The sequence below is a fragment of the Triticum aestivum genome, chromosome 5D (genome assembly GCF_018294505.1).
Source record: "Triticum aestivum cultivar Chinese Spring chromosome 5D, IWGSC CS RefSeq v2.1, whole genome shotgun sequence".
Classification (NCBI taxonomy): Eukaryota; Viridiplantae; Streptophyta; class Magnoliopsida; order Poales; family Poaceae; genus Triticum; species Triticum aestivum.
In genome coordinates this window covers 51,837,501-51,981,679 of record NC_057808.1, presented here as the reverse complement: position 1 = coordinate 51,981,679, position 144,179 = coordinate 51,837,501, and the positions used below count along the sequence as shown (strand labels likewise).

General features: G+C 46.3%; 4 protein-coding genes and 1 pseudogene across 4 annotated transcripts; 1 reads left to right on the top strand and 4 right to left on the bottom strand.

Annotated features, from left to right (window-relative positions):
- Positions 1-53,678: 53,678 nt before the first annotated feature.
- Positions 53,679-54,321, bottom strand: LOC123124288 (glutaredoxin-C1). Its single transcript, XM_044544935.1, has one exon. The coding sequence runs from the start codon at positions 54,255-54,257 to the stop codon at positions 53,946-53,948; it is 312 nt and encodes a 103-aa protein (XP_044400870.1). The 5' UTR covers positions 54,258-54,321; the 3' UTR covers positions 53,679-53,945.
- Positions 54,322-64,960: 10,639 nt separating this feature from the next.
- LOC543339 (germin-like protein 8-4) lies at positions 64,961-66,151 on the bottom strand. The gene is made up of 2 exons (XM_044544934.1): positions 65,922-66,151; positions 64,961-65,686 (listed from the first exon to the last, which is right to left on the bottom strand). The coding sequence occupies exons 1-2, from the start codon at positions 66,040-66,042 to the stop codon at positions 65,127-65,129; spliced, it is 681 nt and encodes a 226-aa protein (XP_044400869.1). The 5' UTR covers positions 66,043-66,151; the 3' UTR covers positions 64,961-65,126.
- Positions 66,152-76,330: 10,179 nt separating this feature from the next.
- Positions 76,331-76,894, bottom strand: LOC123124287 (glutaredoxin-C1). The gene has a single exon (XM_044544933.1). It carries the CDS (start codon positions 76,788-76,790, stop codon positions 76,479-76,481), a length of 312 nt encoding a protein of 103 aa, XP_044400868.1. The 5' UTR covers positions 76,791-76,894; the 3' UTR covers positions 76,331-76,478.
- Positions 76,895-94,290: 17,396 nt separating this feature from the next.
- On the top strand, positions 94,291-94,429 carry LOC123126380 (uncharacterized; annotated as a pseudogene).
- A 19,383-nt stretch (positions 94,430-113,812) lies between these two features.
- LOC123124286 (glutaredoxin-C1) lies at positions 113,813-114,508 on the bottom strand. The gene has a single exon (XM_044544932.1). The coding sequence runs from the start codon at positions 114,373-114,375 to the stop codon at positions 114,064-114,066; it is 312 nt and encodes a 103-aa protein (XP_044400867.1). The 5' UTR covers positions 114,376-114,508; the 3' UTR covers positions 113,813-114,063.
- Positions 114,509-144,179: the final 29,671 nt, after the last annotated feature.

The window sequence follows — 144,179 nt, the reverse complement described above, 5'->3', positions numbered from 1 at the left end:
CTAAAGGGGGGGGGGGCTTTAGTCTCCACCCTTTAGTGCCGGTTGCAGAACCGGCACTAAAGGCCCTTTCGAACCGGTAATAAACCTCCGTTTTCTACTAGTGCGTGGTGTCTCGGCACGACGAACTTTAGCAACGATGCATACTCAGGGAGAACACTTATACCTTGAAAATTAGTGAGGGATCATCTTATAATGCTACCGCCGTACTAAGCAAAATAAGATGCATAAAAGATAAACATCACATGCAATCAAAATATGTGACATGATATGGCCATCATCATCTTGTGCCTTTGATCTCCATCTCCAAAGCACTGTCATGATCTCCATCGTCACCGGCTTGACACCTTGATCTCCATCGTAGCGTCATTGTCGTCCCGCCAACTATTGCTTCTACGACTATCGCTACCACATAGTGATAAAGTAAAGCAATTACATGGCGATTGCATTTCATACAATAAAGAGACAACCATAAGGCTCCTGCCAGTTGCCGATAACTTTTACAAAACATGATCATCTCATACAATAACTTATATCACATCATGTCTTGACCATATCACATCACAACATGCCCTACAAAAACAAGTTAGACGTCCTCTACTTTTTTGTTGCAAGTTTTATGTGGCTGCTATGGGCTACTAGCAAGAACCATTCTTACCTACGCATCAAAACCACAATGATTTTTTGTCAAGTGTGCTGTTTTAACCTTCAACAAGGACCGGTCGTAGTCAAACTCAATTCAACTAAAGTTGGAGAAACATACACCCGCCAGCCACCTGTGTGCAAAGCACGTTGGTAGAACTAGTCTCATGAACGTGGTCATGTAATGTTAGTCCGGGCCGCTTCATCCAACAATACCGCCGAGTCAAAGTAAGACGTTGGTGGTAAGAAGTATGACTATTATCGCCCACAACTCTTTGTGTTCTACTCGTGCATATCATCTACGCATAGACCTGGCTCGGATGCCACTGTTGGGGAATGTAGCATGCAATTTCAATTTTTTTTTCCTACAATCACGCAAGATCTATCTAGGAGATGCATAGCAACGAGAGGGGGAGAGTGTGTCCACGTACCCTCGTAGACCGAAAGCGGAAGCGTTAGGTCAACATGGTTGATGTAGTCGAACGTCTTCACGATCCAACCGCGATCCAAGCACCGAACGTACGGCACCTCCGTGTTCAGCACACGTTCAGCTCGATGACGTCCCTCGAACTCTTGATCTAGTAGGGTCGAGGGAGAGTTCCGTCAGGACGACGGTGCGGTGACGGGGATGGTGATGTGATCCGCGTAGGGCTTCGCCTAAGCACTACGACGCTATGACCGGAGGAGTAAACTATGGAGGGGGGCCACCGCACACGGCTAAGAGAACAATTGATGTGCCTTTGGGGTGCCCCCGGCCCCCGTATATAAAGGAGGGGAGGAGGAGGTGGCCGGCCCTAGGGGTGGCGCGCCATGGGGGGGGAGTCCTACTAGGACTCCACTCCTAGTAGGATTCGGCCCCCTTCCGTCCAACGGAGAGGGGAAAGGGGAAAGAGGGGAGAGGGAGAAGGAAAGGGGGGGGGGGTCGCCCCCACCCCTTGTCCAATTCGGATTGGGCAGGGGGGATGCGCGCGCCTCCTCTTGTGGCCTTCCTCCCTCTCTCCAGTATGGCCCATGAGGCCCATTAACTTTCCCGGGGGGTTCCGATAACCTCCCGGTACTTGAAAAAATCCCCGAATCTCTTCGTAACCATTCCGATGTCCGTATATAAACTTACAATATATCAATCTTTACCTCTCAATCATTTCGAGACTCCTTGTCATGTCCGTGGTCTCATCCGGGACTCCGAACAAACTTCTGTCACCAAAACACACAACTCATAATACAAATCGTCATCGAACGTTAAGCGTGCGGACCCTACGGGTTCGAGAACTATGTAGACATGACCGAGACACATCTTTGGTCAATAACCAATAGCGGAACCTGGATGCTCATATTGGTTCCTACATATTCTACGAAGATCTTTACCGGTCAAACCGCATAACAACATACGTCATTCCCTTTGTCATCGGTATGTTACTTGCCCGAGATTCGATCGTCGTTATCATCATACCTAGTTCAATCTCTTTACCGGCAAGTCTCTTTACTCGTTCCGTAATGCATCATCCCGCAACTAACTCATTGGTCACATTGCTTGCAAGGCTTATAGTGATGTACATTTCCGAGAGGGCCAAGAGATACCTCTCCGATACACGGAGTGACAAATCCTAATCTTGATCTATGCCAACCCAAAAAACACCTTCGGAGACACCTGTAGAGCATCTTTATAGTCACCCATTTACGTTGTGACGTTTGATAGCACAAAAGGTGTTCCTCCGGCATTCGGGAGTTGCATAATCTCATAGTCAGAGGAATATGTATAAGTCATGAAGAAAGCAATAGCAATAAAACTAAACGATCATAATGCTAAGCTAATGGATGGGTCTTGTCCATCACATCATTCTCTAATGATGTGATCCCATTCATCAAATGACAACACATGTCTATGGTCTGGAAACTTAACCATCTTTGATTAACGAGCTAGTCAAGTAGAGGCATACTAGGGACACTCTGTTGTTTCTATGTATTCACACATGTACTGAGTTTCCGGTTAATACAATTCTACCATGAATAATAAACATTTATCATGATATAAGGAAATATAAATAACAACTTTATTATTGCCTCTAGGGCATATTTCCTTCACATTATTGACTTGAGCTTTGTATAAGTTTGTTTCCCTCTATCAACCGATGATAGATAAGCAAAGACAAAACACACTCTATTATTTTAAAACTGACTAGAAGAGCCACACATTTGGAGAAATGTTACTGCCTTCTGTTTGGTAGTTTCTGTGTACCTTTACAAGCTTGTTAGTTCAACTGTTGGTGATATTTAATTTGTTGGCCTCCTCCCATTGGTTTCACCTCCTATTGCCTCATAACTCACCTCACAACAATAGATTGCCCTGTTAATCTGGAGACTTTTTCAAGCAAACAAATTGGGTTACCGGACAGCCTCGTGATTGCGTTCCTAAACTATAGTTGTAGTCTTGATTTTTTTATGCACAGTGCACAAATCATATTTTGGTTGATACTATTTCAATAATTTTCTTATACTACAAAATAGTGTTTTGAGACTCTGAACTGATGCCAACTAACTTATTTCTTTTTGTCATTCAGCCAACATCAAGTTGTGGTTCATGATGTCGGGGAAGGAGTGGAGAAAAGACCCAAGTAGTATGTACTTATTGCCTTGCGGCCCATATTGTTCGAAAGTATCCCTGCCTTGGACATGGCAACTTATAATCCAGAACTTTTTCTAGTGCACAAACTTGACAATGATGTATCAATAACTCTTGTAGTGATTGCTTTTATTTTGGCACATGAAAACGGCTTAGGCCAACAATTTATTGTCGTGAAATGCAGAATGATATCTTAAGCTTGATGAAGTGATGGATAAGTTGTAGTAATATTTTAAAAAGTTCTAGTTACATGAATTCTGAACCTTTGTTATGTGCCTGTGGTTTTTGTCGTTTCTCAGAATTATTTGTGGAATTTTTATCTATGGTTTGGTTGTTTTCCAAAATTATGTGTAGAATTTTTATGTAAGATCTGCTGTATTATATTTGTCTATAGTATGTGAGGGATTTCCTTCCCTACCATGTTACTATTTGGGCACCTGGGCAATGGGAACATCTCCCACATGGTGGGAGGGGTCGCATGTGCACAAGGGAATCCCCCTAGGGGTTTATGGCCCAGGTTTTTTCCTACCCAGCAACCAAACAAGGCCTAAGATGTCTAAAAGCCCCACCGCTCTCCAATTCGTCTTCCCATGAGATTAATTGGATTGAAGCATCCCATAGTGACGGATCCTTTCTCGTCTTCCCTAGCTCCGGTGTCACGCCCCTATTGCCCGATATCCTCCACACATGAGCACTGCCAGATTGCCTCCGATTCTTGAGCTCCGAAATCACCTCCTGAACATCCTCGGCCACCTCCTGATTATCCTCAACTCCCCTAGCACATCTACTGGCGAGCGTCGCCCGTCACCGCTGCTCGAGCTTGCTCCTGCCCGTCCTACTGGGCATCCAACATTTTCGGCACCTCAGGCCACTGAAGCTTCTCTCCCACGAACGCAAGCCCGCTCTTGCAGCCACTCGACTGCTACAACATCCTCCCGTGCATCACCATCGTGTCTTCGTGCGTGGGCGCCGACGTGTTTTTAATTAGCCTAATCCTAGATTATCCTAAACCCTTATTAGTTCTTAATTAACACCCATTTTATAGAAGCTTACCAGTGGGTCCACCCCTCAAATAAGTCAGTGAATAACATTTCAGAAAATAATAGAACAATGACATCTGGGCCCTATATCTAGTTTGACTGGTCAATATCTAGTTTTTTTTCTTTTTATTGGTTGGGGCACACATGTAAGTGTGAGAGACAGGGGGTGAGAAAAATAATATTTTTATTTTTATTTTTTCTGAGTGGGTCCCACATGTAAGTGACAAATGGATACAGGGGCAAAATGTCCAGGAAACGTCCGGTAGACGGTCAAACTCCTTTGACTGGATAGAAACGGAACGGAAGTGCATTTCTGTAAGGTCACTTAGCGACATAGAGGTCAACTTGAGCATGCTTCGAAGTTAGAGGTAAATTTGGATAGTGGGTTCGAGTTAGGGGCACAAATGTAAATGTCCTTATTTTTATAGAAGGTAGAGACAATTTACAAGATTCTCACATGAGGTGCCTACATCCAATGTAAGTTACAAGACCCTCCAACACTACCTATTTCTCAGGTAGACACCCCACAAAGCTTTCGGTTCCTCCGCTCCCGCGCTCTTCCACTGCTCATTCAAGAAAAATGATATCAGCAAGCTTCGTGGCCGAATCTTGGTGTCTTGTATTAGCAAAGACTCGCGCATTTTTTTGCTTCCAAAGATGCCAACTGATGAGGATCACCAGGGAGTCAAACCCCTTCTTCTGCTTCCTGGAAAACCTGCTTCTGGAGTTGGTCCACCACCCTGCAAAGTGTCCGAAGCAGATGGACAAGTGACATTGATTTGGAGATCAGAGAAGCATCTACGCCACGTCTATCTAGCCACCACATATTGCAGAACAAGGTGCTCGATGTTATCTTCCTCTTAGAGGCAAAGAAAGTAGGGAGAGGTCTCGTCCTGCAGTCGATACCACTCTCTATGATCATACGTCCATAGTTGATGCTCGGCAGTGAGCCACATATAGATCTTGCATTTTAGAGGGGCACAACATCTCTAGATGCAGTCAGACAACGTAAAATGCTCGTTTCCCTGACTTAGCAACAATTATACAGATTTCGTGGAGTAATTTCCCGTCGACGTCCATGCCGAGTGAAAATGCCTCGCATCATAGGGTCTCGATGCATACAATGAATAGCATGTGAGAGTTTGTTGTACCGGTCCATTTCCGGTGGCAAAATGAGGGGCACAATATCCACCACCCACCTGAAGTTGGTTAAACCTTGCTTCACCTTACGTAAATCAAGAAAGATCTTCTTAACCTTGTGCAGAACTAGTGGTGCTAACTCTTCCACCAAGTACCCTCCAATCCATCTGTCTCTCAAAAACCAAACCATCTCGCCCAAGTCAACTTGGATTTGGACTAGACTACGGAAACAATTTAGAGGCCATATCATATATTCCCAAATGTAGACCCCTGCCAAGACTTATCATGCTGGGTTCTTCTGAGCCATTCCCATCGAACTCACAACACGGTTGATTGCGTCTATAGATTCTTCACCCCCGACCCTCCGAAGCACGCATGTTTACACACCTCGTCCCAAGTTTTAAATTATGGGCAAATTTTAAATTTTTCACGCAATCTATAGAATACCCGACGCATGCAAGAGTACTAGGCAGCAGCATATAAAGACATGTAAGTGCAAAGCTAAAGGCGTAGAGCTATGAGAATCGCAAACAAAATAGGCCCGGTGAAGATATTTCCCGTGGTTCAGATAGTTGGCTCTATCTTACTTCCACGTCGATGGAGGCTTCAATCCATGGAAGATCTAGAATCAAAAAGGATTCCAGCTGCAAGATTCCACGAAGGAATGGTCGTCCACTAGGACACTCACCCACAAAGGGACCACTTAGGAGGAATCTATTCCACCATGGCTTAGGGCTACACAGGACTAGCCTCGCTAGGGTAGATCTTTAAAAAGTGGCGATCTCCGGGCCCGTACAAACTTCTTGGCTTCTTCACAAACTTGAAGACTTCCAAGCAGTACACCTAACCGATCTAGAAGGTGCACACCCTCCAAAATTAACAAGATAAGGTTGCTTGACAATGAATCCCTTGCTCTCCTGCTTCAAAAGTTAATCTCCTCAACATTCATACTCTCTTAAGATTTGACTATGGATTTGAAGAACGTTGGAGTGGAAAACTAGAGGGGATTAGATCTCAAAGGGAGTGATTGGATGGTTGGAGTGGATTACCCTTTGAAATCAACACAAGGAGGTGGAGTTCTCTCTCAGAACAAATGATGGAAGTGGAGTTTGCTTCGAGTTGAACAAGTGGGATAGGTCAAGCTATATATAGGCAGGACCAAAAATCTAACTGTTACACACTTTATGCACAACTCGGAGGCTCCTATTAGTTTTGCTTCGTTGCTCCGAGTTGAACAAAAGTGCCAATTTTTAGACAAATCAGTAGGTCCAAATGAATACGATCGGTGGCTCTGAGGTGAGTTACTTAGCACTGGAGAACTCTCTACCGATGCTTCAATTTTTTTTACTGGTTTTGCTCAGAAGCTCTGACGTGAGAACAGAAGGTTTGCCGAGTCTCTTCGGTGACTCTAAATGATGGAGACTCTGATTGAACTAAGGTTTGGAACGACGGCTATATCTTGATGTACTGGTAGCTCCGAGTTGAAATGGTTCGGTAGCACCGAATGAAATTTGCTGGGACGATATAGTGGAAAAACTTGAAGGAATTTCAGGAGTTTTGGAGTTTGATTTTTTAGCACATGGAGCAAAAGGCTCATTGTCACATCCTCATCCCCTTTTGATAGCATCAGCATGCCTATGGACCTCAATGTGATCTTTGATCACTAAAATGAAAATGGAGAATCCTTTGGCTTAACCAAAACTTGTCTTTGAGTATTTTTAGGGGCGACCTTCCATTTCTATGTTGAACCTAAAAGAACTTTCTTGAAATATACTTGAAGTAGATTTAATTCTTTAAAATATGTGGACATGAATTACCAAAATCCACCTAGGGGTTAGATGCACATTGAGCTTCATCAACTTCAGGAAAGCCCTACTTTGAGCAGAGGAGGACAAAGCAGAGCACATGGAAGGAACCAAGGCACGAGTAGAAGGGTCAATTATATAGTTATGTTTCATGTATGTTTCAGTGTTATGAACAATTGTCTTTTACTAATCTGAACAAAGGTGTTGTATTATTCGAACCCAATGCATATATCTGCCTTCTAAATAGTGCCCATCTTCAACAATATGTAAACAATTTATTCCCAGGGACATAACATAGATATGCCAATAGGACGGAAGATGTCTAGCCGGCCCACAATGAGGCCACAACCCCGACGAGCGACGTAGACCAACGTAGATCAACATGTGCATCAACAAGCCCCTATCCCCCGTACAAAAAAGTCCTTATTTGTTCTTTCAGTTGGACTTTCATATAGTTACCTTCACTTATCGACTTAATTTGTTTTCTTTTGCGCAATGGGCTTGATGTGCGAAGTGAGCGCTTGGTCGATGACAAGTTCTTTCCGTACTGGCTCCTCAGGAAACATGCATATCACCCACCATAACCCTCCACCAACACCCACGACGCACGGGACCTACCAGACATACGCCAGCCTAGCATATACACATACACACAACCGGAATATGCCAATACGATGATGTATTGAACCAATAGTCTCCTCCAGGCGGGATTCACTATCCGGGTAGAATGCAAGGGGGCACCAAAAGAGCCGGCATAGCAAGAGAGATCGACACCCCCCACCAGCGAGCTAACCACAACAACGTCTATCCGGCTGTTACACAACGTACGTGCGGTCTACATGTGCGTGACAACATGTGTTGGGAAGTTATATGCTAGGTGAGCATATACGCTCGCTTGCTATCGGTCTCATGCTTGTCTACTCTCTATTTCTATGTCAGCATCTCCGATGCCCACTATCTTCCTAGCCGGCTTTTACAAAGTGTTCGGTTGTAGTATGCTCGCTGGTTGCGGTGTGCGGGAAGTCGTACTCTTCTTATCTCTCTGTGATGGTTCCTCCCATGACACCTTCCTAACTAACCACCTATTAAACAGCTCTCACATCATAATTATGTGTAATTATATGTTGCATGTATAATTCATAATATAGATTATGCTAACCTATATGAAAAAGATATACCCAATATATTCAATATAATTCATAATATGGATTTTACATGTGCTGGGAAGATATACCCACACTAGTCGAAAAAGGGCCATTTGTCCCGGTTCGCAAGGCCCATTTGTCCCAGTTGTTGAACCGGGACTAAAGGGCCGTTACTAAAGCCCTAGGCCTTTAGTCCCGGTTCTTACACGAACCGGGACAAATGGGCCTCCACGTGGCCGGTGCGGCGAGCCCAGGCAGGAGGGCCTTTGGTCCCGGTTTGTGGCACCAACCGGGACCAATAAGCGTCCACGCGTCAGCAGCTAGCAGGAGCTGAGGTTTTTGTTTTTTTTAAAAGGGGGTGGGTTTAGGGGGTTTGGGGGGGGGGTAATTTAGGTGTTTCATATATTGTGTTAGCTAGCTAATTAATAGAGAGAAGTGTCCTCTCTTATCTCTGTGCTTGGTCGACGCTACGTACTATACGTATAGAGAGGACTCGACACGCTAGCTAGTAAGCAAAAATGAAGGAAACAGAAGATCGCCATGAACATATGCATACAGAGAGAAGTGATATCGACCTCTCCTTCTCCGAGAGATTGGTCGAACAACAAGTTTTCGTATATCTATCCGACGCTAGTGGCTACATATATACAATATAAGATCTCTTACAATATAATCCCCTAATTATATATGAACTCAGGGTCCACATGGTATTCTCCATCTTTATCGATCACGTGGTCAAGAAAGAATGCCGCCAATTCCACTTGAATTGCTCGCATGCGATCTGGTGGTAGGAGTTCATCCCGCATCCGAAAGATCTAATTTGAAGAAGGGGGTCAATACATATATATGAATGAATGAAACTCAACACAAATGATGGTAATAAAATAAAATTGTGAATATTATTGCTTACACACTTCATATTGTTTTTTAGAGTAGCCCCGCTCACAGCTCGTGTGGCGGATGGACTCGCAAACGTAGTATCCACAGTAATTATTCCCGGCTTCCTGCCACAACCACTTTACAAGAAATAGAGGTCAATCAAACTGATAAGCAAGCATGCTAAATGGCATTGATGGAACTAGCGCTTGAATCACTAGGAGATGCGCGGAACATGGTAGTAGTACTTACTTTCGGGTATTTAAATTGCAGCTTCTTCGGCAGTCCGGAGCTTTTGAGGTGAATTTTGTCCAAACCCTGCCAGACAAAGAAAACAATTACTTGATATCAGGAAATGAACAAAGTTGCCGATATGGTGCGATAATGATCGATTTAACTTACTTCTCGAGCATTTCAGTCACGTCCGCATACTCCTGGGGATCTTTTCGTCTCGAGTCTAAGACGGGTTACTAGTCCCTGCTCAAGCTTAATCTCTAGGAGAATATAGTGGAACCTGCGCACGCATACATAACTCATCAAATACATTACTATAACCTGGACTAATAAGGGAAACCGAATGTGCATAAGACAGTAACACTCACTTGAAGTTGTAAGGAAAGAGTATTATAGCTTTGTTTTGATTTAATACCAACAATCGTAGCAAGTTGGCCTCGGTCTCTTTGGCCTTAAATTCAACCGTATATGCATCTATGAGATTTGTGTTAATGAACCCAATATCACCGATTTGTCTTTTCTTCAATTCGGCGATCTTCAATCTGCATAATATAGTGAGGATAATTATATATACATGCAATGAAAGAGCTGACCTATATATAGAGACTTAATGACAGAAGTAGTACTTACAGACAGTAGCAAGTGACCGTTAATTTATCGAGGGCCTGTTGATTGAAAAACTGGAAGAACTCCTCAAATGGAACATTCAACAGATCAATTCCAACAAGGTCATGCTCCTCTTTAACTCTCAGCGTCAAAGTATTCATCCCCCTAGACTCTCTGCAGGTTTTCATGTACCAATCATGGAATCTTCACATCATCGTTGTTAGAGATCTTTCATCTTTGACAAGAGGCTTCCCGTAATGGTATCTGTGTTCGTCCACCTCCAAGAAATCATAATGTACATCGTCGGGCAGGTAATCTCCAAGATTGGTATAACCGGGCACCATCCTCGGATCATTAGCGACGATATCGCTAGACACCTTGAGCGGGGGGCACGATTGGTTCGCTTGTTCACCGAGCTGGGCAATTTTTTCCCAGCTCGTCGTTCTTTTAACCTTTGATCACTGATAGTACTTCCCGACCGCTCCGCTTCGATAAATGACCTTTCAATAATGCACTCATAGTTGCCTTTCGGCGGAGACTTTGGTGGTTTCTTCAGGGCATCCAGAGTGCGCTTCGCTTTCACCGGATCTATCTTCTCCTCCAGAGGTGGATGTTTCTTTGCTTTCACCCCTTCAAAGAAGTCCCTCACTTCGGCTTGCACGATGTTTGTGTTTTCCTCCACGGTCCTCTCGTATGGTAACTTCTCTAGAGGCTTGAGAGATGGACCGAATCTGTATTGCCTCCCGCCTCTGGCTGTACTGCTAGGCGCCGGCAAAGAAGATGGAGCGGCTGCGGCTGTCTTCTTTCCTTGCTTACGAGGCGGAGGAGAAGGACTACGACGCGCCGGAGCAGCCGGAGCGGCGGCGGGTCTCTTCCGCCCTTGCTGAAGAGGCGGAGAAGGAGGATGCTGGCTGCTCGGGCGCGCTGGCGCAGGCGGAGAAGGAGGCGGAGTGCCGCCACGCGTCGGAGAAGGAGGCTGAGTGCCGTGATCACTCGCCGGAGGAGGAGGCGGAGTGCCCTGACTCGCCGGAGGAGGAGGAGGAGGCGGAGGCGTCCAGTTCGGAAGGTTGATGAGGTCCTTCCGCCATAGGCATGGAGTCTTCAGAGCAGAACCCAGCCGAGTCTCCCCTTCACCGGTAGGGTGGTCAAGCTCGAGGTCCTCAAATCCCTCCGTTATTTCGTCCACCGTCACCCTAGCATATCCTTCTGGAATCACTACAAAAAGATACACTTCCGTGATGATACGTGTTTGTCACAGTAGGTCACGTTTTCTGTCATGCATGTACATCCATGACAAATTTATGACAAATCAAGATAGTCATACATGTGCTGTCGTAGAAGTGTTCCATGACATTACCAAAATTATCATCACGGAAGTGTCCACTTCCATGATGATAAATCACGCGTCACAGAAGTGCTTTCGTCAAGGGTGACCGACACATGGCATCCACCATAACGGAACGCCGTTAAGATATCGGGTCCGGTTTTGGATCCGATAACCCGTTAACAGCCCCGACCAATGGGGATTTTCCACGTGTAAAATCATCATTGGCTGGAGGAAACACGTGTCGGCTCACCGTTGGGACAGATGTCATCCACTCATTAGACCCAAAGCGCCTATGATACGTCGACACGTGGCAAGGCCCAACAGAGGCCCATTCATGTGAAAAGGCCGGCCCGTTTGACTTGGTCAAAATGTGGCGGGCCGGCCCACAGCAAGCCTGTTAACGGCCTGTTCGCATATGGCCCATTTACAGCCCGCTATCCCAGGGCCCGTTTACGGCCTATCCGAATTAGGCCTAGTAGCGTCATCTGGGCCGTCCAATATAATTCCAGCTCGTTTTTAACTTCCGGCCCATGTATGGCCCATGATGTCTTTCGGCCCATATGAGGCCCTTAGTAACCCTCGGCCTCTTAACGGCCCGTGGTAAAACTGGCCCGTAATGAACAGTGTATCACTTTATACCCATTAACGGCCCATTATTCCGTTGGGCCGTTTCCAGCCCATGATATCTTTCGGCCTTCTCAGGGCCCAATTATTCTTGGGCTCATTTCCAACATTCGGTTACTTACGGCCCGTTACTATCATTTTCCGCCTGTGGGCCTAATTCAGCCCGTGGTTACAGTCGGCCCGTTTGCGGCCCGTTAATACGTTGGGCCGTTTTCATGTCGAAAAAACCTGTTGGGCTGTTTTCATAGAGTTATCAAATACGGCCGATAAATGACCCGTTATTGCCCACGAATAGTACGGCCCATGATTGGCAAAATGATGATACGCCCCGTAGAAGGCCCATGGATCGTACGACCCGTAAAAGGCCCATGGATCGTACGGCCCGTAGAAGGCCCATGGATCCTACGGCCCGTATAGAAGGCCAATGGATCCTACGCCCCATAGAAGGCCCATGGATCATACGGCCCGCAGGAGGCCCATGGTTACAACCGTCCGTGTGTTGCCATGATTATTTTGGCCTAGTTTCCAAAAATAGGTTATTTTGGCCAGTAGAAAAACACAGAAAAAGGACTGCAGTGACTACAAGCAAACAACTAAACAAGACAATAAGGAAATAAATAAGCAAGCAATTAACGCTAGCCTATTACCGCTATCACACATATTACATCCACTGGGCATCATAGTTCGCCACCAGTGCAAATATAGGGAACAAAGCAGCATATTCCATACACTGGCCGTCAAAATTGGCCACCAGTGCAAATAAACGCGGCAGCAAAACAAGAGCATAACTGAAACAACTTCATAAGAGCTCAAGAAATGTGGTATCCACCATGCTGGCAATAAGCTTAGCAAGCTTATTAGCTTTGTCCTATTTGGCGCTAAAATCCTCCAACGCTTGATGTTGCACCAGAAAGTATGCATCTGAATGCTCCAGGGACTTCCGCAGTCCTTCCGCTTCTTGTCGCAGCACAGCTGATCGATGTCTTTCAGCTTGTAGTTGAGACTTAAGAAACCGAACTGATTCAGACAGTGAGTTTGAATAGCTTGTGCAAGCGGTAGTGGCCAGTAACTCCAACACTAAACCAAGACAGGACTTTGGGGTTGTCTCACTGTCTTCGAGATAGTCTTCCTTAGCTGTTTTATCAGCTTTGTTGGAGGCCAACAAGGATGTGTCACTATCCTGAACCTTATCTGCATTACTTCCTTTACCATTGCTTAATAAGGCACTCTTCCCCCAAAATTCTGTCAGCATTCTAAAAGAAGAAACAAGCAGACACATAACAGTTTAGCATGTACTAGTATATGAAACTCATTTCGGTGAACCAGTTCATTAGTAAGGTGGACAGGATTAAACTACCAAGTCTTCTATTGCCAAGTACTAGTACATAATCAAAGCATCAAACAAACATATATCTATGTCCTATGGTCACTGCATTGTCTTGCCAAATCAAAATAGAGACATGGTTCAAATCATATCAGTTCAAGACAAAGCAGCAGTGAAAGAATACAAAGCGTGGGAAACTACACGGCACAACAAGATTTCAGATGGGTACCACGGGTCTACATGTACAACAACACTATTGACTCTGTTGTGATGCTAGTAATATGCATGATATGAGAAATCAACTTTATACACAATTGAAATTGAAATCAATAGAGCTATTGATAAGAGCAATCCTGTTAAAGAAACATGCGTGAACATACCTGCTGTGCCATTGCAGTTTCGATTGGATCCTTCAATTTAAAAATAAGTTTCTATGAGTAAATACAGTGATACAAGAGCAAAGCAGTATGCACGATAGCAATCATAGTTAAAAAAGGCGTGCCTAAGCGAGCACGTAAGCGCGCCTAGGCTTAGGCATTGGCGAAACGCATTGCGCATAACTACACTTAATCTGTGCATAACTGCGCATAAGCATGCGCTTTGGTCAGTAAAGCGCAAGGCGGTGGCAAAATGCACAATTAACGCCTAGCGCTTTTTTGAACTATGATAGCAATGGAATCTTAAATTAGAACAGTTGTTCTTCAGGTTTAGGCAATTGTTCTACATGAACAGAGTACAGTAAGACGCAAGAATATAGTACTTAAAAATAGAAAATGAGCTCATAGACCTTACCACATTCTTGGTTCGGGACCAGTACAGAACAAGGCGTTCGCAGTCATCGTCCAGTAAATGTGTCTCAGGAGAACGTAAGGGAATTTGATGAGTTTCTTTGCCGGTGAAGTACGTTTTCTTCAGGTAATTCCGATACTGCCACCAAGCATTCTTGAAGATAGCAGAGGTATTAGCACAGGTTACCTCATCCTGAGTTTCCAAATCGGTCCTTCTCTATAGAGAAAAATGGGAAAATTTGCTGTATTATAACCATCATGGAGGTAGGATGTATGGGACAAAGCAAAGTAATTGCCATGAATAACATTACTTACACATAACTCCTGGACAAACACCTGCAACTGGCATTTTCCTTCATCTTCAGTATAATATTTCCAAGATGGGAAGATACGCACATACGATTTAACAACATCAAATGCGATAGATGCTAAACTATGACTAGCTGGTTGTGCTTCCTCCACAGGAATAGGCGTACTAACTGGTGGAGTTGGGGTTCGCCGTGGTAGTACTGGCCCTTTGGGCACTGGAGCTGCCTTACTAACTGCTCTTGTTTGGGAGCTCTGTGGTGGAGATGGTGATGTGTCAACAAGAACTGGGTTACTATCTGCTGGGGTTGGGGTTAGATTGGGTGAAGCTGGTTCTCCGTCCATCGCAGTAGGGGTACAATCTGCGAGAGTTTGGGTTATGTGTGGTAGGGCTGGTTCTCGTGCATCTACAACCGGGGTGCTATCTCCACCAAGAGGTAGCACTGTTTTATTTGAAGACCGTGTTTTTAGTCCGCTAGATGCTGGCATCACCCGCTCCAATTCAAATGGCTGATAAACAGGAAACATAGTTGAATGTACAGACATTGTATGAGAGACAGATGCAATAGATAGTGTGGAAAAAAGAGGGCATGAAATAGTTGACATGTATATTGTTTAACTAAAACGGATAGCATGACATAATTTCACATATATGATGTCTATCTAAACTGGATAGCATAGCATAACATAATTCAAAGATATGATGAATAACTAAACAGGATCGCATGACATAATTCACCTACATGTTATCTAAGTAATCAGGATCACATCATTTAATTCACATATGTGATTTATATGCTAAACAGAGGGCATTAGATATGATGTCTGAACTAAGAACATGGTGTTGAATATTGTGTATATGATGTCTAGTCTATGCAATGCAAGACACCATATGCATGATATGAGCAGTATAACCATGCCAAGTTAGAGCATACACCTTGGTGGGGGAATAGGACTAGTCATCTGTCTCTGAATCCATCTCTGAGGAGCTATCGGGACCCAACAAGAGATCTTCTTCGACAGGTAGCACTGTCTGCTCTGAAGGCCTTGTTTTCACTCCAGATTTTTCAATCTCCCACCCAAATGGCTGATTCACAGGAAGAGTAGTTTAATGTACAAACACTGTCGACAAATGAAAATGTAATGAAGAAAAGGATGGGCAAGATATCATTCAAATATATGATGCCTGGTTCAACAGGATGGCATTGCACATTTCACGTATATTACGGCTGGCTAAAAGACATGAGACTGCACAATTCCCATATATGATATAGAAACTAAACAGGTGGCATTACAGAACATGTCTAAACTAAGCATATGACATATATGATTTCAAAACTAGGCACTGCAAGGCAACATATGCATGATATGACTAACATCATCATGCCAAAGTAGAGCAAACACCTTGGGGGGTAAATAGGAGTGGTCAGCGGCGTCTGAATCCACCTCAGAACAGATATCTTCCTCTGGATTACAATCTGGAGAGGGGTGGGGAGGGTTTGCCATTGAACACACCATGGAGCGATGTCTGCATGACATTGTATTGCCGCGCAAAACTCTTCTCGTTTTCTCTACATGTTCAGCATGACTGTGTACAATATCTGACATGCATACGAAAAAAATATGGTGAGATTATGTAAGGAGAGCATGTAGAAATTTAGAGTGATGGTAACAACCAGTGGATGGATCCAAAAATAATGATAGCAGGCTGATGATTGCTTTAATTTAATAAAAAGACAGATGATGATTGCTTTACTATTTGTTTCCCACCCAAGATAAACAACATAGGCATACCCTAGGTGAACCAGATATTAGACAGAGATACTATTCCTTACTTCCTCGATATGTGCCGTAAGACGTCAAGGCTGAAGCAGCCCCGGTGAGCCGTAAGACGTCAAGGCTGAAGCAGCACAAGACAGACATCGTCAATCTCAAGTGGGATTCTAATAGCATCTCCAATAGATGAAGTAAAATAGATGTAAAATTTACATCACCAAAAACCACGTGACTACAACAGATGAGGTAAAAACTGTTGACTCTGAACTTAACTGTCGAAACTGAAATTTACTGTGGAATCTGAATGTTACTGTCGAAACTGAACGCAATGGTAGCAGAGAGGCACTTGACATGTAGTTTAGGGAGGGCCTGCAGTTCATCTTCAACCTGCACCCCCCTGAGCCGCCAGCCACCACCGGCCTCGCCGCCGGCCCCAGCGCCGCCTCGCCGCCCCGAAACAACTCCCCACCGCCGGTTTGCCGCCGCCCCGGCCAGCCCTATAGGCCCCCGACCCCGCCCTGAACCCTAAGATAGATAGTGGGGTACCTCTCCGGCGAGCCCCCGTCCCCGCTGCGGGTGGTTCTTCCTTAACTCCGGCGAGCTCCCCACCCCCTGAAAATCGACTGACCCAAAAGTTGATTCAGTCGACTGAAGTGTAGCTAAATTGGAGCAGAGCAGCAGCACGAGCGAGGGGGAGCCCAGCAGCAGCAGCGCGAGCGAGCGAGCGAGAGCCGGAGCAGCAGCAGCTGGGCAAAAGCGAGCGAGCGAGAGCCGGAGCAGCAGCAGCTGGGCGAGCGAGCGATCGAGCGGGAGCCGGAGCCGGAGCAGCAGCAGCAGCGCGAGCGAGCGAGCGAGCGAGCGAGAGCCGGAGCAGCAGGAGCAGATCCGGCTGGTATGGACGCCGCCGCCGAAGGGGCCTCGCACTGGGGGAGAGCTGCCGTGGAGATGTCGCCCGCGGCACCGGCTTCAAGGTAGCCGCTCCATGGGGGTACGGGATGGAGCACCGTCGGCGCCGGGAGGTCGAGCTGAGGAGAAGGTGCAATGAGATGAGTGTACAACCTCTTTGGTGGCACCGAGTAGGCCTTGGCTTCGTCCAAGGAGTCGGTGAGGATGCTGCGGTTCCGGTGGAGCAGGTTAAGGCGGCGCTGTAGTGATGGAGCTGCCGCGATAGACGAGGAGATCGTCGGAGCAGCTCCTTGGAGGTGGAGGACGGGGCGGCTGAACCGGCGGGACAACGAGATGGACGACGGATCCTCATCCGGGGAGGTGGACGAGGGACGTCGAGCTGTTGCGGTGGACGACGTCGTCGGGGAAGAGGCTCTGGCTGGGCAGCGGTGAGGTGGCGGACGGAGGAGGGTGGGGTTTCGCGGCTGGAGCGGAGAGGTTATGGCGGTCTGGGATTTCGAATGGCAAAAAGGAGGCGATGGGAGGGGGTGAACCATGACTTAGGGACGCGCTTGTCCAAAATGTAGGGTGTGTTACAAAAGTACCCCGCACCGATTTGAACTAGCGGCCCTTTCGGCTCAGGGTTAGAAGGGGGATTTCGCGTGTCGGGATTTGGCAGCTGGAGGGAGTTTTCGCGCGCGTTGTAATTTCGGGATAGCAAGGCGCGGGTTGTGAAGGCGCCAGTTTTGGGAGCACGATATCTGAATTTTTGGGATATAACAAGGCGCGGGTTGAATTTTAGGGACAAGCCTAACGTGTAATATTGTACTTGTACGTACCAAATCAATTCGCACTTCCCTCAACCAAAAAGAAAACGAAAAAAATAAAACTATTCACACCACACAAAGAGAGAGTCTTGCCCCGTTTTACTATAAAAATGCTATTTAAAGCTACTCATACCAACAATTTAGTGCAATTAAATGCTATTCGGTAGTATGAATCCATGTTATGTCCAATTAAATTTTTTCGCTTGCTGTATAATGCATGTAACCTACTCATACCAACATTTTAGTGCATTCCAAATGTCTATACTACCGCTGCAATTCGAACTGAATTTGAATTCGTTTCTCTATTTCAATAACAAATCTACAATCATGATTGTTGCCAACTTCAACCATCATTCGTGTATTACCTTAATAACACACCACATGATTACTATAGAGATAGATATGAACTATGTGTACTACATGAACTCGAATTCTATTTTTTGAATACACTTGATGTTGATTCCAAATAATAGTACATTTGATGTACTAACTATATATTCATAATCTAAACCATGTTCCATACGTGTACACCGTGTTTATCACACATAGTATAGTGCCCCGCCCCCTACATTATGACAAGTATTTAGACCTGAGCTGCAAAAGCCACACATTAGCCCAAATTATGATCAATGTTCTATATGTATACGTAGTACTAGCAAGATGCCCATGCGTTCCACAGAACATCAACATGATCAAGGGGAGGCCTAATTTGCAAATATGGAGAGGGTGTGGGTATCTTTTTTCAAAATTGCCATAGTTTCCTTCCTATCCGTCAGATATAAATCGGACGGCCTATATTGCAGGATGGCACCATCATCAACAACTCCGTTTTTTATAAGAGTAGAGATAAAATATATTATATGTAGTATAACATGTTCATAACCACACCATGTGTATCACCGTTATATATATTCACACATGCGTCGGTTTAAAACATTATGATAAATTCTTTAAATATCCGAATTCACTTTTTATAATGAAGTATGATCTCTATTCGTCTTTTACACCCACACAATCCTCTTATCTTTGTAGCTAGCTAGCGCTAACTTTCTCTCGTGCATGCAGACGCCCGCATCCCTCTAACCCTCCCTCAGCATTCTCTAGCTCCATCGCGCAAATTCGTCTTTTCACTTTAGGTCGTTCACCCACGGTGTGTGTAGGCCCCCCAGCTCCTTCTTTACGGCACACATCGATCGATATGCCTCTCTAGCCAGGTGTGCCTAGCACAAACACAAGCTTCCCCTCTTCTCTTATCACCGTCCATGCCTCACTCCCACCACTCTTTTCATCGATCTCGTACTCGCACACTCCTTCCCCCTCGATATAGTATGACTCTCGCACCACCTCCTAGATGCATCCCTCTCTCTCTATCCTTCTCCCCGTGCCTCATTTGCTTCTAACACACACATGCATGTATACCGATCGATCTCCCAACATATACCTAGGTCGACTTTAACTATTCCCCCCCATCGATCGACGTACCTCACAAGTTATGTCTCTCCTTTCTCTGACAAAGGACGATTGATCTTCCTATGTAGTTATGTCTGCTTACCACAGCCATATCGCCCCCCTCATCATTCGTGCATGCCTCCTGACCCGTCTCTCACACGCACGTGCACAGACAGGCAGCCATCCCCTCTCTTATTGATATTGCAGGCGTGCCCTCCGGTTGTCTAGCAAGCCTATCCCACCATTTGTTAGAAGCAACTCCACTACCACCCCCTCCAACACTCTAGCTCTGTCTCTCTCCCAACCTTATTCCTCTCCTACACATATGCATGGATGCCGATCGATCTCCCTTAATACATGAGGTAGATCGATCTCCCTTAATACATGAGGTAGGCCTCTCTCCTCCTCCACACATATACCAGCCATTGTACCTCTATAGTTAATTAGGCCTCCCTCCCCCCCCCACCACACACCGATAGTCGAGCGCTGTAGGTAGGTATCCATGCCACAAAGACAAACCGCACATGTCCCCTCTCTCGTTCTAGTAGGCCAGCCACTCTATATCTTTGACGTGGGCACACACAAATTCGATGGCACTCTTTATCGACCGCGCGCACACACACACACACACATCATCCCTCTCTTCGATTCTATGGACACCTCAAGTCGATGATACCTCCACTCTCTTCTCGTGGATCGCCCCCTCTATATATATGATATATCCAGGACTCTATTTCACACACATTGCATATGTTACATTTTTTGATTGACCCCCCCCTAAAAAAACTCTCACGAACCCACACACTATATCTCTCTACGTTTGTATCTCTCTCACACAACCCCACGTAGGTGGTGTACGTATACAAGAAGAGAATAGGTGCACCGTGCACGTACTCACGCTTCGTGCCCAGCCACACCCGCGCGGGTACACGGTGGAGCTCATTTCTGTACGAAATGGCAGCCCACGTGCTAATTTGAACGCGTGTAGCGGTTGTTTACCTACGGAGGTCGTGTACCACGCGTGCACGAAACAAAGTTCGACTTGATGCGTTGGCGCGTTATTTTTAAATAAAGTTATATCGCTCAATGGCACGTACACAGAATATAAACCGATTTTTATGGAGAAAAAGGTAGTCCGCTCCACTATATACAATGGAGCCTCCCTGCCTGGTTTGTCTCTCTTCAGAGTATCTCACACAAGGCTGCGGTGGCCTCTCTCTCTCTCACCGTTGGTCACTGATCCGGCCGCATCCCGTCCGCCGGCGGAAAGGGAGGACGTGCATCGTTTCTCCGTTCGACGGCGCCGAGGCAGCACGTCCCGATCTGCGGTACACGCCGTTCTCTCTGACCAAGCTCCGGCGCGGTAGGGCCTACGCCACCTGCTCGCTGCCGCAGTATGGGCAGATTCCGCCCGCCGCCGCTCACCTAGTTACATCCCGACGACCTCCAGGTATCCCCTCCGGCCTTGCTCCACTGCCCGTCTTCCCACGTCGCTGCATGTGGATCTTCCATAGTTCTTTGCACAAAACGTAGCTCGTCCGGCGTACTTTCCATATTGCAATCTCGTCCTCACACCGTTTTAGACAAACACAACCGTGTTGTTATCTTCCCTTAGGACAAGGAATATGCTTCTTTTTTGTCGTCGCAACTGTCATCAACAATATTTGTCTTTTTACAAATTTCAAATGGGCATATTTTAGAGTGTAGATTCACTCATTTTGCTTCGTATGTGTACTCCCTCCGTTCCTAAATATTTGTCTTTCTAGAGATTTCAACAAGTGACTACATACGGAGCAAAATGAGTGAATCTACACTCTAAAATATGTCTATATACATCCGTATGTAGTAGTCCATTTGAATCTCTAAAAAGACAAATATTTGAGTAGTCACTCGTTGAAATCTCTAGAAAGACAAATACTCCGGAGTATATTTAAGAACCGAGGGGGTAGTGCACAGCCGCATGGGAGACTCAGACCGGTCGTTGCGCCGCATTAATAGTGAGTAATGAGCAGTCAAATCATAAGCCCCACCTTTCCCACTGTAAGTTGCTCGGAAGAAGCAACCATCAATACGCTCTTCTTTGAATCCGCTCATACTACTCCATCCGTCACTGTTTATAGAGCGCGCTTCAGAAAAAGAGAAAATCTCTGGGACCAAGGCGACTAGCGATCGGCCTGAAAAATAGCATTGGTAGTTATAGCACGGCGTCTATTACTAGAGGAAATAATGCGTACACACATGCATGCAGTGCTTCCACCCCGGGTAGACACATGCATGCACTTACTCCACTCCGTAGTACTACATCGAGAGAAAATTGCGGTTACCACGCCCTAATTAATTGAGCATTAAACCAAACGCGTCTAAAGTCTCTCTGGTGGTGGAAATGCATTGAGAGAAATGCATCATAATGAAGCGCGCCCTGTAAACTGTGACGGAGGGAGGAGTAGTATGAAGGTGCAAAACCAAGTACGCGTATGGCCAGTCGGTCAACGCACCTCCTCTTGGCATATCACTGACATGTGGGACCGGAGTGTGAGCAAACCGATCTCAATTGACGGCAAAATGGCCAACCCGCCGTTCCTTGAGAGAGACGAGGAGCGAGAACACACAGACGGGCTCGCACGGAGGCCAAGATATATTCGAGCATGGTTGATCGATATCATCATTACATGTTGGGCTGCCGTTTTCCGCCCTTCTCCGGAATAAATGTGTACTTTATCAAAGATTAAGAAAAATAAGAGTACAGAGGCTCCACCATGCGGTTCTAGTAGTAGTACTACTCGTACTACTAAACCTTGCGCTTGGCTCTTCGCCTCTTCGTGAAGTCGAACAATGATGGTACTCCGCATGTTCGGTACTACAGTGTATGCCTCTGGCAATCTGACACCGAATGAACTGATGCATGTCCACCGCCTGGGCGAGGGTACGTTGCATTAGTCAAAAGGCGTAAGCGAGCTTCACCTTGTCCTGCAAGCTTCTCCTCGTTCTGCGAGTTGACGGGACACACCAACAAGTAGTGCTAGTCCATACTCCCTCCTTTCCGGTTAATATGGCTTAATCTTTTTTGCGGGTAAATGAGAGAGCTTTATTCATATATAAGCATTCTTAGGACGATCAGCCAAGACACTGGTCACTAGGAAGCGAGGTACCCCGCAAAAAAAGAAGTAGGAAGCGAGGTGTTTCATCAAGCCAGCTCTCGGCCACATTCAAAGTGCAGCAAGCACGGTTCGCACAAAGATGCGCCGCAAGGTTTGCTGACCTGTTTACATGCTGAATAACAAAAAAGAGAGGAAATATTACCGAGCGCTCCTATTTGTAACAGGATATGAGCCAGAATTAAGCGAGAATTGTGGCGAGTGTTCCATGCAATCAACTTCCATTATCACATGCGAGAACCCTCGAAGAGAACCAAATGTGTTGAAGATTGCTTTATCACATTTTAAAAATATAATAAGAGTGCAGACGCTCCTCCATCCGGTTCCTAGTACTAGTATAGTACCTCTATAGACTATAGTAGTAGTACTAGTAAACTTTGCGCTTGGCTGTTCGCCTCTTCGGGAAGTGCAACAATAATAGTACTAGTATAGTGTATGCTTCTGGCAATCTGACACCGAATTAACTGTTGCACATCCACCGCCTGAGCGAAGGACAGCTTGCATTAGTCAAAAGTTTCTCCTTGTCCTGCGAGCCACCGCGCGCAAGCTTCTCCCGTCCTGCAAGCTTCTCCTCGTTCGGCAAGTTGACGGGACACATCAAAGTAGTAATGCTAGTCCATACTGCCTCCTCTCCGGTTAATATGGCTTAATTTCAAACGAGATAAATACACTGTCTGTCACTGTATATTTGTAAAAATACGGTCAGTGGACTTCATAATACGCTCATTGCGCTCAATATATACATTTTCCGGTGTTTATACGGTCACTAGCTCACCCTGGCTGAGTATGTGTGTGCATGCACGTGTAGGTTGAGCACTTGAGCGTGACCGTGTGTGTTCCGTCGTGTGCTCGGACATGCATGCATTAGGGCGTCGCGCGCGTTTTTGCGTCCATGTGTACGTGTGACTGTTGCATACACGTAGGGGGAGTACGTGTAGGGGCCACTAAAGGAGCAGTCAAATCACACAGTAAGTTAGTCGGAAGAAGCAACCATCATTTCACTCTTCAATGACACGTACGCAATATAAAATGGTTGATATGGAGAGAAAAAGAAAACCACTATATATACACTAGCAGGAGCCTAAGCTACAAGCCTGCTTGCTTGGGTTGCTCTCTTCACAAGCATAGAACGACGGTGGCCACACCGCTGGTCACATATCCGGCCTGATCCCGCAGCTGGGGGAAGGGAACAATGTTCTGCGTAGACGCGGTCGACATCGGCGAGGGAGAAAATCCACAGTCGGTGCGTCCCAATCGGGGGTCACCGCGGTATGGGCCGATGCCGCGTCCCAACCGCCCTTCTAGCTACAGCCCGACGTCCGTTTCGAAAATATTAGTGCATGTCAACAAAATTATACTAGTATCGCTGTTCCGTTTCGAAAAAAAGCATATAAGCTGTTACTTCTTACCCAAAGGATCTTTATATCCAACAGACACAAAATATCCATTCGACTGTTCGAAATTACTTTCACTGCTGATCTGATGTCGAGGTAATTGCTGCATCGCCACCAAAACCCACCATCTCTTAAGCTAAAGTAGACCGAGCTAACCCCTATATTAGCATATTACTAAGATAAACAGAAGGCACTGTAGAATCATTTAGGACGTGAGCTTGTCAATCTGAATGTGGAGGGACACCAGCTTAGCCCCGGCCAGCAGCTTGGGCGGAACTGTGAAGAAGGTCAGCTCCTGCACGGCGACGTCGCCGGGATCCCTGCTGCTTGTCACCTCCATTTCCACCTTGACGGCGTCGGTCCTGCCTTTGGGCTCCCCCGGCGGGCCGTTCGCCCACAGCTTGGCCACGTAGTGCGGCAGTGGGGACGCCCCCGCTCTGATGCAGACGACCGACACGGCGATAGGCGCGCCGATGTCGAGCACGCCGCCGACCAAGAAAAACGTGCGGCCGTCCTCCTCCGCGAACAGCAAGAGCCGTGGCTCCGACAGTGGCACTTGCAGCTGGAGCGCCTTGCCGTACTGGATCCTGTGCACGGGCATGGGATGCACGGTGCTGATGTGGTGGGAGAGCACCGGCGGCGGGCCTTCGTAGCCGCAGACGGGCACGGGGCATTTGCAGGGCGCGAGCGGACACACGCTCTGGTGATCGGCGAGCTTGTGGTAAGTGACGTAGAGCCCACAGCCTTCGTGCGGGCACTCCACCCTCACCGACGAGAGGACGGAGTCCACCGCCGTGTTCCGCACGTCGAAGACACCGTCGCGCTCGCCCTTCTGGCACTGCCGCTGGTTCCCGGGGCGCTCGACGCGGCAGTCCGCGCAAGCCAGGTGCCCTCCCTTGCACTGCACAAATCAATCGAACAACACATCAATCAAGAAACCTGCACCTTGCTCGATCAGCCGAACGGACAAGGTGTATTCGAACCTCATACACTGGAGGCTTCAAGGGGCGGAGGCACAAGGGGCAGTGGAGCAAGGTGAGGTCCGTCGAGACCATAGAGAGCTCCATCGTCGGGTCCTGTTCCGTCTGCATGATCTCGCCCTCCTCGTGCACAACCATCTCTCGCTTTATTAGGGCCGGGGCATTACAAAGCTTTACCGTCACATATTCATACTACTTCAAGGTGCATTAAATCAACACATGCAAGTATCAAAAGGAGAGTCACGGCATGCATGCATGCGTTGTACTTAATGCATCGGTAAACACAAATTATTGAAATATATCGAGTGCAGTGCTTTGATGTGTCGCGTCAACTCGTACAAGACCGAGAAGTTTGATTACTACAATGCCCTCTCGCCTTAACCGCACCCGCCTTTGGCAGCTTGACAGGTGGGCCACCGACCTGTTGGGCCCACCTGTCATGGACGCAAAGGCAAGAGCAGTAAGTCAATGAAGCTGCATCCCTCCCTCGCCCATGAGCGTGGTAGCTGGCAGGACTAGGAGAAGCTTTCGTAAGCTACACACTCTCCCTCCCGTACGCGGTGGACATGCAGCAGTTCAATCGGTGTCAGATGCCCAGAAGCATACTGTAGTACTCCTCCACTGTAGTAGTACTCCATCATTTTGTTCGACTTCCCGAAGAGGCGAAGAGCCAAGCGCAGCCCAGACGCTCGTGTGGCAGTTTCATGTGTAGAGTAGTCTAGGATAGCGTGTACTGTGCCTGTAAGCTTAAAATCGTTGGGGTCGGATCCATGCTATATTTTTTTGATTAAAATAATCTTCTGGCCCTACCTGTCATCCTCGTGATTCTAGTTTGCGCGCTCATCAGGTCAAGACATGAATATATATTTTAATTTTTGGTGGGGTAAATGTTAGAGGTTGCAACAAATGGAGTATTGTACACTGCGAATCTTTCAGCCAAGTTTAGAGGCAATCATGTGGGGCCAGTGCTATGATGTGTCGCGTCAACTCGTACAACAAGGAGAAGCTTGATTTTACTACTACACGCCTTCTCCCTCACCCATGCGCGCAGTGGCTCGCAGACGAGGACATGCTTTTGCTTATATAGTACGACAACAAGCTATCCCTCCCGCTCGCGGTGGACGGACATGCAGCAGTGGATTCGATACTGTAGAAGCAGTAGTAGTAACATCATTGTTCGTCTTCTCGAAGAGGCAAAGTGCCAAGTGCAACCCGAACATGGCAGTTGCGAACCTTGGAGCAAGCATATAGCCAGACTCTTGCATGGGACAAATTTGCTATGTGAGCCCACTATTGTACTAGTAAGTACTCCAGAAAGGAGTATTTGCCTTTCTAGAGATTTCAACAAGTGACTAGACTACACCGAGACAGAGTACATATGGAGCAAAATGAGTGAATCTACACCGTAAATAAATACGTAGTTCTCTCATTTTCCTCTCGGCCTTGGTTGCGGTGCACAATATTGAGTATACTAGTACTATCATCTTGAAATTTATGAAGTCACCATAGGCACCTCGTCGTTGACGGGAACGTCTCCTGACACGCGATAGACGCGAGCGGCAGTTGCCTCCATAGGTGCTTGAATACCAAGGAGGGAGAGGGTAGCGGTTCCCGATACGTTGAACGGTCAATGATGCATCCTAAAATTACTCTGCAGAGGGAATTAATTGGAGAAGCAGAATGGAGCCAACACGTGGTGAATGCAACAGAGTTTGGATTCTCATATAAAGGCGCCCCACCACTCCAATCCATCTACTCCTTAGTCTTTGCGCAACACTGCTCACTCCAATCCAAGACCAAGTGACTAGAAGCCAGAAGCACCTATGGAGGCGATGGACGCGAGCGGCAGTCGGCTGTGCCAAATCATCCAAGGCGCCGGCCTGCAGCCCCGCACTGTGCAGCGTTTCCAGACAGTGCTGGCGACCACCGGCGTTGTACCCCTCGCCGATGCCGGCTTTGCCTCTCACATGGACGACATGATGGTCAACTCCATCCGCAAGTTCGCCGCCATCAAGAAGCGCGCGGACGACCTTGCTATACTGCTCCAACCCGCGCGCCCAGGCTCCTCATTGCCTGCCACCCTCATCGGCCTCCATGGTGACAAACTCTTTCAAGCCCTGGTGGCCCTGCAGTTGCCGGAGGTCGGGATGAAGAATGTGCACCTTGAGGCCACGCTCATAGAAACCATCGACCTGCACATCCACGTCTACGAGGAAATCGTCTACATAGGCCACTAGAAGGCCAGCGAGGACAGAAATACGTTGGCCTTCTTCCAGTGGCTGGAATCTTTGGACGCCATTGTTCAGAAGCACGTCGACCTGCCCACGAAAGCCACTGCTACTTAGCCGCCATTCGGTGGGCCGGCGCCCTGAGTCGAGGAGGTGGACGTCGTCGATGGATGCATATCTTCTTCTTGCCTCCTGTAACCAGCACTGCATCACCTCGTGGCCTTAATGTTTTATTAGTATAGGAGTATATGGCATTTTTATTCCAGTAGTAACGTTTTCACTGTGAGGTGGGGCGCAGTTGAGCAAACCGACCATCGGCAAATCCCCACCCCGCCCACCGGGCGTCGGCTGAGTTTAGAATTAGAAGAGAGAAACGAGGGAGAAGAGCTAGCTGTAGCACAGACGCTGTTGTCAGATGGGACTCGCGTTGATAGAATAGGAGTACAGAGCACTCGTACCTCTTTTTTGGGGGAAAAAGCAGTCATATGTCTAATACTACCACTAGTTGGCTGCGTGCGACCTATACCTGTCATCACTTTAGGTCTCCTTTTCGAACCGCAGCTACGCTTCACCGTACATATTTGTTCACGCATTTATCCTCCTATATGTACTCCTAGGATATTTTCACGTGCACCCTTTCACCGACATGTGGGACATACAGCATCTGGGTCGTAGTGCATGCACGACTCGGAGCATATGCCGGGGTACTCTACATTTCAGACCTCACGAATTACATGCAAACCCCCCGCAGAAGAATAAATAAATAAATGAATTACTACATGAAACCAGATTATTTTCGTAGAAACCAGAGCACGTTCATTAAATTTTGGACATAACACATTTATAGAAAACTACCGGACCTAAACTAGTCTAAGGGCCTCTTTGATTCGCAGGATACTGAAAACACAGAAATGGGGAAAGTATGATGGCGATGAACCAAGACGAGGAGAACTCTACTAACTCAGTTAGAGGTTAGAGTTAGATTCTAACCCTGAACTAACTCTAAACCAAAGAGGTGTATGGATGGCAGGGTTAGATTGACAATAAATGTTCTTTCTCAATCACTGCGCAACACTGCTCACTCCAATCCAAGACCAAGTGACCAGAAGCCAGAAGCACCTATGGAGGCGATGGTCGCGAGAGGCAGTCGGCTGTGCCAAATCATCCAAGGCGCCAGCCTGCGGCCCCGCACCGCGCAGCGTTTCCAGACGGTGCTGGCGACCGCCGGCGTCGTTGTTGGAAATATGCCCTAGAGGCAATAATAAAATGGTTATTATTGTATTTCCTTGTTCATGATAATTGTCTGTTGTTCATGCTATAACTGTATTAACTGGAAACCGTAATACATGTGTGAATACATAGACCATAACATGTCCCTAGTAAGCCTCTAGTTGACTAGCTCATTGATCAATAGATGGTTATGGTTTCCTGACCATGGACATTGGATGTCATTGATAACGGGATCACATCATTAGGAGAATGATGTGATTGACAAGACCCAATCCTAAGCATAGCACAAGATCGTGTAGTTCGTTTGCTAGAGCATTTCTAATGTCAAGTATCATTTCCTTAGACCATGAGATTGTGCAACTCCCGGATACCGTAGGAATGCTTTGGGTGTACCAAACGTCACAACGTAACTGGGTGGCTATAAAGGTGCACTACAGGTATCTCCGAAAGTGTCTGTTGGGTTGGCACGAATCGAGACTGGGATTTGTCACTCCGTATGACGGAGAGGTATCTCTGGGCCCACTCGGTAATGCATCATCATAATGAGCTCAATGTGACCAAGTGTTTGGTCACAGGATCATGCATTACGGTACGAGTAAAGTGACTTGCCGGTAACGAGATTGAACAAGGTATTGGGATACCGACGATCGAATCTCGGGCAAGTAACGTATCGATTGACAAAGGAAATTGTATACGGGATTGATTGAATCCTCGACATCATGGTTCACCGATGAGATCATCGTGGAACATGTGGGAGCCAACATGGGTATCCAGATCCCACTATTGGTTATTGACCGGAGAGTCGTCTCGGTCATGTCTGCATGTCTCCCGAACCCGTAGGGTCTACACACTTAAGGTTCGGTGATGCTAGGGTTGTAGACATATTAGTATGCGGAAATCCGAAAGTCGTTCGGAGTCCCGGATGAGATCCCGGACGTCACGAGGAGTTCCGGAATGGTCCGGAGGTAAAGATTTATATATGGGAAGTCCTATTTTGGCCACCGGAAAATGTTCGGGATTTTTCGGTATTGTACCGGGAAGGTTCTAGAAGGATCCGAAGTGGGGCCCACCTGCATGGGGGGACCCACATGAACGTGGGTAGTGGGGGCAAGGCCCCACATCCCTGGTCAAGGCGCACCAAGATCCCACCTTAGAAGGAATAAGATCATATATCCCGAAGGGATAAGATCAAGATCCCTAAAAAAGGGGGATAACAATCGGTGGGGAAGGGAAATGATGAGATTTCTTTCCCCCACCTTTGCCAACGCCCCAATGGACTTGGAGGGCAAGAAACCAGCCCCCTCCACCCCTATATATAGTGGGGAGGCGCATGGGAGCAGCACCCCAAGCCCTGGGGCCTCCCTCCCTCCCGTGACACCTCTTCCTCCCCGCTTGCGCTTGGCGAAGCCCTGCCGGGATCCCGCTACTTCCACCACCACGCCGTCGTGCTGCTGGATCTCCATCAACGTCTCCTCCCCCCTTGCTGGATCAAGAAGGAGGAGACGTCCCCGCTCCGTACGTGTGTTGAACGCGGAGGTGCCGTCCGTTCGGCGCTAGGATCATCGGTGATTTGGATCACGACGAGTACGACTCCATCAACCCCATTCTCTTGAACTCTTTCGCTCGCGATCTACAAGGGTATGTAGATGCACTCCTCTCCTCTCGTTGCTAGCATCTCCTAGATTGATCTTGGTGACACGTAGGAAAATTTTGAATTTCTGCTACGTTCCCCAACAGTGGCATCATGAGCCAGGTCTATGCATAGATTCTATGCACGAGTAGAACACAAAGTAGTTGTGGGCGATGATTTGTTCAATTTGCTTGCCGTTACTAGTCTTATCTTGATTCGGCGGCATTGTGGGATGAAGCGGCCCGGACCGACCTTACACGTACTCTTACGTGAGACAGGTTCCACCGACTGACATGCACTTGATGCATAAGGTGGCTAGCGGGTGTCTGTCTCTCCCACTTTAGTTGGATCAGATTCGATGAAAAGGGTCCTTATGAAGGGTAAATAGCAGCCACATAAAACATGCAACAACAATTAGAAGACGTCTAACTTGTTTTTGCAGGGTGTGCTATGTGATGTGATATGGCCAAAAGGATGTGATGAATTATATATGTGATGTATGAGATTGATCATGTTCTTGTAATAGGAATCACGACTTGCATGTCGATGAGTATGACAACCGGCAGGAGCCATAGGAGTTGTCTTAATTTATTGTGTGACATGCGTGTCAATGAAAACGCCATGTAATTACTTTACTTTATTGCTAACCGTTAGCCATAGTAGTAGACAACTTCATGAAGACACGATGATGGACATCATGGTGTCATGCCGGTGACGAAGGTGATCATGCCGCGCCTCGAAGATGGAGATCAAAGGCGCAAGATGATATTGGCCATATCATGTCACTTTATGATTTGCATGTGATGTTTGTCATGTTTACATCTTATTTGCTTAGAACGACGGTAGCATAAATAAGATGATCCCTCACTAAAATTTCAAGAGATGTGTTCCCCCTAACTATGCACCGTTGCGAAGGTTCGTTGTTTCGAAGCACCACGTGATGATCGGGTGTGATAGATTCTAACGTTCGCATACAACGGGTGTTGACGAGCCTAGCAAGTACAGACATGGCCTCGGAACACAAGCAAAACACTTAGGTTGACTTGACGAGCCTAGCATGTACAGACATGGCCTCGGAACACAAGAGACCGAAAGGTCGAACATGAGTCGTATAGTAGATACGATCAACATGGAGATGTTCACCGATGATGACTAGTCCGTCTCACGTGATGATCGGACACGGCCTAGTCGATTCGGATCATGTATCACTTAGATGACTAGAGGGATGTCTATCTAAGTGGGAGTTCATTAAATAATCAGATGAACTTAATTATCATGAACATAGTCAAAAGGTCTTTGCAAATAATGTCGTAGATTACGCTTTAGTTCTACTAAGATATGTTCCTAGAGAAAATTTAGTTGAAAGTTGATAGTAGCAATTATGCGGACTGGGTCCATAAACTGAGGATTGTCCTCATTGCTGCACAGAAGGCTTATGTCCTTAATGCACCGCTCGGTGTGCTGAACCTCGAGCGTCGTCTGTAGATGTTACGAAACATCTGACATACACGTTTTGACGACTACGTGATAGTTCAGTGTGTGATGCTAACGGTTTAAAATTGTGGCACCAAAGATGGTTTTGAAACGTCGCGGAACATATGAGATGTTCCAAAGACTAAAATTGGGATTTCAGACTAATGCCCACGTCAAGAGGTATGAGACCTCTGACAAGTTTCTTAAGCCTGCAAACTAAGGGAGAAAAGCTCAATCATTGAGCATGTGCTCAGATTGTTTGAGTACTACAATCACTTGAATCGAGTGGGAGTTAATCTTCCAGATGAGATAGTGATGGTTCTCCATAGTCACTGCCACCAAGCTATTAGAGCTTCGTGATGAACTATAAGATATCAGGGATAGACATGATGATCCTTGAGCAACTCGCGATGTTTGACACCGCGAAAGTAGAAATCAAGAAGGAGCATCAATTGTTGATGGTTAGTAAAACCACTAGTTTCTAGAAGGGCAAGGGCAAGAAGGGATATTTCATGAAACGGCAAATCAGTTGCTTCTCTAGTGAAGAAACCCAAGGTTGAACCCAAACCCGAGACTAAGTGCTTCTGAAATGAGGGGAACGGTCACTGAAGCAGAACTACCCTAGATACTTCGTAGATGAGAAGGTTGGCAAGGTCGACAGAAGTATATTGGATATACATTATATTAATGTGTACTTTACTAGTACTCCTAGTAGCACCAGGGTATTAGATACCGGTTCGGTTGCTAAGTGTTAGTAACTCGAAATAAAAGCTGCGGAATAAACGGAGACTAGCTAAAGGTGAGATGACGATATGTGTTTCCAAGGTTGATGTGATCAAGCATCGCATGCTCCCTCTACCATCGAGATTGGGGTTAAACCTGAATAATTGTTATTTGGTGTTTGCGTTAAGCATAGACATGATTGGATTATGTTTATCGCAATACGGTTATTCATTAAAGGAGAATAATGGTTACTCTGTCTATTTGAATAATACCTTCAATGGCCTTGCACCTAAAATGAATGGTTTATTGAATCTCGATCGTAGTGATACACATGTTCATGCCAAAAGATATAAGATAGTAATGATAGTACCACATACTTGTGGCACTGCCACTTGAGTCATATTGGTATAAAACGCATGAAGAAGCTCCATGTTGATGGATCTTTGGACTCACTCGTTTTTGAAAAGATTGAGACATGCGAACCATGTCTATTAGTATATATGCATGAAGAAAGTCCATACAGATGGATCATTTGGACTCACTTGAGACATGCAAATCATACCACATGGGCAAGATGACTGAAAGACCTCGTTTTCAGTAAGATGGAACAAGAGAGCAACTTGTTGGAAGTAATACATTTGATGTGTGCAGTCCAATGAGTGCTGAGGCACGCAGTGGATATCGCTATGTTCTTACTTCATAGATGATTTGAGTAGATGCTGAGAATATTTACTTGATGAAACACAAGTCTGAATTATTGAAAGGTTCAAGTAATTTCAGAGTGAAGTTGAAGATCGTCGTGACAAGAGGATAAAATGTCTGTGATATGATCATAGAGATGAATATCTGAGTTACGAGTTTGGCACACAATTAAGAAATTGTGGAAATTGTTTCACGACTAATACCGCCTGGAACACCATATTGTGATGGTGTGTCCGAACATCATAACTGCACCCTATTGGATATGGTGCATACCATGATGTCTCTTATCGAATTATAACTATCGTTTATGGGTTAGGCATTAGAGACAACCGCATTCACTTTAAATAGGGCACCACGCAATTCCGTTGAGACGACACCGTATGAACTATGGTTTAGAGAAACCTAAGCTGTCGTCTCTTAAAAGTTTGGGGCTGCGACGCTTATGTGAAAAAAGTTTCAGGCTGATAAGCTCGAACCCAAAGCGGATAAATGCATCTTCATAGAATACCCAAAACAGTTGGGTATACCTCCTATTTCAGATCTGGAAGCAAAAGTGATTGTTTCTAGAAACGGGTCCTTTCTCGAGGAAAAGTTTCTCTCGAAAGAATTGAGTGGGAGGATGGTGGAGACTTGATGAGGTCATTGAACCGTCACTTCAACTAATGTGTAGCAGGGCACAGGAACTTGTTCCTGTGGCACCTACACCAATTGAAGTGGAAGCTTATGATAGTGATCATGAAACTTCAGATCAAGTCACTACCAAACCTCATAGGACGACAAGGATGCGTACTACTTCAGAGTGGTACGTAATCCTGTCTTGGAAGTCATGTTGCTAGACAACAATGAACCTACGAGCTATGGAGAAGTGATGGTGGGCCCGGATTCCGACGAATGGCTTGAGGCCATAAAATCCGAGAGGATCCATGTATGAAAACAAAGTATAGACTTTGAAAGAACTACTTGATGGTCGTAAGGCTGTTGGGTACAGATGGATTTTAAAGGGAAGACAGACAATGATGGTAAGTGTCACCATTAAGAAAGCTCGACTTGTCGTTAAGATGTTTTCCGGCAAATTCAAGGAGTTGACTGCGATGAGACTTGCTCACTCGTAACGATGCTAAGAGTCTGTTAGAATTATATTAGCAGTTACTGCATTATTTATGAAATCTTGCAGATAGGATGTCAAAACATTGTTTCCTCGACGATTTTCTTGAGGAAAGGTTGTATGTGATACAACCAGAAGGTTTTGTCAATCCTGAAAGATGCTAACAAGTATGCAAACCTCCAGCAATCCTTCTAAGGATTGGAGTAAGCATCTCGGAGTTGGAATGAACGCTTTGATGAGATGATCAAAGATTTTGGGTTTATACAAGGTTCATGAGAAACTTGTATTTCCAAAGAAGTGAGTGGGAGCACTATAGAATTTTTTATGAGTATATGTTGTTAACATATTGTTGATCAGAAATGATGTAGAATTTCTGGAAAGCATCCAGGGTTATTTGAAAACTGTTTTTTAATGGAAAACCTGGATTAAGCTACTTGAACATTGAGCATCAAGATCTATAAGGATAGATCAAAAACGCTTAATAGTACTTTCAAATGAATACATACCGCGACAAGATTTTGAAGGAGTTCAAAATAGATCAGCAAAGAAGGAGTTCTTGGCTGTGTTACAAGGTGTGAGTATTGAGTAAGACTCAAGACCTGACCACGGCAGAAGAGAGAGAAAGGACGAAGGTCGTCCCCTATGCTTTAGACGTAGGCTCTACAGTATGCTATGTTGTGTACCGGACCTGAAGTGTGCCTTGCCATGAGTTAGTCAAGGGGTACAACAGTGATCCGGGAATGGATCACATGACAGCGGTCGAACTTATCCTTAGTATCTAGTGGACTAAGGAATTTTCTCGATTATGGAGGTGGTAAAACAGTTCGTCGTAAAGGGTTACGTCGATGCAAACTTTGACACTAATCCGGATGACTCTGAGTAGTAAACCGGATTCGTATAGTAGAGCAGTTATTTGGAATAGCTCCAAGTAGCGTGTGGTGGCTACATCTACAAGATGACATAGAGATTTGTAAAGCACACACGGATCTGAATGTTGCAGACCCGTTGACTAAAACCTCTCTCATAAGCATAACATGATCAAACCCTAGAACTCATTGAGTGTTAATCACATGGTGATGTGGACTAGATTATTGACTCTAGTGAACTTTGAGTGTTAATCACGTGGTGATGTGAACTAGATTATTGACTCTAGTGCAAGTGGGAGACTGTTGGAAATATGCCCTAGAGGCAATAATAAAATGGTTATTATTGTATTTCCTTGTTCATGATAATTGTCTATTGTTCATGCTATAATTGTATTAACTGGAAACCATAATACATGTGTGAATACATAGACCACAACATGTCCCTAGTAAGGCTCTAGTTGACTAGTTCGTTGATCAATAGATGGTTATGGTTTCCTGACCATGGACATTGGATGTCATTGATAACGGGATCACATCATTAGGAGAATGATGTGATGGACAAGACCCAATCCTAAGCATAGCACAAGATCGTGTAGTTCGTTTGCTAGAGCTTTTCTAATGCCAAGTATCATTTCCTTAGACCATGAGATTGTGCAACTCCTGGATACCGTAGGATGCTTTGGGTGTACCAAACATCACAACGTAACTGGGTGGCTATAAAGGTGCACTACAGGTATCTCCGAAAGTGTCTGTTGGGTTGGCACGAATCGAGACTGGGATTTGTCACTCCGTATGACGGAGAGGTATCTCTGGGCCCACTCGGTAATGCATCATCATAATGAGCTCAATGTGACCAAGTGTTTGGTCACGGGATCATGCATTATGGTACGACTAAAGTGACTTGCCGGTAACGAGATTGAACAAGGTATTGGGATACTGACGATCGAATCTCGGGCAAGTAACGTACCGATTGACAAAGGGAATTGTATACGGGATTGATTGAATCCTTGACATCGTGGTTCATCCGATGAGATCATCGTGGAACATGTGGGAGCCAACATGGGTATCCAGATCCCGCTATTGGTTATTGACCGGAGAGTCATCTCGGTCATGTCTGCATGTCTCCCGAACCCGTAGGGTCTACACACTTAAGGTTCGGTGACGCTAGGGTTGTAGAGATATTAGTATGCGGAAATCCAAAAGTCGTTCGGAGTCCCAGATGGGGTCCCGGACGTCATGAGGAGTTCCGGAATGGTCCGGAGGTAAAGATTTTTATATGGGAAGTCCTATTTTGGCCACCGGAAAATGTTCGGGATTTTTCGGTATTGTACCGGGAAGGTTCTAGAAGGTTTCGAAGTGGGGCCCACCTGCATGGGGGGACCCACATGAACGTGGGTAGTGGGGGCAAGGCCCCACACCCCTGGTCAAGGCGCACCAAGATCCCACCTTAGAAGGAATAAGATCATATCCCGAAGGGATAAGATCAAGATTCCTAAAAAAGGGGGATAACAATCGGTGGGGAAGGGAATGATGGGATTTCTTTCCCCCACCTTTGCCAACGCCCCAATGGACTTGGAGGGCAAGAAACCAGCCCCCTCCACCCCTATATATAGTGGGGAGGTGCATGGAGCAGCACCCCAAGCCCTGGCGCCTCCCTCCCTCCCGTGACACCTCTTCCTCCCCGCTTGCGCTTGGCGAAGCCTTGCCGGGATCCCGCTACTTCCACCACCACGCCGTCGTGCTGCTGGATCTCCATCAACTTCTCCTCCCCCTTGTTGGATCAAGAAGGAGGAGACGTCCCCGCTCCGTACGTGCGTTGAACGCGGAGGTGCCGTCCGTTCGGCGCTAGGATCATCGGTGATTTGGATCACGACGAGTACGACTCCATCAACCCCGTTCTCTTGAACGCTTCCGCTCGCGATCTACAAGGGTATGTAGATGCACTCCTCCCCTCTCGTTGCTAGCATCTCCTAGATTGATCTTGGTGACACGTAGGAAAATTTTGAATTTCTGCTACGTTCCCCAACAGTCGTAGCCCTCGCCGACGCCGGCTTCGCCTCTCGCATGGACGACATGATGGTCAACTCCATCCGCAAGTTCACCGCCGTCAAGAAGTGTGTAGCGAAAGCTCCTACTAGTCCTGCCAGCCACCACCCTCATGCGCGAGGGAGGGGGCGTTGTAGTAATCAAACTTCTTGGTCTTGTACGAGTTGACGCGACACATCAAAGCACTGCACTCGATATAAGTCTTTTTACACATTTCAAACGGACTACTACACACGGATGTATGTAGACATATTTTGCTTCGTATGTAGTCACTTTTTGAAATCTCTAAAAAGACTTTTATTTGGAAACGGAGGGAGTACAACACATGCATGCATGCCGTGACCTCCCTTTTGATACTTGCATGTGTTGATTTGATGCACCTTGCCAAATTTTGACTAAAATTTAACTAACCAAATTTTCATGCATGTCACAAAAAATTACGGGGCTGTTTGGATTGTGACTATGTTTGTCTTATGTTGCCACATTATTTTTCCCACACTTGCCACACTTGCCTAACTTGAGTTGCTCAAATTGTTAGACACACTTTGGCTTGCCTAAGGGAATCTTGCCACACTTTTTGTGTCTATGACATGTGGGGTTCACTGCAAATAAAAAAATTCTTGTCTTAGGTGTGGCTAATAAAAAAGACTTATATTCAGGAACGGAGGGAGTAGAAAATATAAATAATAATGCATGCTGGGGCAACCCACGTTTCCGATAATTTTAGCCGTGGGCTTGTTCACAATTTTTACGAGGGGGTGGTTGTTCATTTAATGGAGGGACTTGTACCAGATTTGAACGATACAAATTGCGACCTGGCACCCTAAAAAAGTGCGACCTAGCACACTATAACACCACTTGGAACAAGCGGGTAGCTATCTCAAAAAACAATCAACAACTAAAAAAACGGCGACCTGGCACATAGTACACAATTTTAAATGATTGTTTTGATGGAGTGAAAAAGGAAAACTACCCCACTACGTATATATAGGTTGGAGCGTCCGCGCTTGCTTGCTAGGGTTGCTCTATTCACACACTCTCATCCTCTCCAGATCTAAACAAGATAGGGGTGGTAACACTATCTTTATCCCTTCAAAAAACACTATCTTTCTATTCTCACCGCTGGTTACAGATCCGGACGTATCCCCCTCCGCCGGTGAGGGGGAGGAGGGGTAGCATTTAGGCCGTCGTCGACAGCAAGGGAGGAGATCCACTGCCGGCCGCACCGTTATCTCTGGCCGAGTGCCGGCGCGAGAGGTCCTCCGATCCCTTCGTCGTTGCCCTAGTGTGGGCGGATCTGGCCTCCCGCCGCCCACCTATCCACATCCCGACAACCTTCAGGTATATCTTCCTTCGAAACCGCCTTAGCTCTACTTCCCCAGCTCGCTGCGTCGCTCCATGTGCATCATTTTCTACCTCTCAGCCCCTCTCGATCGGATGGTCCAACGTCACCTATTTTTTTTCTTCTATTGTTAGAGGTAAAGCTACTTCATGGAGTCGAATCTTGTACTTGGTTCAAACAAGAAATAAAGTGGGGGTGGGGGAATTTAGTATGTAGTACATCAGACTTGGTACAAACAGGAAGGAAAGGGGGTGAAAGTAGTACAGACTGGTCATCCAACCGGTCTCTTGGTCGAAAAGGGAAATATAGGGGTAACACTGTACACAGTGGTATGACCAGGACTAGATTTGCTATCCACACATAGGAGTGGGTGGCTAGAGTGAACAAAAATGGGACCAACCCAGATATGTTTCTTGGATGTTTGTTTCTCGGGGCAACAAACTATGAATCACCACTTTATGCCCCTGTTTAGGTACATGGTGCTGGACTGCTGGTGCACCCACTGTCCCATGCCCTTATAGCAAATATTTAGCTGTTCTTAATCTAATGCCCCTGGTAAAAATGAAGCCATGCCACTGTTATAAGCTATGACAAATTTAGCCAAATGTTTTTGCCTGTAATTGTTTGAGACTCTGACTGTTTCCTCTGTAGCTTTTTGTGCAAACAGAGATATCCATTTCACCTGGTTGATGTTGTGACCTTTTGGTGCACTGCGCAAAACTATTCTTAAAAGAAGTGACTTTTGTGTCGTTTAACTGGAATGTCAGAATGGAACAGTTGGTTCATTTCGGTGGAACTGCACAAAGGGAGATCTGTGTTCCAATCCTCATCATCCATATTGGCACCATAACCTTCCTTTAGGTAAGAATGATATTTAATGCATGTGTTCATCTCTATTTTGTGACTGCCATGAGAAAATAATGCTATTTTTTACTAGTACACTTGTACTCCCTCACTGACAAAACCAATTCTGAAATAGAAGGCAAATCATGTACTTGGTTTCACCAACTGGTGAAGAGACTGAGAAACAGAGCATGAAGAGGAAGAAGAAGAGTAAACAGTGCCAAGGCGATCCTGGTGAAGCCAGAGGCCTCAGTTGAGGCCATTCAAGGGCTCCGACAACGACTACCTTACATGTGAGACGATCCTCTAGGGAGCCCTTCCACTTCTGTTGTCTCAATTAATTAATTAGGAGTACTTAAGTACCACTAATTTATTGCTGCCTAATTTTCCTGTCGGAGTTAAACAAATCTTTAGTAGCACCCTATGCTGAATCATGTACGTGTGTATGTTTGTCTATGAGGTGAATCATGTGGTGGAGTAGGGAGGGAATGCTAACTTTACCCATTAAGATAATGAGGGTGCTTCTATTTGTTAGTGTATGTTTCATCAACTAGTCCCACTATTACAGTAATCTCACTCTCTCAATATATGTGCCAACAGGGATGCTCGATTTTGGTGGAACTGCACAAAAACTTTGGGTGCTTCATTGCCTCGACAACTTCCTTCCTTTCATGTTAGTCGCTAATCTTGGCTTGCATTCTTCCTTTGGTGTCAGTCGCTTGGCTTATCTCGGCTTCGAGTCAAAGGAAATAGTAATTGATATGCTACCTCACACAGGTTGGTACTGGTCTTTATCCTGATTATTGTGCTTGTCATATGTATTGGTAATTTGGTATTGTGCTACTGTTTGCCGATTTCATAAAGGAGTAACTTGGAGCCTGAACTCGCAGGCAAATCATTACATCGGGTGATTTCAGTAGAACTGCACAAAAAGATCAAATGGACAGGTACTTATGCTGCTGCTATGTACTCCAAAGTTCACTCAGACAAGCATCGATGTTGACAAGAAGAAGTGCCTATACATTCGAGTATCAACCGGCGTCAACCAATTGTCAAACTCCAAGTATTAGGAGAGTGAACGCCAAAAATATTGCTTCGCGCATAGCCCAGAAAAACAGAGTCCAGTCTTTGGTCCCAACTTGTGCCTTTTGGTTATCTGCACATATGGTAGCGAACTGTATGGCATGGAGTCCAAAGATTCCAGACAAGTTGGTTGACACGTATATTCATTTGGCACTTAATCAGTCTGCACGCCAGGGATGCTCCATTTCAGTTGAACTGCACCAAAAATTTGGGTCGTTCATTTTCTCAACCGCCTCCTTTCTCGTCTGCAATGTAGAATTTTGGCGAGATACAGGACCAAGATGAGCCAGTAAACTACTTGGATGAAAGTAGTGGCCAAGTTGCTCAAACCTCCCTCGGCACGAGGCCACTATTTGAGGATAAACCTACAAGCAAAGTTCAAATTGTCTGTGCTGCCTCTTATGTACTCGAAAGTTTACTCGTAGAAGCATTAATTTTAGCAAGAAGTACCTCCGACTGAACACCATTTACGAGTCTGCAATGTAGAATTTTGGCGAGCTACAGGACCAAGATGAGCCAGTAAACTAGTTGGATGAAAGTAGTGGCCAAGTTGCTCAAACCTCCCTCAGCACGAGGCCACTGTTTGAGGATAAACCTACAAGCAAAGTTCAGATTGTCTGTGCTGCCTCTTATGTACTTGAAAGTTACTCGTACAAGCATTAATTTTAGCAGGAAGTACCTCTGACTGAACACCATTTACCAGTCTGTACCCTAGGTAATTAAAGTTCGTCCATGGATCATATTGGCTGTGATCTCAATCATTTGGATGCATAAACATACTGAACATGTGTATATCTGAATCTTTTTGTGAATTATCTATGAATATTGTTGTGTGATCTATCAATCATTTGGATCCATAGACATGCTGAACTTGTGTATATATGACTCTTTTCAGTTGTTGATAGTGAATGTTGGCTATGAATATGAACGTGTCCTGTGAACCTGAGTTTGATACGAATATTTACCTTTTTTGTTGTGCTTGTGTGTGAACTTGTTAGTATGCCTACTGTGGGGTATGTGATGTGTGGGTGTCAACGGCACACCTTCTTCCCGAGAAAAATTGCACCTGCTTTGTTAGGGTAGCAACGGCGCATCAGCTCTTTTTAATTTTTTTGCTCTGTCTTGCCCCCTCCCCCGCTCAACCCCTACCGTAATGTTTTCGGCCTCAAAACAAACATAGTACTGCGTTGTTTTTGGGGCTTGATGAAAAATTGAGTGCCGGTTTCTGTAGGTTGGCCCGCCCAGCAAATGGGCTGCTGGTCGACCATAGACTGGGAGGCTACAAATACAAGTTGTATGGTGCAGAGGCAAGTAAAAAACGCCATCGAGAGCCATCCACTGAAGGAAAAAAGTCTCTCCGGATGTGCTTCTTCAGTCGTGCCGCCGGCCCCCTCTATAATCCAGTTCGCTCGGGGATCTGGTATCATTTTTTCCAGAGGGCGAACAAGTATCAGCTAGGCCTATGTTTTGTATTTTAACATGCGCAGCCCACGACATACGGGTGACAGTGGTTTCAACTTATTTTTTGAGGTCCATACCGGCCTATGGGCTTTTTCTTAAAGATCGGCAACCCAATGTATTTTTAACCACATTATATATATTTATATTATTACTATTATCGTATATTTTATAGAGACTTATATATACATTATGAAAACATCCCACGTGTTATTAACTTATAAAAGTAAATGTTAAACAGAAGTTGGCAAGGAAAATCCTGGTTGTTTTTGACTCACAGGCAAGGAAAATCCTTGTGATTGCGTACAAAAGCTTGCGAAGATTTTAAGGACCGATGTAATAATAACGCGCTCATTTTTATTTTTAGCAATAACTCGCTAATTTGTTAATTATGTATATAAAAAATGTGCCTCTCCGGTTTATTTTTGATATTAATTGCTCCTTCTAACATAACATTATATATATAACAAGCCCAGCTAATTCGTGTATTTGAAGGAAATGCAAATGGGCTGGGATTTCTTAGATAATATAAATGGGCCGCATTGACGCGAAATTATTTGTTCACCCAGCCCAGCAAATGGACTGTACATTCTAGAAAACATGGGTTAAATATATGCCACATTTTTGCAGGCTGACATGTGGGCCAATAGGTCGAAGCCTACGCAGGGCGTTGTCAACTTGGTCGGCATGCACCTTCAATCTCTCGTCTTCTTCCTCCAGCGTCGCCGGGACCACCTGGTTCGGCCTCCGGCGGCTAGCGGCTCTGCTTAGCACGCATCGCTGCGAAGTGCTACCCCACCGCCGGCCAGGCTATCCCTCCACCCCTCCACACCTCCTGTTATTCTCCACCGACTGCAGCCCCATGCCGCACCAGAATCAGTTATAACCCTTCTCCTCCACTCAATTTGCGACTCCACTGCCGCGTCTTCCCATCTCCGAGTCATTCCCGTCCAGGGCCTCGCCGTCGTCCACCGCCTCGCTGCGCTCGGTGCGGCGTGGTCAACAAACGAGAGTCATCGAAAGAGGACTGTACGTGGAGAGCCTGACGGCTGGGACCCACGAGGTCCATGGTTGCACGCAAGGAAAGTTCCTCATTAAGCTGAAAAAATGTTTCCTCCACCTGACAGCTGGGACTCACCGGCTGTATCTTCGCAAGGAAGGAAGTGCCTCCTTGTTATGCAAAAAAATTATTCCTCCCGTTGACAGCTGGGACCCGTCAGATTTGGTGGCTGACTTGTGGGCCTACTAAGCGGACGTGTACGCAGGGCTTTGTCAACTTAATCAACAAATGATTCTAGCAGCTGGACCGTTGGATGTTAATCCAACAGCCGTGCTCCTTCTTCAACCTCTGTTCTTGCTCCTGTCTCCCGTGGGCAGCACCGCGGCAGTGCTGGCGCGCACCCGAACCAGTCAAGTTTCCCACTCCTCTCCATCTGCGACTCCACTTCCACGTCTTCCCCATCTCCGGGTCGTTCCAGTCTGGGGCCTCGCCGTCGTCCACCGGCCTTTGGTGCGCTCGGCACGGTGTGGTCAACGTGGTCAACAACCGAGAGTCATCGGAACATGACTCTACGTGAGAGGCTGACAGTGGGGACACACCACGCCCATGGACGCATGCATGCAACGGAACGCAGCGTGGTCAATGTGGTCAAGGAATGACTTCCATCGGAAGTGTACTGTACGTGGAGAGGCTGACAGCTGGGTCCACAGCCGCAGCAAGGAAGTGCCTCCTTATTACGCGGAAAATAATGATTCCTCCACCTAACAGCAGGGACCCACCGAATGGGCCACCGTATTTTGCGAAAAAAATGTTTCCCCCCTGACTGCTAGGACCCACTGGACGGGTCACCATATTTCGTGAAAAAAACGTCCCCCCCCCCACTGTCAGCTCGGACCCACCGGAAGTGCCTCCTGATTACACACAAAAAAATGAATACACCCCCTGCTAGTTGGGACCCACCTTGGTGGGTGGCTGACTTGTGGGCCTACTAAGTTGACGGGGACGTAGTGCTTTGTCAACTTAGTCAATATGAATGATTCTAGCTCCATTGACCGTACAATGTCCATCCAACGGCCCTAGTGCTTCTTCAACCTCTGGTCTTCTTGCTCCAGCCGCCCAAAGCAGCGCCGGTCGTGCCGCATGCTCCTGCCTCCCGTGGACGGCTGTGCTGCCGCGGAGGCCTCACCGCCCCTACTATTCCCACCGCTGGCCAGGCCCTGCGGCGACGGCAGCCTCACACCGCAGCCGAACCAGTGAACCCTCGTACCCCTCTCCGCGCGGGCTTCCACTGCCGCGTCTTCCCTGGCTCCGCGTCGTCCCCTTCCTAGGCCTCGCCGTCGTCCACCGCCCTGGTGCTCTCGGCACGGCGTGGTCAACGTGGTCAAGGAATGGCTTTCATCAGATGTGGACCGTACGTGGAGAGGCTGACAACTGGGTCCATGGCCACAGCAAGGAAGTGCCTCCTTATTACGCGCAAAATAATTATTCCTCCACCTGGCAGCGGGGACCCACCAGACGGGCCACCGTATTTCATGAAAAAATGTTTCCCACTAACTGCTGGGACCCACTAGCTACATCTTCGCATGCAAGGAAGTGCGTCTGGGCAAAAAAAAACTGATTCTCCCCCCTGACTGCTGGGACCCACCAGCTACATCTTCGCAGGCAAGGAAGTGCCTGACAGTCGGGACCCACCTGGTCGTAGCGTACGTAGCATTGTCATTCTAGTCGCGAACGTGTACGTACATACTGGTCGATGTAGAGGCGTGCACGTGTCATAGTAGAGGCGCGCACGTAGCATGTACACGTACGTACAGCGGCCAGGGTGCAAGAAAGTAAATACGGCCACGTACGTACATACGGGCGGGGTCTCGAACGCCTACTCGCGTGTACGTACGGCCAGGGCTCGTGTACATGGCTGGGTCAGAGCGGAGAAACAGCGTCGTCGTCGTGTTCATGGTGACCCAACCGGCTGGGTCGGAACAGAGAAACAACGTCGTCGTCGTGTTCATGGGGAGGCAACCGGCTGGGTCGGAACGGAATGCGTCGTCGTGTTCATCGGGAGGGCTTGGATGGAACAGCCGATGGAAACGAGGCCTGGCGTACCGCAGTACGGAGGAAACGGCCTTGTGTTCGACGGACCACGTTCGAAACAGGATCCTGTTCATCGGGAGGGGTCTGGCGTACCGGAAAACAGAGGAAACGGACCTCCTACGGTCGAAACGGGGGTCCTGTTGACCGGGAGGGGTGTGGCGTACTGCAAAACGGAGGAATCAGACTTGTGTTGGAGCGCTACGGTCGAAACGGGGGTCCTGTTCATCGGGAGGGGTGTAGCGTACCGCAAAACGGGACTCCACGGGATACTGTTCATCTCCACCGTCGACCCCCTCCAGCCTCCACGGGCTACTATTCATCCACCGTCGACCTCCTCCAGCCTCCACCTGCGAATGTTCATCCACGGGCTCCTGTTCATCCAGCCTCCATCACGCGCTACTCCACCGGCTAATGTTCAACCTGGCCTCTCCACGGGCTCCTGTTCAACCACCCCTCCATGGGCTACTGTTCATCCAGCCCTCCACCGTCTACTGTTCATCCTGCCCTCCACGGGGTGGTCCTGTTCATCCTGCCCTCCACGGGATCCTGTTCATGCAGCCCCAACCGGCTCGATCGATCGGGGTCCTGTTCATCCAGAGGCAACACCACGGGGTCTTGTTCATCCACCCCCACCGGGAACTATTCATCCACCCCCCCCCCCCCCCCAGCAACACTCACTTTTCATCCAGAGGCAGCATCGATCGGCTTAGTAGCGAAGGAATCGCTCGATCGGGTTCAGTTAACAGCCATCGATCGATCGCTCGGGTTCAATAACACGTAGCCTGCAGTGCAATCGCTCGGGTTCAGTTAGAGCTCAACGCCTCGCTCAGGTTCAGTTATAGCCCAACGCCTCGCACCCACGCGCGTGCGTGTACGAGAGAAACACGCATAGCTCGGCCCCGACCACCCACCGTAACCGGGAACACCCCGATATTTTCCTCGCCCTCGCTTCTACCACGGTTTTTTCCGTCATGGACGGCCCAAAGAATGTCATGCAGCTGCGTCTCCGGCCCGCCCAGGACAAAAAGCCCATTTTCTGTCATGATTTTTTGTCATAGAAGTAGGAGCCCACCACATCTATGATGATACTGGGTTTTGTCACGATTATCGTCATAGAAGTGTCATAAGTATGACAGAAAAAAATTTGTTCGGCCCAAAATGTCATGGATGTGTCTTTTTTTGTAGTGAATTGGACGGCAGTGAAAAGTTGCGTCGGGTTCAGGAGGTCGAACAGAGCCGACAGCCGCCTTGACTTTGAAGTTCTGCCATTGCGTCATTGAGACTCTGTGATAGCATCCACGGGGTAGCTAGCAGGAGCCGTGAAGACAGGCTCCAACTGAAGCAGCTCGGTGGAAGCCACGCTGCTTCTCCGCTGAGATGGCGGGGTAGCTTTGGGGGTAGCTTCGGCAGGTCGCTTGCTGCGATGTGCTTCTCATTCTCTATCGCTTGTACCCTTGCGTGCAGTGCCTGCAGTTGGGTCTGCTCCACTTTCTTCCTCATCTCTTGGCATTTGTAACCGCCTGCGTCCGGAAACCCATCCTTCCACGGAATGGAGCCTGGCGTGCCTCGTGTCCGTCCAGGGTGCTCAGGATTCCCGAGGGCCATTGTGAGCTCGTCGTTCTCTCGGTCTGGAACGAACGTCCCTTGCTGCGCTGCATCGATATAGTGCTGAAGCTTCGTGACGGGTATTCGCAATTGCTCGTTCGTCCAAACGCACTTCCCTGATACAGGGTCCAAGGTTCCGCCAACCCCGAAGAACCAAGTTCGGCAACGGTCTGGCCAGTTCAATGTCTCTGGTTCGACCCCTTAATCAACCAGGTCATTCTCAGCCTTGGCCCACAATGGTCGGGCTTTGAGATCGCCACCTGATCCCGTGCGATGGTGAAGCTTCTTCTTCGCAGCATTTTTCTTGTTTGTCGCTGACATCTTCTTACTCTTGTCCGATGTCTTGTGGGCCACAAATGCGCGCCAGTGATCTCTGATCTTCTCATACCGACCGATGAATTCTGGTTTCTTTTGTTTGTCGACAAACGATGTTTTCAGCTCATTCTTCCACCTCCCGAATAGTTCGGTCATCTTCTTAAGAGCATGAGACTTGATCAATTGCTCTTTAACTGGCTTCTCCAGATCCTCCTCTGGCGGCAGGGTGAAATTGGCCTTCAGCGTGGTCCAAAGATCATCTTTCTGCATATCGTCGACATAAGACACCTCAGGGTCTTCCTTAGCCGGCTTACACCATTGGTGGATGCTGATAGGGATCTTGTCCCTAACAAGAACCCCGCACTGAGCAGCAAATGCTTCCTCTGTCCGGATGGGTTCAATCGGTTGGCCATCACGCGCGATTGCTGTGATCTCAAACCTTTCATCCGAGCGCAACTTTTTCTTCGGGCCTCGTCTCTTTACCGAACTTGTGCTCGATTCGGAGGGCTAAAAAAAGAAGAAAGACGAGAGTTAATGAATATGTGTACATACCAAAACAATGAATGCATCAATTAGCTAGTCAGCACAAGCTTAACTAATATATATACCTGGTCGGACTCTGTTCGGTCACCGGAGCCGTCATCACGGTCTCCTTCTTGCACCGGCATTGGGTCACCGGATCCATCATAATCATGTCCTTCCTCCTCCATTGTTCGATCACCGTAGCCTGCTTCTTCACCATGTCCTTCCAGACCATCGGTGTCATTGAGAAACGACAAGACAGCATCACTTCCGGCTGCGATTATGTCCCCCAACACCGCTTCTGTTGCTTCGTCTCGGGGGTGCTCCATAGTTTCTGCAAATATTTACAACATGGCAATTATTATTCAAACATGACAGATGGATATATTAGTGGCAAACGTAGAACTAGCTAGCTAATCACAATAAGGAATCATATTAGTGGCCTCGACACTGCTTCTCTAGGGTTTGGAGTGGCCTCGGCAACGCTTCAAGGGTTTGGGGTGGCCTCGACAACGCTTCAAGGGTTTGGGGTGGCCTCGACGACAACGCTCTTTTAACTTGGTAAATTTGGGTGGCCTCGAGAGAGTTTGTCGGGTAGGGGCGCGGCGGGAGGGGGTAGGAGACCGACATCGGTTTTTTTCTAGGGTTTGGGTGTCCTCGAGAGTTTTGGTCGAGCGAGAGGGCCGAGGCCGGGGGTGCTCCCGTGGTATAAGTTATCACGGTCGAGAGGGGGTATATATATTGACCGCCCCTCATGTCGAAGTTATCCAGGAGCTGGTTATATCGACAACGACGACATACATACATGGGAAAATAATGTAATCGGGGAGGGGGTATATCGACCCCCCCTCGTGTTGAAGTTATCGGGAGGGGTATATCGACAACGACATACCCGATAAAAAATAGGAAGACGAAGAAGAAATAAAAAGAGGAGAAGAAGAAAGGAATAGAGGAGAAGATCGAAGAAAAAAAGAAGAAAAAAAAGAGGAGAAGAAGAAAGGAATAGAGGAGGAGAAGAAAAATATTCTATTCTATTTTTCTTCTCCTCCTCTATTCCTTTCTTCTTCTCCTCTTCTTTTTCTTCTTTTTTCTTCTTCTTAGTTATTTCTCCTCTTATTCTATTTTTCTTCTCCTCCTCTATTCCTTTCTTCTTCTCCTCTTCTTTTTCTTCTTTTTTCTTCTTCTTATTCATTTCTCCTCTTCTTCCTCTCCTCTTCTTCTCCTTTCTTCCTCTTCTTATTTTCCTTTTTCCTCTCATTCTTTTTCTTCTTCTTCCTTTCCTAGCTACATATATAAAACTTTTCAAAAATGTAACTTTTGCATATATAAAACTTTTTATTCTTCTTCCTTCTTCCTTCTCTTCCTTCTTCCTAAATATATAAAAAAATTCTAAAAATGAAACTAACCTAAAATGTACTAAATCAGAGAACATATATAGATAAAAGTTTTCTAAAAATCTAACTTTTGCATATATGTATTTTTAAAACATCATGCATATTACAATTGAAAAAATACATACATACATACAAAAAACATGTAAAAAATACATACATACATATATGAACATACATAAAAAAAATACATATATCTAAAAAATACATACATACATATATGAAAATCTAAAAACATGTAAAAAATAGCATATATAACTAAAAAAACACGGCGGTGGCGGGGCCGGCAGGGCGCGGTGCTCACAGAGGGACGCGTCGGGGCAGGAGCAGGGCGGCACGGCGGGCGGCGTTGGGACGAGCAGGGGCGCGGGGAGTGGCGCGGCGACGGCATCGGTGCAGGAGCGGCGCGCGGCGCGGCAGGGGCGGCGCGCGGCGACGGCGTCGGGCGAGGGCGCGGGCGACGGCGACGGCGACGGCGGCGGGCGGCGTCGGGGCAGCCTGGCGTCGTGGATGTCGTCGAGGGGTCGTCGAGGGCAACTGCGAGATGAAGATGAAAATTTTCACAAGTGTTGGTTATATACCCAGAGCTTTGGTTCCGGTTCGTGGCACCAACCGGGACCAATGCCCCCTTTAGCCTCGGTTGGTGCCACCAATCGGGACCAAAGGTCTCTTTTCAGCAGTCCAAAGGGCGGGAAGCAGAGGCCTTTGGTCCCTGTTGGTGGCACCAACCGGGACTAAAGGGGAGCATTGGTTCCGGTTGGTGCCATGAACCGGTACCAATGCACCCCTTTAGTCCCAGTTGGTGCCACCAACCGGGACCAAAGGCCTCTTGCTGCTCGCGTCGCGGCCAAAATTTTAGTCCCAGCTCGCTAGTTGAGAGGGCTCGAGAGTGGTTTATAAGCGCTGCTGCGCCCACCCTCTCGAGCTCCTCTCAACTGCAGGCTTTCGGGCCTAATCTTTCACTATGTGCCTGTGGGCCTGGGCCTCCTGCGGGCCTGAATCCTGGCCCATGGTTGGGTTTCTAGTTGTATTCATGCCGTGGTGGCCCAGTAGGTGGCACTTTTTTTATTTTTTTGTTCTCTTTGTTGCTTTATTTATTTTATTCTGTTTCTACTTACAACAAAATACTTACTGTTGCTATTTTTATTTATTTTATTAAAGTTTATTTATTTTACTTTATTAAAGTTTATTTTGTTTCTACTTATTTATTTTTATTAAATTTTATTTTATTTTGTTTCTACTTATTTATTTTATTAAATTTTAATTTAATTTATTTTTTTTCTAGTTATTTATTAAAGTTTATTTTGTTTCTTTCTGCTTTTCATGTTTTGAACAGAAAATACATATAACACTAGAGGTTTATAAAAGCTTTTTAGTTGATTCCTTTTGCTATTAGAGTTTTATTAAAGTTTTTTAGTTGATTTTCTTTTTACTATTAAAGAATATTATAGTTTTGTTTTAGTTGATCATAACAGAATATTTTAATTGATTATTTTTTAGCTAAATGATGTGGCTTTTTAGTTGATCAGTGTTTCATACGAAAACTCATCTGTTACAAAGAGATTTCAATTTTTTAAACTTATTTGAACTCCAGACTTTTTGTGTGTTTAAAATGCACCATTCAAAGCCACATCATCAATTTTCAACCCTTTCCGACTTCATTTGTTATTTTTCATGCATTTACTGATTTTTTGAGCTATAAGACCCTGAAATTCAAAAGCATTTCAGATGAACTCTGAAAAGGTTGAAAGTTGGCATGGTATCATCATTTCACCCACATAGCATGTGCTAAAAAGTTGAGAGGGTTACGGCAAAAACTAGATGCACTTCGTGTACAAAATGGGCAATCTCTTTCGAAGTATCAGGGTTTCAGACAAAAACTCATCTGTTACAAAGGGATTTCATTTTTTAAACTTATTTGAACTCCAGACTTTTTGTGTGTTCAAAATGCACCATTCAAAGCCACATCATCAATTTTCAACCCTTTCTGACTTCATTTGTTATTTTTCATGCATTTACTGATTTTTTGAGCTATAAGACCCTGAAATTCAAAAGCATTTCAAATGAACTCTGAAAAGGTTGAAAGTTGGCATGGTATCATCATTTCACCCACATAGCATGTGCTAAAAAGTTGAGAGGGTTAGGGCATGGACAACACATAAACCATTCTGCTTTTTGCCTCAGCCACTTCGAGAAACATAATTATGTGTGTCAGTCATCGTACATCCATTGTCGGTTCATCTGCATGCATTATATATAATTATGTGTGTCAAAAACCATTACAGGTTCACATGGATAGATAAGTGACTAAATTAATAGTAGTTCATCATCACATTAAAACCAAAGTACATACATAGTTCAAATTGACCAACATATAGCTCTCCAGAGCATCTAGTTAAACCATACAATGAAACTATGTAAAACCTTTCAATGCAACAACAAATGCAATCATAATCACAACCAAGGTAGCAATTGATGCAACGGCATAATGATACCAAGCCTCGGTATGAATGGCATATTTTCTAATCTTTCTAATCGTCAACCGCATTGCATCCATCTTGATCTTGTGATCATCGACGACATCCGCAACATGCAACTCCAATATCATCTTCTCCTCCTCAAATTTTTTATGTTTTCCTTCAAGTAATTGTTTTCTTCTTCAACTAAATTTAACCTCTCGACAATAGGGTCGGTTGGAATTTCCGGTTCAACCAGCTCCTAGATAAATAAAATCTATGTCACGTTGGTCGGCATATTTGTCATAAACAATAAATGAACCAAATAGTTATAAAAGGATAATATATACCACATCCGAATCATAGACAGGACGAGGGCCGACGGGGGCGGATACCAAAACCATCGCACTATATAATAACAAGGAATAATAAAACTAAGAAAATTAGACAAGTATCTATCTGAAGTAAGAATTTTTTTTCTTTCAGAAAGAAGATAAGAACACGAGGCTCGCCACGGTGGTGCCGGCGACGAGATCGGCGCGGGCGATTGACGGCGGTGAAGACGGGGACGGGACGTGACAGACTGCTAAACCTAGAGAAATCTCGGCGAAAATGGAGCTCGGAGGTCGAGTTTCGAGAGGAGAAAGAGTAACTAGTGTGGCTCGGACATTTCATCGAACACCTCATGTGCATAGGAGGTGAGCTAGAGCACCCAAATGCCCTCCCCTCGTCGGCCAGAAACAACAGAGCACTCTGGAGTGCTCTGCTGCGGCGATAGGGTATATATAGGCAGCTCATTTGTCCCGGTTCGTGGTTGGAACCGGGACTAAAGCCCAGCCTTCTGTCCCCGTTCGAGCCACGAACCGGGACCAATGTATGTGGGCCAGGAGTGAGGCCTATTCGTCCCGGTTCGTGCCTAGAACCGAGACAAATGGGTCCAGACGAACCGGGACCAATGCCCACAAGGCCCCGGCCGGCCCCCTGGGCTCACGAACCGGGACATATGCCCCCATGGGTCCCGGTTCGTGACTGAACCGTGACTAATGGGCTGGCCAGGCCCGAACCAAAGCCCTGTTTTCTACTAGTGCCAGTTGCGCTGGAAACTTACTCAGAATGGAGTGTTTTCGGTAAAATCCATGTATGTGGATATTATTAATTCTGGCATTATCCCTCGAGCTTTGCATATTTGGAAAGTCAAAGTGCCCTTAAAAATTAAAGTGTTTATATGGTTTGTTCACAAGCAAGTCATTCTAACTAAGGATAATTTGGCTAAGCGTAACTGGACAGGATCGCGAAGATGTAGTTTCTGCGATCATGACTGTCAAACACCTCTTTCTCGATTGCCTAATGGCAAAAAAAATTATGGCGGTCTATGCACATAGCGTTCAACATTACTCCTTCGAATACCATCCACACGTTATTCGGGACATGGCTGGATGGAGTACAATCAGAAACCGCGCAGCTTATTCGTGTAGGAGTGTATGCTTTATTATGGGCTATATGGAATTGCAGGAACGATTTGGTTTTTAACAGAACAACACATATTCATTTCTTGCAGGTTATTTTTCGGGCCACTACACTGTTGCGTATGTGGTCGCTACTTACTCCGACGGATGCCAGGGAGCGTATGGTTACTAGCTCTATCCGTTGGGAGACGGTAGCACGGGCTATCTTCAATCGGTTTGGATGACGGTCATGTAATAGGATAGGTGTTTAGTTTCCTATCTTTCTTTATTCCGCCGGTTGTGGCTATTCAATTTTCTTATAGTTAGCTCTTTGTGAGCCATTTTGTAATTCGAGACCTGGAGACTTTGTTGGACTTTTTGTTTTCTTAATAAGATGGCCGTATGCATCTTTTTAATGCAAAGGCAGGTGGATAACCTCCTTTTCAAAAAAAAATCAAAATCAAAGCGACATCGTTACTCTGGACAACGCTTTACAAAGAACATAGTCAGGTCCATGCTGCCACAGCAAATAGCCAAAGCAACAGCACGACGGCCAGGACACACCTCTCCGGCTCCCAAGGCATTGCTTCAAAAGCCCGACCACGACTGTGTTGGCCCACTGGGCCAGCTCAAGAGTGCACCACTGATTCCGCGTAGAAAACTAAGAATCCCAGCCAGATTAGTTACATCAAAACCTATCTTATATACCTACTCCCTCCGTTTCGATTTACTCGTCGTGGTTTTAGTTCAAATTTGAACTAAAACCACGACGAGTAAATCAGAACGGAGGGAGTACATGTTTCTTATAGTTGCCCTCGCTTCTCGGCCGCATTTGCTTATTGTGTCAATGGGTGCAACGGATTATCTAGTTCTCATTATAAGCTAGTCTGTACGCACTCCTCACCAACAGGTTACCTTCTCATAGTGCAAAGTAATAAGAACCCCATACCAAGTTGGTACCTATTGTAACAGAGAGATAGCATCTATTTTATTGCTATCACAACTAGCATGTTGCATATATCAATCTAATAATATAATTGTATGAAAATATGCCAATGAACTTTTTGTACAACAAGCTACAAAGTGTTCGGAAAAGGTCGTACAAGAGATCAAGGATGCTTTTGCTGAAAATAACAACTTCCACTTTTTGGTGCACTATCGAAATGCTGACGAGAAGGTACGACTGAACCTCAAGTTTCATTATTCTTGTGTCCTTGCTATTTCAGAAACTTTGCATGATATTTTACATGTCTTTGTTGTCTGCAGGACCGGAAACTAGTTATTACATTGTGTAACACCTTGACCGGACACGTCGACTTGCATGGTTTGCCTTAGTCTTCGTTATCACGTGATATACAAGATAACAGGAACACGGAACATACGTGCTGCGTGTATATTATTCTCCCGTGTCAGCTGCAAGCGGCCGAATATCTACAAAGCCCTCCCGTGAGCTACACCCAGACAGCACCTGCATTACGAAGCAGTGGGACAAGCTTGCCGCTGAGGTGAAGGGACATGACCTTGTCGGTGCATCCGGCGAGCCTGCCGCCGATGAACACCGCCGGCACGGCAGGGTTCCGGCCAATGAGTCTCACCAGTGCCTTCTCCATCTCCTTCCCCCTAGGGTCCTCGTCCAGTTCCACCATCATCGGGTTCGCCCCGAGATCCCGGAGGAGGCTCGTCACGGTGTGGCACATGCAGCAGGAGCTCATACCGAAGATCACCACCGCCCGCTGCCCCGCTAGCCTCGTCACCTGCTCCATCAAGCTTAGTGCTAGTGCTAGTACGATCGCTTCTAGCTAGCTCTTGTATATGAGGCTTTGAGCTGTGCTGACTTGCTTAGGGCTGGACATAGGGGAGCCTTGCATATATAGCCATGGAAATGTGCACCGGCAGGATGAGCTTCGAGCAATTTGACCGGAAAAAAGGTGATACGGGAGGGTTCGGATAAATCCTTTACCTCCTTTAATTTGTGCGGCTCCACGTATGGCATGGGGCTAGTGTGGAGCATCGAATATTTGGATTGCAATATGGCGGTGCGGCGACCTGATACCAAAGGGGGAATGTATTGCTGATAAGGCCCGTAGCTCTGACTTTTTGTAAGTTCTCTTCTATCCTATTCGACAAGTCAGATGAGAGAGACTCGGAGAGAGATGCTGGTGATGATATCCATATGTTCTTGTGTATTCTGGCGTAACTAACCAGGGTGGAGCTAAAGGTCCATCCATTTTGTGCACAATTGTTTTCTTATATGAATCTAAAAAATCAAATTATATGAATCTCTATTTTTGCAGTTCAACAATATATTTGGACTGTAATATGTAAAAAACTGATTTTTTGCAACATAAATACTTGAAGTGATATAGTTTGGCACAGCCAATTCACCCATCAATTTATATAAATACTCGAAAAAACATCATCATTTAAATTTATGCCACCAAAAAAAGTTTTCTCCACATTGCACTTCTAATGTTTCATTGACGTGCAAAGTTCCAGATTTATATATTATTTTATTAGCGAATGACAAAAATAGAAGTTTATGTGAAGTTAGAATACTAAGCTAGCGTAGATCTTAGATTTTGATGCTCCCGGATTTAGCTATCAGACATAATGGAGGGCTGTACCTGCACCCGATTTAGAAAGTCCACCCTCTTAGAGCAACTCTCACAGACTCGTCATATCGCCCTAATCTCCATAGTAATTGTTGTTATAGTGATATTGGCTGAAAGACTACTCTAGTAGAGTTGCCATCCTGCTCTTGATCGCCATAGTCCGAGCCTTCATATTTGAGGTTGGTTGAGGCGATATAGCGCGCACTGCATCCACCCAAATATTGGTGCGACGGACATTTTGAGACGTGCACTCCCTTTCGCCGCTGCCCACAACCCTGCGTCACCTTCGTTTGGTGCCACGCCCAAAGCCCAGACCATTGTGATTTGGACCGCTTACCAGGGTGTGTATAAAACACAGTGTGTTTTACACCATAACTCAAGTACTCAATAAATGAAAGGGAGTTAGGCAATAACCTTCCTATGTCAGAAGGACTGTTTTTCATACCTCTCATGCTTCACCACAGCTCCGCAACTTCTTCCCGCCATTCATCCGCGCCACCTCTTTCGCCGCGCGACCTCAAGGTGTTCAACGACTTGAGAGCGGAGGTAAAAAATTCGCAATCTTTTCTTGAAGATTTAGTTTGGCGGATCATAGATTAGTGCATATGACAAAGGATTCACGTTAGGTGTAGATGGATCTAATGGTGGAGCTAATGTTTTGATGATTCATCATCGGATTTGAGCTATGAGTCTGATAGTGAAATCGTGATGCCGAAGAAGATGAGGTCATATCAAAGGTTGTTTAATGGACATCGTCAACCACAATGAAGAGGAAGCGTCTGGTATTTTAGGTTGGTCGTGCGACATTTTGCCAGAACATAATCCAAGGCGGCGAGGGACTCATGCTCGACAATTCCGTGTCGGGTCGTACCTTCCCACCTTACGTGTTTTGGTGACGCTTCCACATGATCAAATGGTTGTTCCGTCAAATTTCCAATGACATGGAAGCCAATGAACCTTTCTTCCAACAACGAAGAAATGCCAGTCTCTGGGTTTCCCCCTTTACAAAGGTGACCGCGGCAGTTTAAATGATTGCATCCGGCTCTCCTGCAGATTCATGGGATGACACTCTCTGATGGCTGAATATACAATCATCAAGTTCACGAAAGTGTACGGTGAAACCGTGGTGCTTGTTTATGGAGAGCAGTATCTATGAGCACCCAATGTCGAGGACACGGCTAGGCTTGTAGCGTTGCATGAATAAAATGGTTTGTCTCTGATGCTATGGAGTATTGATTGCATGCACTAGAAGTGGAGGAATTTTCCTACAGCTTGGCACGGCCAATTCACCATTCATTGCAACGATCCAACCATAATTATTGAAGTCGTTGCCTTCGAAGATCTGTGGATCTATCATTGCTACTTTGGGTTGCCTGGATCCCACGAAGACATCAATGTATTGCAGAGATCTCATATGTTTGCAAGGCTAGCTAGTAGTATTTCTCCACCCTGCAAATTCATGGTAAATGGCCATCACCAGGACCAAGGCTACTATCTAGCTGATTGCATCCATCATGGCCAACATTTGTGAAGACAATTTCTAATCCTGAGAGCAGGAAACATAAGCATTTTCCGAGTCGCAAGAAGGTCAGAGGAACACATCGATAGGGCACTTTGGAGTGCTGCAAGCAAGTTTTGCAATTGTCCAGGGGACCTGCTCATTTCTGGAGTAAGGAGTCTTGGAAAATATCCTGACATGGTGTGTGATCTACACAACATGGTCATAGAGGATGATAGGAATATGCCAAGCCCCATTGACTATGAAGATATTTGCACAATCGTCGAGCCTCGTAGGCACACATGCAACATTCAAGCAGTTATTGAGGCGCACCGAAAGGTTGAAGATGAGGCCTCCCATGATCAGCTGAAGGACGATCTCATTGAGCATCATTGACAGCTGCTAGCTAGGAGATAGCCTATTTAAAATTCTTTACAATTAATTTTATTTAGGTGAACAATTTACTTGATTGGATTACTTGTTGTATTTGAATTATTTGTTTTTAGTTTTCTAACAATATTTTTTTAAGTTATGGAATCGTTTGATCTAAATGGTTGTACTAGTGTAGAAAGAACAAAACATGAAAAATTATTAAGGCCACATTATGCCGTCATTGTGTTTCTGCACGATATTCATAGCCTCCAAAGCTGGGCCTCATAAGATATCTGTCAAAGGAAAGAAAGAAATTGCGAGGAGAGTAGTGAGTTGCATGTGCTATCCATCCATTCTATTTTCTAGGCGGGGTAGTAACTTGCATGATAATTAAGATAATTCATACCTTTAAATAAATCACACATTATACATGTGAACAACTGGAGACTAGACATTTAGTATAAAACAATTATTGGTTACATTTGAAAATAGTTTAGATCTTAGTTTCCATCATATTAAATCACCAGGAATATGTGTTAAATGTTATCAGAAACTAATTGAAATATAACTAAAAAAATCTGGTATAGCACACATGCATATGGTATTCATGTGTTTTAGATTCCATCTCGTCTTTTTGCGTTTACTGCATGACCCTCTAGGTCTCGTAGGATATAATGTTTTCAGGGAAAGCAAGGGAGTGTGAGGAGAGTAGTAAGTTGCTTGTAGTATCCATTCATGCATTTTATTTTTCCTTTTGATAATTTAGATATTTAGGAAATAACATATTTTCATTAAATAAACATTTGAATTCCTAATTCCTAAACATTTAGATCAAAACACTTGGTTGGATTTAAAAATAGTTCAGATTTTGGTTTCAACCATATTGAGTCTATTGAAATATGTGTTAACTGTTATAATGAAATCGAGTGGAATAATTGAAACATATATTAAATGTTTTCCGAAGTTAATTGAAATAAAAATAAAATTTAAACAAAATTTCACGATTCTAAATAACATTTCAGAAACTTGTTTCACATATTTCACTTTCTTTCACATAATAAACAATTTCAAAGCCATTACACACAATTTCGGAAATTTCATACAACTTTTATAATATAGTTTGTATTTATTTCACAAATCACAATAACATATCACTTACAGTTCAGAAAAACTTTCCAACTATAATTCATAAGAATTTTGCATACATTTGAGACAACTTTCAGTAATTTTTTCACTCTTTTTAAATACATTATACTTAGATTCAGATTTTTCAAATATCATTCATAAATACTGAAACATATTTCAATGATTTATTTATATTTCATTCAACTTTTTGAAATATTCAACATTTGGAATTTCAAAACAAGTTTACCAAATAAATATTGAAACATATTTCAATACATTTTCATAAATTTCTTTTGTTAAGTGAGAATTTAATTAATTTCAGAATTTCCACAAAATTTCAGAAACATTGCACATGATTTCAATACCATATACACATTGTGAGCTTTATTTCCTAAGATTCACAAATCCTATATACCCAAATAGTTGATCACCATTACTTCTATTTTCTCTTAGCATGCACAAATGCCATGTCACCACACATGCCAACTACTTTATTTCTCTCAACATGCATAACCCCACTTTTCTTAACATCCACACCCCCCCCCCCCCCCCCCAACATGCCACCTCATCAAATCCACTATTTGTATTTCTCACAACATGCATGAGAAATGCTACTTATAATCTTTTAAGTAATTCAACTACATAATAGGCAAATACAAAAAAAAAATCAGATGTATATTCGCTTTACATTCTCATATTCAAATTCCAGAAAATGAGCTTTCATCAAATTATAATGCAAGAAATTACCGCAACAATGCCTAGTCCTGGTGACAATCAAAACTTTAGTTGCACGAATTTCACTTTCTTTTCATATATATGACACCAAATTCAGTAACACATTATCAGCTTTTGAAAGTAATTGACAAAAAGCAAGTAACATTTTTTCACTTTTCAATGACAATTTAGAAGTATAACTTTCAAGTTTTCGGGGTATATGTGAGCCAGGGGCGAGAAATGAAGGAGGTGCCCAGGGGCCCAACATGCCCAGGCGGCACATAGAACCTAGGGCGCGGGGAACGGCGCTTGGACCATATGGTCCTTGCAGCTCCACTTTTTGGCGCTGGTCCCTCTTTTGATGAAAAAAATACTCCATGAATTGTTTTCTTATTTTTACGACTTTCAAAAAGTACATGCTTTTCCTATAACCAAAGGCACGTAAAACATCAACTCTCACTTTGGCACTCTTTTTGCATGTTAGTCTAAATAAATGATAAAGCATTGCATATTTAATACGACTGCAACATGAAACCTCAAATAAAATAGATACATTTAGGATGTATCAGCATACACCATTTTGTCTTCATTTTCAATATGAAAATTTAGTAGATTGATATCTTTCGAAAAAAAATCCATTTTTCAACTTTTTATATATTTAAATTCTTGACGACAAGAAACTAGAACAAGACCAGTCTTGGAGGCGTTTCAATCTACTTTGAATTTCATTGTTCTAAACATATTTCAATTCTCACTCAAACATTACCGAGATTTGTAAAATAAAAATAGTCAATGTGTGAAATCTTACCAAAATTATACAATCTGATTCTTAAGTTGTTTGAAAATTTTAAAATTGTTCTGAAAGTGTGCGGAATATTCTTAAGAAATTTATTGGTGTATTTTGAACTGATTGAAAATGTATGAAATAATTTAGTGTTTCTGAGTTACCTATATATGTATAAAATAACTGAAATGTGTGTGTCGAATATTTTTTAAATTGGTTGTTGAAAGTTTGCATTCTTAAAAAAAAATCCAAATACAATTCATCAATCTTCACATCTCAATTATTCAAAAAAAAGTACCATGATTTATGTGTGTAATTATTTTACAAAGATTTTATAAGTTGGGAGACGTTCCCGGGGCTTCCAAATACACTAGTCAATATGTGATGTAAATGTGTCCGTTATTTAGGTCTAAAACCCACTTTTCACCTCCAAGATTCCAAATGAAGAAATGCAAACCCGAAAAGGTTCCTTCTAATTCTCCAACTATGATGGGCAAGAGGATTGATACCGAGAAATATTTCTTCATTTACTTCATGAGGTGAAGTAAGAATCATACATGGACATGTACTCATAGTGGCTTCCATACCTGTCTCTGGTAGAACTAATAAAATACAAACCTATGACTCACGACAATTTATTCCAGGGAATCCCCAGCCTTCGTATCAAGGAGTGATGCGAGAGGTCCAATTGTATCAATAGCAAAAGAATTACCGTTGCGTTCACTAAACAAAATGATGAACTCATGCTGGTGATTCCTATATGCTCTATTGGTTTTGAACTATTTTCTGTAGTTGACATGAGCTTTACTGCCATGTTCAAGCTAAAAGATATGAAAGCAAGTCAAGCTTATATGCCATTAAAATTGTGCCATATTCTGCATGGATTGACATGCGCACAATACGATGGTTCTAGGAAGACCGCACAAGATGTGAAACATCATACTATTTTCTTGGAAACAAAACCTGATGTTTGTGCATATAGCAACATGTTAGATTAGACCAGTATGTCCCCTCTAATAATGCATCGTCATGTCTTGCCTTCTCTACTTGTCACTACTTACCAACCATTAGTCGTCGCGCCTAATGATTTACTATGGGGCTTGATGTTTTATTATTTCTCTAGTTTTTAGTTTGATGCATGATATATCATGCCATCCAAAACAATTAGGAAAAGTTAACTCCTTAAACTAATGTCCTCAGATGTGATGGTACTTAGATGTATTGCAAACATTTTTTTGGCTAAATCTTGCTTTTGTGTTACCTTAATTACAGATGGTCAAACTAATTAAGAGTTAACTGAGATGGAAATAAGATTCATCATAACGTAAACTCTTCGGGCTCGTAGACAACATACTTCAACTCACATGACTAAATTGTCCACAAGTTCCTCCCTTCCTCCTCTTCTAGGAAGGGGATTCAGAGGGAGTCTGCAGTTCATGGCTAAGTTATTGCAAACATATTATCTAAACTAAAACTACTTTTTCATACTCTGTTAGCTAGTGCCATCACACCATAACCCATAGGAAACTTCTAGTGTTACTGCATTGGATCAATTATATATTACACCTTATTTTCGGTAGTATGATGCACCGTAAAAATTCTCTATGTTTAGAGTACTTCCAAGGCAGAGGTGTGGTGGCAAGGAACTTGGGCTAATCAACCCTTAGCTCTCCCCTCTGGGATACTTAATCCTTTAAAGCACTAGTGGAAAAAGTGCTAGCCACAACTTACGTTGGTGGCGCGCCATTTACAACCAACGCCACCACTATTTTTTTCGAATAGTGGTGGCGTTGACTTATTTGGTACGACATTAATATGGGCATAGTGGTGGCGTTAGAAAACAAGGTAGCGTCAGAAGTATATGGGATCAACAATTTGTACCAGACGTAATATAGTGTTGTCGTGAAATAGCATGGAACTCCAGTACTATTATATTTACTTGTGGCGTGCTGTTGGTTTCGACGCCTGTATTGTTATTTTGTCAATGCCAACATTCTTATATTATTATTATTTTGGTATATTATTTTTTATAGTATATTATAGTTTACTTTTATTACTTTTTTATTATTTTAAACAGAAATAATGACATTTTTTAAAATATGTACTTTGAGACTTTAAATTACTTTTTCCCTTTTTAGTTTAAGACTTGAAATATATAGTTTTGAGCCTTCAAATATGTAGTTTGACACTTCCAAATTTTTAAATTTTTAGTTTTTATGTGGTGATCTTTTTTATAGTATATTATAGTTTACTTTTATTAAATTTCAATTATTTTAAATATAAATAATGACATTTTTTAAAATATGTACTTTGAGACTTAAATTACTTTTTTTAGTTTAAGACTTGAAATATATAGTTTTGAGCCTTCAGATATGTAGTTTGACACTTCTAAATTATTTTCTTTTTAGTTTTTTATGTGGTGATCATTTTTATAGTATATTATAGTTTACTTTTATTAAATTTCTATTATTTTAAAATGGTAATAATGACATTTTTTAAAATATGTACTTTGAGACTTTAAATTTACTTTTTCCCTTTTTAGTTAAAGACTTGAAATATATAGTTTTGAGCCTTCAAATATGCAGTTTGACACTTCCAAAAAATTTCATTTTTAGTTTTTATGTGGTGATCCTTTTTGTAGTATATTATAGTTTACTGTTATTAAATTTCTATTATTTTAAATATAAATAATGACATTTCGTAAATAATGACCTTTTTTCTTATTGGGCTAGCCCAAATAGGATTAGGATGCCGTGGCGGTCAAAACCAACGGGGGCAACGGCCCCCTCGACCCATGTACTCCCTCTCTCTGCCCTGCTCTGTTTCTGTTCCCCTTTCTCTCCCTCTCTCTCACAGACCGTGGTCGCCGCTTCGATTCCGGCCGATTCCAGCGATTGTTGTCGTTCTCCGGTCCTGAGGTACACATCTGAGCCTCCCACTCTTATCTGGTCCATTTGGAATTTTTTTAATTAGAGGTGTGTTTCGCATTCCCTATGCTAGGGTTTCAGCGACGGCAGCAGGCGACGGCGACAGCAGCAGGCAACGACGACAGCGACGGAGTAGACTGTAGGTCACTGCCACTGTCAATCAAATTAAGGTATTTGAGTTGCTAGCTGTAGAAATTGGAACTGCAATCTGTCAATCAAATTAAGGTGTTTGAGTTGTTGTTGTTGTTGTCAATTGGAAATTGGAAGTGCAATCTGTCAATTTTTAAGTCATCATCTTTGGAAGCATCTAAATTCTGAAACAAAGTGTTTGAGTTGCTGTTGTAATCCATAACAAAGTGTTTGAGTTGTTGTTGTGTACTACTTTTGCACAATCTCACATATATCACTAGCTTCTCATTGAATCTTCGGTTTAATTCAAATAGTTGAGTGTCCAATGTGGCAATATGTGGGAAATATAGGGTCTATTTGGTTGGAGACTGGTGTGGCCAAGCCAAAGTGTGGCCAACCACACAAGTATGGCAAGCCACAAGAGTGTGGCTGAGAAATTGGATGCCAAACTTTGGCAAAAGTTGCAAAAAAATTGTCTCTATGACAAGTGGACCATATATAGGGGCAATAAAGTGTGGCAAGCCAAAAGTATGGCAAATACCAAACACATACCAACTAAACCGTGGCTGCCAAATTTTGGCTTGGCAAACTGTGGCTGGAAACCAAACAACCCCATAGTCTTCAAAGAAAATTTCCACTTAATGCTCCTAGTTAGGTGTGGCAAAATAGTTGAGTGTCCAAAGAAAATTCCACTCGAAAGTAATGCTCCAAGTTAGGTGTGGCAAAATAGTGTGGCAAATATAGTCACAATCCAAACAAGGCCTTAGGGGTTGTTGGGTTCCAAGCCACAACTTGCCACATTTGTCACAACTCAACTTAGGCAAGTTTGACCAAGTTAGGTGTGTGTTTGGTTCTTGCCCACATGTTATAGATACAAACTGGCATATATATACTACACCTCATCCATATAATTGTGTGAAGATATCGATAGTGCTATATTGTTGTTGTCCAAAGCTAGTTATGCACATGCTATGATATATTGTTGTTGTTTTACCCTTGATGAAATCTGCTAAGTCTGGAACTGGCAGAATTAAAACTTGCCATGTAGCATACTCCATCCTCCACATGATGATATATTGTTGTTGTTTTACCCTTGATGAATATAACAGTGTCTTTGCTAATGTAGTATACTCCATGATGTTATGAACAGATTTGCATTGTATACTTTGACATGTGTGTTTGGTTCTGGTCATAATAATTAACCTATACTTGTTACTATTTTGAAGTTCCAGCCATGACTAGCTGGAACAGCCACTACCAATCCTCGTGCAACTTCACGGCCTATGAAGTTGACAAAGGCGAAACGAGCACCAACCAGGTAAGATTACAAAAACATCCATGAGCATTGCAAACACATGCATATATACATATATCATCTAACCATTCTTTATTGATGATTTCAAATATTTGACTTGACAGGCGTATGTACGAGACCCATCTCCAGAACCGGTCCAGCAGCAGCTATTGGTATGTGAAGTGGACATGCTCAGCCGTGAGCTTGTCACGTCAAAGGAGAGTACAATGAAGGCACTTAAGGAGTTGAATGACTCCCTGAAGAAAGAGAATGATGAGATGATAGACAATAACTCCGTTCTCTGCGATAAGAAATTGAAGCTCATCGACCAGAAGCAGCTTTGGTCACCGAGATCGAGTCTATGAAGAAGGAGATACGGCTCCTGAAGGCCGAGAGGGAGGAGCCGAAGACCCGCAAAGTCTATTTCAGAAAGGAGGGACAGAGCAACAGGAACAAGTTGCGTGAGATGAGGATCATTCTTCATCGTAACTAGTTAGCGCATGGATAACAAGTTGCGTGAGATGGATGATGATACGTTTGCTTGTAGAGCTAGCTACCGGATAACTTTTGCTTGTAGGTAGTAGCAAACTAGTTACTGGAAACTGTACTAATATCTTGGTATATTTTGTGGATTTGAGACTTACCACTAGAAGTTTAAATGGTTGCACATATACTAATCACTGGGTATATTTTTATTGCTGAAAAATACAAATTGCTGGCGTTGCCTCAAAATAAATGCCATAGATAACAATATATTGCTGGCGTTAGCCAGGTGGCATGCCATCAGTACTAAAATACTGCTGACGTGTCTGCCAACGCCACCACTAAACTGTTTTCACTAGCGCCATATTGGTGGCGTTGGGTCTCTACACCAGCAAGGCACTTTTTGCCATGCCATAGCTAGGGTTTTTTTTCCACTAGTGAAGCATTTCTCTAAATATCGTGCCCAGAAATAGCATGCAAGCAGAGTCATTGGTTTTCTCATGAACTTCATCGATTCTCTTATTTCAGTTACGAGGGAAGAGGACACCACTGTATTCCATTTATTAAACAACCAAATGCTTACACTGTCACCATATTACTATATCAATCCAACAAACAACATATATTGTCACGATTCAAAAGGAAATGATCATTTATTCTTTATACTATTTATAGGTGTAAACACTACAACATATTAGTAGTGGTTATTCTCCCAGAACTGAGATTGGAGCCAATCAATCAGTTTCTTTTCCACCTGAAACGCCGTGGCCAAAACATCATCCGAAATGGGTGGGTTTGATCCAAAGACTGCATTGGCAATAGAAATAACTCCTGGGTTTTGGCTGCTGAGTGACGACAACGCAGCTGCTGGCTTGTCATGCGCTAGATTCATTTGGAAGTGGATCATTGCCTTCGGGAACACAAATACGTCACCCTTCTTGACCACCCTGGAGAAGAGCCTATTTGGGTTGGATGTGACAAATCCAAGGTAGAGAGTTCCCTCAAGCACAGTAAGGAGCTCAGTGGCACGGGGATGTATATGCGGGGTGTTCACGCCCAATGGTCCATAGTCGATGCGTGCCAGCGAGATACCAAGGGTGTTGAGGCCAGGAAAGTTGATGACGTTAATGTTGGTGACGTTGGACCCAACCTTGCTGTTCTTAGTATCCCTAGGTTGGTCAAGCATGGCTGGATTGAAGAAATCTTCCGGGTTGACGGCCATTGGGTCCTTGCAAGGAAATCCATTTACTCGCACTGCATGCATGGAGGAAGTAACACTAAGTTTACCCGCAAAAAAAAAATGTAACACTGTGCTTACAAGGTAGCATGCGTTTTGAGTAGTAGGAATTTATAATACTTTGTTTTGGTATCAACATATAGCATGCAAAACTCATACAATAACTCAGGTGTGACCACAGATATGCTACGAGAACATTACAGCATCACTGGTATTAATGCACACATACATACACATAATACATATACATACCAGGTGACTTCATGTCGGCGACGCAGAAGTCTTGCAGAGGGCTAGGATCATAGGCAGTGGCCTGCCATGAGACCAGCGCAAGAAGCACGGCGAGGAGAAACAAGGAGGGAGAGGAGGCCATTGTGAGATGCTTTGTCCATGGAGGCGTGGGTAGTTGTTCTTATATAGTCGGAGTTGGCTTTGGTTCAAGGTGGCGCAAGCAAATAGTGTCGTGACATGATGGAACTTCTGCATGAATTTGAGCAAACAGGACAAGTCAAGTACGAGAGGATATGATCAACCGGATTGAAATAGTCACCGCTAGGTGCTACAACCTGATTGGTTGTTCAACATCTCCTGTTTTCTTTATATACGTATGGATGTATCTGCTCCACCAAGTATGTGCATGCGCATACATATTTTGCACGACTGAGCACACAACTTGGTCGACAATCCTGCTGGTTTTCTTCCTCCGTTCTCCGGGCGGTGCCATCTAGCCCGGCTATCCGGGCGGTGCTATCTAGCCCATGCTCATCGTAGAGACCGGAGATATGCATGGGCAATTCAACCGAGTAGCATTTGCATGCTTGTAAGAATGGTGGATAACGAAAATGACGTGTAAACAGAAGTCATCATCATATCTTTATCTAATACGTCATACTACCTACTCCTAAAACTAAACAACATAAAAGGCAATTGCATGCTTGTAAAAATGGTACGTTCTCCAAGTATTACTACGTTAGCTCATGTATATAAACCCTTTTTGTCAGTATTTGGTTTCAGAGTTACAATGGAATTATGGATCATGTTCTCCACAATAAAAAGTCCTCACCAAAAAAGGAATAAAGAATCGTGATTTTGTTTGTCACAGCCGCCTATGATCTGCGGACGGTACTCTCTCCATTTCTTTATACCCCGTGTGTAAAATTTGGTCAAAGTCAATCTACACAAAGTTTGACCAAATTTATATCAAAAAATATGAACATCTACAATACTAAAACTATATAGTATGAAAATACATTTCATGATGCATTTGATAATATTGATTTTATATTGTAAATATTGATATTTTTTAATATAAAGTTAGTCAAACTTTACAAAGCTTGACTTTGATCAAACTTTATATGCAGACTAAAAAGAAACGGAGGGAGTACTGAGTATTTTATGAATTATGATAGTATGCAATAACATTAAGGTTGCACTAGACAATTTTGTTGAGTATGCACTTACGACTGCAATCGTACGTGAATTTGAGAACAGGTAATTAATGATGACCGGTTCAACGATGGAAAAGTCAGCGGTCGTGACAAACATGAGATTATTATAAGTTTGGTCGGTGACATGTTTCATATCTCTATGCAGCTACGTGTACTGTTTTTTTATTTTAAATATCAGCTACGTGTGCTGTTATTGGGGCTATACGAGGATTCAATATTGTCAAGAAGAAAGTTCCAATGTACGGACAGATCCTAGGCTTATCCCTTTTCCAAAAATTGTATAGTCAAATCATATGCCGTAACTGAAAAACGATGTACGGACAAAGTAGCGTGTTTGGCGCAAGGAAGGCTAGCTAGTGTTGGACACGAGGAGGGATGATGGGTTCGGATGTCATCTTCTTCTTGCGACAAAAGATAACCCATTTAGTACAAATTTTCATATTTTTAACTTAATTTAAGAAAATTGCTGTCAGTTTTTTACTTCTTTTAGTCCTCCTTTGGTTAGAGCATCTCTAGCAGACCCCATATAAATGGCCAAACCCGCAAAATAACTGCTTTTTACAGTTTCAGTCGAAAAAACGGGTCCGAACAGACCCCTTAAAATCGTCCGACCCTTAAAACTTTTTAAGAGGCCCTGTGAACGCGAAGCCGAAACCCTCATATCTACAGTTTTGAAGGCAATTTTGTCAGGGCCCTGTATACCGGTCAACGTTGGCGGTTGAGGAATCTCTGCTCCCGCCAACGCCATGAAGCTCGCCCGTCTGCTCGACCGCCTAGCCGCCGCGCCCATCCGCCGCCCGCCCGCCGTGCCTGTCCGCGCTAGCTAGCTGTAAATCGATGCGAGCAAGCTAGCTAGCTAGCCCAGGCCGTGTCTCTCGCTGCGGCGAGGAGCTAGCTAGCTCGCCCCTGGATGCATTCGAGCTGAGCTAGCTAGCTAGCTCGCTCCTGGATGGATTCGAGCTGAGCTAGCTAGCTAGCTCTCGATCGATTCCAGCCCCGACGGAGGCAATTGGCCGCTTCGTGCGCTTCGTATTTGGTCGTCTGCGGCTTCGTTTTTGACCGCTTCGTGTGCTATCTATCGGTTTCGCAGGAGCAAGCTAACTAACCATGGACATGGACGAGAGAAAGAAGAAAACGTGGGAAAGAATATAAGCGAATATTCCGTTTTACAGTTTAAGTTTGAGGGGTCTGTTCTGCTGCAGCTAAAACCAACCCGTAAAAGAGCATATTCCATGAATATCCTTTTATACGGGTCCGTTTTGCGGGGTCTGCCTCTGCTGCCGACCTGCAAAACTGTTTTTCCGCGAACTGCAAACGCGTTTTGCTGGTTGGCGGGATGCGGGGTCTGCTAGAGATGCTCTTAATAGGGTAGGAATTATACAAATAGGTAAATTGTAGGAAGTGAGATGACATGCATCTAAATTCTTATAGAGAAATACATGTCGTTTGATGCATAGGATAGGAATTTTTTCCATTGATCTAGACTATCTTTTTCTTTGTAATATGAAGGATTTGTTCCTCCTATATAGGAATTAGAATCAATTCTAACAAACCAAAGGGTTCCATAAAAGTTTTTCCTTTGAAAATCTTATCCCATGAAATTCCTACAAGATTCCTACAAACCACAAGAGGCATAGCCCTCCTCTGGTTCATAGGATAGGAATATCATAGGAATAGAAAAATCATAGGATGTCAGATGACATCCATCTAAATTTCTATAGAGAAAGACCTGTCATTTGATGAATAGGATAGGAATTTTTATCAAATCTGAGGCCCGCATTTCAATTACTCCGGCCATTTTTTTTTGTTCGATTCACTCTGATTTTTAACCTGCTGGTGGTGCCACAGGTGGCTCGATACGCAACGCCTCGTATACACGGCCAACTTCACTAGCGGCATCTCGGCGAGCGCCTACATCATCACCTCGTTGCAGTTGGCACACACAGTAGCGAGTACCTATCTCGTGAGGCGGCCATGCAGCCGAGAATTGCACTCAACCGTTCTTTCTCATAACTTGAAAATATGTACAGTGTAGAATAGGAAAGAAGGCAGATTTGATGAGTTGTAGAGGTGGAGCTATGATTTGGCGCCGCCGATCTTCCTCGCTGCTACTCAATTTCATTTGCCGGTGCGGCACTGCTTGTGGCCACCATGGTGTTGCACGCTCATGTGCAGGGGATACCGACGCACGCCTCCCTCCCCTCGTTGTTGATGCTGCGCAGCGCCGCGCTCTTCTCCGGAGAGTGTATTTTCTACTCCCGGAGAGTGGATTTACTGTTCACCGGGGTGCACCGTCGGGAGCTGCCCCCTCGCCTTTTGCATGCGTTCCAGCAGGTGAAGCCGGTGGCCCGTATCAGTCGTTTAGCTTTCTTCTCTTCTGCAAGTTATCTATAGATGTACCGGTACACTCCGTTTATGGCTGTCTCTACAACGTGTGGACAATCAAAATCTGTTTATGATGGTGTGTACATATTGGAGGCCACAGCGAGGGATACTTTTACCCGACATGGATGGCAGCAATGATCTTTGGATTGGCCCTCCTACATCTTAGGCATTATACAGTCTCCACATGACTACTTGTATTCCGCCTTCTCTATTTTTTTTAAACTTTGATTTGGTTATGGCTGTGTGCATCTCAATTATGCAGAGATCAGGTGTAATGCTTAAATCATTTAAGTAATAAAGCGCCTTTATCGAAAAATTTAGCTTCTGCAATGGTAGCTTGAACGCTGTTCGGCTCCGCCCAGTGTTGCCATCTCGGCCATGTTCACTGCCGGCATGGTGTTGCTGCCACCCTCAAGTGTTGCCATCTCTGACCATGTTTATTGCCCGCGTGCTGATGCTGCCACCCTCAACTTGCTTTCATGTTTCAAAATAAGCTTTTCCGTGCATTTCTTGATGCAAAATCCGTAATCACAATACGAGTAGGCATCTCTCTCTCTGAACATATATTGATGGCTCTAGTAGAGTTTTAAGCATTTGGAGATGATGCAATATTTAAAAATTATGCCCGACACTACAGGAAAAGATTTACATGCTTAGTACCAGAAATACTCGGCGAAAGCCCAAAAAGACACGGCAAAAGGATATGCCGAATGGTACAATCGGCATCCCACAGAAGACTTATACCATATAAGGATTCGGTGCAACATCAATAATGGATTAGTACCGCGCCGACATGAAGGGCAAGTTCGATAAGCAAAATCACAAATCCTGGGCAGACTCACCACTGTCCAGGTTGAATATCCACTATAAAGCCGGGACACATATGCGTGCTATGAGATAACACTACTAGGGAAAACCCTAATAGTAGCGCGGGTTTTGAGGCTATCAGCAGCGCGGGCAGCCATGCTACTAATAAGGCGCTACAGCTAACTGTTAGTAGTAGCGCGGTCTGTATCCGCGCTACTACTATTGACTATATCAGCATCGCTTTTCCGGAACGCGCTACTATTAGTTAGCTGTAGCGATTTCCTGGACCTGCGCTACTGCTATATCTTTCATCATTTCCACCCCGTTTCAGCTTCAATAAACTGCAATTTCCAGATACTAGGTACTACTAGATATCAATTTCATAAAGCATTATAGGTACTAGGTAGTATTCCCTCGGTTCCAAATTACTCGTCGTGGTTTTAGTTCAAATTTGAACTGAAACCATGACGAGTAATTTGAAACGGAGGGAGTACTAGATAACAATTTCATATATACTCAACATGCATCCTCAAGCAGTACTAGGTGATATCGACGACGATCATCATATGTAGTTCTAGATGATATCGACGACGATCATCATATGTAGTTCTACATGATATCGACGACAATCATCATATGTAGTTCTAGATGATATAGCCACACACACATATGTAGTTCTAGATGATATCGACGATGATCATCATCCTCAAGCCTGGGCGGTGGGTGTTCCTGATAGTAATTAGGATGGCCTGTCCAAGACGAAGATTCTTGCCAATGAGGAATCTCTTCCACCCAACCGAGTTTAAGTGTGTGCAGCCGTATGTGTCCATGCGGTAAGTACAAGTGGTGACGGAGCCCCTTGCGGTAAGGCGTAGTCCAGCTGAGCCTTCTTCATCAGGCTCGATACCACAACTCACAGATAGGTTCTTTGGCAATTTCTGAATAAGAAAAACATATCAATTAATAAATAGCCTCGCACATACTGTTGCAAATATATTTCTATTAAGTCTAGATTTCTACACTATCAAAAGACACAGTACTACGCATTTGTACTAATTAATCATGAATTCTACTAATAAGCATGTGATCAGACTCTACACTAAAGCATATCATCGACTAGATTCCACAAAGCATATCATTGGACTCTACACTAAGCATATCATCGGATAATTTGCATTTCTAAGTATAACAATAAAGCATATATATTATCAAATTACTACAGCCAGTATAACATACCATTTCATGCCGATCGACCATGGTACTTGTCAGGCGGGTCACGAATGGCACCCCGACAAAGTCATCACGTGGCGGAATTATGTCCCATAGGTTGCACACCTCCTCCTCGCTCAGCCTCATTCTTTGAGCTATGATGGCTTCATGAAGTGGGTTCTCATCATCTTCATCGAGTGGGTCCTCATTATCTTCATCATCTTCGTCATCTTCATCATCTTTGTTACCTTCATCATCTTCGTCATCTTCATCATCTTCCACCAGGTTGAGATAAATGACAGCCAGCTTGGGTCTTTTTGCTCTGAAGGAGAAGCTGATCAACTCACCACCAGTATAAGACGCATGCGGGCGAGGAAACAGGCCCATCCATCTCCTCCAATCTGCGACATATTGCGTCCTTTCTCGGCCTCCATAGTGTACGCCCCCCAGGAGCCTCAAATGTCACAGTGTCTCCTGTCTGCTTGTTGAATTTCAACCTCACACTGCATGGGACGATCTGTGTAAAAAAAGCAAAATGACACAATGCAGTAATGCCAACACTAAAAATAAAATACTTTTTACATTTCATCTAATTTCTTACCGTCGCATGACGAAAACTTGGCTGGAAGTAGATGCCGAACAGCTTGCCAGTTGCAAGGCTGCTGGCGCACCTTGACTTGCACAGTCGACATAGTGGTGGTGGTGGCGGCGCCATTTTCCTAAAGCAATATGAGCAAAGGATTAACGATCCACTTCACGGGAAAGAAAAACAGTAGCATGTGATATTTCTGGTTCTTCCGCGAGAAGCAATTTGATGGACAATTATAATCCTAAGATCTAGTAACATATTAGATGACAAGGTACCACCTACCAAAGCATTTCGGTGGCACCTATTGCCGAAAAAACTTTTCACAAATATCTACCAAATCAGGGTACCACCTACCAAGACATTTCATCTAATTTGGCCCCTATTGCCTAAGATAATTGATTTAAAAAAATACGTAGCAAATTTAACTAAATTGGCACCTACATTTTGCCCAAAAAAAACTTATTACAAAAAAACAAAAGCATCTACCTATCCATGTACAGAAAAAATAACAATAAAATGGTGCATACTAAATCAACTAAATCAACTAGCCTACTAAATCAAAATGTTCTAAATCAACTAGCCTACTAAATCAACTAAATCATATCAACTAAATCAAAATGTTGCATATGAACTAGCCTACTAAATCAAAATGTAGCAGGGAGGAGGGAGAAGGAGGGGCGACTCGAGGAGGGAGAAGAGAGTAGGACGGAGGAGGAAGGCGGAGCGAGGAGGGGCCGGCCGGCGGCGAGTGGAGGGAGGACGGAGGAGGAAGGCGGAGCGAGGAGGGGCCGGCCAGTGGCGAGTGGAGGGAGGACGGAGGAGGAGGCCGGTACCGAGTGCAGCAAGGAGGAGGAGGTGACGGCGGCGCAGAGGGAGGAGGGGCGACGGGGGAGGACCGGCGCGAGGGGTTGAGGGGGAGATCCAGTGAGTGTGTGAGTGTGAGTGGATCGGGTAGAGGAGAGTGAGGGTGGGAGATGGAATGGCTTAGCAGTAGCACACTATAGAGAAAGGCGCTACTGCTAAACTACCTAGCAGTAGCGCCTTTCACAAAGAACGCGCTACTGCTATGTGTCAGCATGTAAAAAAAGACATAAAAAATACATTGATCATCAACGATCTTTTTGTGTACAATCTGATTTGTCAATATGAGTCCTCACCGGTTTAGGAACCGGTGAAGACTCATGTTGCGGCCACAAATTCTACACATAGAGTTCAATGAAGACCAAGTGCTTGTCAAAGTTTGAGAAGTAACATATTTAAGGTGGTAGAAACTCTCTTCACGGAGCGAGGTGGGACTAAATTTTTGTAGTAAACTTAGCAGTAGCGCTTATTGGTGAAACACGCTTCTGCTATGATCCGTAGCAGTAGCGCTCTTCGTGACAACGCGCTGCTGCTAGAGCTAGCCTCGCCGCGGTGTCGTGGGAATTATAGCAGTAGCGCGTGTTTGAGCTGGCGCGCTACTGCTATATTCATTTCAGCAGCGAGTTTGTTTGCGCGCGCTCCTGCTACGTAGCAGCAGCGCCTTATTTTAAAGCGCGCTGCTAGTAAGATTCTGTGTATAAGGCTTTTCCCTAGTAGCGTAGGGAAGCACTTCATCAAGTACAAGAAAGGCATGCTTCGTGTAAAGGAGGATAGAGCAGATGAAACAAGTGCAATGAAGGCGAAGGAGGGAGTATGAAGAGGAGGAAATATTGGAACTGAGGCACTAGCAGAAGGGCCACTCAAGAAATTTATATAGCCATGTTTTATGTATATTTTAGTGTTCTTAACAAGTGTCCTTTATATTCTGACCCAATGCATATATCTACCTTATACATAGTGCATATCTTCAATATTATGTAAACATTGTATTCCCGAGGACATGACCCTAGATATGCCAATAGGCCGGAAGATGACTAGCCGGCACACAGTGAGGCCCAGCCCCACAACTCCTACGAGCAACGTAAACTAACAGGTGCATCACCAAGTCCTCATTTCCCTAAAAAGTCCCCATTTGTTCTTTCAGTTGTACTTTCATATAGTTAGCTTTGCTTATCGGCTTGGTTTGTTTATGCGCAATGGGTGCAATGTGCGAAGTGAGTGCTTGATCGACGGCAAGTTCTTTATGTACCGGCTCCTCTGGAAACACGCACATGACCCGCATCACACTACACCACAACACTACATTCTCAACAGCCAAGTTGGCCTGGAAAACAGCTTCCGTCAACAGACAGTCAGTCTGAAAAGACTATTCCCGACTAATCATGTCTGTTAGGGAAAGTCCAGATGGAAAAACCCTTTCCCGACCGATATATCTATCCCGACATATACATGGTGCACAAGGCCTACTAGACATACGCCGGCCCAACATATACACCCATACGGAATACACCAACACGATGATGTGCCAAAATAACGGTCTCCACCAGCCGGGTAACCCAGACAACATCCAACAACCAGGTAGACAACGAGAGGGCCTATAAGGGGCGTTCAACATTTGGGTAGAAACCAAGCGAGATCGACGGGCCCCATCAGCTAGCTAACCAAAACAGCATCTCCGACTGTTACACGGCGTGCGGTCGGCATGTGCGGGAGACATGTGTCGGGAAGGCCTATGCTAGGTGAGCATATACGTCCGCTTGCTGTCGGGCTCATGCTTGTCTATACTCTCTCTTTCTATGCCACCACCTCTGATGATCACTATCTTCCAAGCCGGCTTTTACAAAGTGCCAGGTCGTCATATACCGCTTGTTGTGGCGCACGGGCGTCGTACTCCTCTTAACTCTCTTTATTGGTTCCTTCGATGAAACCTTCCTAACTACACACCTATTAAATGGCACTCGCATCAAAATTATGTATAATTATATGTTGCCTCTATAATTCATAATATAGATTATCCTAACCTATGAAAAAGATATACCCAATATATTCAAAACCAAAGCGACATCCTTACTCTGAACAACGTTTTACAAAGGACACAGTCGGGTCCATGTTGTCCCTGCCTCAGAAATAGCCAAAGCAATAGCATGACAGCTAGGATGCAACTACAACAAAACGCGAGTCAAAAACTGATCCACCCTCATGACAATGACTGAATGTGACCTCTCCAGATCCCCAAGCGCTGCTACAAAAGCCCGACCATGACTATGTTGGCCCATTGGGCCAGCCCAAGGAGTGCAGCACTGACTCTGCATACAAAACTAAGAATCCCACGCCAAATTAGGTTACACAAAACCTATCCCCACCACACGCGCGTAGAAGTTGACATTAATTTCTTATATGCCTACTTGTTCTTTATAGTTGTCCTCACTTATCGACATCATTTATTTTTTGCGTCATGGGCACAACGGGTTTTTCTAGTTTTCATTATACGCTAGTCTGTACGCAATCCTTACAAAAACAAATCTTCACTCTTCTCATAGTGCCAAGCAATAAAAGTTTCCCTTGGGATACGTAAACCAAAAGCATCATGAACCACTTGCCAAGTTGGTACCTATTGTAACTGAGAGATAGCATCGCATGTTGCATATATCAATCTAATTATATACTAGCATGAAAATATGCCAATGAACTTTTTGTACAACAAGCTACAAAGTGTTCGGAAAAGGCCGTACGAGAGATCGAGGATGCTTTTGCTGAAAATAACAAGTTCCACTTTTTGGTGCACTATCGAAATGCTGACGAGAAGGTACGACAGAACCTCATGTTTCATTATTATTGTGCCCTTGCTATTTCAGAAACTTTGCGAGAGCGTTGATTTGGTGCCCGGGCTCATATATGAGTCCGGGCATGAACAATACTATGATTTGAAAGGGGAAAAGTTCAAAAAAATTAAATTTTTTTGTGGTGCAGGCTGTTTCTCTGCGTGAACTCCATGCAAAATTTTGTGAAGTTTGAACATTCCAGAAGCTCGTGGCAAAAAAGACAAACTTCGGATGTCTGAGAAACTTTTGAAAATCGCACTGTTCACGTCTGACTTTGTCTTTTTTGCCACGAGCTCCACGAATGTCCAAACTTCACAAAGTTTTACACGGAGTTCACGCAGAGAAGCATCTTGCACCACAAAAAAATAGAATTTTTTGAACTTCTTTCCTTTTTAAATCATGGTACTGTTCATCGGGCTCATCTGAGCCCGGCCTCTGGGTTGAATTATCGAAACTTTGCATGATATTTTACATGTCTTTGTGACCGGAAACTAGTTATTACATTCTGTAACACCATGACCGGACACGTCCCTTGTGCAGTGAAAAGAAAATGACTAGCATTTGCCTTAGTCTTCGTCATCACCTGATACAAGATGACAGAACACGTAGCATACGTGTTACGTGTATATATTATTATTGTCCCGTGTCAGCTGCATGCGGCCGAATATCTACAAACCCCTCCCATGCACTACACCCAGATAGCACCTGCATTACGAAGCAGAGGGACGAGCTTGCCGCTGAGGTGAAGGGACATGACCTTGTCGGTGCATCCGACGAGCCTGCCGCCGATGAACACCGCCGGCACAGCAGGGTTCCGGCCGATGAGCCGCACCAGCGCCTTCTCCATCTCCTTTCCCCAAGGGTCCTCGTCCAGTTCCACCACCGTCGGGTTCGCCCCGAGATCGCGGAGGAGGCTCGTCACGGTGTGGCACATGCAGCAGGAGCTCATGCCGAAGATCACCACCGCCCGCTGCCCCGCTAGCTTCGTCACCTGCTCCATCAAGCTTAGTGCCAATGCTAGTGAGCTCAATTAGTAGCTACAATCGCTTCTAGCTAGCTCTTGTATACGAGGCTTTGAGCTGTGCTGGCTTGCTTTGAGCTGGGCATAGGGGAGCCTTGCATATATAGCCATGGAAATGTGCACCGACAGGATGATCTTCGAGCAATTTGACCAGCAAAAGGTGATACTGGAGGGTTCGGATAAATGCCGAGCTCCTTTAATTTGTGCGACACCATGTATGGGTTCAGTGTGGACTGTGGAGTATCGAATTTTTGGATGGCAATGGCGATGCGGCGACCTGATATACCAAAGGGGTACAATGAATTATATTGTGGATAAGGCATGGAGCTCTGACTTTTAGTAAATTCTCTTCTATCCCCTATTCGACAAGTCAGATGAGAGAGACATGGACAGAGATGCTGGTGAGACCATATGGTCCTTTGCAGTTTTTTCTTCTTCCAAAACCAGCACAAATGTAGATGCCTGGATATATGCACCCGTATAAAAGCGCGCACACACTCTACCCCTATCAGCACAAGAACTTCGGCCTCCACTAAAATAATATTCCGCTTTTTATCACAGAAGTCCAATCTGGAGTTGATCCCTGGTGGGCTGAGGTACCACCACCCTCCAACCATAGGTTGCTTGTCACCCTGTGTAGTCTTATATACACAAAATTCTATCATCTCTACTATTAAAGGAGGATCGAACGTCGTGATGGTTCGACCTCTTCTTCGCACCTACAATAGCCATCGATAAAAATCTCTGAGCGTCGCGCGAGGGCCGCTATCGCACCAGCCCAAAAAAACATGCCAACTCAGCCCACGTACATGAAACTGATCCTTTTTTCCCACGATCGATCCCACTCCCTTTTCTCCACGCGAGCCTCACGATGCACCCGCTCCTTGGCCACGATCCCCACGAGCCCCATCCTCATTTTCGATCCCCTCGATCAAGGGGCACTCTCCCTACGCGACCTCGAGCAGCCGCCGCCGCCGCCATCACCATCCCAGCGCGGCCGCTCCCAGTCAGCCCTCGTGGGAGCTCGCCGTGCGCATGCCGACACTTGGTCTCCGGATCTCCACTACCAGCAGCAGTCGCCTGCTACCACGCCCCGGCCCTCCTGCGGTTCGTGGTCGGTGATGGGTTTAGCGGATCACGCCGTCCTAGGCCTCCGTTGGAGTAAGGTGACGACCACCATCGCCTGGCTCCGCCACCATCTTCGGTCGATATGCCGTACGCACCATACCCATCGCGTCTCACTCTCACCTCCTTCCCGCTCGACACACTCGCCCTGCCGGCCATCTGCGCGACGCCGCCGCCGCCACTCCCACATCTCTCTCTCCCTCTCGATCCGATCGCTCTCTCAGTCGGACGCCGCTACCTCTCTCCCGTCTCTCCCGATCTGATGACGGTGATGGGAGGAGGAGCAGCGAGGTGGCGGAAGGAGACGAGATCAAGAGGAGCAGCGCAAGTAGCAGTGTCAATAACAAGCGGCAGCGGCCGATTTGGCAGGGAGCGGAGTCAACGAAAGGTTGTTGGCTGCTGATTCGGCTGGGAGCAGAGCAGCCTGAGCCACGGCTGGCCTCTTCCCTGCTTTTTTTCTTGGGTGTTACCCTTTTACTCTCGGGTGGCAACGAGTTTGATGGGCAGAGGAATTGCCTATCTCTTGTGGACTGGTTGCTTCTTCGCTGAGGAATGAACAGAGGAATTGATCATCTTTGCAAGTCTACTGAATTTTCCACTCAAGCTATGTATGATTGATCTTTGTGCTTATGTTGATCGATGACGATACAGATTTTGGTGATATACTGTTTTTGTTATACGTAAATAGGAGTGGTTATTAACAATCTATTGTTAGTTCTGGAACCTATTACTTATATACATAAAACCTTTCAGATTGGGTGGTCTCCGGTTGAATTTCAATGGTCAATGGATTCTGTATTAGTACAAAATTTCAAAGAGATAGGGCTCAGACATGGTCACAAGAATGAATGTGGAGTCGAAGGAGGAGCGGAGAGAAAGATGTCTCCCTCTCTCTCCGTCACAACTCAGAAGTATGCCTCCATTATCTTTTTTTTATCTAACCATGTCAGTATTTCCTTCTATCACTATTTCTGTCACAAGACAAGTTTGTTTCCATGATGTAATGTTCACAAGGGGATGCCCATTCTATGCCTGCACAATATTGTCTTCCATTTTATACCTGAATAAATATAGTCCGAGGTTACTTAATCTTATACTACAATTTCAGAATTTCCCTGTATGATTTTTACAGGTTCAACACATGTTATTATTGCTAAAGTAGTCCAAACGTCATTGGACAGTGGACACCATTCTTTTAAATAATTGGTATTGTGGTATTTGTGTGGCACTAATCAATCAACATATAAAGCATTGTAATCACCTATAATATATTGTATGATAGAAAAGCTGAAACTTAAAAACAACTAGGAACTATCGGTAGGTACTGAGTCCCAATAAATACATTTTGAACCTACTATCTTTGGGAGAAAGATGTCAGCATCTAAAGGTGTGGGAAAAAAGTTTGATAGATAGGTCAAGAGTAAGGAGCATAGGATGGGGACAAATTTTGTTCTCATGGTCCTGCTATATATTGTGTTAAGTTCTGTTTTCAAGGCTTTTATGGGATTCAAAAATAAGGACCATCAAAACATGAACTCTCTTCTTTATCTACTGAAATGTTCTTCCTTGCAGGTTATCATGTGAAGAACGACAAGAGAGGAGTTGGGCCATTTGGTATAGCTAGAAGTTAAAAAATTATCTTTGGTAAGTTTCCAAGATTGTTGTATGCGCTTAATAATAATAACTGGTTAAAGGTGATTTCTTTGAAGTTTTCAAGATTGCTGCATCAGCTTAACAATTTAGAATAGTACTCAGCTTCTTACTGGGATTTAGCAGCACAAACAGATTTTTTTACACGCCGACTATAGGGTGTTCTCAATTTCAAATGCAAGCAATTGTGTAGTAGTCAAGAATATCATCAAGGAATGTATATAGTTTAATAAGACATAATTACTTCTTTTTTTCACTTGGATACGGTGGAGAGCAGGGCGGTTGGCGGGATGAAAAACATAGGGCGCCATGGCGAAGGAGAGGTGGACGCCATCTGGTCTCGCTAGAAAATCAAGCGGGAAGGGGAGGTTGTGGCAAAAAAAGGGAAATGTGTGTCGCGGGGTGGTGTTTTTGTTGGGCCCGCGTGTTTGAGATAAAATGATAAATAGTCTGGACAACCACATTTCTCCTCCACATATGGTCTGGATTTGGGAGAGACTGAACTGTATTTTGGGGATCCTGTTGGGCGTCCGTTTGATGTTCAGACACGCCCGGACATATGTTCAACCTGGAAGACAACTTTAATCGTTTGTTTGATTCATTTATATGTATTGTAGCCCGTAGCAACGCACGGGCGTTCTACTAGTAGTATATAAGACAGGGGAGAAATACTTGTAACAGTCTATAGTGGAAAAGATGTGGCTAAACCAGAGTGCCCTAACACACCATCCATTTTCTGCGTACAAACTGCCCTTAGGGTGTTAATTAACAAAAATAAAATCCTTCGTTCATTTTTTCTCAAATTTTAACCGTTATCTCAAATTTGCAGGTCAACAATATATTTGAACTATAATATGTAAAAATACAAAAAAATTGTGCAACATAAATATTGAAGTTATATAGCTTATTCGATTTATATATTTATGCTATACCTAGGGTGGTATTTTCCGACAATAGACGGCGCCATCTGAGGGTATCGCATGCGTTAGAGATTTTGATGGTGCACACCAGAAGATTTTACCCAGGTTAATGCCTTTAGACCAAGATAATACCCTACTTATTACTTTTTTGTATTGATGATCTAGCCTCATATGAGTACTAGATTTTGTGTCTACCAAGGATTCGATCGTGAGATCGTATAGGGGTTACCCCTCAGAAGTTTTGTTTGAAATTATGATAGTAAACCAGCATAGATCTTGATGCATGCGCCGGTGTTTAGTTATCACACTGATAGAGCCATAGAGGTACCCACCTACACCTGGGTTTAGAAGTCCACCATCTTATAGTTAAATATCTGGAAGAACACATGCTGCACTTTATGTTAAAATAGTAGGGCCGTAGTTGTGTAACGTGACAATATGTCACGGCTGTATTCATGTAAATTATGGTGCAGGTAGTTGGCTAGGATATCCTCTATCTCATGTATAGCTTGGAGTAGAGGGCAAGTTCATAACCGGCCAACAACCTGCGCCATATCTTGTAATCTCTCTGCCTATATTAACATGAAGGCGTCCCTGCCAAGAGGCATCACGCTTAACGCAGCCAACCCTAGCTTTTACATGGTATCAGAGCACTTCTCAAGATCATCCATGGCGACACATTCAAATTCCTTCCCATCCTCTCCATTTGTTCACGCCGACTCCAAGAAGCTCAGCAAGAACAATCAAGCCCTATGGTGGGCGACTGTTCTGTCGGCGATCAGAGGAGCCCGCATGGAGCAATACCTCGACGTCGAGCACCCGGTGCCCCCCATGCTCCTTGAAGAGGCCACGTCTGATGGCAAGACCAAGACGAAGAAGCCCAACCCGGAGTTCCAGACCTGGTATGCTGAAGATCAACAAGTCTTTTCTTACCTTCTGACAACTCTGCCCCGTGAGATGGCCATCCAGGTCTCTACCTGTCATAAATCGGCAGAGCTCTGGAACACGATTGGAGAGATGCTTGCATCTCATACTCGTGCCCAGACAGTCAACGTGCGCATTGAAGGAAATATGCCCTAGAGGCAATAATAAAGTTATTATTTATATTCCTTATATCATGATAAATGTTTATTATTCATGCTAGAATTGTATTAACCAGAAACTTAGTACATGTGTGAATACATAGACAAACAGAGTGTCACTAGTATGCCTCTACTTGACTAGCTCGTTGAATCACAGATGATTAAGTTTCCTAGCCATAGACATGAGTTGTCATTTGATTAACGGGATCACATCATTAGAGAATGATGTGATTGACTTGACCCATTCCGTTAGCTTAGCACTTGATCGTTTCTTATGTTGCTATTGCTTTCTTCATGACTTATACATGTTCCTATGACTATGAGATTATGCAACTCCCGAATACCGGAGGAACACTTTGTGTGCTACCAAATGTCACAACGTAACTGGGTGATTATAAAGGTGCTCTACAGGTGTCTCCGATGGTACTTGTTTAGTTGGCATAGATCGAGACTAGGATTTGTCACTCGATTGTCGGAGAGGTATCTCTTGGCCCTCTCGGTAATGCACATCACTATAAGCCTTGCAAGCAATGTGACTAATGAGTTAGTTGTGGGATGATGCATTACGGAACGAGTAAAGAGACTTTCCTGTAACGAGATTGAACTAGGTATTGAGATACCGATGATCGAATCTCGGGCAAGTAACATACCGATGACAAAGGGAACAACGTATGTTGTTATGCGGTTTGACCGATAAAGATCTTCGTAGAATATGTGGGAGCCAATATGAGCATCCAGGTTCCGCTATTGGTTATCGACAGAAGTCGTGTCTCGGTCATGATTACATAGTTCTCGAACCCGTAGGGTCCGCACGCTTAACATTCGGTGACGATTGGTATTATGAGTTTATGTGTTTTGATGTACCGAATATAGTTCGGAGTCCCGGATGAGATCGGGGACACGACGAGGAGTCTCGAAATGGTCGAGACGTAAAGATTGATATATTGGACGACTATATTCGGACATCGGAAAGGTTCCGAGTGATCCGGATATTTTTCGGAGTACCGGGGGAGTTACGGGAATACGGGAGTACATATGGGCCTTAGTGGGCTTTAGGGGAAAAGAGGAGAAGCCACAAGGGCTGGCCGCGCGCCCCCCATGGGCCTAGTCCGAATTGGACTAGGGGAGGGGCTGCGCCCCCTCTTTCCTTCTCCTCCCCCTCTCCTTCCTTCCCCCTCCTAGTAGGACTAGGAAAGGAGGAATCCTACTCCTACTAGAAGGAGTATTCCTCCTCCCCTTGGCGCGCCTAGAGAGGCCGGACGGCCTCCCCTCCCTCCTTTATATACGTGGGGAGGGGGGCACCCTAGAACACACAAGTTGATTGTCCCAAGCCGTGTGCGGTGCCCCCTCCGCCATAATCCACCTCGATCATATCACAGCGGTGCTTAGGCAAAGCCCTGCGTCGGTAGCAACATCATCACTGTCATCACGCCGTCGTTCTGACGGAACTCTCCCGCGAAGCTCTGCTGGATCGGAGTTTGTGGGACGTCATCGAGTTGAACATGTGCTGAACTCGGAGGTGCCCTGCATTCGGTACTTGGATCGGTCGGATCGTGAAGACGTATGGCTACATCAACCACATTCTCATAACGCTTCCGCTTACGGTCTACGAGGGTACGTGGACGACACTCTCCCCTCTCGTTGCTATGCATCACCATGATCTTGCATGTGCGTAGGAATTTTTTTGAAATTACTACGTTCCCCAACAGTGGCATCAGAGCCAGGTTTATGCGTAGATGTTATATGCACGAGTAGAACACAATTGAGTTGTGGGCGATACTAGTCATACTGCTTACCAGCATGTCATACTTTGATTCGGCGGTATTGTTGGATGAAGCGGCCCGGACCGACATTACGCGTACGCTTACGCAAGACTGGTTCTACCGACGTGCTTCGCACACAGGTGGCTGGCGGGTGTCAGTTTCTCCAACTTTAGTTAAATCGAGTGTGACTACGCCCGGTCCTTGTGAAGGTTAAAACAACACTAACTTGACGAAAAATCGTTGTGGTTTTGATGCGTAGGTAAGAACGATTCTTGCTCAGCCCGTAGCGGCCACGTAAAACTTGCAACAACAAAGTAGAGGACATCTAACTTGTTTTTGCAGGGCATGTTGTGATGTGATATGGTCAAGACATGATACTAAATTTTATTGTATAAGATGATCATGTTTTGTAAGAGAGTTATCGGCAACTGGCAGGAGCCATATGGTTGTCGCTTTATTGTATGAAATGCAATCGCCATGTAATTGCTTTACTTTATCACTAAGCGGTAGCGATAGTCGAAGAAGCAATAGTTGGCAAGACGACAACGATGCTACGATGGAGATCAAGGTGTCGCGCCGGTGGCGATGGTGATCATGACGGTGCTTTGGAGATGGAGATCAAAGGCACAAGATGATGATGGCCATATCATATCACTTATATTGCTTGCATGTGATGTTTATCTTTTATGCATCTTATTTTGCTTTGATTGACGGTAGCATTATAAGATGATCTCTCACTAAATTTCAAGGTACAAGTGTTCTCCCTGAGTATGCACCGTTGCCAAAGTTCGTCGTGCCGAGACACCACGTGATGATCGGTGTGATAATCTCTACGTTCATATACAACGGGTGCAAGCCAGTTTTGCACACGCAGAAATACTCGGGTTAAACTTGACGAGCTTAGCATATGCAGATATGGCCTCGGAACACTGGAGACCGAAAGGTCAAGCGTGAATCATATAGTAGATATGATCAACATAGTGATGTTCACCATTGAAAACTACTCCATCTCACGTGATGATCAGACATGGTTTAGTTGATATGGGTCACGTGATCACTTAGATGATTAGAGGGATGTCTATCTAAGTGGGAGTTCTTAAGTAATATGATTAATTGAACTTTAATTTATCATAAAATTAGTACTGATAGTATTAGCATATCTTTGTTGTAGATCAATAGCTCACGTTTAGCTCCCCTGTTTTATTTTTGATATGTTCCTAGAGAAAACTAAGTTGAAAGATGTTAGTAGCAATGATGCGGATTGGATCCGTGATCTGAGGGTTATCCTCATTGCTCCACAGGAGAATTATGTTCTTGATGCATCGCTAGGTGACAGACTAATTGCAGGAGTAAATGCAGACGTTATGAACGTTTGGCAAGCTCTATATGATGACTACTTGATACTTTAGTGCACCATGCTTTACGGCTTAGAATCGGGGCTTCAAAGACGTTTTTGAAACGCCACGGAGCATATGAGATGTTTCAAGAGTTGAAATTAGTATTTCAGACTCATGCCCATGTCGAAAGATATGAGACCTTTGACAAGTACTTTGCCTACAAGATGGAGGAGAATTGCTCAGCTTGTGAGCATGTGCTCAGAATGTTTGAGTACTACAATCACTTGAATCAAGTGGGAGTTAATCTTCCAGATAAGATAGTGATTGACAGAGTTCTCTAGTCACTATCACCAAGTTACTAGAACTTCGTGATGAACTATAATATGCAAGGGATAACGGAAATGATTCCCGAGCTCTTCGCGATGCTAAAGGCTGCGGAGGTAGAAATCAAGAAGGAGCGTCAAGTGTTGATGGTCAACAAGACCACCAGTTTCAAGAAAAAGGGTAAAGGGAAGAAGAAGGGGAACTTCAAGAAGAACGGCAAACAAGTTGCTGCTCAGGAGAAGAAACCCAAGTCTGGACCTAAGCCTGACACTGAGTGCTTCTACTGTAAAGGGACTGGCCACTAGAAGCGGCACTGCCCCAAGTATTTGGCGGATAAGAAGGATGGCAAAGTGAACAAAGGTATATTTGATATACATGTTATTGATGTGTACTTTACTAGTGTTTATAGCAACCCCTCAGTATTTGATACTAGTTCAGTTGCTAAGATTAGTAACTCGAAACGGGAGTTGCAGAATGAACAGAGACTAGTTAAGGGTGAAGTGACGATGTGTCTTGGAAGTGGTTTCAAGATTGATAAGATCATCATCGCACACTCCCTATATTTTCGAGATTAGTGTTGAACCTAAATAAATGTTATTCAGTGTTCGCGTTAAGCATGAATATGATTTGATCATGTTTATTGCAATACGGTTATTTATTTAAATTAGAGAATAATTGTTGTTCTGTTTACATGAATAAAACCTTCTATGGTCATACACCCAATGAAAATGGTTTGTTGGATCTCGATCGTAGTGATACACATATTCATAATATTGAAACCAAAAGATGTAAAGTTAATAATGATAGTGCAACTTATTTGTGGCACTGCCGTTTAGCTCATATTGGTGTAAAGCGCATGAAGAGACTCCATGCTGATGGGATTTTGGAATCACTTGATTATGAATCACTTGATGCTTGCGAATCATGCCTTATGGGCAAGATGACTAAGATTCCGTTCTCCGGAACAATGGAGCGAGCAACTGACTTATTGGAAATAATACATACTGATGTATGCGATCCGATGAGTGTTGAGGCTCGCGGCGGGTATCGTTATTTTCTGACCTTCACAGATGATTTGAGCAGATATAAGTATATCTACTTGATGAAACATAAGTCTGAAACATTTAAAAAGTTCATATAATTTCAGAGTGAAGTGGAAAATCATCGAAACAAGAAAATTAAGTTTCTATGATCTGATCGTGGAGGAGAATATTTGAGTTACGAGTTTGGTCTTCATTTGAAACAATGCGGAATAGTTTCGCAACTCATGCCATCTGGAACACCACAGCGTAATGGTGTGTCCAAACATCGTAACTGTACTTTATTAGATATGGTGCAATCTATGATGTCTCTTACCGATTTACCACTATCGTTTTGGGGTTATGCATTAGAGACAGCTGCATTCACGTTAAATAGGGCACCATCTAAATCCGTTGAGACGACACCATATGAACTGTGGTTTGGCAAGAAACCAAAGTTGTCGTTTCTTAAAGTTTGGGGTTGCGATGCTTATGTGAAAAAGTTTCATCCTGATAAATCAGAGAAATGTGTCTTCATAGGATACCCAAAGGAGATAGTTGGGTACACCTTCTATCACAGATCCGAAGGCAAAACATCCGTTGCTAAGAATGGATCCTTTCTAGAGAAGGAGTTTCTCTCGAAAGAAGTGAGTGGGAGGAAAGTAGAACTTGATGAGGTAACTGTACCTGCTCCCTTATTGGAAAGTAGTTCATCACAGAAATCTGTTCCTGTGACTCCTACACCAATTAGTGAGGAAGCTAATGATGATGATCATGTAACTTCAGATCAAGTTACTACCAAACCTCGTAGGTCAACCAGAGTGAGATCCGCACCAGAGTGGTACGGTAATCCTGTTCTGGAGGTCATGTTACTTGACCATGACGAACCTACGAACTATGAGGAAGCAATGATGAGCCCAGATTCCGCAAAATGGCGTGAGGCCATGAAATCTGAGATGGGATCCATGTATGAGAACAAAGTATGGACTTTGATTGACTTGCCCAATGATCGGTGAGCCATTGAGAATAAAATGGATCTTCAAGAGGAAGACGGACGCTGATAGTAGTGTTACTATCTACAAAGCTAGACTTGTCGAAAAAGGTTTTTGACAAAGTTCAAGGTGTTGACTACGATGAGATTTTCTCACTCATAGCGATGCTTAAGTCTGTCCGAATCATGTTAGCAAATTGCCACATTTTTTGAAATCTGGCAAATGGATGTCAAAACTACATTCCTTAATGGATTTCTTAAAGAAGAGTTGTATATGATGCAACCAAAAGGTTTTGTCGATCCTAAAGGTGCTAACAAAATGTGCAAGCTTCAGCGATCCATCTATGGACTGGTGCAAGCATCTCGGAGTTGGAATATATGCTTTGATGAGTTGATCAAAGCATATAGTTTTGTACAGACTTGTGGTGAAGCCTGTATTTACAAGAAAGTGAGTGGGAGCACTACAAACTTTCTGATAAGTATATGTGAATGACATATTGTTGATCGGAAATGATGTAGAATTTTCTGGAAAGCATAAAAAGAGTGTTTGAAAGGAGTTTTTCAAAGAAAGACCTCGGTGAAGCTGCTTACATATTGGGCATCAAGATCTATAGAGGTAGATCAAGACGCTTGATAAGTTTTTTCAATGAGTACATACCTTGACAAATTTTTGAAGTAGTTCAAAATGGAACAGTCAAAGAAGGAGTTCTTGCCTGTATTGCAAGGTGTGAAATTGAGTAAGACTCAAGGCCCGACCACGGCAAAAGATAGAAAGAGAATGAAAGTCATTCCTTATGCCTCAGCCATAAGTTCTATAAAATATGCCATGCTGTGTACCAGATCTATTGTATACCTACACTGAGTTTGGCAAGGGAGTACAATAGTGATCTAGTACTAGATCACTGGACATCGGTCAAAATTATCCTTAGTGGAGTAAGGATATGTTTCTTGATTATGGAGGTGACAAAAGGTTCGTCGTAAAGGGTTACGTCGATGCACGTTTTGACACTAATCCAGATGACTCTAAGTCTCAATCTGGATACATATTGAAAGTGGGAGCAATTAGCTAGAGTAGCTCCGTGCAGAGCATTGTTGACATAGAAATTTGCAAAATACATACGGATCTGAATACGGCATACCCATTGACTAAACTTCTTTTACAAGCAAAACATGATCACACCTTAGTACTCTTAGGGTGTTAATCACATGGCGATGAGAACTAGATTACTGACTCTAGTAAACCTTTTGAGTGTTGGCACATGGCGATGTGAACTATGGATATTAATCACATGGTGATGTAAACTATTGGTGTTAAATCACATGGCGATGTGAACTAGATTATTGACTCTAGTGCAAGTGGGAGACTGAAGGAAATATGCCCTAGAGGCAATAAAAAGTTATTATTTATATTTCCCTATATCATGATAAATGTTTATTATTCATGCTAGAATTGTATTAACCAGAAACTTAGTACATGTGTGAATACATAGACAAACAGAGTGTCACTAGTATGCCTCTACTTGACTAGCTCGTTGAATCACAGATGGTTAAGTTTCCTAGCCATACACATGAGTTGTCATTTGATTAACGGGATCACATCATTAGAGAATGAAGTGATTGACTTGACCCATTCCGTTAGCTTAGCACTTGATCGTTTAGTATATTGCTATTGCTTTCTTCATGACTTATACATGTTCCTATGACTATGAGATTATGCAACTCCCGAATACCGGAGGAACACTTTGTGTGCTACCAAACGTCACAACGTAACTGGGTCATTATAAAGGTGCTCTACAGGTGTCTCCGATGGTACTTGTTGAGTTGGCATAGATCGAGACTAGAATTTGTCACTTCGATTGTCGGAGAGGTATCTCTGGGCCCTCTCGGTAATGCACATCACTATAAGCCTTGCAAGCAATGTGACTAATGAGTTAGTTGCAGGATGATGCATTACGGAACGAGTAAAGAGACATTCCGGTAACGAGATTGAACTAGGTATTGAGATACTGATGATCGAATCTCGGGCAAGTAACATACCGATGACAAGGGAACAATGTATGTTGTTATGCGGTTTGACCGATAAAGATCTTCGTAGAATATGTGGGAGCCAATATGAGCATCCAGGATCCGCTATTGGTTATTGACCAGAAACGTGTCTCGGTCATGTCTACATAGTTCCCGAACCCGTAGGGACCGCACGCTTAACGTTCGGTGACGATCGGTATTATGAGTTTATGTGTTTTGATGTACCGAAGGTAGTTCGGAGTCCCGGATGAGATCAGGGACATGACAAGGAATCCCGAAATGGTCGAGACGTAAAGATCGATATATTGGACGACTATATTCGGACATCGGAAAGGTTCCGAGTGATCCGGGTATTTTTCGGAGTACCGGGGGAGTTACGGGAATACGGGAGTACATATGGGCCTTAGTGGGTTTAGGGGAAAGAGAGGAGAAGCCACGAGGGCTGGCTGTGCGCCCCATGGGCCTAGTCCGAATTGGACTAGGGGAGGGGCTGTGCCCCCTCTTTCCTTCTCCTCCCCCTCTCCTTCCTTCCCCCTCCTAGTAGGACTAGGTGTCGGTGTCAAAACCGGCGGATCTCGGGTAGGGGGTCCCGAACTGTGCATCTAGGATCGATGGGAACAGGAGACGGGGGACACGATGTTTACCAAGGTTCGGGCCCTCTCAATGGAGGTAATACCCTACTTCCTGCTTGATTGATCTTGATGAATATGAGTGTTACAAGAGTTGATCTACCACGAGATCGTAATGGCTAAACCCTAGAAGTCTAGCCTATGAGTATATGGTAATGAATATGTCCTCATCCGGACTATGCTCTCCGGTTTATATAGGCACCGGAGAGATCTAGGGTTACATGGGGTCGGTTACATAGGAGGAAATCTTCATAATCGATCGCCTAGCTTGCCTTCCATGCCAAGTAGAGTCCAATCTGGACACGGGTATAGTTTTCGGCCTTCATGTCTTCACAGCCCATCAGTCCGGCCCGATGGATAACAGGCCGGACGCCCGAGGACCCCTTAGTCCAGGACTCCCTCAGTAGCCCCTGAACCTGGCTTCAATGACGAGGAGTCTGGCGCGCAGATTGTCTTCGGCATTGCAAGACGGATTCCCCTTCTTCCGAACTCCAAGATAGTATTCGGACGCGATGATTGTATCCGGACCTGTAACGCATTCCACACACAACCGCAGAGAGAATATAATATTTGCACGAGTCTAATCTGCTGACAGTTTTTTATAACATGACGCCACGTCTGTCCGGTTATAATCTCGAACCGTTTTTCATCTGCCACCCCACGTTTCGAGACGCGGTTGCTATTCGGCACGTCCTGTCGAAGCAGAGATCGTGTCCGCTTATTGCGGGGCCCTCATCAATGCGGGCATGGGTAACCCAACCGCGCCATTTGCACAACCATTGGCAACAGGCGAGTGGGAAGGCGCTTGACATTCGCGGCCTCTATAAAGGGGGTAAGGATTCCCTTCTTTCACCCACGCCCTTTCTCTTCCTCAGCCCTTCCGTCCTTGAGCTCCAGCGCCCAAGCTTTAGCCTTTCCCTCGTTCGAGAAAGTACTTCGAAGATGTCCGGATCCGGAGCTGGAGGTAAGTGGATGGCCTCTTCTGTCAAGAAGAAGGATATCAAGGAGCTCCGGGAGGCCGGATATCTGGCCAAAGAGATCGCTCATCGACTCCCGGCCAAGGGACAGATCGTCCCCACTCCCGAGCCCCACGAGAGGGTTGTGTTTCTTACACATTTCGTCCGCGGGCTTGGGTTCCCTCTTCACCCATTCGTCCGCGGGTTTATGTTTTACTATGGGCTGGATTTTCATGACCTAGCCCCCAACTTCATCCTAAAACATTTCGGCGTTTATCGTCGTTTGTGAGGCTTTTCTCCGCATCCCGCCTCACTTCGGCCTGTGGCTGAAGACCTTCAATGTGAGGCCGAAAGTAGTGTGCGGTCAACAAGCAGAGTGCAGAGGCGCTATGGTGGGCAAGATGCCCAACGTCACCTGGCCCGAAGGTTCGTTTGCAGAGACGGTGAAGGGTGGCAATCGGGGTGGTTCTACATCACCGAGCCGCGCGATGCTGACTGGTTGGCGGCCCCCGAATTCCGATTCGGAATCCCGATGCGGCTCACCTCCTGGCAAGAGAGGGGCCTAACCTGGGGTCCCTCGGACGAGCTGACCGGGCTCCAGACGTGCATCCAGAACATGATAGAAAGGAAAATCAAGCTCGTCAACGTGGTCCAGGTCATGCTTGTTCGTTGGGTCCTTCCATGCCAACGCCGAACTTGTAATTTGTGGGAGTTCGAGCCGGCCAAGCACCAGACGCTACTCGAGTTCTTCGGCACGACGCACGAAGAAATCTGGAAGGTGCTCTTCAAGGCCGGCGAGACGCCACCGCCTACGACCGAAGACCGCGACTTAGCTTAAAGCGCCAGCCCAACCCGGTCAGTTCCCTTATTGTTTTCAAGGAGTATCCCCTACTAGCATATTTTGAGAGGAAATTTAAGCTTCCTTCCCCTATTTTCAGGCCTGGATTAAGTTGACTGAGGAGATTAACTGTCCGGCTCCGCTGCCCGAGGACCAAGAATTTCCATTATTGGAGAAGATGCTATTCCCTGCACCTTATGAGGTGCCGGAGAAGATGGCTAAGAAGGCGGCCCAAGGGGCCAAGAAGGGCCTTCGCCGGAGAAGCACTCCGGACGAGACATCCGGAAGCGAGACTTCCTCTTTGTCCGCTGACGACGGCGATGAAGAGGAATAAGAAAACGACTCCCCACCTGAAGCGGGGAGGAAGAAGAGAGCGGACCCCACAAGCCCGGAGGCGAAAGCGCCTAAGAGGGTTATAGGCTCCCTCGCGGATAACTCCGCGTGGGATGTTGACAGCAGTCTGGAACGACCTCGACGGACCAAGCCTCGGGCCGCTTCGTAAGTACCAGAATTCACAAACGTCTGGCTTTTTCGGTTTGTAATATTGACATATTGTAAACATTGTCCTTGCAGTCCGGCGCGCGATGGCTCTCCGCGATCCTCGACAGAGGATTCGCTGGACACGGAGGAGATGGCTAGCATGTCTCCGCCACCTGCTCATTCCATCTCACCCAAGGGTGATGACGAGGCGGTGTCCAAAAAGACTTTCCCAGGCTGGGGGGAGGTTCCGGAGATCATCGGGGTGACGCCCCAAGATGACTCCTCGGACGCCGGACACATGGGGGAAAAAGCCCCCATGGGGACTGGTGATGGGGCCCGAGTTCCCTTCGGCCGTCAGCCGGATACCATTCCGGAAATCTATACGGCTCCGGGGTCCAGCGAACGGCGTTCCCCACCAGGAGGGGGTGTGCCTGTTCCACCGGTGACCTCTTTCCAACCAGAGGCACCGGATAATCTACTGGAGGCGCTACGAGGCGCCTCTATCGTGGAGGAACATCGTGTCCTTATGGACACGGTAATAGAGAAGGTACAGTCCGTTAAAAGCGGACTGACCGAAGCCTGCACTAGCCTTCTAACGGGCTTTGAGGTAAGTAATGTGATTATAGGAAAAATATCACAGTATAGACAGTAGCCCCTGATACTCTGTTTGGTGTTCGGGAAGAAAAGCCGAACAGAGGATCAAAAAATCGCAGGAGTCTAACATGAGTTGTCTATGTGAATAAGCAGGTATCGCTGCAGGCTACCACTGCTCATGTTGCGGAGGTCTCCGGACTGAAGCAGAAATTGGAGCGGGCCGAGGAGGAGCTCGGCCGCGTGAAGAAGCAGTTGGAGGATAGCCAAGGTATGCAGTAACCTGTGGGTATATTTCAAAAAGAAATGAATAGTCCGACTGGGCTAAAGTGTCATAAACTTTATTAGGGGCCACGGCCGAGGTGGCAACCCTGAAGAAGGCGCTAGTCGAGGCCGAGGACAAAGCGGCCAAAGAGCGCGTCTTGCGCGAGAAGCACGAGGCCCGGGTTGGTGAGGCGCAGCAACAGCTCCAGGGCGCGATAGAGAGATTTGAGGCCCTGGAGCGCGATTATAAGGCGCAAGAGTCTGAATTGGTGAAGGCTCGCCAGAGTGCTCAGGATGCGCGAGCCGAAGCCCAGAGCGCCCTCCAGGAAATCGAGATGGCCAAGAAGATTGCAGCGGGTAAGTTCTTCACCATGCAGAGCAAGCGTGTAGAAGCAACATCCCTTGTACTTATCCTGAATTTTGGTTTTCCAGGGGCATTTACAGGTCTGCCGCACAGTGTGTCGGATGCGGCCGAGCATTATAGAGCCGAGGAAGGGATGTCTACGGAGAAGTTGTTCTGGTCCCAATATCTGGGATCCGAACGTCCGGTGCCCTTCAGCGACCAGCTAAAGCAGTTGGTCGACCTGCACAGGTTGGCAGAGTTAGCCATGAAGGACTTTATAGTCCGGCTGTGGCCTGCCGATCCTGTACCCAGCAGCTACTTCGGACTTGTGCAGCGGCTTGTGAGTACCTGTCCGCGGCTCGAAGCCGTGAAGCAGTCGGTCTGTATTGAAGGTGCGCGTATGGCCTTTGCCCGCGTCAAGACGCATTGGGCGAAGCTGGATGCCAAGAAGCTGATGACCGAGGGACCGCCTAAGGGCAAGGAGCATCGTCGACCCGAGCATTATTTTGATCATGTGATCACTAGGAAAGGAGGAATCCTACTCCTACTAGGAGGAGGATTCCTCCTCCCCTTGGCGCGCCTAGAGAGGTCGGTCGGCCTCCCCTCCCTCCTTTATATACGTGGGGAGGGGGGCACCCTAGAACACACAAGTTGATTGTTCCAAGTCGTGTGCGGTGCCCCCCTCCACCATAATCCACCTCGATCATATCGTAGCGGTGCTTAGGTGAAGCCCTGCATCAGTAGCAACATCATCACCGTCATCACGCCGTCGTGATGACGGAACTCTCCCGCGAAGCTCTGCTGGATTGGAGTTCGTGGGACGTCATCGAGCTGAACGTGTGCTGAACTCAAAGGTGCCGTGCGTTCGGTACTTGGATCGGTCGGATCATGAAGACATACGACTACATCAACGGCGTTCTCATAACGCTTTCGCTTACGGTCTACGAGGGTACGTGGACGACACTCTCCCCTCTCGTTGCTATGCATCACCATGATCTTGCATGTGCGTAGGAATTTTTTTGCAATTACTATGTTCCCCAACACGCATCACCCTCGCCAATCTGCAGAAAGGGAGCTCCTCCATCACCGACTGCGTCGGGAAAGTTAAGTCTCTGTGCGATGAACTTATCGCTGCAGGGAAGAAGATTGACGATGATGACATCGTCTCCCACATCCTCGTTGTCCTGGACGAGGAATTTGATCCTGTGGTCTCCGCCATGTGCTCCAGAGTGGAGCCGATCACCGTCCCCGAGCTGTTCTCTCAGCTCATCAGCTTCGAGATGCGGATGAAGCTCCATGGAAGAGTGTCGCAGTCCTCTGCCAATGCTGCCACCAGAGGTCGCGGGCGTGGTGACCGTGGCCGTGGCCGTGGAGGCAACAACAACAATGGCGGTGACTGTGGCCGCCCATACATCAAGTCTGGCGGTCGCGGTGGACAAGGAGGAGGTGGCCACTACAACAAAAATGGTGGTGGGGGTAACTACAACAACAATTCCCCCACACCTAGGATCCAGTGCCAGATCTGTGGCAAACTTGGTCATCCAGCGTGGAAGTGCTGGAAACGCTATGATGAAGCCTACCAAGGAGAGAAGAGAGGTCGGCGAACCTTGCAGCACCTCAGTACGGGGTGGATACCAACTGGTACCTTGAGAGCGGCGCCACCGACCACATCACAGGCGACCTTGAGAGGCTGACCGTCCGTGACCGCTACACTGGGAGCGAGCAAATCCACACTGCTAGTGGGTCAGGTATGGCTATAGAACATATTGGTCACTCAGCTATTCGTACCCCTGATCGTGATCTTTATCTAAATAACATCCTTCATGTTCCGGAAGCTAGCAAGAGCTTAATCTCTGCTAGTCGCCTTGCACTTGACAATGACACGTTTGTTCAAATTCATCCTCATTCTTTTTTTGTTAAGGAACGGGGAACGAGGAAGGTATTCCTTCGAGGCAGGGGTTGATGTGGTCTCTACCCCGTCAAGCACAAGGGATCCAACGTCCAGAAGCAGGTGCTCAGTGCCACCAAAATATCTTCGGATAGGTGGCACCGACGTTTAGGTCATCCATCTCCTCTCATTTTCAAGAGAGTTCTTAGTCAAAATAAACTCCCTTGTGCTAACTTTTCCAATAATGAGTCTTTATGTGACGCCTGTCAAAAGGGTAAAAGTCACCAGTTACCTTATCCAAAGTCAATAAGTGAATCCAAGTTTCCTTTAGAACTTATTTTCTCTAATGTTTGGGGCCCTGCTGTTGAAACAATAGGCAGAAAAAATATTATGTGAGTTTTATCGATGATTTCAGTAAATTCACATGGATCTATTCGATCAAACACAAGTCTGAAGTTTTTCAAAAATTTCATGACTTTCAGCACCTTGTTGAACGACAATTTAATCGCAAAATTCTTGCTCTTCAGACAGATTGGGGAGGGGGGTATGAAAAACTCAACTCCTTCTTCATAAAGATAGGAATATCTCATCATGTGTCTTGTCCCCATGCGCATCAGCAGAACGGATCAGCAGAAAGAAAACATCGACATATCGTCGAAGTAGGCTTGTCTCTTCTTGCCCAAGCCTCAATGCCCTTAAAGTTTTGGGATGAAGCATTTATTGCTGCTACTTATTTCATCAATCGCCTTCCTAGCAAAGTTATCAAATTTGAAACCCCTCTTGAGCTATTGTTCCATGAAACGCCCAATTATTCCTCACTTAGAATTTTTGGGTGTGCTTGTTGGCCTAACCTCCGACCCTATAACAAGCACAAACTTCAATTCCGTTCCAAGCAATGCACCTTTCTTGGGTATAGCAATCTTCACAAAGGGTTTAAATGTCTTGATATTCCAACAGGACGTGTGTATATCTCGAGGGATGTTGTTTTTGATGAAAACGTATTCCCATTCTCCACACTACACCCAAACACCGGTGCACGTCTTCGGGCAGAAATTCTCCTTTCAAATCCGGAGCTATTAAATCCAACCGATCATGGGGACGAACATTATGCTGATGATCATTTGTTACATAACCCTACTTCTGACGGAGATAAAAACTGCACTTCAAATGCTTGTGATTTTACGCAGCAGCAGCAAGAAACACCTGGCAGCGGACACGAGGCAGATTCTCCTGGTCACGCTGATACTGGAACTGACGTGAGAACGGATCCCCAGGCGGATCCTCTGACGCCGCCCCCGCCAGGGCCCGGGAACATCCACTCCTCGGGTGACGCCTGGCACGGGTCACCAGGCCGGTCAGGTGGGCCAGGCCCTGCTCTGTCTCCACGCGCCGGCTGTCATGAAGCGGTTGGGTGTGAACCACATGCGGCTGGTCGCGTGTCCCCTGCTGTGCGGCGCAATGATGGCGGGCGCGACCGCATGACGTCCCTCGGTCACGTGGCAATAGCCAACTCACCAGGACCGGTCTCTCCTAGTCCACGGGCGCGCGATCCAACCTCATCCGTGCGTGCGGCAGACAAGGCGGATTCTGCTATGGTGCTGGGATCCTCTGTGGCCACAGATCCTGTCCGTTCCGACACACCTTCTCGGATGACTACACATGCACAGAAAGGTATTTTAAAACCCACAGTTTACAAGGATGGGACACTCAGGTATGAAAAGAACTTTAAATTTGCAGATTTTGCTGCTACTAGTGAGCCTCAAAACCTAACCGAAGCTCTAGGTAATGATAATTGAAAAAATGCCATGAATGTAGAGTATGGTGCACTTATGAAAAACCAAACTTGGCGTTTGGTCCCTCCTAAGCGAGGGAGGAACATCATTGATTGTAAATGGGTATACAAAATTAAAGAAAGACCTGATGGCACAATAGATAGATATAAGGCTAGACTAGTGGCTAAGGTCTTCAAACAACGTTATGGCATTGATTATGAGGACACCTTTAGTCCAGTAGTTAAAGCTGCTACTAACAGGCTTGTTCTGTCTATTGGTGTTTCCAGGGGATGGAGTCTTCGCCAATTGGATGTTCAGAATGCGTTCTTACATGGCGTTCTCGAGGAGGAGGTCTATATGAGACAACCACCTGGGTTTGAAGATGGTTCAAAGCCACATCATGTGTGCAAGTTGGACAAGGCCTTATATGGCCTAAAGCAGGCACCTAGAGCTTGGTATTCAAGATTGAGTGCAAAACTTCAGCAACTTGGTTTCAAGCCTTCAAGGGGAGACACTTCTCTCTTCTTCTTCCATAAAGGGAAGGTGGTTATATTTATGTTAATATATGTTGATGACATAATTGTTACCAGCTCCTCACAGGAGGCTACCTCAGCATTGCTATCAAATCTGGAAAATGAGTTTGCTCTTAAAGATCTAGCTATGAGAGTTACATTACTTCCTAGGCATTGAGGTAAAAAAGTTGCATGATGGTATTATGCTAACCTAGGAAAATATGCCAAAGATGTAATCAAACGTGTAGGTATGAAGGATTGCAAACCCTCCAGTACACCTATGCCTACCACTGACAAACTGTCATTATATGAAGGAGAATTACTGATCTCAGAAGAAGGAACCAAGTGCAGGAGCATAGTTGGTGCTCTTCAGTACTTGACACTAACAAGACCTGATACATCCTTTGCTGTTAATAAAGTATGTCAATTTTTACATGCTCCTACTTCTGTACATTGGACAACTGTAAAGAGGATATTGAGGTATCTTCAAGGGAGTGCCAACACAGGGCTGAAATTGTGTAAGTCTCCCTCAACCACAGTGAGTGCATTTTCTGATGCAGACTAGGCTAGATGCCTTGATGACAGAAGATCCACAGGAGGATTTGCAATCTTCCTTGGGTCGAATCTTATATCCTGGAGTGCAAAGAACTAGGCTACGGTGTCACGTTCCAGCACTGAAGCAGAATATAAATCTTTGGCAAATGCAACAGCTGAGGTAATGTGGATTGAAACTTTGCTTGATGAACTAGGCATTGGAAGAATAGGTGTGTCATGCTTATTGAGGGAGTCCTGGATTAGGGGGTCCTCGGACAGCCAGACTATATCCTTTGGCCGGACTGTTGGACTATGAAGATACAAGATTGAAGACTTCGACCCGTGTCCGGATGGGACTCTCCTTGGCGTGGAAGGCAAGCTTGGCAATACGGATATGTAGATCTCCTCCCTTGTAACCGACTCTGTGTAACCCTAGCCCCCTCCGGTGTCTATATAAACCGGAGGGTTTTAGTCCGTAGGACAAGAACAATCATACCATAGGCTAGCTTCTAGGGTTTAGCCTCTACGATCTCCTAGTAGATCAACTCTTGTAATACTCATATCATCAAGATCAATCAAGCAGGAAGTAGGGTATTACCTCCATCGAGAGGGCCCGAACCTGGGTAAACATCGTGTCCCCCGCCTCCTGTTACCATCCGCCTTAGACACACAGTTCGGGACCCCCTACCCGAGATCCACCGGTTTTGACACCGACATTGGTGCTTTCATTGAGAGTTCCACTGTGTCGTCACGATAAAGGCTTGATGGCTCCTCCGATCATCGCCAACGATGCGATCCAGGGTGTGGTTTTCCTCCCCGGACAGATCTTCGTATTCGGCGGCTTCGCACTGCGGGCCAACTCGCTTGGCCATCTGGAGCAGATCGAGAGCTACGCCCCTGGCCATCAGGTCAGGCTCGGAAACTTGAACTATACTGCCGACATCCGCGGAGACTTGATCTTCGACGGATTAGAGCCCATGTCAGGTGCGCCGCACAATCACGACGAGCATGACTTAGCTCTACCCTCGGACAGTGTTCGGGAGATCACACCTGCAACCACTCCGGCCCTCAATCCGGAACAAATTGCGCCATCTGAGGACGGGTGGATGGACCCCGCCACGGAGGCCGCACACTTAGCGGCGATAGAGCCGAATACTGACTTCACCTGTTATGAGACCTGTGTCGCCGGATCCTCGGATTCATCCCCGGCCACAGGCCCCGAACCGCCTGCGTCCATACCTATCGAATCTGATTGGGCGCCGATCATGGAGTTTACCTCCACGGATATCTTTCAGCACTCACCTTTTGGCGATGTGCTAAATTCATTAAGGTCTCTCTCCTTGTGAGGAGGTCCTTGGCCGAACTATGTCCGGCCCGAACAGGAAGCGGACGACGAAGAAATTCGTTCCCCACCCACTACCCACTTAATAGCCACTGTCGACGATTTAACCGACATGCTCGATTTTGACTCCAAAGATATCGACGGTATGGACGACGATACAGGAGCAGAACAGGAACCATCGCCCACAGGGCACTGGACTGTCACTTCATCACACGATATATATATGGTGGACACACCCAAAGAAAACAACGACGAGGAACGGAAGGATGCAGCGAAGGATAACTCCCTCGAGAAGCAACCAAAGCGACGGCGTAGGCGCCGCTCCAAATCCCGCCTCGGCAAGAACAGCGATAACAGCGCAAGAAAAAATAATACCCTGGTCGACTCCGGAGGAAACGACGACCACATTGAACCAGCGGACGGCGAACATAGTACGGAGCCGCTCTCCGATCACGGCGACGCCGAGGATAAAGCTCATCAACCTCTCTCCAGAGAGGAAAACATTCCGGACGACGATGCACACATCATCCCGGAAAGACACTTGGAACAAGAGAACCTTCGTGAAAGGCTTATTGCAACCCCGAGGAGTCTGAAGAAGCAGAAGCAAAGGCTTAAGGCCGCGCAGAATACGCTCAACAGTAGATGGAACAAAGTGCTCGACACTGAAGAAAAGTACGGTGGTAGTCGCCACACAAAGAGCTATCCAAAGCGCAAGCTGTTGCCTGAATTCGATGATAAGGCCTTAGAGCCCACACAGCCGAAAAATAAAACGGCCGACCGGTCAGATCGACCACCTCGTGTCCGGGATAGAGCGGCTAACGAGGCCGCACATAAGTCAGCACACGATCCACGCGAGGACTGGCATCAAAAGGCCGGCGTGACCAGATCCATCTACGGATCTAGGAAGCGCGCTCCAGCGCATAATCAAAACCGAACACTACAACCGTCAGAACGCCATGACACATCCAAATACAGGGGTGCCATGCACCCCCTATGTTTCACCGATGAGGTGCTGGATCATGAATTTCCAGAGGGATTCAAACCCGTGAACATAGAGGCGTACGACGGAACGACAGACCCTGGGGTCTGGATTGAGGACTTCATCCTCCATATCCATATGGCTCGCGGAGATGATCTCCACGCCATCAAATACTTGCCCCTCAAGTTGAAAGGACCATCTCGGCACTGGCTGAAGAGCCTCCCGAAAAATTCAATTGGAAGTTGGGAGGAGCTTGAGGATGCCTTTAGGGCTAACTTTCAAGGGACCTATGTCCGACCTCTGGATGCAGAGGATTTAAGTCATATAATTCAACAGCCCGGAGAGTCTGCCCGAAAGCTTTGGAAAAGATTTCTCACTAAGAAGAATCAAATCGTCGACTGCCCGGACACCGAAGCCTTAGCAGCTTTCAAACACAGCGTCCGAGACGAATGGCTCGCCAGACACCTCGGCCAAGAAAAGCCAAGAACAATGGCAGCCCTAACAAGCCTCATGACCCGCTTTTGCGCGGGCGAAGATAGCTGGCTGGCACGTAGTCGCACCAGCGACCCAGGCACATCTGAAGTCAGGGATGGTAATGGAAAACCACGACGCAATAAAAGCAAGCATCGAAATAACGAAGACAGCCCAGACAACACGTCGGTAAACGCCGGATTCAGGGGCTCTCGACCCTGTCAGCGGAAAAAGCCTTTCAAAGGCAACGGAGATGGACCGTCCAACCTAAACAAGATTCTGGACAAATTATGTCAGATTCATGGCACCTTCGATAAACCTGCAAATCACACCCATAGAGAATGCTGGGTCTTCAAGCAGGCCGGTAGGCTAAACGCCGAACACATGGGAAGGGAGACACCAAGTGAAGACGAGGATGAGCCTCGTCAGCAAAACACTGGGGGACAGAAAAAGTTCCCACCAGAGGTCAAAACAGTGAACACGATTCACGTGATGAAGAGGAGGAGCAAACATGCACTCCGAGACATACGCGCCGTAGAGCCCGTCACCCCTAAGTTCAACCCTTGGTCGGCCTGCCCGATCACTTTTGATCGCAGGGATCACCTGACAAGTATCCGGCACGGAGGATTGGCTGCCTTGGTGCTAGACCCAATTATCGACGGATACCATCTCACCCAAGTCCTCATGGACGACGGCAGTAGTCTTAATCTGATATATCAGGACACAGTCCGCAAAATGGGGATAGACCCGACAAGAATCAGCCAAAGCAATATTACCTTTAAAGGAATAATACCAGGCCCAGAGGCCCGCTGTACGGGCTCTCTAGTACTAGAGGTTGTATTCGGTTCTCCTGACAACTTCCGAAGTGAAAAGTTAACCTTCGACATCGCTCCATTCCGAAGCGGCTATCAAGCACTACTCGGAAGAACAACTTTCGCTCGTTTTAATGCAGTACCGCATTACGCTTCTCTTAAGCTTAAGGTGCCCGGTCCACGTGGCATCATCACAGTCAGTGGAAATGTTGAGTGTTCCTTACGCGCGGAAGAGCGTATGGCGGCTTTAGCAGCCGAACACTAAACGGCCTCTCCAACCAGAATAGATGATCGGTCGTCAAGACCGCGAACACGGCTAGACGAGTCCGGCGCATCACTAGCTGTAACAGCTTAGATAAACCTGAGATTGGTTTGATGGATATACCCCCATAGGCGGTACCAGGGTCTTCCCGCATGTAAAAAGGACTACAGTTCGGCTCGACCTTACTTATCTTGAATTTTAATGGTTCATTGAGAATCACCAATTTTTTGCACGACAACTTTCACCTAAGTTCTTCTCTTTTACAGATGATAATCGTACTACACCCTTCCAGGATACGGCACAACGGAGACACAGGCGCAGACGTGCAGCGGGGCCTCGCTCAAAGGTTTCTTTTTAGATTAAGACCCTGTGTAAACCTTTTTTATTGTCTCTTGTTGCTTCACATCCTCCGGATATTCAGTATAACCGAGAGGGATGCTGACGTTATTGGCATTTCGCCACGTCAGAACAATGCACGTACTTGGACACTCGGGGTTCATCATCAAGGGCGTTACTCAGCCCGGTATATGTTATAAAGACCGAATACCTTAGGGAGTGTTCGGCGTCGCGAGTTTGGCCTTGTATGCATCAGCTCCGAATCATGTCTTTGGTCAAATGTTGGGTTTGCCCGGCTCCTGCGTTTTGCTATCTTACGTTCCGCTCTATCGGCTAAGGTGGCACCAGGAGAACTACTGCGATTGTGCCCTGGTTCATCCGGATGAGCACCTCAGTAGAGAAAGCCGAAAACTGACTGTCATGATAAAGCGCGAGACTGGTCAACCACTCGATGACTTAGCGGAATCTTCAGGATTCCTCCGCATTAACGAAGGGCCGGTTTTCCCGGTCATGTACGTACGCGCCCCGTACTCGGACGAGCGCCAAAGTACCAGGGGCTATATAGTAGCCCCACTGTCAAACTACTATGGTAAAGTGAAAGTGTTAAAGCAATATAGTCTGATTGCCTCGTTCGCCGCGCTACCACCTCCTTAATGGACCAAGACGTTGGATCAAGTGTGAAGGCGCGCTTTTGCGAACACCCCCGCATTGTATGCGTGGGGGCTAAAGCCGACGACTGCAAACTTTCAGGATATATATATATATATATATATATATATATATATATATATATATATATATATATATATATATACACACACACACATATATACATAAACGACCGCACATGAGGCATAATAATACTTTCAGGCAAAAGTATAAACACAGCCTTTATAATTTAAATAGCATTGCTCTTACAATTGGGATACATGTCACTAGAACATGATACTCTTCGAGCACTGAGCCTCTATTAAACGAGCGCCTTCTAAGACTTCTTCAAAATATTGCTCGGCCGAAACCTGGCCTACGGCCGGAGTCTGGGTTGCAATCGCGGTGGCCTTCATCTCTGCCCAATATGTCTTGACACGGGCAAGAGCCATCCGCGCACCCTCTATGCACGCCGACCTCTTTACAACATCGATAAGAGGCACAACACCTAGGAATCGTTGCACAAGACCAAAATAACTATCCGGCCTTGGTCCTTCCAGCCAGAGACGATCCATGATAGACCTCATGGCAAGCCCGGACAACCTATGGAGCTCGGCCCACTCGGCCATTTGCTCATTTAACAGCAGCGGACGCGCCGGAGCATTGAACTGCGACCAGAACAACTTTTCCACTTCGTGATCTTTTTGATCTTCGAAAAACTTGGTCGCATCAGCAGCACTTGCTGCCAAATCCAGGTACGCGTCCGCAGAACTCCATAATTGATCCAGAAGGGCATACTTAGGATCTCCGAACTTCGTCCGCAACAAAAAGGGCTTCCCAGCCGCGATATCTCCGGCTTGACGTAGCTCCTCCCTCGCCGCCCTGATTTTAGAGCGGGCTTCCTTGGCTGCTACCGTGGCTTTCTCCAGGTCCGCCGTCTTCGTTTTGCTTTCCTTTTCAAGAAGCTCATAACGGTCGGCGGCATCTTTCAACTCAACAGCCATCTTGGCCATTTTCTCTTTGCTCTGGCAATGCGCAGCCTGTTCGGCTCTTAGCTCTTCGACCGCCTTTAGGGCGGCCGCATCACTCCTCCTAGCTTGTTCCTTGGCTTGGGCAAGTCCGCCCGAAGGGTCTCCACGGCGACAGCTCCATCTGCAGTCACATCATATTACAGATACTAGCATCATGCTCCTCTTTGTGTTGATCATAGGAGAATACATACCCTGTACCTCGTCAAGCCGCTTGTTTACAAGCACGATGTCGGCATCTGCCGCATCAAGTTGCCGCTTTAGCTTGGCAAACTCACCAGTCCGGCTAGCCACCGGACCCTCAGCCACCTCCACGTGAAAGCAACACGATTATTTCCTGGGACTATGATCCTCTATTTGCCGTCTTTTTCAACAGCAACTAGAGTCTCAGGGGCTACTATCTGCATAGGGCACACCTAGCGTGTGCGGTACCGTCAAAATATATATTACTTTGCGTACCTCAAAGCCTCTTAGCAGGCTCATAAAAGCTTCATGCAACCCGCTTTCGGCGGATGAAATCCTCTCAACCACCATACCCATTAGCGTACGATGCGCTTCTCAGATAGCCGCTTGCTCCAGAAGATTCATCAGTGCGTCTGGTCGTGCACCGGACAGTCTCGGACTCTTTTTGTGGCTCTCCTTAGGAGCCGAATACTCCGGACTTCGGGTGGCCGAAGGGTTACCTTCTGGCCTTGGCGGATCAGGAGAAATCCTCCGTGACGACACCTCAGGGTCGCCCGCTTCACGAGGCAGGGAGGCACGGGGAGGCGTTTCGCTTTCCATCATCTCCAGAAGAAGATCCCCCGAAGACGAACTCTGTCGAGAAGGGCTACGATCCGAACTACAAGACATACGTCTCGGCTATTATTCTCAGAAATGAAGCTGGGTATATTCACTATAAAGTACTTTTGTTTACTTACAGCTCGGTGGAGGGCTGGCCCCCTCGCGGGTACTGTGTGGTAAGGATGCCCTCTGGGGTAGGGCCCTCTGACAAAGGTTTCTTCCCTCGCTTGGAGACCATTGCTTCCAAGTCTTCAGAGGCGGTCCTCTTCCTTCCCTGGGGAGAGGGAATTTTAGATTCTTCTCCCCGTTTATCCTCCTTCGCGGAGGCACTAATTCCCCTGGTTTGGATGAATAATGAGTGAGGCTCGCTTTCGGACTCTTTGTTCCTCCCTTTATCTTCCCCTGATGGCGCTTAATAGGGCGCAAGCTCAAGCATCCTGGCTAGTACGGGATCCGGTGAGCCTTCGGGAAGGGGGGCCGAACACCTGATCATCTTCGCCTTTTTTATCCAGTCCTGGTCAAAAGGCGACTTTTCAGAATGATGTTGTGGTAAATTAAAAGACAACGTGTTCGGCCGCAGAATTACTTACTTGGGTGTCTGGACGATTGCAGTTCAGACCCGCATCCTCGGTGGTGTCCGGACAATTTATTCGTGATCCGAAGAACAATCCATACGTCTCTTCGAGCGTCACGCCAAAGAATTGCTGAATAGTTCGTGGCCCTTCTGGGTTGAACTCCCACATACGGAGAGGTCGACGTTTGCAAGGCAGGGCTCGACGAACTAGCATGACTTGCATTACCTTGACAAGGTTGATATCTCTCTGGAGGAGATCTCGGATGCGACTCTGCAATGTCGGCACATCATTTGCTGGCCCCCAGTCCAGCCCCTTGTTGACCCACGACGCCAGTTGTGGCGGGGGGTCCGAACAGAAGGCGGGGGCGGCCTCCCACTTAGTACCTCGGGGAGCTGTGATGTAAAACCACTCCCGCTGCCATAAATTGGACGTCTCCGGGAAGGAACCCTTTTGCCATGGAGCATCCACGCCTTTGCTTATTATGGCACCTCCGCACTCTGTGTGTCGCCCCTCAATCATCTTCGGCTCCACATTGAAGGTCTTGAGCCATAAGCCGAAGTGTGGGGTGTTGCGGAGGAAGGCTTCACACACGACGATGAACGACGAGATGTGATGGATGGAATCCGGAGCCAGATCATGGAAATCGAGCCCGTAGTAGAACATAAGCCCTCTAACGAAGGGATCAAGACTAAAGCCTAGCCCTCGGAGGAAGTGGGAAATAAATAGGACACTCTCGTTTGGTTCGGGAGTGGGGATGACCTGCCCTCGAGCAGGCAGCCTGTGCGAGATTTAGGCGGTCAGATACCTGGCTTCTCTTAGCTTCTTGATGTCCTCCTCTGTGAGAAAGGAGGGCATCCACCGACCTTGAAGGGTGGATCCGGACATGAATGAAGGTCCGAAGCGCCTAGCCTGAGCCTTGGGTGTTGGAACTCGAGGTGGGGGAAGGATTCGATTGAGTGCGATAAGAAAAGGACAGGCCTTGGCCCCTTTATAAAGAGGGTGAATATCAAGCGTCCTCCGCGTGGCCGTTTGGAACTTACCTAAAATCGAGGAGTCATATCAGTAGGCACGATTGGGTTACCCACACCCGTATTGATGAGAATCTCGTGAAAAGAGGGACACGATCTCTGCTTCGACAGGACGTGCCAATAAAACCGCCTCGCAACACGTGCAATGGCAGGCACGGGAAAGACGGTTCGTCATGACCAGACCATGGCAGAACGTCACGTTATGAAAAGCTGTCAGCAGATTAGATTTGTGTTAATATTATTCTCTCTACGGTGGTATGTGAAATTTGTTTTGCAGAGCCGGACACTATCCTTGTGTTCAAAATCTTCTATGGAGTATTCGGAGGAAGAACCTGCCTTGGAATGCCGAAGACAATCTGCGCGCCGGACTCATCGTCATTGAAGCCTGGTTCAGGGGCTACTGAGGGAGTCCTGGATTAGGGGGTCCTCGGATAGCCGTCTATATCCTTTGGCCGGACTGTTGGACTATGAAGATACAAGATTGAAGACTTCGAACCGTGTCCGGATGGGACTCTCCTTGGCGTGGAAGGCAAGCTTGGCAATACGGATATGTAGATCTCCTTCATTGTAACCGACTCTGTGTAACCCTAGCCCCCTCTGGTGTCTATATAAACCAGAGGGTTTTAGTCCGTAGGACAAGAACAATCATACCATAGGCTAGCTTCTAGGGTTTAGCCTCTACGATCTCATGGTAGATCAACTCTTGTAATACTCATATCATCAAGATCAATCAAGCAGGAAGTAGGGTATTACCTCCATCGAGAGGGCCCGAACCTGGGTAAACATCGTGTCCCCCGCCTCCTGTTACCATCCGCCTTAGACGCACAGTTCGGGACCCCCTACCCGAGATCCGCCGGTTTTGACACCGACACTTATGGTGTGACAATCTTGGAGCAACATATCTGTCTGCAAACCCAGTGTTTCATGCAAGAACGAAACACATAGAGATTGATTATCATTTTGTACGAGAAAGAGTTGCACAAAAGTTGCTAGATATTTAGTTCATCCCAACAGGGGATCAAGTTGCTGATGGGTTCACCAAACCATTACAAGTGAAGCAACTACAGGCCTTCAGGCGCAATCTGAACCTTGATACGTTAAGATTGAGGGAGGATGTCAAAATAGTAGGGTTGTAGTTGTGTAACGTGACAATATGTCACGGCTGTATTCATGTAAATTGTGGTGCAGGTAGTTGGCTAGGATATCCTCTATCTCATGTATAGCTTGGATTAGAGGGCAAGTTGATAACTAACCAACAACCTGCGCCATATCTTGTAATCTCTCTGCCTATATTAACATGAAGGCGTCCCTCCCAAGAGGCATCACGCTTAATGCAGCCAACCCTAGCTTTTACACTTTAATGATACGAAGTACGTATTTTCATCACTTATTTTCTATCAACAGTATGGTATGATTATCGCAAAACCATGAAGACACCAATACACTTTTTTTTACTATGAACCAATACACCTAGTGATTGTTCAAGATACCAAATGTCCAGTGAAAATACCAAGGGTTCGGGGCAGAGGAGCAAGCATAAGATGCAATATGTGTTACAAGATACTAGTAGGATACAGCGCGCCCGTAGGATTTGTTGTGAGAATCATTTGAACACCAACCAAGAGGAAGCTTGGATTTAGAAAGTCAATGAAAATAAAACTAATGTGCAATGTTAGAAGGTAGAAATGAGATCATGTTTCACGCCTTGTCCCTACCCTCCAAAACTATGGTAAGACAACATATTAGAAGTTGGACCAGCGGAAATCCGTTGGTGCTCCCGGAAGTGCGCGCTCTCGCGTGTGAAAATATTTTTTAAAATGCCAAAGAAATCCAATAATTTTTTTATGTGTTTTTTGTCACTTCCAAATGCGACATACAAATTTGTGGGGAAAAAGATTAAACATTTTGGCCTGTGAAAAAAAATACTAAATGTTACCCTAAAATATTACCCTAAACTTGTTTTTTTAACCAGCGAAACGCCGCTACTCTGTTTCGCATAAAAATTTTCAAGGATGCTTGCGACACTAACACAAACATTTACAAAAGAAAATTAGAATTTTTTGAAAACTTTTACTTTTTTTTACTATTCACGCGGGAGTGTATTCTCTGGGACCAGAGACTACCAAGAGGACATGGCTCAGTTAATTTTTTCAAGGAAACGGTAGACGTATTAGTATCATAAGAAGAGCAACGCTATGATGACACGGTAGACGTATTAGTATCATAAGAAGAGCAACGCTACCAAAACAAAGTAACGCCACGAACCCACAGGCAAAACTCCTTTTTTTAGAAAAGGAGGATGACTCCGGCCTCTGCATCTGGACGATGCATGCGGCCATTTTATTAATTATTCTCACAAAACTTTACAAAATCATACAATAGTAAGACTAAAGCCACCGTCTAGGCAATATCTGCCGCTACTCCTATCCAGTTGATGTAGGGATGCTGATAGTCTGGACCTAATACCAAACAGACCTCGCAGCCAAACCTAACATCTATGACCTGAGGTCCCAACCAGGACGCCTGCCAGGTATGGGGCACCCACCAGTCCGACGCACTCTTCAACCCGGACGCCTGCCGGGTATGAGGCCGCCGCAGCCACCTGCCACCAACCCATCTTCAGAGTTGTACTGTTGCATCTACCGTGCCAGGTCTCTCTGCCATCGACGCCACCACGACGCCAGACAGCGTCGTCCTCCTGCGCGAGTACATCCTCGCGCATCGGACGCCGAATCTGCACTGCGCCACGCCGTCGAGATCCGTCGCGATCAATGTGTAGGATGAAGCACCGCTCCACCTAAAATGCGGTCCACTGGTCCCTCGAGCCCGTGCACACCTCCAAGAACGACGCCCCCAAAGGGGGAACGACATAAGAACGCCGCCCTCTTCCGATCAACTGATCTAGGGTTTCCCCCGGAGGTAGCATACAGTGACCTTGAAACTCTCCTCGGCGATGCCTTCAAGAAGGGAATGTCGCAAAATAGCGCCGCCACCGCCGGCTTTGGCAGTAAGCCGAAAGCAAGTTTTCACCCGGATCTGTTCGAAGGACCTCAATCAAGCATCTCGTGCACGGATCGCCGCCACCTCTGCCGGGGACTGGACGATAGATCCAGGCCGCCGCCGCCTGACCGGCCATGGCACCACCACGGTGCCTAAGGCGGCGCCATCAGGCCCACCATGCCCGCCTGTAGACGCCCTCCAGATCTACCGGCCCGCGGACGAAGCCCGCGATCTGGGCCACCGCCACAGGTGCTCCTCGGCCGCGGGGAGAATGCGCATGCGCTGTCGTTGCCGTCACAGTCGCCGCCGGGCGCCCGCTGCTCCTTGCCACTGGTGCACCGCCGATCCATGAGCCGCCGCCGCCGGCAGGAGGTCGCCACCACCGCGCGAGGGGGAGGGCCCCGCCGCCGCCGTCACTGGCCAGGCAACGCCGGCCTAGCCTCGGGCAAGGCAGGAGGAGGGAGAGAGGAGCTGAGGCCTAGGGCCGGCGCGTTAGATCGCCTCCCGTGTCGCCAGGGGCTGGCGACGCGGGGACTCCTAGCTATTCGCAACCTATCCATCCTGCTAGGTACAAACCCATATGTCTGCAACAAATTTGCCATCCTCTAGCTTTGGCCTTCCTCAGCCACCTGCTCGAACATCTTGTTAGCCGAGGGTGTCGCCCCATTGATGATAAAACCATCGCGGTGTTTGCATATCACGAATGCCACAATTGCCAGTACGGTCCATGTATTTCTCTGGTGCCCCGGTCCAGGGTCAACCGAAGTCCACCAATCCATTATCTCATAGTTTGTATTGGGAATGCCTTATGGTTTTTCCCACCTCCCAACAGGACGTGTTGAATCATTTCCAGCTCCTAGTCACAGAGTGGACAAGCCACCCGGTGTGGAAGACAACGCTTCTGAAGTGTATCTATGGTACGATACCGAGTATTTAACAAAAAACTACCACATTATGGGTTCCCGTCTCACTGAACTACCATATTTAAAAAGTGACGGATAACTACCAATTTTTTTTAATTTTGTGACTAAAAACTACCACTTTTGAAAAATGACCAGTTTAGACGATTTAAACGCGTTTATGACAGGCAGGACCCATCCATCAGGGCTGACATGGCAGCAGAGTCAACTCCGTTTGTTTTGACTGTCAAGTTGACCGTTATGCAAAGTGGGGCCCACAAGTCATCATGAACCTTCCTTCTGCTCCTCCTATGTCTCTCTGGGGCATTTCAACAAGCACCTTCTGTGCATATAAGGCAAGGAGGCGACGACAAGGGAAGAGCGACCTCCTGCACAGCACTCACCACGACCACCTGCGCGGCGGCCTCCTTCCAGCTCACGGCTGCGCTCATGACCTGCCACGCGAGCTGGAGATGAGCGGCTGCGCCGCCAGCACCGTCGCTGGCTTCCTCTGTCGCCGCCGTCGCCGACGCGGCGATGGCGACCAGGAAGACCGCGGCGAGGCAGAGGCGGAAGAGGAGTGTGGCGAGGAAGACGAACAGCAGGACGCCCTGCATGAACGACTCCACGCCGCCGGTGTCCGAGTGACTCGAGCTGTACATGTACCAAGAGTCAAGATAATACGTCGGGACGGCCGTGGACGCGAGCTCCACGGCGGTGACCAGCGCGGCGCCGGCGAAGAGGCCGGGGTGTGCCGCGGACGAGCTCGGCCGGTCACCGCGAAGCATGGCGCAGGCGGCGAGCGCGACGTCGGACAGAGTCGCGAGCTTGCTGGCGAGGTACGCTAGGTGGAGGACGAGCAGCACCGCTGAATTCAGCCACGCCGGCGTACACCTGCTCCTCCCAATCGACACGAGAGCAGCTGGATGAGCACGCTTGCGGCCGTCGTCGGCCGGAGCTCACCTCCTTTCTCCTATGCACATAAGATGTTTGTTGAAATGCCAAAAAGAGAGGAGGGGGAAGAAGATGGTTGATGTGGGTCCTGCTTGTCAGAACGGTCAACCCTAATGGTTAAAACAAACGGAGTTGACTCTGCTGCCATGTCAGCCCTGACGGATGGGTCCCACCTGTCATAAACGCGTTTAAATCGTCTAAACTGGCCATTTTTCAAAAGTGGTAGTTTTTAGTCATAAAATTTAAAAAAAATTTGTAGTTATCAGTCAATTTTTTGAATATGGTAGTTCAGTGGGACGGGAACCCCTAATGTGGTAGTTTTTTGTCAAATACTCTACAATACCACATTCTCAACACCATCCATGCGAAGATCTTGCACAATGCTAGGGCACACAAACTATAAATATGGATCGCCCGGTGTTGTTGACTCGACCAAGAAAGAATGCCCAGTAGGCTATCCTAGAGGAAAATTGCCCATTGCCCTCCTAGGCCCACACAATTGCATCCTCAACTCCCTCTAAGAGTTGAACATCAGTTAAGCGATCAACCAGGTGAAGGAACTCCGCCAAAGCTTGCTCATGCATGTTGGGGTTCACACCTGACCACCAACCACCATGCATCCATTCTCCCATAGTGCGTGTCTTGATTGGTCTTCTTGTCGACGCAAGCAAAGAGGTTGGGCACCACAAGTCTTTGCTTCATTTAACCACCAATCTGCCCAGAAGAGTGCAATAGTGTTCCCAACTTGCATCTAGTTGTCGCCTTGTATATTGCCATCAATTCTTGTGGCCCCTGAATGTTGAATTTCCTCCATGCTTCCTCCGGCACCGTGCGTCTCAACCACGGCCATCTAGACCTGGGCGCCAAGTTGAGGAGGTGAAAGTTTGGGACCCCCAAGACCTCCCAACTCCTTAGAGGAGTAGAATGACTCCAAGCAATATATCACAGGCACTCGTCCCCTACATGTCGCATCTCCCCTTCCACAGAAAACCGCGGCCAATCTTCACTAGAGCCCCAAAGGCTTTTGCGGGGATGTCAAGTGCCAGTATTGCACCACCAGTCTAGCACCTCCAAACATCATCATCACCTGCCCACCTGGCAGGCGTTCCACTGTCTTGTCCACCATGGATTGCAGTTGGGTAACCGAGAGGCAACTGGAGATGCTTGCACAACCATGGGAGGACCAGGAAACCAAGCACCTTGACGGCGAGATCAACTTGCTCCACACCTAATGGGGTGTATATATCGAGCACTTATTCAGGATGGGGCACAATCCGGAAGCCATGCGAAAGTTTGTGACAATGGCCGAATAAGCCCTCAGGCTAAGAACGTCCCGCCTCAAGAAAGTCACCACGTGGTCCACAAAGATGGACGTACGGTGCCTCAACCACAAAGGCGCCAATGGTGAGAGGACCCCGGACCTTGCCAATTTTAAAACGTTACAAACTTTTTTTGAATGGTTCAACACATTTTTTTTCAAATTACAGGAACCAATTTTTACATTGTGTATTGTTTTAAAAAACTTTCACAAACATATTTTTTGAAACATGTGGACATTTTTTTTAATGTGATGAACATTTCTTTGAATGATATGAACACCTTTTTACAAACTGCATGAACACTTTTTTCCATTACATGAACGGTTTTAATGGTAGTGAACTGTTTAAAATTAAGTAAAGTAATTTTAAAAAACATATATTTAGAATATTAAATTATGAAAATGAATGGAAACAAAAAACCCGGAAGAAACGAGTGAAGCAAACCAACTCCTCTCTACTGGCTGACCCACTACGAGTTCCTTGAGGTAAGCCGCTCTTCAATCTCGCCAAATTGGTCATAGGGAAGCTCTGCACTGACCATGCAGGTGATCGCGTAAGGGCATTGTTCTAATTTGTCCATCTCTACGACAAGATGTCACCTAAACGCTCAGAGACCATCCATGAGTTGGACCAGTTAAATGCTTGGAGACACGGTTTCGGGGTTTGTTTTGTTTCATCTGTCTATTTTAGGTGATCATTCTTTCGATAATTTCTTTTTTCGTATTTTTGTTTTACCTCTTTTATAAATCATAATATTTTTCAAAATTTAATTTTTTTCAGGAATACACAAATAATTTTAAAATTCATGAATATTTTCTGAAATACACGATAATTTTAAATTGGTGAATAGTTTTAAAATTGGTCAACATACTTGAATTTAATAACATTTCTAAGATAGCCAAACCTTTTTTGAAAATTTGTGGCCATTCTAAGAAAAAGGCTAAACATTTTTAATATGAAATAAATCCCGTAGCTAGCTTTTCTTGAGATAACCGACTAGGAAACTAGAAAAATGAAAGGGTAATCGTTCCATATGCGTTTGCCCGCCAATAATTGGCAATGTACGTGAGGGGTCATTGTGCACGGAAAGGCTCACTCTATGCTGGTCGGGGAAGCGCCGCACCCATGTCGGGCATCCACACGCTTTTCTGAGGAGCTGGTGGAGCCCACACATGTGTTTTTTCATATTATTTCATTTCCGTGCAAAGTTCATTACAATTTTGTAAGTTTTGTATTTTTATAAGTTCAAAATTTCAGATGTTTAAAATTTTGAAAGTTCAAATACCAAAAAAAAATTAAAGTTCATGTCCCCGCCCCGTTTGTTCTCAAAAGAAAGAAAATAGTGTTGTCTTAAGTCTAAATTTTCGGAGTTTGATCACGGATACAGAAAAAATATCACCATTCACGATACTGAATATGTATCATTAATAGATCCATATGTAATATGTTTTCATGTTGTATTTGTTGGGTAATCTTTATATTTAATAGTATAAATTTGGTCAACTATATTTCAAAGATTGAATTAATTAACACAACAATAATAATAATGTTTTTTTAGTACACCACTAATAATTATGGTGCTTAACACTTTGACAGGAACAGGTACTCCCATGTGTACAGTAAAAAAGACCTGCATGGTTTCCATAGTCCCCATCATCACCTAATACAGGAAAGGATAACAGAGCACGTACACATACGTGTATTACATTATTCTCTGGCGCCTAAATGCCTAATACATCAGGCCGAATATATACAACAAAACCCTCCCATGCACTACACCCATACAGCACCTGCATTACGAAGCAGTGGGACAAGCTTGCCGCCGAGATGAAGGGACATGACCTTGTCGGTGCATCCGACGAGCCTGCCGCCGATGAACACCGCCGGCACAGCAGGGTTCCGGCCGAGGAGCCGCACCAGCGCCTTCTCCATCTCCTTCCCCCTAGGGTCCTCGTCAAGTTCCACCACCATCGGGTTCACCCCGAGATCCCGGAGGAGGCTCGTCACGGTGTGGCACATGCAGCAGGAGCTCATGCCGAAGATCACCACCGCCCGCTGCCCCGCTAGCCTCGTCACCTGCTCCATCAAGCTTAGTTCTAGTGCTAGGGCTAGTGAGCTCAATTAGTAGTACGATCGCTTGAGCTGTGCTGGCTTGCTTAGAGCTGGACATAGGGGAGCCTTGCATATATAGCCATGGAAATGTGCACCGGCAGGATGAGCTTCGAGCAACTTGACCCGGGAAAAAGGTGATACGGGAGGGTTCGGATAAATCCCGAGCTCCTTTAATTTGCGCGGCTACACGTATGGGCCTAGTGTGGAGCATCGAATATTTGGATTGCAATATGGCGATGCGGCGACCTGATACCAAAGGGGCCATGATCTAATGGAATGTATTGTTGATAAGGCCTGGAGCTCTGACTTTTTGTAAGTTCTCCCCTATCCTATTCTTTTTTTCTGCGGGAAGGATCAGATCTATTATAAAGATTCATCAGAAGTACAAAATACCTCACACATAAAAAGATTACGTCGATGTCCATGGATCACCGAATGACCATTGCCGCCCCCCCGAACGAGCCGTCGACGCGCGGCTGTCGTCGCTCCCATACCAGAGCCGGCCTGACCTTATCGATAACAGCCGGAAAGTCTTCGTGTACGTGCCCCTAAGGACTAGCACCCTAAAGCCGTAGTCGTTGCCATTTAATTCTTGAATCGATTTGTAGAACCTAATACCAAATATAGTCGTTGGGTACGCATGATGAGAAACCCTAACCTTGGCACCATGGGGAGCTGGCAAGAATCTACGCCGGAGCTTCGTCTAATCCGTCCCAACGGACGGACTTGAGAAGGATTGGAGCCCGAAAGACTGACTCGAAGAAGAAGCGTTGCCATCCGTCCAAACGCCGCCCCTGCAAGGACTAAACCCTACCTATCTACTAGCCGGATCCGAGTCACCAAAAATCCCCTCCCCGCCACCGGCCGCCGGAGCGGCGGACGGAGGGAAGGCGAAAACATGGGCTCGTTGGTGGAGATCGAGGTGAGGAAAGCTTTTCCTAGTCGCCTTGCGAGAGGAGAAATAAAAGCTATCGGTCTTTTAGCATTACTCTTCTTTTTGTGATAATCCCCAAGGGATTGTCAACACAACCCCGAAAATCTGCTACTGAGCCCAGGCTCATATGCACCCGTGCTGACGACAAAATAAAAAAATTTATTAGAAAAAATTCAAAAAAATCTAACCTTTTTTTGCACGGTAGATAATTTGATGTGTGAGGTTACTGTTCATGCCTTGTTTTGACTTGATTTGTCTTTTTGCCGAGAGCTGTTCAGATGTCCAAATGATTTAAAAATTGGAGCGGACCTCACGCACTAAATTTTCTACCATGCAAAAAAAAAATTAGAATGTTTCAAAAGTTTTTGTGATTTTTTTTCTAATCGGGTGCAGATAAGTCTAGGCACCAAAACGCTGCACTCACACAACCCCCTCTATACCGAAAAAGGCTTTCGCCCCGCTTTATATATAAAGCAAACCGCCCGAGTCAAACATCCAACAATGTTCACACACACACAGACACACTCAAAGTCACACACACACACAGATAAGGTAGCAGTAAGGTTAATGCTGAGGGCACAGCTCAAGAAGCCCTAAGAACAAAAGGACACACACAAAGACCGCCACAAACGAAGCATGCCTAATCAGGCTCCGGCGGCGGTGGCTGAAGCGGGGGCGCCATGCGGAAGGCCATCGATCGAAGGTCGGTGAGGAGGGTGTTGATGACGCTCCGGTCCTGGGGGCGGCTAAGCGGCTGCCAGAGCTGCAAATAGCCACACATTTTGAAGATCGCGTCAGTCGCACATCGTAGAGGCACTTTCTGAATAACAAGCTTGTTGCGAATATTCGAAAGCGTCCACGCAAGGATCCCAATGCACAACCATCTAATATGGCGGTAACGCGGGGAGGAGGCATGGATCTCCGCGAGTATTGCACCATTGTCCGCCGACCGTTTAACGGAAGCACGACCACAGGAACTGGGTCGTGGAGCAGTTGAATAAAATGCGGTTCGAATCCTCAACCGTGGCGCACAGGGGACACATCCCGTCCCCAGGGCCATTGCGCTTGCGGACTTCAACCCTAGAGGGGAGACGTCCCCGGATCCACTGCCAGAGGAATATCCGGATCTTGAGGGGGAGGCGAATGTCCCAGATCAGGCTAAAGGGCTTATGGGCCAGCGAGGGGGCGATGGCAGCATACAGAGACTTCGTGGAGAAGCATCCTGAGGGCTCCAGGCACCACGTCATGGAGTCAGCGGCGCCCTCTACATCCATCGGCAAGAGAGCGATGCCCTGTAGAAGGGCGTCCCACGCGTCAACCTCCTGGGGGCCAAAGGGGCGCCGAAAGGCGAGACGCCCTAAGTTAATAAGGGCCCTCTCGACGGAAATCCGGGGGTCAGCCACAATGGCAAATAAGCCCAGGAAGCGGGCGGCCAGAGGGGAATCCCCAAGCCAGCGGTCGAACCAAAACAGGGTCGAGGACCTGGAACCCACAGAGATGGACGTGCCAATTTGGAGCACGGGAACAAGCTGAATCACACCTTGCCAGAACTGGGACCAGAGCGCTGGCAGAAAGCTAGAGGTTGGCCCCGGAGATACTTATTCTGGATGATGGTAAGCCAGAGGCCGCCCTCCCCGTTGGCGATACGCCATAGCCATCTGGTCAGGAGAGCAATGTTCATGCGACGGGAAGACAAGATCCCCAGACCTCCCTGGTCCTTGGGTTTGCAAATGTCAGGCCAGCTCACCATATGGTATTTTTGCTTGTCCCCCTCGCCAGCCCAGAAGAACCTGGACTGATATTTGGCCACCTCCTGGTGAAGCGTCTCATGAAGGCTATAGAAGCTCATGAGGAACCAGAGGAGGCTAGCCAGCGAGGAGTTGATGAGGATTACCCTCGCCGCCTTCAAGAGCCATCGGCCCTTCCAGGGCTCGACCCGGTGTTGCATTCGGGTCACGGAAGGGCGGAGGTCCGCAATGGTGAGGCGCGAGTCACTAATAGGGATCCCCAGATAAGTCATGGGGAAAGAACCCAGGCGGCAGTTAAGCCGGTCCGCAATGCCCTGGGCCTCCTCCGGGGGGAATCCCAGAACCATCACTTCGCTCTTATCGAAGTTGATGGTAAGACCGGACATCTGTTGGAAGCATAGGAGGAGAAACTTCAGGTTGGCAATATCGGACGCGAAGCCCTCAACCATTATTATGGTGTCGTTGGCATATTGGAGGAGGGAGACCCCACCCCCTCCTACTAGGTGTGGGACCACGCCGTGAATGTGACCGGCCGATTTGGCCTTGTCAAGAATGGCCGCAAGGGTGTCAACCACCATGTTGAACAGGAACGGTGAGAAAGGGTCGCCTTGGCGAACCCCACATAGCGTGGGGAAGAAGGGGCCAATCTCACCATTAATGTTAATAGCGGTCCGACCGCAGGAGACAAGCTGCAAAACTCTGGTCACCCAACGGTCATCAAAGCCCTTGCGGAGTAATACTTCCCGAAGGAAGGGCCAGTGAACAGTGTCATAGGCTTTATGAAAGTCGAGCTTCAGGAAGACCGCCCGTTGGTGCTTGGAGCGGACTTCATGAAGGACCTCGTGGAAGACCAACACCCCATCCAGGATAAAACGACCCTGAATGAAAGTTGACTGATTGGGGTGAGTGATCGAGTTGGCTAGCAGGGTCACCCTATTGGCGTACCCTTTGGCCAGGATCCGTAATATCACATTGATCACGGTGATAGGTCGGAATTGGCGGATGTCCGTCGCGCCCGGAACTTTGGGGATAAGAGTGACGACCCCATAGTTCAGGCGCCCAAGATCCATGGTCCCCAAGAAAAACTCGTCGAAGAGAGCCATGACCTCAAGTTTGATGGTCTGCCAAAATGCTTTAAAAAGGGACACTGGCAGTCCATCCGGCCCCGGCGCCGAGGAGGCGTTCATGCCCTTAATCGCCGCGAGGACCTCCTCCTCGGAGAACGGGGCAACTAAGGCGGCATTGTCCGCATCAGACACAAGGTGGGTGCCCGACCAGATGTCGGTTGCCAGAGCGACCCCACCCCGAAGGGCGGGGGAGAAAAGGGCTTTGTAGAAGCCATCTACATGTGCCCGGATGTCCGAGGGGCGGACGAGCTGGGAATCACCATCCCACAAACAGTGGATGGAGTTCCAACGTCGCCGCCCATTCGCGATCGCCTGGAAGTATGCCGTATTAGCGTCGCCCCGCAGCACCCATCGCTGGGTACCGCAGAGCCTCCAGTATGCTTCTTCATCTGTATAGATGGTGGCGAGCTGACCTCAAGATCATATCGCAACATCCACTCATCCAGGGAGATCCCGGAAGTGTCCGCGCGGGAGTCCAAGGCCTGAATGGCAGAAAGGAGGGCTTTTTTGCGTTCGCGGAGGTCCCTGCCAAAGTTAGCGCCCCACCCCTTCATAAATTGGCGGGCGAGCTTGGCGCAAAACTGCCAACAGTCCACAGCCGACATGGACCGGTGGGGGGAGGAGCGCGCAGAGGTCCACTTGGCCGCGACCGCCTCCCTGAAGCCCGCTTGGTTGAGCCATAAGAGCTCGAACCTAAAGCGAGGCGGGGTGGGAGGGCGTTCGTCGGCGGTGGAGAGGAGGAGAGGGACGTGGTCTGACCCAATCTGGGTAATCGCACGGAGCGAAGCCAAGGGGCATCTAAGTTCCCATTCCGGGGAGACTAGGACGTGGTCCAGGAGGGACCGCGTCGGGTCGGCTTGGCGGTTAGTCCAGGTAAATCTGGCACCCGTCCGCTCAAGCTCGCGTAGGCCGAGATCCGCGATGCAGTCGTTGAACATTTGCATCCTAGGGCGGTTGATCCGGTCGTTATTCTTCTCATCGGGAGAGCGGATGAGGTTGAAATCACCTCCAACAACCACCGGGAAGGTGGAGGCGGAGACCTTCTGTTGTAGCTCTTCGAGGAAGGTCGGGGAGCGGCAGTGGTCCGCCGGTCCATAGACAATGACAACCTCCCACATGAAGTTGAGCGCCCTTTCGAAGAGCTCCATGCTAACGAAAAACTCGCCCCAGTCCATACCGCCAACCTCAAAGGTGGCATCCTTCACACCTAAAAGGATGCCTCCTGAGTGCCCCGTGGTCCCACTAGAAGGGAGCCAGTGACAGGCGAAGAGGTGGGGGCTAAGATGCTCTAACTCGGGGAGAGAAAATTCCGTGCGCATGGTTTCCTGAATGGCGATGATGTCGATGTACTCGTCACACATGTACTCAACGAGCTGGCGACGCCGGCCGTCGTGGCCGAAGCCGCGGATGTTCCAAAAGAGGACCCGCATCTAAACCCCCATCGGGGGGCTGCTTCACCCCAAAACAGAGGATGCGCTACTAGCCCTGAGCGCCGCAGTGCGGGAGCGGGTGCGGCCACGGATTTCCAGCACGGGGGGGCTGGGGTGCCGGAGTGCGGAGGAGACGGGCCCGGGTCTCAGCGAGTTTCCCATCAAGTATTTCCCGGGCCTGCATAGCAACAATCTTCTCTAAGGGGGGTCCAACCTCCCCCCTGAAAACGACGGACGAGTCCGCGGCCACCTTGGCGAGGTGGCCCAGAGGGACAGCCTCAAGAGCAGAAAACGAGCAACTGGAAGAACTGGGTGGGATGTCGATCACACCTGACTTGAGTTTCCGGGCGCGGCCTGGATCTCAGCGCGCTCGGAGATGGACGGCGCCGGGCCTCCAGCTAGGCGGTCCGCATCGAGACGGGCAGTGCGGCGGGAGGCAGTCACCGGAGTCGATGAGGCCCGAGTCCGGCGTGCGTACGGCACCGTCCGGGGCGGGTGGGAGGTGATGGGGGTGGCCACGTCCGCAGCATCCCCCAGGGGCAAAGTGGTCGGAGAAGTAGTCGTCGAGGGCTCCAAGAAGGCGTTAGACCCTGGCAGGGCGGGGGAGAGCGGGTCCGGGGCCGGCGGGCTATCCTCAGGCGTCGCCGTAACGGCGGCTGATACATCTCCATCGTATCTACTTTTCCAAACACTGTTGCCCTTGTTTTGGACTCTAACTTGCATGATTTGAATGGAACTAACCCGGACTGACGCTGTTTTCAGCAGACTTTCCATGGTGTTATTTATGTGCAGAAACAAAAGTTCTCGGAATGACCTGAAATCCACGGAACATCTTTTTGGAAAATATTAAAAATACTGGAAGAAAAATCCACGCCAGGGGGCCCACACCCTGTCCACGAGGGTGGGGGTGGGGGCGCCCCTACCTCGTGGGCCCCCTGACGCTCCACCGACCTCAACTCCAACTCCATATATTCACTTTCGGGGAGAAAAAAATCAAAGAGAAGGATTCATCACGTTTTACGATACGGAGCCGCCGCCAAGCCCTAAAACCTCTCTGGAGGGCTAATCTGGAGTCCGTTCGGGGCTCCGGAGAGGAGAATCCGTCGCCGTCGTCATCATCAACCTCCATCACCCATTTCATGATGCTCACTGCCGTGCGTGATTAATTCCATCGTAGGCTTGCTGGACGGTGATGGGTTGGATGAGATTTATCATGTAATCGAGTTAGTTTTGTTAGGGTTTTATCCCTAGTATCCACTATGTTCTGAGATTGATGTTGCTATGACTTTGCTATGCTTAATGCTTGTCACTAGGGCCCGAGTGCCATGATTTCAGATCTGAACCTATTATGTTTTCATGAATATATGTGAGTTCTTGATCCTATCTTGCTAGTCTATAGTCACCTACTATGTGTTATGATCCGGCAACCCCGAAGTGACAATAATCGGGACCACTCCCGGTGATGACCATAGTTTGAGGAGTTCATGTATTCACTATGTGCTAATGCTTTGTTCCGGTACTCTATTAAAAGGAGGCCTTAATATCTCGTAGTTTCCATTAGGACCCCGCTGCCACGGGAGGGTAGGACAAAAGATGTCATGCAAGTTCTTTTCCATAAGCACGTATGACTATATTCGGAATACATGCCTACATTACATTGATGAATTGGAGCTAGTTCTGTGTCACCCTATGTTATGACTGTTACATGATGAACCGCATCCGGCATAATTCTCCATCACCGATCCAATGCCTACGAGCTTTTCACATATTGTTCTTCGCTTATTTACTTTTGCTACTGTTACAATCACTACAAAACATCAAAAATATTACTTTTGCTACTGTTACTTTTGTTACGGTTACCACTACTATCATATTACTTTGCTACTAAATACTTTGCTGCAGATACTAAGTTATCCAGGTGTGGTTGAATTGACAACTCAGCTGCTAATACTTGAGAATATTCTTTGGCTCCCCTTGTGTCGAATCAATAAATTTGGGTTGAATACTCTACTCTCGAAAACTGTTGCGATCCCCTATACTTGTGGGTTATCAAGACTATTTTTTGGCGCCGTTGCCGGGGAGCATAGCTCTATTCTTTGAGTCACTTGGGATATATATCTGCTGGTCACTATGAAGAACTTGAAAGACGAGAAAAAAAATCTATCCCTCAACTACAAGGGGAGGTAAGGAACTGCCATCTAGCTCTCCACTTGATTCACCTTCTGTTTTAAGTAAGCTTGCGACACCTAAACCTGCTTCTGCTATTCATTGTGATATGTCGCATGTTATTGATGATGCCACTTCTTCTATGCATGATACTTATGATGAAACTACTTCTATGCTTGATACTACTGTGCCACTTCTTGATGAACAACTTGCTAGGGTTAGAGAGAATGAAATTATTGAAACTGATAACATTGATGAAAGTGATGATGAAGACTCTCCCCCTAATAAATATGAATCACCTGTTATTCCTGAGGGTTATGTTCTTGAAAAAGAAGCTCCTTTAGCTATTTTAGCTTGCAAAGATAGATACGAGCTCAAGAGGTTATTAGCTAAATGGAAGCAGCAATCTCTTAATGCTAGAATGAAACCTGACCCTGCTTTTGCTACTTCACCTATCTGTGTTACTGATAAGGATTATGAATTCTCTGTTGATCCTGATGTAATTACTTTGGTTGAATCTGATCCTTTTCATGGCTAAGAATCTGAAACTGTTGTGGCACATCTTACTAAATTAAATGATATAGCCACCATGTTCACTAATGATGAGAAATCTCGCTATCTTTATATCCTTAAAATATTTCCGTTCTCATTAAAGGGTGATGCTAAGATATGGTTTAATTCTCTTGATCCTGGTTGTGTGCGTAGTCCCCAGGATATGATTTATTACTTCTCTGCTAAATATTTCCCTGCTCATAAGAAACAAGCTGCTTTAAGGGAAATATATAATTTTGTGCAAATTGAAGAAGAGAGTCTCCCACAAGCTTGGGGGAGGCTTCTCCAATTACTTAATGCTTTGCCTGATCATCCTCTTAAGAAAAATAAAATACTTGATATCTTTTATAATGGACTAACCGATGCTTCCAGAGATTACCTGGATAGTTGTGCTGGTTCTGTTTTCAAGGAAAGAACACCGGATAAAGCTGAGATTCTATTGAATAATATGTTGACAAATGAAAATAATTGGACACTTCCTGAGCCAGCTCCTGAGCCTATTCCTAAACCAACTCCGAAGAAGAGAGGTGTTCTATTTCTCAGTCCTGAAGATATGCAAGAGGCAAAGAAATCTATGAAGGAAAAGGTATTAAAGCTGAAGATGTTAAAAATTTACCTCCTATTGAAGAAATACATGGTCTAAATTTACCGTCTGTTGAAGAAACATATGATCTTAATCCATCACCTATTGAAGAAGCTCATGGTCTTGATAAAGCTGAAATCCCTCCTACTAAAATTGCTAGCCAATGCTTGGATGAGTTTGATAACTTTATGGTTAAGCAAGAAGATTTCAATGCTTATTTTGGTAGACAATTAAAACAAAATGCTTATATGATTGAACACTTGAGTAATTACATGGCCAATGTTAAGGGAGAACTTAAACTCATTAGTAAACATGCTTCTATGGTTACCACTCAAGTAGAACAAGTACTTAAAGCTCAAAATGATTTTCTCAATGAATTGAATAGTAAGAATAATGATTATGCTGTTAGAGTGGCTACTAGAACTGGTAGAATGACTTAGGAACCTTTGTATCCTGAAGGCCACCGTAAGAGAATTGAACAAGATTCTCAGAGAAATAATATTGATGCACCTAGTCCTTCTAAAAAGAAGAAAAAGAAAAATGATAGGACTTTGCATGCTTCTAGTGAACCTATTGCTGAACCACCTGAGAATCCAAATGATATATCTATTTCTGGTGCTGAAACACAATCTGGTAATGAACATGAACCTAATGAAAATGTTAATGATGATGTTCATGATGATGCTCGACGTAGTAATAATAATGATGTGGAAACTGAACCTGCTGTTGATCTTGATAACCCACAATCAAAGAATCAACGTTATGATAAGAGAGACTTTGTTGCTAGGAAACACGGTAAAGAAAGAGAACCATGGGTTCAGAAACCCATGCCTTTTCCTCCCAAACTATCCAAGAAAAAGGATGATGTGGATTTTGAGTGCTTTGCTGAAATGATTAGACCTATCTTTTTTGCGTATGCGATTAACTGATATGCTCAAAATGAATCCTTATGCTAAGTATATGAAAGATATTGTTAATAATAAAAGAAAGATACCGGAAGCTGAAATTTCCACCATGCTTGCTAATTACACTTTTAAAGGTGGAATACCAAATAAACTTGGAGATCCAGGAGTACCTACTATACCATGCTCCATTAAAAGAAACTATGTTAAAACTGCTTTATGTGATCTTGGAGCCGGTGTTAGTGTTATGCCTCTCTCTTTATATCGTAGACTTGATTTGAATAAGTTGACACCTACTGAAATATCTTTGCAAATGGCTGATAAATCCACTGCTATACCTGTCGGTATTTGTGAGGATGTGCCTGTTGTGGTTGCAAACGTTACTATTTTAACGGACTTTGTTATTCTTGATATTCCCGAGGATGATAGTATGTCTATTATTCTTGGAAGACCCTTTTTGAATACTGCAGGGGCTGTTATTGATTGCAACAAAGGCAATGTCACTTTTCATGTTAATGGTAATGAGCATACGGTACACTTTCCGAGGAAACAACCTCAAGTCCACAGTATCAACTCTATTGGAAAAATTCCATCGATTATTTTTGGAGGTTTTGAATTTCCTCTTCCTACTGCCAAGAAGAAATATGATATTCTTAGTATTGGGGATGTGCATATCCCCGTTGAGGTAACATAGTGTTATTCGAAATTTCTCCGGTTCCATGTTATTCGGAAAGAGTTTGTTAACAAGACTTGATCAACCTTGTTAGTGGATTCCTTTTGATGAGCATGAGATGGATGAAATTAGAAAGCACAACCTTCTGTACCCTCTCTCTATTTTCTGTTATTTAGTTGAAATAAAGTAAAAAATAATATTTTCATGTCTGTTTTTTGAATTATCCATGCAATATAAAAATACCCCGAAAATAAAAGTTCTCCAAATGCCCTGAAAATGGAATATGATTTTTTCTGGAATATTTGAGAATATCTGGCACTGAGAACACAGCAGGGGGAGCAAGCACCTGGCCACAAGGGTCCAGGGCGCGCCCTTACCTCGTGGGCCCTTGGTGGCCCCCCTCCACTTATTCCTGCACCCACACACTTCTTCTTCCTCCCAAAAAAATCACCATCCACCTCAAGCACGAGTTCTAGCTCATTTTGCTGCCATTTTCTATCTCCTTGCTCAAAGCACCTCTCACAAAACTGCTTGGGGGGATTGTTCCTTGGTATGTGACTCCTCCATTGGTCCAATTAGTCTTTGTTCTAGTGCTCTATTCATTGCAAATTTGTGCTGCCTAGGTGACCATGTTCTTGAGCTTGCATGTCAAATTTATATGGTTCCAAGTAGTTCTAATGCTTGATATAGTCTCTAGGCACTTGTAGGAGTAGTTGCTATCAATTTTATTGAGCTTGGTTTACTTTTATTTGAAGTTACTAAAGATTTCAGAATTTTTCAGAAAATAATGAAGAGATTTTTGAGGGGCTCATCGAGCCGTAGCTCGAAGGAAAAGCAAAATGAAGAAGCACAGAGGCCCAAATATAATTTGCCTCGCACCACGGAGGTTCGGCCGTGTGAATGGCCTTCAGATGATTTCTTGAGAGAAGCCGGGATTTATGAAGATTTTTATGAATTGGCTGAGAATGCAGGCCTCACCGACTTCCTCCGCGACCAACGCGAATAGTATCTCTTACTCACCAATACTTTTGTGCAAAACTTCTACTATTATCTTAAGGAAACACCTCCTTCAGTAGAGTTTCATTTATATGATGTGGCTAAGAAGATGCCACTAGATGAATTTTGCAAGATTTGCAAAATACCTTTTGAGGGTAGTTTAGATGAACCACATCGTAAAGATGTGGACGGGTTTATTGACACTATTACTGTACGGGAAACCAGGAAGGTTTCCGATGCAAGAATCACTAGCATACCTTTTCTTATTTTACGCTACTTTGCCATATTTGCTAGTCGTTGCTTAATTGGTCGCGGAAACTGTGGAAACCTTAGTGTTCCTGATATTATCATTTTGTTCCATGGTTTATTCTGCGATAACACTGTTAGTATGGGTGGCATTATTGCTAAACGGTTAAGTTTGAACCGTACAAAGGGCCCCATCTTTGGAGGTATTTACGCTTCACGCCTTGTTGCACATTATAACATACCTCTTAGGCACTATGAAAAAGAAGAAAAATTGCTGCCCACTGCTTATTTAGATTATAAGAGTATGGTAGCGCATGACTTTATTGTTAAGAATAGGGAAGGGGCGCTTAAATACAAATTGTTCTTTGATAAACATCACCCTGAGACTATTACCTTGCCTGCTCCCTCCTTGTTAATTTATCTGCAGGTCCGTATCTCATTCCGTTGGCGGCCATTCATGCCTACCGGAAACCTACATCAGCCACGGAGCCGGAACCACAATTTGAGCCTCCACGACAGTCTAATTACCAGTGGGACCCGGAGACGATTGCCAACCAGTGGCAATCAGGGTCTTCTTCATCTCAGTACGACCCCGGCTACAACTATGGATATCCGCCAGGCCATCCGTGGCAATAAACCAACTTAGGCCAAAAGCCTAAGCTTGGGGGAGTACATATTTCCCACCGACATTACATTTATGTTCACACACACTCATTGCTAGATGTCGGTGCTCATACTTTTTGATTGTATTATCCATGCTAGTTTATTTTCTTTTTCTTGCTTTCTTCTTGTGTGTCTATTAAATCTTTAGAAAAACCAAAAAAATTAGTGTAGCCTTTAGTTAGTTTACTTTTCTCGCTGTAGTAGTAATAATTAAAACGAAAATCCAAAAAGATTTCCTGTTCTTCTTTTGCTTGTTGGGAGCTTTCCCGTGTAAATAGTTTTATTTCTTTTCTTTTCTTTGGGGGTCGATAGGAGAAGACCATAGTGAAATTGTTGAAGTGGCTCTTATATGCATTATTGTTGATTTAACCAAGAGCCCATATTGCCTTGTCTTCTCCTATTTATTGAATGCTCGCAGATTCCAGCTTAGTCCAGTGCACGTGCACTCTTATTATTATTCACATCGTTCGGTCGTGCAAGTGAAAGGCAATTATGACGATATATGATGGACTGACTGAGATGAAAAAGCTGGTATGAACTCGACCTCTCTTGTTTTTGTAAATATGATTAGTTCATCGTTCCTGATTCAGCCTATTATGAATAAACATGTTTGCAATGACAATTAGAGATCATAGTTGCTTGTGCCATGCTTGCTTAGCTATGAGTTATAATGGTTTACCTTGCGTGCCAACATGCTATTAAAATGGTTGTGATGTGGTATAGTGGGGTGGTATCCTCCTTTGATTGATTTAAGTGACTCGACTTGGCACATGTTCACACATGTAGTTGAAACAAATCAACATAGCCTTCACGATATTTATGTTCACGGTGGATTATATCCTACTCATGCTCGTACTCAATGTTTATTAATTTTAATGCATGTTCATGACTGTTGTCGCTCTCTAGTTGGTCGCTTCCCAGTCTTTTCCTAGCCTTCACTTGTACTAAGCGGGAATACTGCTTGTGCATCCAATCCCTTAAACCCCAAAGTTAATCCATATGAGTCCACTATACCTTCCTATATGCGGTATCTACCTGCCATTCCAAGTAAATTTGTATGTGCCAAACTCTAAACCTTCAAATGAAATTCTGTTTTGTATGCTCGAATAGCTCATGTACCAACTAGGGCTGTCCGTATCTTCCATGCTAGGCGGGTTATTCTCAAGAGGAGTGGACTCCGCTCCTCACTCACGAGAAAATGGCTGGTCACCGGGATGCCCAGTCCCATGCTTTATGCAAACTAAATGAAAATAATTATAAACAAAACCCCCCTTGGGACTGTTGCTAGTTGGAGGCACTCGTTGTTTCGAGCAAGCCATGGATTGATGCTAGTTGGTGGAGGGGGAGTATAAACTTTACCATTCTGTTTGGGAACCACATATAATGTGTGTAGCATGGAAGATATCGCCATCTCTTGGTTGTTATGTTGATAATGAAAGTATGGCGCTCAAAATATTATTTATCTCTATTTCAAAACCGAGCTCTGGCACCTCTACAAATCCCTGCTTCCCTCTGCGAAGGGCCTATCTATTTACTTTTATGTTGAGTCATCACCCTCTTATTAAAAAGCACTAGCTGGAGAGCGCTGCTGTCATTTGCTTCCATTACTATTAATTTATATTGGGTATGACTATGATTGGATCTCTTTTACCATGAATTACAATGTTTAGTCAGTCCTTGATCTTTAAAGGTGCTCTGCATTTATGTTTTGCGGTCTCAGAAAGGGCTAGCGAGATACCATCTTGTTATATCATATCATCATTGTTTTGAGAAAGTGTTGTCATCCGAGATTTATTATTATTGCTCGCTAGTTGATTATGCCATTGACATGAGTAAACATGAGACCTTAGTGTTATTGTGAATATGGTTAGTCATAATCTTTGCTGAAAACTTGAATGCTGGCTTTACATATTTACAACAACAAGAGCAAACAGAGTTTGTAAAAGTTTTTCTTTATCATTTTCAGTTTGTCAACTGAATTTCTTGAGGACAAGCAAAGGTATAAGCTTGGGGGAGTTGATACGTATCCGTCGTATCTACTTTTCCACACACTTTGGCCCTTGTTTTAGACTCTAACTTTCATGATTTGAATGGAACTAACCCGGACTGACGATGTTTTCAGCAGACTTTCCATGGTGTTATTTAAGTGCAGAAACAAAAGTTCTCGGAATGACCAGAAACTCCACGGAACATCTTTTTGGAAAATATTAAAAATACTGGAAGAAAAATCCACGTCAAGGGGCCCACACCCTGTCCACGAGGGTGGGGGGCGCGCCTGCCCCCCTGGGCGCGCCCCCTACCTCGTGGGTGTCGGTGTCAAAACCGGTGGATCTCGGGTAGGGGGTCCCGAACTGTGCGTCTAACGCGGATGGTAACAGGAGGCGGGGGACAAAATGTTTACCCAGGTTCGGGCCCTCTCGATGGAGGTAATACCCTACTTCCTGCTTGATTGACCTTGATGATATGAGTATTACAAGAGTTGATCTACCACGAGATCGTAGAGGCTAAACCCTAGAAGCTAGCCTATGGTATGATTGTTGTCGTCCTACGGACTAAACCCTCCGGTTTATATAGGCACCGGAGGGGGCTAGGGTTACACATAGTCGGTTACAAGGGAGGAGATCTATATATCCGTATTGCCAAGCTTACCTTCCACGCCAAGGAGAGTCCCATCCGGACACGGGACGAAGTCTTCAGTCTTGTATCTTCATAGTCCAACAGTCCGGCCAAAGGATATAGTCCGGCTGTCCGAGGACCCCCTAATCCTGGAATCCCTCAGTAGCCCCTGAACCAGGCTTCAATGACGATGAGTCCGGCGCGCAGATTATCTTCGACATTGCAAGGCGGGTTCCTCCTCCGAATACTCCATAGAAGATTTTGAACACAAGGATAGTGTCCGGCTCTGCAAAACAAATTCCACATACCACCGTAGAGAGAATAACATTTCCACAAATCTAATCTGCTGACGCATTTTGCAGCATGACATCACACCACGGCCCGGTCATTATTCGAACCGTTTTTCACAACCAGCCACCGCACCTATCGCGAGGCGGTTTCCTTGGCACGTCTTGTCGAAGCATAGATCGTGTCCCCTTATCACGGGATTCTCATCAATACGGGTGTGGGTAACCCCACCGCGCGCATCAATTACGGCGCTTGGGGAATAAGCGATTTTACCAGGTAAGTGGGGAGGCGCATCGCCTCTTGCGCCCTTATAAAGGGACAAGGATTCACCCTTTTCACCCACGCCTTCTTCCTCCTTGCTCATCCATTCTTGCGCACTCGAGCTCCAGCGCCCAAGTTCGTGTTTTTCTCCTCAAACCACTCCAAGCATGTCCGGAGTGGGAGGCAAGTGGATGGTCTCCTCCGTTACGGAGGAGAACATCACAAAGCTGCGGGGAGCCGGATACCTGGCCGCGGATATCGCATACCGGCTGCCAGATGCGGGGCAGATCATCCCTACTCCAGAACCCCATGAGAGGGTGGTTTTCCTTACCCACTTCATCCGCGGACTGGGATTTCCCCTCCACCCGTTTGTCCGCGGGCTCATGTTCTACTACGGGCTGGACTTTCACGATCTGGCCCCAAATTTCATCCTCAACATCTCGGCATTTATCGTCGTGTGCGAGGCCTTCCTCTGCATCAAGCCCCACATTTCGGCCTGTGGCTGAAGACCTTCAATGTTAAACCGAAGGTGGTGGTCGGCCAGCAAGCGGAGTGCGGAGGCGCCATGGTGGGCAAAATGCCCAACGTCACCTGGCTCGAAGGCTCCTATGTGGAGACAATAGAGGGGTGGCAATCGGGGTGGTTCTACATCACCGAGCCGCGCGACACCAACTGGGTGGTGGCCCCCAAATTTCGATCCGAAATCCCCATGCGGCTCACCTCCTGGAAAGAGAAGGGCCTATCCTGGGGTTCCCCGGTAGAGCTGACCGGACTCCAGACATGCATCAAAAACATGATGAGCAAGAAAATCAAGCTCGTCAACGTGGTCCAAGTCATGCTCTTCCGCCGGATCCTCCCGTGTCAAAGATGGGCATTCACCTTGTGGGAGTTCGACCCGGCCGAGCACCAGACGCTGCGAGAGCTCTTCGACACGACGCACAAGGACGTCTGGAAGGTGCTGTTCAATGGGGCCGAGGTACCACCTCCCCTTACCGAGGACCGCGGACTCAGCGCAAAGCGCCCTGCGAATCCGGTAAGTCTTTTGCATCCTATAAGATGTTCACTTTCCCAGTATAATTACGCGCAGGATCGAAGCCTCCACGCCGTTTAACAGGACTGGGAAGTGACAGCGGAGCGGATTGATTGTCCGGCTCCCCTGCCCGAAGATCCAGCAGATGCTCTCCTAACGGAGATGCTGGTTCCGGCACCTTATTAGGTGCCGGAGAAGAAGGCCAAGAAGAAGGCCACGGGGACCAAGAAGGGTCTCCGGCGCAAGGTTATATTGGACTCATCGTCCGAAAGCACCGAGGCGCACTCCTCCCGCGAAAACGAGGAGGAGGAAGAGGAAAGTTCTCCCCCCCATCCGGGGGAGACAAGAAAAGGAAGGCCGCCCCGTCCGGGGAGGCCGAAGGGTCCAAGAAGGGAAGAACCCTCCTCCCGGACAACTCCACCACCGCCGCCTTCAGCGAAGAGGAGTGGTTGCCCAGGGACAAGCCCCTGGCGAAGTCGGAAGTATCCGGATACCATAATAATTCTTGGTATGTTTTATTGAACTGCTTCTCATCACGCCGAACATGACTACGCAGTCCGTCCCGAGCCCATATCGACGTATCTTCATCGGATGGTTCTTTGGACCCGTCGGATCTGAACAGTGATTCACTTCCGACCGCCTCCTCCCCTCGCCCTACGGACAACGTCGAAGTGTTGTCACAAAGGGCACCGAGCCGAGGAGAGGTAGTCCTGGAGGCGCCTCAAGGCGACCTTCCGGATGCTGGGCGCAAGGGGAGCAAGACTCCCATGGGCTCTCATGATGGGGGCAGCAAATTCGGCCCCCAGCCGAATACTGCGCCGGAACCTCCAGTGGTTCCGGATTCTGTTAGGCAACCCCTCGCTAAGAGGGGCAAGCCGCCTGTGCCGATGGCCTCTGTCCATCCAGAGGCATCGGACAACTTGCTGGAAGCGCTTCGCGGCGCTTCCATCGACGAAGAACACCGCACTATCATGAGTGCGGTGGTCAAGAAGGTTCAGTCCGCCAAGAGCGGACTGCCTGAAGCCTGTGCCAGCCTCCTAACAGGCTTTGAGGTAAGTAACCAGATTATAAGAGAATGTTACCGCATAGACACTAGCCCCTGATGCTCTGTTTGGCGTTTGTAGAGAAAGGCCGAATAGAGGATCAAATAATAACCGCAGGAGTCTAATCGAAATATGTCTATGTGCATATGCAGGCTTCACTGCTAGCCGCTGCCGCACGTACTGCGGAGGTCGCCGCACTGAAGCGGGACCTTCAGCGGTCCAAGGAAGAGCTCGGCCTTGCCAAAAGGCAGCTCGAAGAGAACAAAGGTAAGTTATACCCCGTCTGTATGTTGATAAGAAAAAAGAAGGGTGGTTGCTTAGATCATAGGATCGTCATGAATTTTGCCAGGGGCCACGACCGAAGTGGCGATCCTGAAGAAGGCGCTGTCCGAGGCCGAGGACAAGGCGGCCAAGGAGCGCATTGAGCGGGAAAAACAAGAGGCCCAGGTGGGCGAGGTGCAGCAAGTGCTCCAGGCTCTCGTCAAGAAACACGAGTCTTTGGAGCTTGACTCTAAGACACGAGAGTCCGAGCTTGCGAAGGCCCTCGAAAGTGCACAACATGCCAAGGCCGAAGCCCAAAAGGCCCTCCAGGAAATTGAGGCGGTTAAGAAGATAGCGACGGGTAAGGCATTCAGTATGCAAAGCAAGCATGTGAAAGAAAATTTCCTTTTACTTACCCGAGTTCGGAGCTCTCGAGGAGCGTTCGCAGATCTACCCCGCAGTGTGTCAGATGCCGCGGAGTTCTACCGGGCCGAGGAGGGGAGCTCGACGGAGAAGTTGTTCTGGTCTCAGTATACTGGGACCGAACACCCTATGCCCTTGAGCGACCAACTGAAACAACTGGTCGAGCTCCACAAGGCGGCCGAACAGGCCATGAAGGGTCTTATAGTCCGGATGTGGCCTGGCGATCCCCTGCCTGATTGCTACTTCGGCCTGGTGAGGCGGCTTGTGAATGCCTGCCCATGGCTTGTTGTCATAAAGCGATCTGTCTGCATCGAGGGCGCGCGCAGGGCTTTTGCCCGAGCAAAGGTGCACTGGGCGAAGCTGGACGCCGAGAAGCTGGTGAAGGAGGGGCCGCCAGAAGGCAAGGAGCATCGCCACCCCGAAATGTATTATAACAGTGTCCTGAAGGGTTCTCGCCTTGTGGCGGAGGAATGTACCAAGGATGTAATATTCGAATGAATGTACTCATGAGATCCTGTAATATGAAACGAGTTCATTTGCGCTATGCAACGCTTGTGAATTTAAAATATTACCTTCTGTGCGGCCATTTATAAAATCAGAGAGTTGGCCAGTCGTCGGCTTCTGCCCCCATGTAACTAGTACTGAGGTGTTCGGGATAAACCTGAGCACTCTTTATCCCAATTTTGGGTCCTTCGAGGGAGGTGTTCAGCACAACGAACCAGGCAATCGGACTATAAGGCTTTATCACTCTCACTTCGCCATAGAAGTCTACAATTTTAAATTTTGGCGAAGCCCCTAGTATTCGGAAGGCCGAATTTGGGGCGCTATATACGCCTAAGTTGGGCAAGGCCGACTCCTCCCCCGAAGCAGAAAAAGTCTTTAAGGACTTGAGACCTCTCGAACAGCGACCAGCTCTCGCCTTATCATGACAGTCAGTTTTCGGCTTTCTCTACTGAGGTGCTCGTCCGGAAGAACCGGGACACAATCGCAGTATTTCTCCCAGCGCTACTTTAGCCGATATTGCGGAACGTAAGGTACCAAAACATGGGAGCCGGGCAAACCCAACTATTGACCCAAGACATGATTCGGAGCTGATGCATATAATGCTATAAGTTCGCGGTGCCGCACTGTCGAAAGTGTTCGGACTTCTCACGCCGTATTATGGGGCATACTGAAGCCCCTGGCATACTGGTCGTACCAGAATGTATGGGTGCAAGTTGTCGTAAATAAACAAACAAGGAAAAAAAAAGAGAAGGGTAATGCAATCATAGACTAATGCTATGCATTGTTATTTAAATAATACGTCGAAGCGTACTGATACAAGTAGTGCAATAAGCAAAAAATAGGACTATTTGACATGTCCTATCCAAGGGCAAGCTGCGTATGGGTATTAAAAACGGGTACTTCGATTGTTATCAGAGACCACCTGGGGATTCCCTTGTACGTCTTAGCTTCTTGCCTCCTTGGTTGTTCCTTCCCGTAATGTGTCCAGCAATCAGACTGCCAGAAAGGGCTTCCAGAGAGTAAGGTCATGAAAGAGAGAAAATGATAAAGGTATACAGCCCCTGGGGCGGTTGAGCCGCATTGTGGGATGTGCCCTGGTCGTGCCCCCGCCTATGCCCTTGGTATTTTTAGTGCGTAATTATGTACGCGTGGCACATATTTCGTCGCTTGACTGGGACTAGGACGGGACCGAATTGCTAGGCGAGCTCTGAACGTGCCAGGCGATCCTGTTGAAGGTTACTCCGGACTCGCTTGAAGGTATCCGGGGGCTTTATCGCCGAATTGGCGGTTTGCCTTCAAAGGCTGCTTTGTGCCTCAGCTGCGATGGCCGCAGTGTGCTCCTCCGTGCGGAGCGAGCGTTCTGTGTTTCCATTGACTGTTATAACCCCACGAGGTCCTGGCATTTTGAGCTTGAGGTATGCATAATGCGGTACCGCATTGAATCTGGCAAATGCGGTTCGCCCGAGCAGTGTGTGAGAGCTACTGCGGAACGGGACGATATCGAAGATTAACTCCTCGCTTCGGAGGTTGTCCAGAGATCCGAAGACCACTTCCAGTGTGATTGAGCCTGTGCAATGGGCCTCTACACCTGGGATGACACCTTTAAAGGTGGTTTTAGTGGGTTTGATCCTCGAGGGGGCTATACCCATTTTGCGCACTGTATCCTGATAGAGCAGGTTCAGCATGCTGCCGCCGTCCATAAGGACTCGGGTGAGGTGAAATCCATCGATGATGGGGTCAAGGACCAATGCGGCAGGTCCGCCATGACGGATACTAGTGGGGTGGTCCCTGCGATTGAAGGTGATCGGACAAGAGGACCATGGGTTGAACTTTGGGGCGACTGGCTCCATCGCATAGACGTCCCTTAGTGCACGCTTCCGTTCCCTCTTGGGAATGTGGGTTGCGTATATCATGTTCACCGTTTTCACTTGTGGAGGGAACCTCTTCTCTCCTCCTGTGTTCGGCGGCCGAGGCTCCTCCTCATCGTCGCTATGCAGCCCGTTGTCCCTGTTTTCGGCATTCAACTTGCCGGCTTGCCTGAACACCCAGCATTCTCTGTTGGTGTGATTGGCTGGCTTATCGGGGGTGCCGTGAATTTGACACGAGCGATCGAGTATGCGGTCCAAACTGGACGGGCCCGGATTGCTTCTTTTGAACGGCTTCTTCCGCTGACCGGATTTAGAGCTGCTGAATCCGGCATTGACTGCCGTGTCTTCGGCGTTGTCGCCGTTGTTGCGGCGCTTGTGTCTGTTACGACGTGGTCTGCCGTTAGTATCCTTTGTATCTGAAGTGCCATGACTTCTTGATGTGTTGTTGCTGCGAGCCAGCCAGCTGTTTTCGCCCACGCAAAAGCGGGTCATGAGCGTCGTGAGGGCTGCCATAGACTTCGGCTTCTCCCGGCCGAGGTGCCGAGCGAGCCACTCGTCATGGATGTTATGCTTAAATGCCGCTAAGGCCTCTGCATCCGGACAGTCGACAATTTGATTTTTCTTAGTTAGGAACCGGGTCCAGAATTGTCTGGCCGATTCCCCTGGCTGTTGAGTTATATGGCTCAAGTCATCAGCATCTGATGGTCGCACATAAGTGTCCTGGAAGTTTTCAAGGAATGCATCTTCCAAATCCTCCCAACTGCCAATGGAGTCTGCTGGCAAGCTATTCAGCCAATGCCGAGCTGGTCCTTTGAGTTTTAGTGGGAGGTACTTGATGGCATGTAGATCATCACCGCGAGCCATGTGGATGTGGAGGAGGAAATCCTCGATCCATACCGCGGGATCTGTTGTACCATCATATGGTTCAATATTTACGGGTTTAAAACCCTCTAGGAATTCGTGATCCATTACTTCAACAGTGAAGCATAGGGGGTGTGCGGCGCCTCTGTGCCGGGCTATATCACAACGCAGTTCATATGAGTCTTGTCTGCTGTATTCGGCCCGGCTGGATTTGCTTTTAGTGTATCCGGCGTGACGGTCATCGTCCCGCGTTGGTGCGCGCCCCTGTGATCCGTAGATCGATCTTGCATGTTTTGCCTTGTTTTCCAATACGACTCGCAGGTCCCGCATGTTGCCCCGGGCCTTGGTATTTTTGTTTGAGTGGCGGCGGGGTGCGGGCTGGACTTCGGGTTGAAATGCCTCTCTGTCTCGGCCACGAGGTGGCCGATCAGCCGCATCATACGCTGGTGATGTAGGTTTCAATGCTTCCTCCTCGAGTTGAGGTAGCAACCTGCGCTTTGGATAACTCTTGGTTGGGCGCTCGAGTTCGTATTCCTCGGCTGCCAGGACTTCGGTTCATCTATCCGCTAGCAGATCTTGATCAGCTCGAAGCTGTTGTTGCTTTTTCTTCAGACAGTTTGCTGTGGCTATAAGCCGGCGCTTGAAGCACTCCTGCTCGACGGGATCCTCAGGCACGACAAATTCTTCGTCGCTGAGGCTCACTTTGTCTTCGGAGAGAGGCATGTAATTGTCATCCTCTGATTCTCCGTTTGCTGCCTGTTCCGGAGGGCTAGCTTGTTCATCCTCCCGCTCGAGGTCTGGCTGGAGGGGATTATCGTCGTCTTCAGCACTATCTGGAGCGTTATTGTCTGTTGTGCCGGTATCGCTGCTTTTGCTATGGCGAGACTTAGAGCGGCACCGCTGACGTCGGTGCTTGGGTTGCTTCTTGGAGGGATTATCCTCCGTTGTCTTATCGCCATCCCCTTCTTTGGGGGTGTCCACCATGTATATGTCATACGATGGGGTGGCAGTCCAGCGCCCTGTGGGCGGTGGTTCTTGTTCGTCTCCTGCATCGTCGTCCATACCGTCGATGTCTTCGGAGCCGAAGTTGAGCATGTCGGTTAAATCGTCGACATTGGCTACTAAGTGGGTGGTGGGTGGGGCGCGAATTTCTTCGTCGTCCGCATCCCATTCTAGCCAGACATAGTTCGGCCAAGGGTCTCCCGACAGGGAGAGACACTTCAACGAGTTTAGTACATCGCCAAAAGGCGAGTGCTGAAATATATCCGCGGAGGTAAACACCATGATCGGTGCCCAATCGGATTTGATGGGAACGGACACAAGCGGCTCGGAGTCCGTGGCCGGGGACGAGTCCAACGGTTCGGCAACACGGGTCTCGTAGGAGGTGAAGTCAGTATTCGGCGCTATCGCCACTGAGTGTGCGACCTCCGTGGCGGGCTCCATCCACCCGCCCACAGATGGCGCAATTTGTTCCGGATTGAGGGACGGAGTAGTTGCAGGTGTGATCTCCCGAACACAGTCCGACGGCAGAGCTAAATCATGCTCGTCGTGATCGTGCGGCGCACCTGACATGGGCTCGAATCCGTCGAAGATCAAGTCTCCGCGGACTTCGGCGGTATAGTTCAAGTTTCCAAAGCTGACCTGATGGCCAGGGGTGTAGCTATCGATCTGCTCCAGATGGCCAAGCGAGTTAGCCCGCAGTGCGAAGCCGCCGAATACGAAGATCTGTCCGGGGAGGAAAACCTCACCCTGGATCGCATCGTTGCCGATGATCGAAGGAGCCATCAAGCCTTACGGTGACGGCATAGTGGAACTCTCAATGAAACCACCAATGTCGGTGTCAAAACCGGCGGATCTCGGGTAGGGGGTCCCGAACTGTGCGTCTAAGGCGGATGGTAACAGGAGGCGGGGGACACAATGTTTACCCAGGTTCGGGCCCTCTCGATGGAGGTAATACCCTACTTCCTGCTTGATTGATCTTGATGATATGAGTATTACAAGAGTTCATCTACCACGAGATCGTAGAGGCTAAACCCTAGAAGCTAGCCTATGGTATGATTGTTGTCGTCCTACGGACTAAACCCTCCGGTTTATATAGGCACCGGAGGGGGCTAGGGTTACACAGAGTCGGTTACAAGGGACGAGATCTACATATCCGTATTGCCAAGCTTGCCTTCCACGCCAAGGAGAGTCCCATCCGGACACGGGACGAAGTCTTCAGTCTTGTATCTTCATAGTCCAACAGTCCGGCGAAAGGATATAGTTCGGCTGTCCGAGGACCCCTAATCCAGGACTCCCTCAGTGGGCCCCCTGACGCTCCACCAACCTCAACTCCAACTCCATATATTCACTTTCGGGGAGTAAAAAGTCAGAGAGAAGGACTCATCGCGTTTTACGATACGGAGCCGCCGCCAAGCCCTAAAACCTCTCGGGAGGGCTGATCTGGAGTCCGTTCGGAGCTCCGGAGAGGGAAATCCATCGCCGTCGTCATCATCAACCATCCTCCATCACCAATTTCATGATGCTCACCGCCGTGCGTGAGTAATTCCATCATAGGCTTGCTGGACGGTGATGGGTTGGATGAGATCTATCATGTAATCGAGTTAGTTTTGTTAGGGTTTGATCCCTAGTATCCACTATGTTCTGAGATTGATGTTGCTATGACTTTGCTATGCTTAATGCCTGTCACTAGGGCCCGAGTGCCATGATTTCAGATCTGAACCTATTATGTTTTCATGAATATATGTGAGTTCTTCATCCTATCTTGCAAGTCTATAGTCACCTACTATGTGTTATGATCCGGCAACCCCGAAGTGACAATAATCGGGACCACTCCCGGTGATGACCATAGTTTGAGGAGTTCATGTATTCACTATGTGCTAATGCTTTGGTCCGGTACTCTATTAAAAGGAGGCCTTAATATCCCTTAGTTTCCATTAGGACCCCGCTGCCACGGGAGGGTAGGACAAAAGATGTCATGCAAGTTCTTTTCGATAAGCACGTATGACTATATTCGGAATACATGCCTACATTACATTGATGAATTGGAGCTAGTTCTGTGTCACCCTATGTTATGACTGTTACATGATGAACCGCATCCGGCATAATTCTCTATCACCGATCCAATGCCTACGAGCTTTTCACATATTGTTCTTCGCTTATTTACTTTTCCGTTGCTACTGTTACAATCACTACAAAACATCAAAAATATTACTTTTGCTACCGTTACTTTTGTTACCGTTACCACTACTATCATATTACTTTGCTACTAAATACTTTGCTGCAGATACTAAGTTATCCAGGTGTGGTTGAATTGACAACTCAGCTGCTAATACTTGAGAATATTCTTTGGCTCCCCTTGTGTCGAATCAATAAATTTGGGTTGAATACTCTACCCTCGAAAACTGTTGCGATCCCCTATACTTGTGGGTTATCAAGACTATTTTCTGGCGCCGTTGCCGGGGAGCATAGCTCTATTCTTTGAGTCACTTGGGATTTATATCGGCTGGTCACTATGAAGAACTTGAAAGACGAGAAAACAAAAATCTATCCGTCAACTACGAGGGGAGGTAAGGAACTGCCATCTAGCTCTGCACTTGATTCACCTTCTGTTTTGAGTAAGCTTGCGACACCTAAACCTGCTTCTGCTATTCGTTCTGATATGGCCTCGATCACGCGAGGGAGAGCGGCTGCGGCCCGAGCACTCGTCGTCGTCGTCTGGATCCTCGTGGCGGGAGGGGCGCGGGCGGCGGTAGTGGGAGTCGTCATGCCGGTCCGTGCCCCCACCTCCAAAGTGCCCATCATCAGAGAAGCGTGGGCGCACGACGTGGTTGGGAGGCTCGGGGGAGATCTTGAGGTCGAATCCCAGGTCGTTGAAGAAGACGCGAACGGTGACACGGAGCTTGTCGGAGTCAAGGCACTTGACCTTGACCCGGACCTCCTCCTCTTTGCGGAGGGAGAGCTCGTCCACCACCACCACCTTGCCAAGGATCTTGGACATACTGCGAATGACCCGCTCGGGCCGGGCGACGTCAGGTAGCCCGGCGATGAGGATCCAAGTAGTATCCAGGACCGCGACCGCCTTGGGGTCGACCTTAGGGTCAGAGATGTTGACCACAAGCTTGTTCAGGGCCAAGGTGATGTCGTCGCTGCGAGTGCAGAGGCCCAAGCTGATGGCGTCCGGGAAGACCACGGTGAAAGAACTGGCAGAAGTCGGAGTCACCTGCCAGTCCCACACATGCCGGCACAGGTGGTTGAGCTCAGCCTCGATCATCTCCGGGGAAGCAACACCCACCCCCACGATGGTGACGATCGCCTGGAGCGACGGGGAGGGTGGTGGTAAATCATCCACCTCGATGTGAAAGAACCCGAGGCCCTCGATGCCATGGCCATACATCATGAGCTCATCAGTCAGCGGACGGTCCGGGCACAGGGCCGCTGGGTGCCCAGTATCCTTGCAGAGGTAGCACATCGGAGGGTTGGTGCACTCAACTTGGTAATGGCCCGCGATCCCGCAGTTGAAGCAAGGGGGCGGGCCACGGGTAACAACAACATCGGCCAACGCAGAGGTCGCGGGGGAGCGGGCCAGCGCAGTAGGGGGGCGAGCCGAACCCCGCTTCTTCTTCTTCTTCGTCCCCTGGTGCCCTCGCCCCCATTGCCTCCATTGGCAGGAGGGAAACTAGGCTGGTTGTGGGGGGTTGATAGTGGCGCGAGGGCGCGTCGGCAGCAGGCTGAGTGGAGGTGCGGGACGGGGACGGGGAACGGGCCCGGCGCCGCTCCGGCGAGGGGGACCGCCGCCGGTCAGAGCGCCACGTCTCGGCCGCGGGAGACCGGGGACGGTCCCGGCGGTCATCGCGGGGCGAGGAGCGGCGGCCATCCCGAGCCGGCGAGCGGCGGCTGTCATGGCCGGGGGAGCGCCGAGACTCGCGGGGAGGAGAGCGGCGCGAGTCCCTGGAGTCCAGCTCGCGGCGCAGATCAGCCTCCCGGCGGAGGCCCTCGGGCGACGAGCGGGGCTGGCCCCCCTCTATCCTATTCGACAAGTCAGATGAGATAGACAGGGAGAGACATGCTGGTCATGATATCCATATGGTCTTGTGTGTGTGTGTGCTGGCATAACCAGGGAGTGTAGCTACACGTCCATCCACCATCCAGTTCACGCGTACAATTTTTTCTTATATATAAATCTTAAAAAAACAAATCTCAAATTTTGCAGGTCAAATTGGATTTTTTTCAACATAAATACTTGAAGTGATATAGTTTATTTTGAAAAAGTATAAAAATTTATGCGACACCAAAATAGAAAATGTTGTCTGCACAATGTACTATTATGTTGTTGACCTGCAAAGTTTCAGCTTTATGTATTATTTTATTTCAGACATCTACCAGGTTTTGTGCTGTGTTTCAAAACTGTACCAAGTTCATTCTATCAGGAACTCGGCAAAGTTTATATCTATCGAGTTTGATTCAAAATTGGACTTGACATTGATAAGCAACTCGGCAGACATTCCGTTAACATCCCGTCTCGTTTGACGGTGTGCTTTGGTGAGTTCTCCTAAAGGTGAAACTCGGCGAAAAATGTTGGTTTATTCAATGAGTTTGCGATAGAAAGAAGTCAACATATTTAATGTTTGTCAGGCCCCGTCCAACCGAGTGTTGTTCGCCGAGTTTGGCACTCGGTGAAGATTTCGCTGAGTTTATTATGGACTCTGTCGAGTTTCAAAATTCTATTAGTGGAGGGACAAAAAATGGGACGTTTATGTGTAGTGAGGATATTAGGCTAGCATAGATCTTAGATCTTGATGCTATGGGGTTTACCTATCACACAGATAGAGGGGTGTACCTCGGCCAGATTTACAAAAAGTCTACCCTTCTACATTAAAAGTTTTGGAAGAACAACGCATGCTACACTATAAGGGTGGAGGGGCAGTGGAAGTGAGAAAACAACGAGCTAGTTTTTCATAGGCATTTCAGCAAATAACTTGTGTGTATGTAGAAAATTTGAACCATATTACGAAATCCACAAGAACCAAGCTATCCAATGTTCACCACAACAATATACTTGCAAGAGCAGCTCATTACAACATCAATACCCCAACATAATCATCAACATATTAAAGAATACATGTATGTCATGTCTCTAATGTCAACCCAACCAAAACATACCAAACTTGAGCAATATGTACCAATAGCAAGCAAACACCTGAGCAGCAACCAATATGGCAAAAGAAACACCAAATGAAGCGGGACATGAGGATTTACATGGAAACCCCTTGCGAGGAAAAACAATAGACGACGGCGAGCAATCTTTCATGATAGAGATGAACCAAGTGCAAAGTGAAAATCAACAAGGGAGGCTCCAAACCCATTTTAAGAGAAATGGCTGCATTTCTGCTTACCCTAGAGCTCTCTAGTACAAAATAAGTTTCAATTCTCTCTGCCTATTTGTGAGCTTGGTGAGAGGCCGAAATAAATAGTTCTCCAGAAAGCCCCCTCAGCATGGTAATTATGTCAAACAATCCTTATTTCAGCATGTAACATGCATATGCGTTGTTTTGCATTTTGGAATAGACAAAATGGCTTATAAATAGTGAAATGAGAGCTGGACATCATCAACATAATAAAACATGATTAATTTCATTGAGATTCAGTCATTCTATTCACATGGAACAGAAACTGCACCGACATGAGTGTATAATAGCTTATTCTACATCCCTAATAACACTACATACAAAATCTAGTAAAAGAGTGTATAAAATATAGTAATTCTCGAATAAATTTGCTACTATCAAAGTTTGTGATTTACTATAGTTTTTATAAAAATTACTTTGTTTTATATACCGTGTTACTATATTTGTATATGGCATTACTAGGAGTGTAGGATAAACTATTCTACACTCACGCTTAGTTTAGCATTAATATAATATAAACAAACATGATTTCATAGAAAGAATAATATACGAGATCATAATATTGCGATGTTCAATCTATTAATTTTGGCACACATATTTTATTCACTGCTCTCTAATCATCTATTTGTACACCTTTTTTTGAGAAAATCTGTGCATCTTGTGTCTGTATAAACAACTAACTTCTCTTGCTAAATAATAGTACAAAAGTAGCCACAGTGATAGATCGGAAGTGCTAATAAATAAATACTACACCACAGTTCTTGATATTGATGATTAATACGGAATTCATCCTATGTATCCCATAGCAAAACCGTACAACGACAATCTAGATATGACAAAAAAATCAATTTGTCAAACAACTGACCTGCAACAACTATCAATAATCCATCAAACTAAAAAGTATTTACACATGTTTATTTGACCCTTTTTAGGATGCTATACTACTAGACCCTCCTACGTACATGTATAGGTTTGAGTGGAGCTTCACGGATGACGAGGTGGAGTACAAGTGCAAGGGAACGGCTACACCATCCATGAAGGAAGCTTCAAGACAGAAGGAGATGGACAGAAGTGTAGTTTACTGAATAGATAAAGTAGAAGGTCAAGTGATAAAATGTCCTGAACTATCACAGAGACAAGTGTCACATAAGAGCTTCACTAATTTAAAAGTAAGTGACAGCAAAATCTTAGTACATAATCAGGAGAAAGGGCACGAGACGACAGAGTAGTTGAGGATGTAAGTCGTGCCGAACAGGGCTGTGAGTGGTTGTTTCGTCTCAAGTACTAATTGTTTTGGAAGAAGGGAATACCAGCCCATCACTACTGAACATTACGCTTCGTCAGGGAGTGCGCTTGGTAATTAGAAAGTGATATTTTTTTGTTATGAGTACAAATAGTACTCCCATCAAGCGGCTAAGTCAGTTACAAAAATCACCCATTGTCTAACAGCTACACAAGCGAACATACTCTGTTTGGACAAACCCAGGTTGCCACCAGAAGACATTCAGTCTGAATCACCAAGATGATCTCTGACACCTTCTACCTCTAGCTCACTGGAAGATAGTCATTTTGGTAGCACAAATCACCTAATGGTATACCAGATAGCAGGACAATAATCTCCTTGAGAAAACTTAATGTTTACTTGACATGTGCGACAATATTCCCCAAAATTGTGCACTTTCCAAGTTATTATATGACATATATGAATTTATTCTGAAGAAAAAAAAGCAAGGCATTCAGCGACTAATGTTTCAGAAAACGAATACAAATACTGTTCAGATTCAGATATTACAAACAAATGCCAAATAAATATGGTATTTGTTTACTTATAAATATGGTGCATAAGTAATGAAGGACATATAAAGCCAAAAAAAAAATATTTTAATCGTGCCATACTACTAAACAACTAAACAATCGTGAGTCCATGAGTTTCTGACATGTTTCTATGATGATAAACACATGGTTTTTGAAGATGACCAACTTAAATGACTCTTGCACCTTTGGTAGTTTAACTTTGGAAAGGAAAGCAGTCCTGTGCTGCAGGTACATTATTCTAATAATCCAGAAACAATTATGAAAAAATTCTTTACAGAAAGCATACTTACTAAACATTGCCAAACAGTTTGTTTCCAGTATCATCTCTTCCTTGGAGTGCTCAAAAAGCTAAAAGAATTGAAGGTAAGACCTACCATATT

Bases quoted from the DNA above. Each gene is read 5' to 3' on its own strand.
- LOC123124288 (XM_044544935.1), bottom strand. From the start codon at position 54,257: ATGGAGCAGGTGACGAGGCTAGCGGGGCAGCGGGCGGTGGTGATCTTC.
- LOC543339 (XM_044544934.1), bottom strand. From the start codon at position 66,042: ATGGCCTCCTCTCCCTCCTTGTTTCTCCTCGCCGTGCTTCTTGCGCTG. The intron at 65,687-65,921 runs GTATGTATATGT...CCATGCATGCAG, and splicing joins CGCCGACATGAAGTCACCTG to TGCGAGTAAATGGATTTCCT.
- LOC123124286 (XM_044544932.1), bottom strand. From the start codon at position 114,375: ATGGAGCAGGTGACGAGGCTAGCGGGGCAGCGGGCGGTGGTGATCTTC.
- LOC123124287 (XM_044544933.1), bottom strand. From the start codon at position 76,790: ATGGAGCAGGTGACGAAGCTAGCGGGGCAGCGGGCGGTGGTGATCTTC.